This window comes from Papio anubis, chromosome 13 (assembly GCF_008728515.1).
Source record: "Papio anubis isolate 15944 chromosome 13, Panubis1.0, whole genome shotgun sequence".
Lineage (NCBI taxonomy): Eukaryota > Metazoa > Chordata > Mammalia > Primates > Cercopithecidae > Papio > Papio anubis.
This window is the reverse complement of record NC_044988.1, coordinates 91,792,631-91,915,312: the sequence shown is the minus strand read 5'-3', so window position 1 is coordinate 91,915,312 and position 122,682 is coordinate 91,792,631. Positions and strand designations below refer to the sequence as shown.

The 122,682-nt window shown below is 49.2% G+C and overlaps 3 protein-coding genes across 11 annotated transcripts; 2 read left to right on the top strand and 1 right to left on the bottom strand.

Annotated features, from left to right (window-relative positions):
• The first annotated feature begins 1,141 nt into the window (after positions 1-1,141).
• LHX6 (LIM homeobox 6) lies at positions 1,142-27,129 on the top strand. Of its 6 annotated transcripts, none has more exons than XM_003911281.4 (10): positions 1,142-1,341; positions 2,507-2,578; positions 2,956-3,138; positions 3,497-3,618; positions 12,663-12,883; positions 15,567-15,667; positions 15,881-15,976; positions 16,169-16,343; positions 20,164-20,267; positions 24,923-27,129. In XM_003911281.4, the coding sequence occupies exons 1-10, from the start codon at positions 1,258-1,260 to the stop codon at positions 24,941-24,943; spliced, it is 1,179 nt and encodes a 392-aa protein (XP_003911330.2). In that variant the 5' UTR covers positions 1,142-1,257; the 3' UTR covers positions 24,944-27,129. The 6 variants fall into 6 exon arrangements, with proteins under 6 accessions (XP_003911330.2, XP_031510340.1, XP_031510341.1 ...); XM_031654480.1 differs by having other exon boundaries at positions 1,142-2,188; positions 20,164-20,259; XM_031654481.1 differs by having other exon boundaries at positions 1,142-2,188.
• Positions 27,130-29,614: 2,485 nt separating this feature from the next.
• On the bottom strand, positions 29,615-70,418 carry MORN5 (MORN repeat containing 5). 4 transcript variants are annotated; one of them, XM_031654478.1, is made up of 6 exons: positions 70,297-70,380; positions 68,805-68,854; positions 62,272-62,419; positions 59,387-59,498; positions 54,517-54,648; positions 49,550-49,625 (listed from the first exon to the last, which is right to left on the bottom strand). In XM_031654478.1, exons 3-6 carry the CDS (start codon positions 62,416-62,418, stop codon positions 49,564-49,566), a joined length of 453 nt encoding a protein of 150 aa, XP_031510338.1. In that variant the 5' UTR covers position 62,419; positions 68,805-68,854; positions 70,297-70,380; the 3' UTR covers positions 49,550-49,563. The 4 variants fall into 4 exon arrangements, with proteins under 4 accessions (XP_017805077.2, XP_031510338.1, XP_021782880.2 ...); XM_017949588.2 differs by lacking the exons at positions 49,550-49,625; positions 68,805-68,854 and adding an exon at positions 29,615-29,824 and having other exon boundaries at positions 70,297-70,406; XM_021927188.2 differs by lacking the exon at positions 68,805-68,854 and having other exon boundaries at positions 70,297-70,409.
• An 82-nt stretch (positions 70,419-70,500) lies between these two features.
• Positions 70,501-86,390, top strand: NDUFA8 (NADH:ubiquinone oxidoreductase subunit A8). Its single transcript, XM_003911283.3, has 4 exons — positions 70,501-70,688; positions 78,089-78,252; positions 82,216-82,381; positions 86,070-86,390. The coding sequence occupies exons 1-4, from the start codon at positions 70,638-70,640 to the stop codon at positions 86,205-86,207; spliced, it is 519 nt and encodes a 172-aa protein (XP_003911332.1). The 5' UTR covers positions 70,501-70,637; the 3' UTR covers positions 86,208-86,390.
• The last annotated feature ends 36,292 nt before the right edge of the window (positions 86,391-122,682 follow it).

Sequence of the window (122,682 nt, the reverse complement as noted above, 5' to 3'; positions counted from 1 at the left end):
GGCTGTCACAGTGTCTGTAAGGCTACATCTATGTCTGAGTGTGCTTATTTGATTTTAGAAGATGATGTATGTTTACATGTGTCTCTTTAGGCTCAGTTTGTATGTGGAGAAGGGGGCTGAGGTGCTAAGTGTCCGCTTGTGTATGCTGCAGGGTGTTAGTGTGTGTGCGGCTCCATCTTTGGGTTTGAAGATTCTGTGTCTGTGTGTCTGGGGGCAGTGTCTTCTGTCTAAATGCCTGGGCCTTCCTGCCTTCCCTACCATTCTCATTGTCAGTAGAACCCTAGAGAAGATGAGATGGGCATTAAACTGTGTGGTTAAGCAAATCCTGAAGGGAAGGGGGATGTGCCAGGCAATCCCTTCCAAAAGAATTCAGGAAAACTACCCTCCTGTCTCACCCAACCTGATCCCACTCAGTCCTTGGGAGCTGGTACACTGTCTGGTTCTTATGTACCAGAGGTATCTGTGCGGGTATGTGAGGGTAAGTGTGGTGCCTCGTGCCTGTGTAAATGATGTGAACAGGTAATCGCTTGCATTAGTGTGTACACAAATGTACCAGGCATGGGATTGCATCAACACAGTATAACAACGTGTGACCTCCTACGGAATCTGTCTCCGCAGATGGTATGGCCATGGGTCCCTCTTGTACCTGTGAGTGGGGCAGTGTCTGAGAAAGATGGGTGCCCCTTGAGGGAGGGGCGGTAGTGAGAGCTGGGTGGATGTGTGCCCGCCGGTGCCTTTGTGTACCGGCGTGTCTCCGAGTCTCTCTGTCGGCAGCTCTGAGTTTCTGTGTATCTCTGTGTCTGTGTGTGCGTCTCTCTCTCTGGGTCTCTGCCTCGTCGTGTGTGTCTTGCTCTCCCTTAGCGGGGAGGGGATTGGTCACGCATGACTCATCTTGAACCGAGCGGGGCTCCAGCGGCAGGGCGGCCGCCGTTGCAGCTGGAGGGGGAGGAGGACGAGGAGGAGGGAGAGGAGGAGGAGGACTACCAGGAGAGGGAGGAGGAGAAGAAGGAGGGGGCGGGGGCCTCTCCAAGTTTGTCGGGACCTTCTTGCGAGGCAGTGGCGGCAGCAGCCAGGGAGGCCGGGGCTGCGCGCGGGCCGGAGGCGGGGGCTGGGGCCGGGGCCGGGCCCGGGGCGGCTGGGCCGGCGCCTCCGCTCTCCTCCTGTTCCTGCAGCAGCCTCTGCTCCCACTGCGGCTGTGGCCCCCCTTGGCGCAGCTCTCCGCGCTGCGCGCCCGCTGAGCCCGAGGTTCCCCGGCCCATGTACTGGAAGCATGAGAACGCCGCCCCGGCGCTGCCCGAGGGCTGCCGGCTGCCGGCCGAGGGCGGCCCCGCCACCGACCAGGTGAGCCGGCGAACGACTGGGTGAGCGGCCCGGGTCGGGGTCGGGTAGGGTAAGGGACCCAGCCGGGCCGAGCCGGGTGGCGGGCTGCTGCAGGAAGGAGGGGTACGAGGCTGAGCCTGTGAGTGTGTGCTTGTGAGTGTGCGAGCGCGCGCGAGCGAGGAGGGGGGGTCGCGGAAAGCGGGAACACATTATGCAAATGTTGGAGGAATTTCTCAAAAAGCGATTTAGTAAAGACACAGGCGAATCAAGAGGAGGCGAGGCCGGTATTGTCCGTCTGAATAGGCGCTGATAGCGCCGATGCGCCGGGGGTTGTGCGGGCGCAGCGCTGAGAATCCCGACGCGGGGCCGGTCCTGGGCGCGCGGAGGGGCTGTAGGGTGCTTTTCCCTCCCCTTGAGCGCCTCTCTTTTCTCTTTTTGGTCCCGTTTCGCCCCCGATCTCGCTCCCTTTTTGCTCCGGGTTTCCCTCCGACTGGCCCTCGAAAGGCGCCTGAATCCGTGTCAATACCGCCGCTTCAATTTCGCGGCGCGTGTCAGGCGGGCGGGCGGGCGGGTGCTCACCGCGCTCGGGGTTTTATTTTCTCCAACCACCCTCCGCCCCTCACCCATCTCTTTTTTATTTTCTTTCTTTCTCTCTTTTCTCCTTTTTGCATTTTGTGCCGAGGGGAGAAGGGAGCGAGGAAGGGGGAGGGGTGGGTGGAGAGAGAAAAAATTCGATTTTTAATTACTACCATTAAAAAATCAAATTTGCAATTCTTTGGGCGGCCTGATGGATCTCACTGATTGACAGTTGGAATTGACACTCTGGCTACCTCTTATCTTGGGCATTCACGACAATTTCTAATTGCAGGTAGTTTGTGTGTGTGTGCGCGTGTTTTTTTTCCCCCCTCAGAGGCTTGGATTGCAAGGGAACTAAGCGATTACTTCAAGAGCCACGGGTTAAGTGCAGGGAGAGGGGGAGAGAGAGGGAAAAAATCCAATCCAAATTCAAATTGCTTCATTAGAGAGACACCGCTTTTGTGGGGAAGGGCTTTAAATGCCCACTACAAAGTTAGGACTCATTGTTCGGCGCCGGTTTATATAACAGGCGCGGGGAGGCGCTGGGCTCAGGCTGCGCGGAGCCAGTTCAGCAGCCGCCGCCGCCTGCGTTCCCTCCCCCCTCCCCCAGGTGATGGCCCAGCCAGGGTCCGGCTGCAAAGCGACCACCCGCTGTCTTGAAGGGACCGCGCCGCCCGCCATGGTGAGTCCGTTTGGCCCTGCCTGCGGTGCCCAGTCCTCCAGCGGCCCGGCCCTGGGGACCTGGCCAGGCTTTCCGGCCACGAACCGCTGCTCACGCTCTGGGGGACTCCCGGCGGGCGTCGCTCCTCTCTGAGCCTCGGTTTTCCGGCCGGGAATGTTGGCTTTAACTGTTCCTAGCACCCAGAATGCGCGTGTTAAAAGTTGGCGCCGTCCCTTCCTCTCCAATAGGCCCTTCCATCCCTGTCCTTCAGTCTACGGCGCATCGTCCCGGGGAGATTTCGTTGTCAATTGGTGTTCGGGGGCCCCAGATTTGTCTTCGAGGCAGCCCCAACTCTGGGTGCCCGGGTCAGCGCTCCTCTCTCCTCTCCCCCGCCGCAGGCGCAGTCTGACGCCGAGGCCCTGGCAGGAGCTCTGGACAAGGACGAGGGTCGGGCCTCCCCATGTACGCCCAGCACGCCATCTGTCTGTTCACCGCCCTCTGCCGCCTCCTCCGTGCCGTCTGCCGGCAAGAACATCTGCTCCAGCTGCGGCCTCGAGATCCTGGACCGGTATCTGCTCAAGGTGAGACAGGGGTAGGTGTTGAGTGCGTATTGTCGGGGCGTGGGACGCAGCACGGGAGACTGCAGGAAAGCACCGCAGGCGCCAGGTCCTCTTACTTACAAATCCTGGCTCCACGCCTGCCCGACTGCGAGGCTCTGGGCAAGACTTAGGGTCTTGTCTGCACCCCCGGGTTCCGTCTGAAAAATAGGAAGAGCTTATTTCCATTTCCCTGAGTCTCAGTATTACGCAAGAAAAACAGGGGAATCGCATGCACCTTCTGAGCTTCAGCATCTCTGACTACAAATGGGACCGGGGAGGCTGGGGCCCGGCGTGAACGAGGCCCGCGCTGAGCCGACCCCCGTCCCCGCCCCCTCCCCAGGTCAACAACCTCATCTGGCACGTGCGGTGCCTCGAGTGCTCCGTGTGTCGCACGTCGCTGAGGCAGCAGAACAGCTGCTACATCAAGAACAAGGAGATCTTCTGCAAGATGGACTACTTCAGGTAGGCTGCGGCCGCCGGGCCAGCAGTGTCGCAGAGGGCTGGCCCCGGGCGCATTCGGAGGCCACTTTTGCGGCATGTGGTCTCTCGCTCCAGAGCCCCGGCGTCCGGAGTGCACTTCCGGCGCGCAGCGCTGGCCCAGCCTGTCGGCGCGAACCCAGAGCTCCAGGCAGCGCGCTGGTGCCTGCACAGGTTCGCGCCCCCGATCTGCCTTCGGTCCTCGCGGTCCATTGGGTTTCGGTATCGTCTCTGGCTCTGTCTCGGGTCCTGCCTAAGTCTCAGGCTCCAGTTCCGACCTCGAGCGCCTCGGTGGAGCTCTGACGTCCCCAGCTCTGGTCGGGACCCACTCGGATCCTAGCCGTCATCCGGCTGCATTTCCAGTGCGCTCGGTCTTCGAGTTCCAACCCTACTTGGACATCAGTCATGCTGGGGTCTCTCCCAGGCTGGACGCTGAGCTGGGCTCCGGACTCTTGCCCTGGCTCTGACCCTGGCTCCACTCTGGGTTCGGGTCTGGTCCAGCCCCAAGCACCAGCCCCGCAACAGTCTCAGATCCGATCCCATACCCAAGCGCCTCGTCCTGAATCCCAACCTCTGTCTCCAGTTCCATCTCAACTCATTCCCCGGCGTCACTGGAGTGTCACTGGAGAGTCTGGGGTCATGTGCGGGCCCCTGGCGCCTGTTCTAGTCCCAGCTTCGCTGTTGTTTTGGCCCAACTTTGGCCTCTCCAGGGTCTAGGCCTTGCCTTTGCGCCGCAGGGATGGGAAGTGGGAGAACCCGGCACCCAGAGCCCTGAGTGGGATTATCCCGGGCTGTGCTCCACGTACTGCAGACCGCGTCCCAGCAGCCGACAGCAGCCTGGCGCATCCTTCTGTTCTGCTGTGTCTGGACCACTTGCCTGGGCCTCACTTCTAGCCATGAAGCCAAGACCTGACCTGATTATGGGGTCGAGGTCACTGCAGGGTCATGGTCTTGTCTGCTGATCCCAGTGGGAGGCATCAACCGGCCAGAGGCTTGTACCACCAGGCCTATGGGATCGGAGGAGAATGGTGGGGAACTGGTTCCTGAGAGGGATGCTTGTTTCCAAGTGCTTTCTCAAAAAGTGAAGAAAGCTGCTTCCCTATAACTACCCTTCAACCCACAGACATCCTTCCTATCCTTGCATAGGAAGACGTCATGGCTTCAGTCTTCCTGGCCAGACCCCTGCCCTAGAAAGAGCCTCTGGGAATCAGGGAATATGGTGGAAGATGATCTCCTCCTGTGCACTGGCACTGAGCCTCCAGGGATCTGGAAAGAGAAGATCTTGAGTCTAGGGGGAGGTTGGCAGCATTTGGGGCAAGGGTACTCTGAAGAAACCATGGGAAGCATGGTTAAAGAGACAGACTCTTCCTTTATGGGATGGATGTGAAAGAGTGTGCAGCTGGGGTGGGGTGGGGATGGCTCAACCAGGTGGCCTAGGACTCAGTGTGCAAGGAGTGCCTGTGTGTCTGTATTGTCTGGGATCTGTGCAGTAGTGCTGGGGAAAGCATCACTGGGCAGGGTTGGGGGTGTGTGGATAGCATGTGCGTTCGTTTATGGACAAACATTCATCTCTTAGTTCCTGTGTGGGTGTCAAGAGTAGGTGTCTGTATGTGAATGTTGAGACTGTGTGTGTGCGTGTATGTGTGCGTGTGCATGCACGCAAAGTAGTGAGGACAGGATTACATCTGGACTAGGATCTGGAGGTGAGAGGGTGAGGTGAGGAGATTCTGAAATCCTATCATTCCACTCCACCATCTCCTCTGAGGGGGTATTCCTGCGTAAGGGCCTCCACCCAGACACTGAGGGATGAAGAGGGTGTTATGAATGTATTTGTGAATCTGGATGGCTGTGTGTGTGTGTCTCTGTGTGTGTTTGTGTGTGTGTAGTCAGAAGGGGGTTAATGGTGTGTAACCAGAGTGTGATGTCTCCTCTCACTGTCCCATCTGACTACTGGTTTGGTCAGGACAGGAAATGGAGGTTACAGTCACTGTCTAGCCACCTCCCTGCTCTAGGCCTGACTCCAGTTAGTATAAAACATCCAGATGGGCTGGACACTGTGGCTCACGCCTGTAATCCCAGCACTTTGGGAGGCCAAGGCGGGTAGATCACAAGGTCAGGAGATCGAGATCTTCCTGGCCAACATGGTGAAACCTATCTGTACTAATAATACAAAATTAGCCGGGTGTGGTGGTACGTGCCTGTAATCCCAGCTACTCAGAAGGTTGAGGCAGGAGAATTGCTTGAACCCAGGAGGCGGCCATTGTGGTGAACCAAGATCACATCACTGCACTCCAACCTGGGTGACAGAGGGAGACTCTGTCCCAAAAAACAAACAAACATACATACAAAAAAACATGCTAGATGATGCTTGGGGGCTTCCTGGATTCCTCAGCTACTAAATTCAGGGTGCCAGCTTGGGAACCCCAGCAGAATGGTGTCTGGGCCTCTCCCATAGACTAAGGCACCACCAGGACACCTCTCCTGGCTCTCCTAACAATAGATTTGGCAGTCTTATTTGCTACTTGCCCAAATTTCTTTTCTGCTTCTTCAGCCTTAGCTCATGCCCATGCTGGACTGAGCCTCCTTGGATACTGTGCTTTACTAGACCTTGAAACTAGTCAAAACACGGATCCTGACTCCACTGTTGAGAGCCTCCCCTTATTCTGGAGTCCTCTTCCTACTGCAGTGGGGTAGAGTAGGGTGTGCAGCCACTGTGGGAAGAGGCAGGAGACTGGGCCCAGTCTGGCCAGTTGTGACCTTGGCAAGTTGCTAAATCTCTCCTCCCTTAGTTTGCCCTTTCCAAGGCTGTCTCCCAGAGCTGCCAAAGAGGCCACTCTTGGGGGAAGTCTCCATAAAGACTCCCTAAATGGCGGTTGGTATGAATGCCTCGATTATCACCATTGTCATCTTTGGCAGGGTGGATGCTGGGCACAAGCCCACGATGGCATTTCCCCACGCAGCTTGAGGAGCAGAGCCTGCCTGGAGGGATGGGACTGGGCCATTTCTGGGCTGCAGGTTCTGAGCACTAATCTTTTTCCAATGACAAGAGCCCTGAAAGCAAAACTAAACCAGATTTCTGGTTAAGAAAATGGAGGCAGTAAAAGCTCACATTACCTGGATTGAGAGTAGAATTGTGGCTCTTCTGATCATTTCTCTCCCTGCAGGCATAACCCATCCCTGGCAGCCCCACCTGTAACAAAAATAATAAAACCCACAAAAAGGGAAAGAAAAAGCCGGTCGAGTGCCAGGCAAGGACTATTATCTGCACTGCAATGCCGTCCAAGCTCTGGGTGGCTGCTATGAGGAAGCTCTTCCTGGAGAGAGTGTGAATGGTGGTGTGGGAGGCAGAATTTTCCTCTAGGGAGCTGGGGCCCAGGGAGGGGTCACATGCTGAGATTCTCTAGGCTTCTGTTTCCTGAAGCCCAGGATCAAGAGTCTGGTAGGAGGTGGACTGGAGCACTCTGCCCAAAGTACGGAGAGCCCATGGTCCTCTAACCTCTGGTATTTTCCCCAGGGAAGAGGGTCACCTAGGTTCTATCCCCCACCTTGTCCCTCCTTGACATTATCTTATAGACCCTCCTTCAGTCTCCATTGGCAGAGCTAGCACTGGTGGTTCAGGGAATTAAAGGTTAGGAAGGAACTCCAAGTTCATCAGGGAGAGGGTCTGCAAAGCATAGAGGAGACAAGGAGGTCCAGAGCTGCTCCTGGCTCATTTGCATTGTTGGGAGAGGTTGGTTCTCACTGGCTCCGTGTCCTTGGCCAGGCCACTGGACTCTGTCTCAGTTTCTCCAATTCACACTCTAAACAGGATCCTTACCAGCCCTTGTGGGTTCAACCAGATCCCTACTTCCCCTTACTCCCTGAGATTCCCAGCAGGAAAAAAAATTACCACCAGAAAAATGTGATAGGACTCTTAATTTCTTCACCTTTTTGTTAAGACCATTTTTCTTTCTGTTTTCTTCCAAAAATGGAAGAAAATTCTGGAAGAAAAATAGTGCTCCTTTCTGGGACATTCACATTTCCCCTGCTACCAAAAACTACAGCCCCAGCTTCCCATACCTGCAGCTGCTGCCTTACAATAGAGCATGGCCCGATCTACAGTGCCCTCCTGGCTCCCTCAGCCTGCTGAAACATCATGCCCATTGTATAAGGGAGACTAATGTCCTGAGAAAGTGCCATTGCTTGCAGTCACACAGGACACCAGTCATCAGAATGTATGGAGTTCTTGTCTAAGCCAGGAACTGGGCTAACCCTTTACCTGCTTTATCTCATTTAATTCTCAGGTCCACCTTGTATGTATGATACTCTCACAATCCCACATTATGGTGGCATTGGGGTGGGATTGAGGAACTGAGACCCTGAGAGATGAGGTCACACGGCTAAGTGGTAGAGACTACATAAGCCCTACAGCGGCCTGGCTCCAACCATCCCTGCCCCTAAACACTCCCATACTCTTCTATAGGTGAGATATATCAGCCACCCATCTATGCATCATGGGGCCCCTCTCTGCTGATCCTAAGATTCCCTGCCCAGTTTGGTTGGCACACCCACTGTGTTTTCTGATGTGTGGCTCCCTGGGTGATCTTGCAACACTGGGGCAGGAGTGACTTCAGAGGCCTGTGAGTGGAGCACCTTTGTCAATATCAGGTCACTGTGGTCCCTGGCCCTCCTGCCTTCTGACAATGGGAGTGGGGAGTAAAGGGTTAACTGCATCCCCTCCTGTTTATGGGGGTGGAGGTTCAGTGAGTGCCCTGGAGGCTAAAGTTCCTCTTCCTAGCTAGGCCCAAACGACTTCAGGCAAGCCCCCAGCCTTCTCTGGCCCTCCGCCTTGAGCCCAAGCTCTGTCGCGGGCTCCAGCGGGAGAACCCCACCCCCTCCCGCAGAGCGAGGGTCCCAGGGGAAGCTCGGAGCGGGAAGCGGCCCCCCACCGCGGCAGAGAGCGGCCCATCGGCGGCCAGCTGTTGGGGGACAGATGTTGGGGGAACTGAGAGGGGAGCTGGGGGAGGAGCCTCAGGGCCGGGACCTCCGAGAAGCGGTCGTTTTAACCTCTTAATTGCTGGTTCTGTTTTTTTTTTTCTTTCCCCCCTGGCGTCTTCCCCTACGGGTTTACCTGGAAGGGAAGGAGCAGAGAGAATACCTAGGGCTCCACCTCCAACCCACCTTGTTCGCCTCACAGGATCTAAGGCCTTCAAGAACGTCTTGAACCTAAAATAAGTGAACCCCCGTTTGAGTTTCGGCCTCTTGGCTCAATAGCTTGGTAACTAACATTGGCGTTTCCACTCTGAGGTTTGGTTTCCTTGTGCAGAAAAGGGGTAGCTTAACAGTGGAAGAAGGGGTCCAGGTGAAACTCAGATGGGCTCTTTCGTTGAGGCTCATTCATCCAACAAATAATTACCAAGCGCTTACTAGATATCCAGCATAGTAGGCTGGGAAAGTGAGTCTGACTTGGTTAAGGGCGCAGAGCTCCCTTCGTAAAACCACGAGTACCCAGATATCTCTGCTCTCCTTTCAGGGGGTAGAGGGCACTGCAGTGCGCGACGCCCACCTTACTCCTTTTAACAGTTGCCAGGATGAGCAGTATCTGTCGAACACCTCTCCATCCCCAAAGCGCCGTGGGTCCTTTGCATCTAGGCCCTTCGTATGCCGGGATCCAGGGACGCGCAAGGCCCGGACCTCACAGCAAAGCTGGGGTGGCAGTAGACACACCCCCTAATCCCTTTGGCGCTCTGGTGGCAGTTCCTGCACATCTCTTTCTTGAAGTTTCGTTGTCTCCGCCGCCGATTTCGCTGTTTCTGGAATCCGGTGGCTCCGGCCTCGCAGCCCGCCTGGGAAGGAATGTCGTTTTGTCAGAGCCTGGATCGATAAGCTTTCTCGCGCCCTTCATGCTGGTGACTCCTGTCCTGGGTCGGGGACAAGCTGCAGGGCAGTCTGCAATGCAACCAAACCTGCATAATCCGCCCTAACCCCACCTCAAGGTTCCAGCGCGAGGACGATTTCTTAAACTGGGCTGAGCCACGAGGAACGCAGGAGGATCCTAGAGCTGGGACAGCTTCCAGCATTTCGGGTGACACGCGGAGCATAAGAAAGTTGCTGAGAGGTCACTAGCGGCGCCTATTTCGGACCAAGAGTATGAGGACGCTGTGACCTACCTGTGTAGGCGCAGAACGGACTCGGGCGTCGGGGACTCGCTGGGCAGGAAGATCGCGGTGCGCAGAGAGTCTTTGACTCGTCCCTGGCCAAGGAGAAAGAATCCCATGAGCCAAGCGCACAGAAGGCTCAGCCGCTGTTGCCCAGCTTCTGATGGCCATGACCTTCCCTTCTCCGGCTCTTTCCGCTCCCTGAGGACGCACTCACCGCCTTCTCCAGGCGGGTGGGCCCTTGGCCCCGAGCGCTGGAGATTCCAGAATCAGCGGCCCGGAGTGAGGACGCGGCACTGCTAGACCAGCCCCGCTTCCTGTTCATCCATGCGGGATTCCGGCTTTCCTCGTCGCCATGCCAGTTGCTCCGCAGGTTCTAGGTACTTCTTGCACTTTGGAGGAGGCCTCAACCCCAGCTCCATACTCTGTGGAGTTTCCGCAAACCACTCGCCAGCTCTGAACCTTCGATTCCTCGTATGAAAACCTGATGCCAGAGTCCCCACTTCACCGGGTTGCAACGAAACCGAGAGGGTGCAATGAAGGCGTTGCGCCCCAGGACCCCGGCCCGTAGTAAGGGCTCTGAGCGCGGCTGGCCTCCCCCTCCTCCTGCAGCACACATAATCAGAAGCCAGCCTCCCCTCAGAGGCCAGAAAGTGCTCCCAATCCGGATACCACCAGCCCGGTGGCGGAACCCGGGGTCGGCCCTTCGCGGGGAGTAGGCTGGGTTGGGCAAAGCGGTTTCCTCTCCCCTTTACGGCGGGACGGGGAACAGAGACCGTGGGCTGAGCTGGGCACTCCGCTGGGGAAGCCGCGCTTCCGAGGTCCGGAACCGCCTCCGCTTAGGGGAGCGGTGGACTAGATTAAGGTGCTCAGCGCCTCCTGAGGGGACCGCGCCGCCCTCGGAAGGGTCCTCTCGCGCTCCTTGTCGGAGACAGTAGGGTTGAGGTTGAGTCTGCGAGCGGAGACCGGTAGAAGCCTCTGGGCTCCTGCACTCAGTCCAAGCCAACGCTGTTTTTTTCAACCGACAGTTGCTTGAATTTGTCAAGGCAGGCAGGCTGTAACCAGAGCGTTTTTGCCGGACTGTTTCCTCCGTGCACACACAGACGATTCCGAATGCTCCCCCGGGTGGAGGGGTACTGGCCCTGGGGACGCAGAGGCAAATCTTCTTGGTTCCCCACCCGCAACCCCAGGCCCCCAAACCTAAGAAGGTGGAAGGGGTGGAAGGGAAGAGCCAGAAACGAAACATTTACAAACCAGTGTGGTCAGCGCTGAGAGAGCGGTGCAGGAGGCCGTGGGACTCTGGGGGAGGGTAGGTCAGTGCAAAGGCCTGGGGGTTGGAAAGTGCTTCAGAGGAGGCCATAAAGACCCGGGAGTGACCTTCCACTGTGGCTGACTGGGACACATGCCTGGATGGTGGGGCGGCATATCTTGAAGTTTAGGGAGGAGATGGGCCTGAAGAGGATGTGGTCGCTGGGGTTTTGCAAACCCCAAGGGTTTTGGACCAGATCCTGAGGATAGAGTGGAGCCACCATAGGATTGTAAGCAAGGCAGAGACAGGATTTCATGTGCATGCTGGAAACTTTGCTGTGACTGCTCTGTGGAGGATGGCAGGGGCGAGACGGGAAACAGGGAGACCCGGGAGGAGGTTGACAGTGAGGATTGCATGATGGGAGCCTGGCCTAGGAGGGCAACAGTGGAGATGGTGAGAAGGAGATGGATCCCAGAGATACTTGGGAAACAGAACCAACAGCATTGATGATTGGCTGGAGGAGGGGTTGAGGAGAGAGAGGAGTGCATGATTATGATTTTCAAGTTTCAGGGGCTGGGCGAGTGGTGGCACCATTCTCTGAAACAGAGGGTGTACCGGAGGAAACAGGCTGCCAGGGTTGGGACAGAGTCATAGGTGGGTCATCCACTTTAAAGAACACACTTTCCTTGGTGCCCGGGGTCAGGCCCTGGGCTGACTTCTGGGATGGAGTAAATCAGACTCTGCTGCCTCTTGGAGGGGCTTCCAGTCTGCTGTTGGAGGCAGCTGCACCCAGATTGCCAGACTACAAAACCAGAAGGGAGAAGGAGAAGAGGTAGAATCAAGGAAGGCTTAAGGGGCAAGAAGACATTCAATCCAGACTTTTTATTTTTATTTTTGTCTTTTTAACATTTAGTATTATTAATAGAATGTCACAGGCTCCAGAGGGACTTGCTGGGTACTTAGCCAACTACAAAGCACTAAACAAACAGTAGAGTCATTGCTGTTGTCATCTAGTTCAGTGCAGGACAAGGAAAATGATAACTCAGAGTTAAACAGTTTGCCCAGGGTCACAAAGCCAGTAAGTGCTTATCTGTCTGTTCGTCTAAGAAACTGCACTTCTGTGCTGCTGGGGCTATAGCTTATATTCATCTCTGGAGTCAGGATGGCTAGGGTTCCTATCATTGCAAGCGGTGTGACCTCCTGCAAGTTACTTTACCTCTCTGGTCCCCATTTTCCTCACCTGCAAAATGAGGATTAATTGGGATAATCAACGTAAAACAATTAGAATCTTGCTGGGCAAGTGGTAAGTGCTCAATAACTTGCCTATTATTACTATTATTGTGTTTTTTCTAACTTGTGATGTATTTTTAACAAACAAATTAATATGCAAATATAAGTGACCATCATAGAAAATTTGGAAAATTCAGAAAAACACCAAGAAGAAAATAAAAATCACCCATCAGTTCACCTCCTAGGTGGGACTAGGTGTAGAGGGTTGGTGCGTCCAAGCTAAGGCTAATGCCTGAGCTGAAGACTTACAGGCGAGGAGCCTAGGGGCTGGCGGGCCATTGGGTGGTGGAAGGCAGGAGGAAGGTTGGCCTGTCTGAGTCTCGACACCCCGTGCCTGTCCTCTCGACCTGCAGCCGATTTGGGACCAAGTGCGCCCGGTGTGGCCGACAGATCTACGCCAGCGACTGGGTGAGGAGAGCTCGCGGCAACGCCTACCACCTGGCCTGCTTCGCCTGCTTCTCGTGCAAGCGCCAGCTGTCCACTGGTGAGGAGTTCGGCCTGGTGGAGGAGAAGGTGCTCTGCCGCATCCACTACGACACCATGATTGAGAATCTCAAGAGGGCCGCCGAGAACGGTACCCAACCTGCTCCGCCTGGCACCTCTGCCCCCAGCCCTTTCCCTCCCCACCCCACCCCAGCACCCCAGGAACCACCCACACTCCTCTATAGATTGGGCCTTCCCGGTATAGCCCCGCAGGCAGCGTAGGGGTGGGGCGGCGCACAGATCTTGCACTTCCGGCTCGATCTTTTGCTTGAAAGTTAGAAGTCACTGCCCTCCTTTGCAACTATGTTTCCTTATCAGTAAAATGGCGTTAACGACAGAACACCTTCCCAAAGATAGACGAGCTGATATGTTGTAAGGCCAGGAGGCACTCAGTGAACTCTAGAGATGGTTCTCATAACCGGGCAGCCTACTCCACGTTTGAACAGCTCTCATTGGCCCGGGGGGCTGATCGCCTCCAGTTGCCCAGGACCAGGCTTGGGCCAGTCCTGGAGAGATGACTTGGCTCCCATTCTCCCAATTCCTATACTAGCAGCTCCAAGCCAGAGGTTTGAGGAGGGGTTTTCATCCCCCACCAGGGTCTCTAACTACAAGGGGAAAGGACCAGGTTTCTGAGTCTGGAGACCAGGCTCTCACATACTGTGTTGACATATGAAGTTTCCTTTTCTCTCTGGGCCTCAGTCCCCACATCTGTGCAAGACAGATACTGGACTAGAATGATCCCTAAATCTCTTCTGGCTCTGCCACTGTGATTCCCCAGATTGCCCAGGAACAAGATTCAGGTCTTTCAGGGATCCTGGGGACCAAGACACAGACGGGATGGAGCTGGGGAAAGGCACTAATTGGCTGTGGGCAGAGGCAGGGACTCTTTCTCTAATTCCCCTGTTAGGGTCTGTGAAAGCTGCTAACTTCTCTGTAACAGGGATTATTTTATTTAATCCTTACAACAGCCCTAGGAAGTAGGTGGCACGTCCGCATTTTACAGAAGAAGAAACAGGATTTGCCAAAAGTTATATACTAGTAGATTTGCCTAGTTCCAAAGCCCAGCCTCTTAACTACCATACCATACCGTACCATGCCATACCATACCACCTTGGCCCTAAGCTCTAGGGTACCTTAATCCCATCTCATAAAGCCAAGGAGGCTTCAGGGATGTTGCTGCCTCTGTTTTAGTTTCCCATCTAAAAAAACCAACACACCAATCCTTGCCCTGCCTGCTTTCCTGGGGGACATTAATACCACAGAGTGTCTGCCCAATCCCCAGTTCCTCTGGGGAGGAGTATGAACCACACTGCCTCAACTTCTAGGTCCCAGCCTGGGGACTAGTCAGGGACTGCCAGAGTGTTCCTGGCCATGGCCATAACAGGGCCATCATTTCTCCTGCCAGGATCAGGACTAAATGGGTCTAAGGGGCCATCTAGTGAACTTGGGTTTCACTTGCTGCCTGCTTATCTGCAGTGGTGGGCAATGAAATTATCTGCAGTGGTCAGCAAGTCAGCAGCAGAGCTGGGATGGAAACCCAGGAGTCAGAGCTTTCCCACACTGTGGTCGAACAGTGACCACAGGCTCCTTCCACACATGGTCCAACCAGGACCACCTGTAGTCACAGCCTTGCCAATTACATCCTAGCTCTCACAGCCACACCTGTCCACAGACTTAACATTCTGAGGAACTTGAAGGTTGGGGCTTCTGATGTCTCTTACTGATCAGCCCTCAGTATTGGCTACTGTTTCACTTTTTAAACATAACACACACACACACATACACAGACATTCATTGTAGAAAAATTAGAAAAGATGGTAAGCAAAAAGAAGAAAATAATGATTGCTCCAAATGCTGCCTCCTTCATATTTTAATGTGTATCTTTTCAGATTTTTTCCATGTATGTTACAGTGTTTGCTTTTTTCCTTCAACATAATTTTTTCCTAATTAAAAAATTACAATAAATTGTGAACAATGGTTATTTCTGAGTGCTGAAATTACTGGTGATTTTTATTTTCTTCTTTGTGCTTATGGAAATTTTCTAAGACTTTGAGGATATTCAGAACAATGAAGTATTAAAAATAAAATGGGAATATAGTTAGTGTTTTAGTATGATTGTAAAAGTAATATGAGTGGAAAGATAATATCTAACATATACTCCGGTTAACAAAATTCACCCTTAGAGAAGTAAGGCAACATATGATTTTTTTAAAAAAACCTCAAAAGTTACAGGAATACTGAAAGTAAAAAGTTTCCATAATCACATTCCTGGAAAGTAAACCACTGTCAACACCTTGTTGTATATTCTTACAACCTTTTTTCCTTCCGCTCATTTGTACAAAATTAGGAGCATAGTTCCATTACTTGCTTGCATCCTATCTCCTCTAGCCTTTGGTTTCCCCCAGTTTCGCCAGGATGGAGCCCAGTTTGGGGCATTAGGGTCAGCTAGCTTTCAGCTTCTAGTCGAAAGAGCCAGAGCAGGGGCTTTCCTTCTCTCCGAGCCTCAGTTTCCTCCCATGTATAAAGAGGTAACGCCACCTCTTCTCAGGGCTGTAAGACGTGGTCCAGTCGTGTAAGAAGTGTCCAGTACTGAGCGGACGCTTAGAAACCCCTTCCCCAAAGACTGAGCTCAGGGACTAGGACCCTGGGATCCCCACTCCCAGCCAACTCCCGCTCCTGACCCTTCCAGGGACAAGCTCCCCCCACCCCCGTCCTTTCCAGGCTGCCACTAGAAGAGATGGGAACGCGTGGTCAGCCGCTTCTATCGCCCCCAGGGAACGGCCTCACGTTGGAGGGGGCAGTGCCCTCGGAACAGGACAGTCAACCCAAGCCGGCCAAGCGCGCGCGGACGTCCTTCACCGCGGAACAGCTGCAGGTACCGTGGCAAGCCGCGGGCGGCGGGGGCGTGGGCGGGGCCGAAAGTGGGCGGGGCCGAAAAGGTCTCCTGGCTCCACCCCTCTGCCCGGACCCGGGTGGCGGGGAGGGGCCGCAGCTGCCTGGGGCGTGGCCTGCGGGCTGGCGCCGCTGATTGGGCCGGGGTCTCGGAGTCTCCGCGTGCGGGCGCCTCACCGCCCTCCCCGCCCCGCAGGTTATGCAGGCGCAGTTCGCGCAGGACAACAACCCCGACGCTCAGACGCTGCAGAAGCTGGCGGACATGACTGGCCTCAGCCGGAGAGTCATCCAGGTGGGACGGGGTGGGCGGAGCCTGGGGACCGCGGGCACGCCCCGGAGCTCGTAGCTGGGCTCGGCGCGGAGGGTCGTGCGTGCACGTGGCCATCCTTCTCCAGGAGGCGACGAGGCGGTCCCGCCTGGGGTACCCTGGCGGCGCGTCCGACTCTTTTCAGCGAGGCTGAGGCTGCCGAGGCTGTCGTTCCAGGTGTGGTTTCAAAACTGCCGGGCGCGTCATAAAAAGCACACGCCGCAACACCCAGTGCCGCCCTCGGGGGCGCCCCCTTCCCGCCTTCCCTCCGCCCTGTCCGACGACATCCACTACACCCCGTTCAGCAGCCCCGAGCGGGCGCGCATGGTCACTCTGCACGGCTACATTGAGAGTAAGTAACCGCAGCGCCCGGAGCCGCTGGGCCTGCGGGGAGAGGGGGGCAGAGGAGCGCGCGTGGGCGGCTGAGGCCGAGGTGTGGGGTGGGGGGCCTTGGGGAGCCTCGTGGGTGAAGAAGCGGGACCCGAAGTCATTTGGATCTAGGAGTTGGGGGAAGAGGGGTAAAATCTTCGGCTGTGCCTTGGTGGAGCGGAGTCCTTCGTAGAGGCAAGCGATTTAGCTATTCAAAAAATACTTTCAAAGCACCCAGTCTGTGCAGCCTGGTTCTGGTGGGCATGGAAAAATAACTAGGCGTGTCGTTTTAAGTGGGATGATTTCTGTAGGAAAGGTGCTGGATACAAGTGACTGGAGATGCTGCGGGGTGGAAGGGAAGGGGCTGGGCTGCCCCTCAGCAAGCAGAGACTGAAAGGATGGATAGGATTTAGTGAGGTACCTGAAGTGGGGGGAACGGAATGCACGCAGGCCCTGGCCCAGAAAGCATCGTGGCATGGGTGTGTTTTGGGGTGCAGAAGGCCACTGTGGTGGGAGTGTCCAGGGTGTGAGGCCTTTGGCAAGTCACCTAACCTCCTTGAGCCCTGGTTTCCTCATGTGTAACCTGGGATGTCAATAATGCCTGCCTCACAGGGTTGTGAGACACCATACATGCATTCAGTAGCTATATCTTTAGTGCCTTCTGTGTTCTTTGCACTGGCATACGACAGTGAACACAGTAGACCAAAGCTGCTGTGCTCCTGGGGCTTACTCCAGCGTGGGAGATGGTGGAGATGATAAAATCATAGGGAGGGAGCAGGCATGTCCGTGGCAGGGAGCACTGTGGTGGAGATGCAGGGGCAAGCGGGTCATGGTGAAGTGACTTGTGAGTGGGAACCTGGAGGAGTGAGGGAGGAGCCCCGGGGATTTCTGGAGAATGAGTGTTCAGTGCATCTGCTGCTGAGCAGGTGCCTATCACAGATTTGTCTTTCCCTTTGAAGTTATTCCCATCAATTGTTTCCTCCATGCTGAGCATGACCAAAAAATAGAAATGACTACGATGCACACACACACAAATCCTCCCTTCTCTGGCTCCATGTAACAGGGAAAAAGAAGGGAAATCAGAGAGAGAACTGCTGCTTACTGACCATATGCCATATACTCTACTGACTGCGTCTCTAAACATCAGAGGCCACCATCTCCTTGAATAGATGAGGAAACCAAGGGCCCACTGTAAGTTAGTGGGAGCCTGTATGCCTTAATGATCAAGTGTGGGCTTTGGTGTCAGATTGCCAGGCTTCACATCCCAGCCCTGCCATTTACTAGCTGTGTGACAGTGGGTGAGTTTCTTAGCTTTCTTGAATACTCATTCCCTCATCTGTAAAAATGAGGATAATAAGAGTATCTCAAAGCAGTGTTCTGAGCATCAAATGAGGTAACCAATTGAAAGTGTTCAACATTCAGCAAGTGCTGCATAAGTATTGGCTGCTCTTGTGATGGTAGGAGTGGTTTTGGTTGGCAGAACTAGGAGTGCAGAGCCCTGTCTCTGCACTAGGCTGCCAGTTGGAAACCATGTCTCTATATAGTTCCATTTCTGAACTATCTGCTCAGTAGGAGCGACATTTTCCCCCTTTCTTTTCTAAACAATGACTATATTCAGGCTGCACAGAGCCTGTTAAAGGTGCCAAGGATCAGGAGCTCTATAAGTACCAGGGTTCTGAGCTACCTGCTAATACTTGGTGTAAGGTCAATAAGAAATCTAGATGATCCCTTTGGACTTGGGGCCATGATTTCCAGAGTCCCCGCCAAGACTCCATCCGTACACTCTGTTGACCAAACTTAGATCTGTCTTTGATGCTTAGAGAAGAGGCTGAGGTGCCCTCTCCTCTTACCCTTGTGGTGGAACTCAGCTTGGGGAAGAAGAGGTTGGGGGTGTGTGCACCTGCACCTCTTGCTGCATGACTGACTGAGAGTCACCACAGCAGTTTGCTCTATGGTAAACTATAGTCATGGAGTTGTGAATTTTCTGAAGCCTTGAGCTGGGAAGCTAATGAAAGTGTTAGAACCAGACCCCAGAAAAATGAGTTTTTCTGTAGAGTTTGCTCTGCAGTTAACTAAAGTCACAGAATACTGAGTTTCCTGGAGGCTTCGAGCTTGGAATCTGATAAAAGCTTTGGAACCAGACGCAGAAAAATGCAGATGTACATACATTTTCCAAGTAATCTGAAGTTGTATATGGACTCCTTGAACACCCCAGGTGAAGAACTCCCAATTTCATGTAACTTCTTTATTCTACAAATGGGAGAACTGTGGCTCAGAAGGGAACAGTGACTTGTCCTGGTTTATATATCAGTTGTAAGTGTCTCTACAATGCCCTTTCCCTGTGACCAAAGAGAATGAAGCCTAAAGAAGAGACCAGCAATGGACTTCTCTGCTGTATTGATAAACAGGCTGAAGCATGAGAAATTTGGATCCGACCCAAAGGTGGACTTTCCCCAACAGTTTTAGATGTTGGAATATGGTATGGAAATTCATTCAGCAAATACTTAAGAGTACTTACTAAATGCCATGCCTCACTCTAGGTGCTGGAAATCCACAAAGATCTAGAATCTAGAAAACAGACAAAAAATCCTGCCCTCATGGAGCTTGCATTCTAGTTGGCAAAGACAGATAATATAAAATAAATAATAAAAATATGCAGTAAGCCAGGCTGGGCGTGGTGGCTCATGCCTGTAATCCCAGCACTTTGGGAGGCCGAGGCGGGCAGATCACTTGAGGTCAGGAGTTCGAGACCAGCCTGGCCAATATGGTGAAACCCCCTCTATACCAAAAAAACAAAAATTAGCTGAGTGTGATGGCACATGCCTGTAGTCCCAGCTACTTGGGAGGCTAAGGTGGGAGAATCACTTGAACCCAGGAGGCAGAGGTTGTAGTGAGCAGAGATGATGCCGCTGCCCTCCAGCCTGGGTGACAGAGTGAGACTCTGTCTCAAAAAAAAAAAAAAAAAAAAATGCAGTTAAGTCAGATGATAAGTGCTAAGGAAATAAAATAAAGCGGGGAGGAAGACAGGGAGGGTAGGGGGTAGATGTTGGTGTTGGTTGCAGTTATAAAGAGAGCGGTGACATATGAGTACAGAGTCCTCTAAGAGGCATGGGTAAAGTCATGGTGATACCTAAGAGATACAAACTTACTGAGGGAGGGTGTGAATAGATGGGGCACAGCCTTGCTTGCAGGGCCTGAATGGGCAGGGTACAGCCTTGCTTGTGTGTGCATGAATATGAAAGCACATATTTATTTAGGAGTGTTTATCAGTGAGCTAGATGCTTATACCTCACTATCACATAGCTTTTCATGAACTATAAAGAGCATCACAACTGGCCGGGCGCGGTGGCTCACTCCTGTAATTTCAGCACTTTGGGAGGCCAAGGCGGGCGGATCATGAGAACAGGAGATCGAGACCATCCTGGCTAACATGGTGAAACCCCGTCTCTACTAAAAGTACAAAAAATTAGCCGGGCGTGGTGGTGGGCGCCTGTAATCCCAGCTACTCGGGAGGCTGAGGCAGGAGAATGGCGTGAACCCGGGAGGCAGAGCTTGCAGTGAGCCAAGATCGTGCCACTGCACTCCAGCCTGAGTGACAAGGTGAGACTCTGTCTCAAAAAAAAAAAAAAAAAAAAAAAAAAAAGGCATCACAACCAATCCTACTGAAATCTTGCCCAGGGTTTCCCAGGAGGTAAGTGGCAGAGATGAAACTGGTTTCAGGGCTCCAGTTTGCAGAGCTCGGGGCAGGTGGGATCCTGTGTGTAGCCTGGGGGATGAGCTCCAAGGCATCCTCTCGTCCACAGGTCAGGTACAGTGCGGGCAGGTGCACTGCCGGCTGCCTTACACCGCACCCCCCGTCCACCTCAAAGCCGATATGGATGGGCCGCTCTCCAACCGGGGTGAGAAGGTAAATGGAGCCAGGTTGGGTCTGGTGGGTCAGAGCCACCCTGTCGGGGATGGGCTTCTGGCGGCATCCCCTGTTAACAATTTGGTACCATGCTGCCCTTCTCTGTCTCAGATTTGTGAATTTCCTTTACTCAAGCTTTGAGATTGCAGGGAGGGCTTATATCACTCATCACCCTACTTCCCATCATCTCACTGGTTCCTCCTTTTTGTTCTTGTCTGTTGGGAGTGAATATCCTGAGCTGATGGGGCTCAGGGATAGCTGGCCAGCCAGTGACCTTGGTCAACTGGCAGGGCCTCCTCTGTGGAGCCAGGATTTCTGGTTGTCTCAGGCTTTAGGAAAAAGGGTGCTTAGCTGTCCCCATTCCAGGGCTTCAAGGTATTGTTTCTGAAGCACTGCAACCCTTTGTTTAAACTTGCCCATAGTACAGATGAAGGTGAATGGAGCTGCTCTGTGAAACCGTGGAGAGAGGAGGAGCCTCACTTCCCTCCCAGCTCCAAGACACCTCACAGTTAGCCTTGAAAGCCAGTGCTCTCAGACAACCCTTTCATTTTAGAAATGGGAATATTGAGGCCCAGATAGCTCAAAGTCAGAGACTGGCTGAGAACCTTGCTTTTTTTTTTTTTTTTTGACAGAGTTTCACGCTTATCGCCTAGGCTGGAGTGCAATGGCACAATCTTGACTCACTGCAACCTGCGCCTCCTGGGTTCAAGCGATTCTCCTGCCTCAGCCTCCCGAAGTAGCTGGGATTACAGGCATCTGCCACCACGCCCAGCTAATTTTTTTTTTTTTTTGTATTTTTAGTAGAGATGGGGTTTCGCCATGTAGGCCAGGCTGGTCTTAAACTCCTGACCTCAGGTGATCCACCCACCTCAGCCTCCCAAAGTGCTGGGATTACAGGCATGAGCCACCGAGCCTGGCCGAACCTTGCATTTTTTAATTCACTTGTTTATTTGGAGACATTTCCTATGTCCTGTCTGTGCCCAGCATCCCTGAGTCTGTTGCCAGGAGTGGAAATGAGTAAAGTGTGGTCCCTGCCCTTGAGGAGGCCAGAGTCTGGAGGGGGAGGCAGATCCCAACAGTTACAATACAGTGTGACAGGGGAAGCCATGGGAGCTGGGGAGGGGGAGGGGGGCAAAGGAGAGAGGCAGGGAAGACTTCCCAGAGGAGGCAACCTCTAAGGCCAGGCCTGAAAGCTGAGGCATCAGGGAAGGCATGAGACACCAGAGCTCTCAGGGAACCCTGAGCCATTCAGCATTGTTGGCAGGCACATCTGGGAGGATTACAGGAGGAAAGCAAGAGCCTTGAGGCTGCCAGGTGGAAGAGTCTATATTTTATCCTGCGGCAGTGTGGGGTCCTGGAGGGCCTGTTGCAGAAACATCACTGTAGCAGTCTTCAGAGACTGCTGGGTTGGAGGACACCCAGTAGGAGGCAGGGAACCCTGTAGGTCAGTGGGTGTGGCAGTCCTGAGGGAGAGGGTCAGAGCATTAGGGCTGGAGTCAGGAGCCCTCCAGTTCAGCAGATCCCAGTCTTGGTGTGCTCAGAATCACCTGGGCAGAGATTCCTAAGCCTCGCTCTCAGAGAGTCTGATGGGGTGGTATATAGGGATTTGCGTGTGTAATACTCAGCCTGTGTGATTCTAATGGGCAGCTGGGGTGGGGACCGCTCCTTTAGGAGGGTACTTCTGGCTCAGCCTCCTGATTGAGCTCAGTACACCTAGTATGTACTGAGCTCTCTGTGCCGGGCACCACAGGAGAATGTGTATGGTGTGGAGGTACAGACAGCCCTGGACAGATACATTTGTAAGTAAATGGTAATGCCTAACGCAAAATCCCGCAGAATTTGTAATGAGTGAGCATGCTCCAGGAACATCATTGCCGCTGAGACTGTCACATTCACAGGAAGAGCTGCTGTTTGCTGAGCTCCTTCTGTTCAAGGCAGCTACTTGTCACATGGCATCTGGTTCACACCTCACAGCCACTTTGTGGACATAGAGATGGCCTTCTCATTGTAAAGAGATAAACAGATTCAGAGAGGTGACATGACTTGTGCAGGGATGCAGTGAGTTTGTCGGACTCTGAAGTCTGCGTGGTTCAGTAATTGCTTCCTTTTGTGCAGCGCTTTACTGTGTACACAGCCCTCTCTCCGAACTCATCCTTCATAGTCTCCCTGGGAGGATGATTGTGATGACCTCCATTTCATACTTGCAGAACCTGAGGCTCAGACAGAGCAGTGCTCATCCAGAATCACAATGTGAGCATGGGCCGAACTGGCCTGGATCCTACAGCCACCTGCCCCAGAGCTGTCCCTTCCTGTGGGAGGGGATTCATCCTATTAGACCTGGCTCTGGGACTGCAGAAGTGAGCTGACATGATCCCTGACCTCAGGGAGCTTGTGGCTTAGCACGGGATGTGGGCAGCTACATTGCAGGGGAATGGGCAGCTGGAGTAGGCGAGAAACATGACCTTAGAGGACCCAGAAAAGGAGGAGGTGAGCTCTAGGGGAAAGACAGGGGACAAGAAGAAGGGCATTCCACATCAAGAGAACAGCATGTGCAAAGGCCCAGAGCATGGAGGAGTTTGGGTCGGAGGGGACCCTGGGGGGTGTTCAGTATGGCTGAAGTCCAGGGAAGTGGGGAGAGCCGATGGGGGCCACAGAACAAAGGATCATCGAGAGAGGGTCTTGGACATTATATGGAGGGCAGGGAGTGGGCCCTGGAGGTGCAGAGGGCTGGGCTCAGTGCTTGGAGAGGAGCCTTTGCCTCCTGGTTGCTCAGCTAAGCTTGTGGTTCTGTTTCGTTTAGCCTGGGGGATAAGCCACGCTGGGGGCTGTCAGTTTTGGCTATAGACAGTTTCTGGCCCCTGGTTTTGGCTGCTGAGCCAGAGTTTTCCCTTGCTGGGCTGTGTCCCCAACTTTGCATCCAGAAAGTCTGCATGAAAGTGTCTCTCCCTCCTTTGTGACCTTCTGTCCTCTCACTGTCAGGCCTTTCTGCCAGCTCCTAGGGACTTTTCTTATCCACAACTCTTCAGATTCCTGGGGCTTGGTGGGTGGCAGAGTGTGGGATGTGTGTGGCCAGCACAGAATTGCCTGGGCTTTCTTCCAAGTCCCTCCAGGCCTGAGCCTGCCTAGCTGTGAGGAGACTCAGTGTCTCCCTGGGGCTGGCCCCTGAACCCACTCATCTAGACCACCACTGGCCTGGAGAACAGTGCTCTGAGCACTCAGGGGAGCATCCCCTGCCTCCACTGCATCATCATTTGGTGCCTGTGAGGTTCCAGATCCATATTTCTTCCTAGTTATGTCCCCTGATCCCACAAATTCAACACTTGGAAAGTTCTCAGAAATCAGGGCCAAGCTGTCATTGATCAGTGGAGGAGACAGGCCCATGGAGGGGAAGGGTCCTACCAGGGTCACCACTCTTGAGAGAGCTTCTCTTAATAAGGGCTAACAGCCAGGCATCCTGGAGTCCAAAATGGAGCAGTGGCCAGGATGGGGAAGGAATGTCCACCCCGGCCACTCTGGATTTAGGCCAACTCGGAATCCCAGCTCTGCCACCTCCTTCCTGTGAGATCTGGGAATGCAATTAGTTTCTCTGAGCTGCAGTTTCTACATCTGCAAACTGGGGATAATAATAGTTCCTACTCCCTAGGGTTGCTGCAGAGAGTAAATGCATAATGTGTGTAAAGAGCCCAGCACGGAGCCTGGTACACAGAAAATGCTCCCTAGGTGTTGGTTATGATCATGATCACTATTATGGAGATCATCATCATTGCTTTCCTCCATCACCTCCTTGTGATAACCAATTCTGGGCCAGTAACATTCCTGATCAGAAAGGGAACAGCCATGTGGTCATGCCCACCAGATGCCCCTCACACTTTACTGTGAAATGACACATCGCCATTAACCAGCCAGCCGGTGATCCTTGACCTGAACTTCAGGGAACTGGCTGTGTCAGCAGCAGTGAGATGTCAACCAAGTGTTAGAGGCGGGAGTGGAAGCGGGAGACGGACAGACAGTCCTGATCTCCCACGGTATATTGGGTGCCCAGCATGTCTGAGCCACGCAGTTCTAGGCTTCGTGCATGTGAAGATTAAGCGCATGTGAAGTGCTTAGCCCATGGCCCGGTGGGTAATAAGCAGTCAGCCACTACGGTCACGGTGACTTTGGAGAGGTAGAGGCAATGTGCTTTGGTAGGGAGAGCTTGCTGTGGGCCAGGCCTGGCCTCCAGTGCCAGGTCCTCTTCCTCGCCGTGTGCCCATGGGCTCACTCGCTTCCACCTCTTTGAGCCTGAGTGCCCTCCCTGTAAAATAGAATGTTGGAACTCCCTCACAGGGCTGTGGTGCAGCTTCCATGAAATCAGGCACGGAAGGTGCAGGGTGAAATGCCCAGAAGGCTTTTGCTGCTGCTGTTGTATCTCATTGAATCTCTCTGATTCTCAGAGAGAGATTTTGTCATCCTTGTTTTAAAGGTGAGGAAACAAGCTCAGAGAGGTGAAGTGAGTTGCCCAAGGTCCCACAGCAAGTCAGCTGACAGAGCCAGGATTTAAACTCAGATCTGGGCCCTGAGTCCACCCTTCTTCTCTGTGCCTTTGAGGTTCTCTGGGGGGCGGCAGGGTGGGGCAGGCCCCCAGCTCAGCCACCTCCCATGCCCTCCTCTTGCAGGTCATCCTTTTTCAGTACTAACGCTGCCGGCACTTCCGCATCTGCCCGTGGGCGCCCCACAGCTGCCCCTCAGCCGCTGAGATCCAGTGTCCAAGCTGCGGCCAGGAATCCACCCACCTCTGCATCCACCCCCGTCCACCATCCTGCCCACCACCAGGTCGGTTCCTGAGGCCTGGCCTTTCCCTCTCCTGCTGAGAACCAGAACCCACCAGGAGCACCACAGAGTCCTCCTTTTGGAAGGCAGAACTCCCTGAAATCTGGAATCAGGGTGGAAACAGCCTGTTTTTCCCATTTAAACAGGAGTCCTCTTCAACTTCAGCTGATTACAATAGCAAAAGGCGGAATTGAATTGTGCGACGCCAACGGCCTTCTAATTTACAGGTTTTCCCCCCTACATTGGCCTTTATTTACTACTTCCTTGGAACCATCTCTGAATTCTGAATAGCTGACAACCCCCAATGTTATCCACTCTGTTGCTTTTGTCTGGAAAACTCTACAGTGTTTGTGGGATGTCCCCAAAGGAAAGCTATGTTCTAATTTTATCATTTCCATCTGTCTGCTTATGTCAAGTTAATTCAGAAAGAGAAGAGACAGTGACCAACCCTGAGAGGCCCAATAGGGCAGAGACGGAGGCCTGCCCAGACTAGGAGGCAGGGGGGATAGACAGGGAATGGGGATAAGAAACACCCCCATTGGTTTGGAAATCAAGGAGAGGGCGGTGACATATTGGACCAGAAGAGGCACTAGCCATTTTAAGGAGAGGAAAGAGAAAACTCTGGGGTCAGGGAGAGACCCTACCCCTACCTAATTATCCAACATATATGTAGGAAACATAGCAGAGATGGTATTCGATCTGTGCCATGACTCTTCTAAATGTTTGGACAGGTTAGAGTTGGGGACCCCTGTTGGCTACTTGTTGACCTCTCATAGTGGTGCTTGGGCCAGGTCTTCTCGATGGAAGGGGGATCCCTCATGGGGGAAAGGGAACAGAGCCCAGTGAAATGGTAGTCAGAATGTTAACCCTGGATCTGTCTCTAAGTAGAGAGAGGGTGCCCATTGCCTAGGTGAGAGTGCCAAGCTCAGGATTCCAACTGGCACCTCTGAGCTTCCCCACCAATACTTCCTGGAGCCAGCCCCACCCACCCCTGAGAACAGAGGCCAGTCACAGCTGCATAACATCCATCCTGCTACAACTCTTCCACCCCAAACAAAAGGGCTCAGGCTACACATGACCATGATTTATGTTTTCAGGGATGCCCATTTGTCCCAAGCTTATCCTGTAATTCTAGAACTACCTGGTGTCCTGATGCATTTTCCACTAGAGGTTGCTAATCAGCATGTTTTAGCCCAAGTCTGCCTTCCTCCTGTGGTTAACCTGTTATGTTGCTTTTGGAAGGAGACTCTAGGACAGGGAAAGCAAGTTCATGGTACATACGCAGCCGTTGTCTCTGTTTTTACCCATGGCAGACGTTGCTAATCAATGGCAGCTCTATCTCACTAAGTCTGGATAAGGTTTCAGAGTTCAAATGCTTGAAGTTGGCACTTAAAATGAAAGCCTATATGTCATTTTTGCTCTGGGATCTACAGGCAGGCTAGGCACAGGTGCAGCCCAAGAAGGGAACCTGCTTCCTCTCCCTTCCAAAGATGGTGACAGCTGACTGAGGGCAAAGAACAGGCACCACTCAGAACGTGGTGAGTACAGCTCAGCTCAGCACTCAGCCAGTGGTAACTTGTGCCCAGCCCTGTGCTAGGCGCTGACATTAACAGGAGCAACCAGGGCCAGATCCCTGGCCTTGGGGAGCTCAAATCTTCCCTTTGATTTTTGCTCCTGATCATCAAGGCCCCAGTGGCAACTGTGTGGTAAGTGGCCAGCCAAGCCCTGCCCAGGGTCACCCAACACCCACTCTGCCTTGAGCCTCTCCTCAGGGTCTATTCCTTGCGTGGATTATGTGGTCGTAGCATGTTACAGTTCAAACATGTCTCCACTACCCTGTTAAGAGCAGCCTGGGAACGTACAGGCCATCAAGACTATTTATTTAAATACAAAAAAAAAAAAGGGGAAAACACACACACAGAGAAAAAAATTGTAAGCACTTTTTTTGTAAAACCAATGTCTGTTTTGTTACATACCTTTCATGTCGTGCTTTGTAAATGTCTTATTTGTGTAATAAAGTTAATGCAAGTAGAAGTGCTGGCACTGAAATCCAGAACATGATGGGATTCCATTTCTTTCCTGCTCTCTGGTGAAGGGCTTAGGTCCCTGGCTCCCAGAATACGTGCGCTGCTGGACAGTGTAATCCTCCTTCCTGGGAAACTGGTACTATTTCCCAGTTAGTAAACAATGCATTGTAGAGGCCTGATGATGGATTTCTTCTCTAAGTACTCAGTCACACCTGCTTCTTATCTAAGCTTTGGAGGGAATCAGGCTGCTTGATGCCCTCCGTTCCAGTCTCTGAACACACACTCTCTACTGGGCCCTGCGCTGGCTCTGCACACTCAGAAAAGGCTCCCAGCCAGACCCTGCCCTGGAGGAGCTCTCGGTCTGGCAAATACTGTGAGAGCCAAGGGGGTGGGTATTAGAGCTGGATTGTAGCAGACGAGAAGGTCACAGAATAGGTAAGCAAGAGGGTGGGGCAGGGAGGGAGGTGCAGAGGAGCCTATTTGGAAGATGGGGAAGCATTTAATAGGGTGAAGTTAAAGGAATATGGAATGGGCAGCAGGGCCCCAGCTTCTGCACAAGACTGGGTCTTACAGTGGTTTTGTCAGGCTCCAGAGCCACCTCGTAACCTGAGGAGTGAAAGAGCATCTTTCTGGTGGTTGTCAAATTTCTTTCAGCAGCAGAATCATTTGCTCAAGCTAAAGCTCCTGGTGTGGAGAGCAGAGCTGCCCTGCAGAATGCAGAGGCTTCCCTGGCCTGCTGTGGCCCTGCACAGAAATGAGTTGCTCAGAAACCTCAGCCCATGGTGCACATGAGTCACTGACTGCAGGGCCCCTCTCTTTATTCTATTAGTTTTTAAATCTGCCATCCTGACCCCATTTCTTGCTCCTCATACATCTGCTCTTCCAATCCATTTTCAAATGTTTAGATACATGTGTATCTTTGAAAATATGTGAGTTTAGTTGTGTGTTTCTTTACATGAATGTCCCTTCTGTTTTCAAAATACAGTTTGGAAACCACCAGTGGAGCTCAACTCTATCTACCAAGGTGACTGGCGTCTTGGGGAGAGGTGATCATCCCAAGTCTGCTCCCTGGTGCAGCTGAGAGTGAGCCCAGGCCTCCTTTCCCGCTGCCTCCTGGCTCTGCCCCAGCATGACGCCTCCGGGTCCCTAGTTTGAGATCCAATTTCCTCTCCTGCCTTCCAAGCCTGACTCACTGTTCTGCCTCCACTGGGCAGCCCTGGTGAGCCAGGGGACAGAGCACAGGGGGTGACAGGATCTAGCAACCTCTAAGGAGGAACAGTTAGACAAAGATCCAGGATGCATATGGCCCATGTGTGGCCCTGGAACATGTTGTCGCTTCCTCTTCTGATTTTTAGCTGACAAATGTGACCACCGGGATGATTTTGAGAAACGATTATATGCACCACTAACAAGTTGTTCTTTCAAGCAAACACATGTTGAATACCTACTATGCGCCAGGTCCCTTACTTGTATTATTTAACCACACGGCTACTGTGTTGTTTTAAAGCATTATTACAACCATTTTTTATATGATGCCAAAGCCACAATCTTTTTTTTTTTTTTTTTTTTTTGAGACAGAGTTTCGCTCTGTCACCCAGGCTGGAGTACCATGGTGCAATCTCGGCTTACTGCAACTTCCACCTCCCGTGTTCAAGCAATTCTGGTGCCTCAGCCTCCCAAGTAGCTGGCATTACAGGCACATGCCACCATGCCCAGCTAATTTTTGTATTTTTAGTAGAGATGGGGTTTCACTATGTTGGCCAGGCTGGTCTCGAACTCCTGGCCTCATGTGATCTGCCCGCCTTGGCCTCCCAAAGTGCTGGGATTACAGGCGTGAGCCACCATGCCTGGCCTCCAAAGCCACATTCTTTCTATGGCACCATGCTGATTCTGTGCTTAGGATGTGAGGTTCAAATGGGGGATCTGCCAAGAGGGAAAGACAGGCCTGAGTAATCGTTCTTGGGCCTAACAAGCTTGTCCAACCCACCTTATTTGTTGTTGTTGTTTTTCTGTTCTGTTTTGTTTTAGACTTTCAGCAGCCTGAAGCCATGATTTTTAGTTTCTGTCTCTAGTGATAAGCGGAAAAGAGGGATGAGGAAGGGGCTTCACTGGCCCAACCAGAAACAGAAACTAAGAACCCATGACTGCTGCAGGACTGGGCACAGTGATCAGGTCCTACTGCCCTCTGAGACCAAGCAAGTCACTCTGTCTCTCTGAACTTCAGATTCCTCATCCGCAAAAGCCTTCCCCTTGCAAGGCTGTTTTGAGGAGTGGAGATAATGCACACACACTACCTGCACCGGTTAGTGCTCAATTACGTCTATGTATTATAAAGAGATGGTTCTCAAATGTTCAGATGCATGCAAAATGCTGGGAGTGCAAATTACTGGGCCCCATTCCCAGAGATTCTGATTGGGAGGTCTAGGGTGGGTCCTGGGAATATCTATAGCTCACAATTTTGTCTAGGTGAAATGATGCCCACTGAGAAACAATCTTTTAAGGCAAATACACTTGGGGCCACTGACTGCAGAAAGTCTTTATTTCTGAGTTAAAAGTCAGGTTCTAGAACTACAGCCTGTCCCCCAGGGCAGCCAGTGCCAGCAGGGCAGATGGAAACCTCTGGTGGAGGCAGCCACAGAGTTCACAGCTCGGGCCTGTGACTCAAAATCTCGTCCTAGCCCTTTCGACAGGTACGGGTGATCCACTCGTGCTCATCATCATCTGCAAGGAAAGAGGAAGAGCTGGTCATGCTTGGTGCTCACTGGGACCTTCCCTGGCCTGGGGGGTTCCCAGGTGGGGCCTTGGGACTGGGATGGTCTGTGGATGGCCAGTCTGTTTAGCTTTGTGTGGGGAGGAACAGACCTTTCATTTACACTGAATGCTTCAGAGTGCTTGGTCTTGGGGAAATTGAACACAGAAGGGTTTCTAACTGGGTGCTGCTGGCGGAGGCAAGCATGAGACGGTCTGGCCACCCTAAGCTGGACTCATCCTCATGGGCAGAGAGCAGCTGCTTCACAGTCGGGCACTTGCCTGATCTGACAGCCCACACGCGATAGCCCCAGGACAGCGGGTCTAGGCCTTGCTGGTGGTGCTAGGAGACAGAGTCCTGAGGTTTTCATTTCCTTTCTAGGCTCTCCATTCTTGACCCTTTCAAGGACCCATGGTTTCCCCAGGGGACTAACACCCTCTTGTTTACTTCAGGCCTTTCAGTGGGGAATGGAGAGGAGCAGGAGCTCCTGGCTGTGCCCTGAAGGCCCTAAACGCAATGTCTCCTTAGTTTAATCTTCATGACCAACCACCCAATGGGCAAGCCTTCTCCACCATTTTACAGATGAACAAACAGACGCTCGCAGAGGCCAAGGCACTTGTCCACAGGATCAGTATGTGGGAGAGCTCAGACTGGAACCTAGGATTGTCCAGCTATAAAGCCTATGCTGTTTTTTAAACCTCAAATAGAGAGACTGGAATCACATTCTTCAGTCCACAGCATGCTGCCATCATCTCTCTGTACAAGACCCTTCCGTGGATTTACTTTATTTTCATTTTTCCTCCTTTCTCCTCCAAACCCACACTGGGTCCCTCCTCCACCACTACAGGGACTTACTCCAGTGGTGGGATAGAGACTCCTCAAAATGCATGCTGCTCTGTAAAATATGTGCTGCTGTTTTGTGTACAAGTGTGTTTTTAATTTACAGAAATGGCATTGTGCTGTGGCTTTCATTATGTCTCACATTTTTCACTCAAGACCTATTCTTGTTGCTGTGTGTACATCCAGCTCTTTGCTTCTTACTGCTACCTAATATTCCATGCTTGGCTTCCGTCACATTTTCCTCTCCGTGCCGGTGGTGGCTGCGGAGGTTGCCTGCAAGTCCCACTACCAGGAACAATGCTGGGACAAGCATTCTTGGCCACACCCCTTCATGGATATGTGGAGAATGTCTCTTGGGGTTACATTCCTTCCAGGAGGAGGGTCAATGAGTCCTGCACATCCTTCCTGCAACGTCCTTCCAGCTGCCCATACTCTTTTCACACCACGCTGCCTTCTCCCTGCCTTCTTGCCTTTCCACCTTCCCGCCACTCCTCCCTTCCCTTGGTGCCACTCCCTGCCTTTAACCAGTTCTCCTGAGGGCCAGAGCACTGGAGGAGTTCTTGCCTTCTCTCCTTTCCCTGTGTCTAGCCCAGTGCCTCCTGCCTAAGAGATGGGAGGATAGGTCTGCCCACCCTCCTTGGGTGACAAATGGCAGATGCTTGGGAACAAGGGCACTCCCTGAGAGCTGAAACACAGAGGGCCGGCGGAAAGCTTCATGAATCAGATCCCCTGCTAGGGATGCCTTCCTTTTCTGTGAAAGGCACCAGACCCAGGGCCAGAGAGATGGAGGTTCACAGACAGCCTATGTGTGCTTGGTGCTTTGCAGACACTGTGTCTCATTGGATCTCTGTAACAGCCCAGTCGGGTAGGGGAGAGCCTTGTCCTAAGTCCATCACCAGTGGATTCAAACCAAGGTTCACCAGGCTCTGCAGCCTGACCTCTCACCCCAGGGCAGATGTGAGCACGTCAGGAGCTGAGACTGCCCCCATATCACTAACCACCTCCCCACCATTTCTTTACATGAGACCTAAGGAAAACAGCTTGCTGCCTGGCACACTCTGGTAAGCAGCCAGTGAGCCTCAGTTTCCTCTGGGGAGGCTGCCTGGGAGTCCCCGCTGAGGCTGGGAAACCCAGGGGTGGGGAAAGCAGCGATGATGTGTCAGCACACAAGGAGTTAAGCGCTGGTGGAGCCCACTTTTGCCACACTGTGAGCAGCCTGGTTGATAATTACAGTTCTGAAGTCTCCAGGCTATTCGAATCAGTGCAGCTGCAACCTCTTCAGCAGTAACCCCTGAAACCAGACAAACTGGGTTTATTGTGCTGAACCAGTCCTCAGGCCCCTCCCTGATCGTTAAAAATTGACAGCAATGGACTTAACAGCCCTCTTCACTACCCCTTTCACTCTCTACCTGGCTGTACAGCCACCAATTTGAATCACAGATGCCTCCCCTCCCAGCAGCTGCTCACCAACCCTCCCTTCGCCTCCCCTGCGCCTCTCTGCGGCTCCCCTGGCCCTGCCACGCCAGGGTGAGGCTGCCGAAGCACATTTCATCAATATTTAAAATGGAATTAAACCTGCAGCTTTGATTAATGCCTCCCAGATCCTGGGAGTTGTGATTACTATTTTGCAAATTGCGATTGTTGGAATATGTTAATATGATTGTCTGAGAACATCTTCACCTTCTCAGATAATTTCTTCCCTTTTTGGTAGGAGGGGAGAGGGAAAGGAGGGAGAAAAAAGATGGGGAAAAAAACACCCCACAAACTCTTTAATCAATTGTAAATTATTACCCTTGGCACAACTGCTGGTGGTGCAGAGAGATGGAAGATTTCTGGTTTGGTGCATTGGTCTTAAAAATTTTTGGTCCCTGCTGGCATGGTAATTCCACTCTGGGACACTATCTTAAAGGGATGATCTATTTGTCTCGGAACTATTTAGAATCAGGGAAAAGGAAAATGATGTACATTTCTAAAAATGAGGGAATGATTATTTTGTTGTATGGGCATTCATTTAACAAATAATTATGTACCAGGCATCGTGCTAGGTTCAGGGAGTGGATACTGTAAGACACGTGAGGGGATATTTAACAGCTACTGAAAATAATTATTATGGAGTTTGTATAGCAACATGGGGGAAATGTTTTTGATGTGATAATAAGCAAAAGAAAAATGGCAAGAAGAGACAAGAAATAAAAGTACACATAGTATATCCTATGTAATAACTGTGCACAGAAGAAAAATTAAATTGAAATGTGAATAATAGCCCTGCATAGTGGGATGAGAGAGTTTCTCTTTCTGCTTTTATTTCCCAAATCTTCTTTCACTAATGGGTATTGACAATAGAAAAAAAAAATTAAAATAATTATTGGCCTTTGCCAGGCACGGTGGCTCACGCCTGTAATCCCAGCACTTTGGGAGACTGAGGTGGGTGGATCACGACGTCAAGAGATCAAGGCCATCCTGGCCAACGTGGTGAAACCTCATCTCTACAAAAATACAAAGATGAGCCGGGCATGGTGGCAGGCACTCGGGAAGCTAAGGCAGGAGAATCACTTGAGCCGAGGAGGCGGAGGTTGCAGTGAGCCGAGATTGCGCCACTGCACTCCAGCATGGCGACAGAGCAAGACTCTGTCTCAAAAGAAAAAAAAAAAAAAAAAGTCTGGCTTTTTTCCTACCCTCCAATTTAATGCCTTGGTAACTTCATGCATTTTGTTAATTGAAATAAGATACCTCAGCTGGACGTGGTGGCTCACAACTATATTCCCAACCCTTTGGGAGGCCGAGGTGGACAGGTTGCTTGAGCCTGGGAGTTTTAATCCAGCCTGGGCAACATGGCAAAACCACCTCTCTACAAAAAATAGAAAAATTAGCTGGGCATGGTGGCAAGGGCCTGTGGTCCCAGCTACTCGGGAGGTTGAGGTAAGAGGATCACCTGAGCCTGGGGTGATTGAGGCTGTGGTAAGCTGTGATCGCCTGGGTGACAGAGTTGAGACCCTGTCTCTAAATAAATAAATAAATAAATAAAATAAAATAAAATAAAAGTTCTAGGTTCCTAGAAATACCAACAGGGTTCTTGAACTCCTGAAAAGCAAAAAGACCTTGCATAAAGATACTGGCAAAAATGCATAAAAATCATAATATATAAATCCATGCAGGAGAATTCCAAGTAATTTATGTACTCTGTCCTCAAAGAGTTGGAGCACAAATCCCCACTTCTGAAGCATGGCTGTGCGTAGTGACTTTCAAAGAGTACAGTATGGAAAGGGAGGAGGGGAAAGTAACTTTATAATGGAGAAACCTCACAAACACTACCTCAGTCAGGCGACCAAGGTTAACAGCAACATTGGTAAGTCGTGGTGACAGTCTGGACCCTTGATAGGATGGGATGAAAATGACACTTTACTTCTGTGATCTTTCTCCCAAACCCACAACTCCAATCTAATCATGAGAAAAAACATCAGACAGATTCCAGTTGAGGGGCATCCTACAAAATATCTAACCAGTACTCCCCAAAACTGTCACCAAAAACAAGGAAAGCCTAAGAAACAGCTATGCCCCTGTGGAGCCTAAGGAGACAGGATGGGATCCTGGAATAGAAAATGGACATTAGGAAAAGGCATCTGTAAAAAGTATGGGCTTTAGTGAATCATAACATCAGTATTAGTTCACTAATTGTGACAGATGTTCCATGAAATGTAAGATAGTCATAACAGGGAAATTGAGTGTGGGGTGTATTAACAACTGTGTAGTATCTTTGCGAGAATTCTGTTAATTTAACTGCTTTCAAATAAACAGTTTAAGAAATACATGAAAATCTAGAGCGCTCCCTAAAAGGTGAGATTCTCATGTTCTCTAAGAGGAGTGGACATCCCTTCACAGACCCAGACATCCAGATTGACGTCATTCACTCCTTTTTCTTTTTTTCTTTTCTTTTTTTTTTTGAGACGGAGTCTCGCTCTGTCACCCAGGCTGGAGTTTAGTGGCGTGATCTCAGCTCACTGCAAGCTCCGCTTTCTGGGTTCACGCCATTCTCCTGCCTCAGCCTCCCAAGTAGCTGGGCTAATTTTTTGTATTTTTAGTAGAGACAGACCATGTTAGCTAGGATGGTCTCAATCTCCTGACCTCATGATCCGCCCGCCTTGGCCTCCCACACTCCCTTTTCTTTCATAGTCCCCTCAGATCACAATTTTTGAATCTATACTTGTGGTTTGTTTTTTTTTTTTTTTTTTTGAGATGGAGTTTTTGCTCTGTCGCCCAGGCTGGAGTACAGTGACGCAATCTCGACTCACTGCAGCCTCCATCTCACGGGTTCAAGGAATTCTCCTGCCTCAGCCTCCCAAATAACTGGGATTACAGGCGTGCGCCACCATGCCTGGCTAATTTTTGTATTTTTAGTAGAGATGGGGTTTCTCCATGTTGGCCAGGCTGGTTTCAAACTCCTGACCTCAGGTGATCCACTGCCTCAGCCTCTTAAAGTGCTGGGATTACAGGCGTGGGCCACTGCGCCCCGCTTGAATATTTTCTTATATAATGTTTTTCTCTCCCATTAGACTGTAAGCTCTCGATGCAGGGACCATGTCTGATTTGTTGACCACTAGACCCAGCATACAGTAGGCGCTTATAAATGCTCTCTCAGATGAAATCTGGAATAAGCCTTTTTCATTCTGACTTGTGTCAGTTGCCATCAACAAACATTTCCCATGCACCCCCTTCTCGGTATCTAGGCCTCAACTCAAATGTCACCTTCTCAATGACCCTAATCTAACTGCCTCCACTCCCAGTCACTCCATCTTGTCTTCATTTTATTTTCTCCATAGCATAAGCCACTCCCTGCATATGTATTTGTTTACGTGCATGTTGTCTGTTTCCCCATCCAGACTATAAGCTCCAGTGAGACCAGGAGCCCTGCCTGCTTGTTCACTATGATATCCCAGTGCTTAGGAGAGCATCTGGCACATAGTAGGTTCTCAGTTGATAGCTTTTGAATTAATGAATGAATTGGCAAGCCCAATTCTGTGGCCAGCCCTGTGGCCAGTGCTAGGGACAGATGGGACTGAGACCAGCAGCGAGTGCGGCCAGGACCCAGGTGCACTTCAGGGTTAGGTCTGTCTACCTTTGGGGCTGAACGATGTCTTTATTCCGGTTCTGAAGCTTTGGAAGTGACCTTGCTGCCACCTGCATGCCCTGCACTCATAGGTCATTAGGATAACTGGGCTTTTTATAGAGAAGAAAAGAAACGTACTGCAAGAGAGACCCCAAATCTGACTATGAGCTACCGCAATGAAAAACTTCCCTGAAAAGGCTCCCCACTTCTCTGCCTGGCCTTCAAGGTTGCCAGGTCCCCCTACTTCCCAGGCCTGCTTCCCAGGCCTGCTTCCCTCCCCACTTCCCTCCCAGCTCCCCTCACGCTATAAAATGCAGCCACCAGAGGAACTGCAGTAGTCCATGTGCATGCTCACCAGTGCCTCTGTGCCTTTGCATATGCTGTTCCCAAGGGACCACCCTTCCTCCTTCAGGACCTAGTTTGGGTTCAGGGACTCTCAGAGCACAAGAGAGGCCCAAGGTACCTTCCATTTTGTAGTATTAGTGTATATAAAATTGAAGACAGGCCTAAGCAAGGTGATAACAATTACAGAATAGTTTAAACATTTACATTTGACAAATTACTACTTTTTTTTTTTTTTTTTTGAGACAGAGTCTTACTCTGTCACCAGGCTGGAGTGCAGTGGCACAATCTCGGCTCACTGCAACCTCTGCCTCCCAGGTTCAAGTGATTCTCCTGCCTCAGTTTCCCGAGTAGCTGGGACTACAGGCATGCACCACCACGCCTGGCTAATTTTTGTATTTTTAGTAGAGATGGGGTTTCACCATGTTGGCCAGGATGGTCTCGATCTCTTGACCTCATGATCCACCCGCCTTGGCCTCCCACAATGCTAGGATTACAGGTGTGAGCCACAGCGCCCGGCTGACAAATTGCTACTTTTAACACAAACAACCAAATGTAATATGAGTGTGTTATTCTAGGATTTCTTCCAAAAAAGTGTAAGTTCACAGCGTGCTGAAGGCACTATGGTGAGGAAAAGGGGTGTGAATTTTGAGTTGTCTGATGAACAGGGTTTTCCTTCAGTCCGTCACAGTCCACACTTAAAGGCCCCATGAATGTGTGGGCTGGGCCTCATACCCTCTTGGCTGTCCCCTACCCCCACAGACCCCACCTGGACGTCAGCCTTCCCTGAGCCGAGGTCACAGTGTTGGACGTGGTCACCCCCTCCAGCCTGGGGCAGCCCTGTACCATTTACCTTTGATCGTCAGGGCCCAGCACAGATCCAGCACTCAGAAAGCATTTCATAAATACATGGCGAATAATGAATAAAGAAATGTAAATTTGGGGACATAAAAGCAATAGGTTTACCCTGTGGGGTTTTGACAAAGGGGGAAGAATTTCTTCCCCACCCTGGGCAAACGGAGCTCGTGAGAAGGCAAGGCAGGCATGCCAATGGCAAGTTCAAGGCCGCCAGCTGCTGGTTCCTTTTGTGACTTGAGGCAATAGATTGAGCAGCCCTACTACCTGGAGAGGCTGGGTTGTGTGGGGTCATACCTGGGCACTAACCCCACTCAGGAAGCTCAAAGTCTGGCTGGCCTGGGACTTGTCTCTCAGTGAAGGCGGGAAGGAACTGACCTGTACAGGGCACAGCTGCGCTGGGCCTGCTGAGCTGTGCCCAGGTCACCGGGTGACATTAGTGCAGCCTGCAGATCAGTGCAGAGCTGGGGGAAAAAGAGAGCCTGAAAGTCTCAGAACAGCTGCATGGAAATACCAGCTCTTCAGAGGGTTAGCAGGGAGGGGGCAGTGTGGTGTGATGGTTAAGAACTTGGGCATTGGAACTCTGTGCCACGAGTTTACAGACCTTGAGCAAGTGGCCTCACACCTCACTGGGTCTCATTTCCTCATCTACAAAGATGCCTGCCTTGAAGGCTTGCATGAGGACCAAGTGAGATCATTCCTAAAAAAGGTTAGCACAGCACTTGGTGCACAGGAAATGCCAAAAACCAAAAGAAACGCCAGAAGTTATCTTGTGAAGGTGGGATTTCAGGGTTCATGTGGCAACACAGCAAAGACTGGAAGGAGTTCTGGAGCCGAACAAGCCTGGATCCGATGCTGAGCCACTGACTCGCTGGGTCATTTTGGGCATGTCACTCCCATCTCTGAGTCACGCTCCTCGTCTTTGCAGCAGGTTTCACCAGACTTTCTGCAGAGGGCAGAGTGAGGACTGACCAGGATGAACAGCACTCGGTGGGCAGCCAGGAATGGAAGCTACAATCACCATTGTGATGGCTCTTTCATTCCCAAACTGGATGCCTGTAGGGGAGCATCCTTAAGGGACTCGCTCAGGATACCCCCAGGACTTCTGGTTCCCTGCCAGGATGGAGGGGGGAGCCTGTGGGAGGAGGAGGCCTTCACATGAGGACCAGTGCCATAAGGATCAAGGGCCATGGCTCAGCTAATAATTTTTGTTCAAAGCCAGCAGGGCAAGCCAGGGCAGGCGAGCCCAGGGAAGGCAAGCAGGCAGATTGGGGTCACTGCACACCCACAGGCTGGGCTCTGCCTGCTCTTGGCACGCCTTTGGGCTGGGCACACCTGCGGTTACCACTGCTATGCAGCTCCCACCCTATGTGAGTGAGGAGGCTGGGATGGGGACTAGAGAAGGGAGGAGACCAAGAGGAAACAAAGCGTCTGCCTTGGGAGAGTGGCAGAGCTCACACTGGCCAGGCACTTAGGAGGTGCCCAGCTCCGCGTGTATGTCGGGGGCTACATTCCTCCTCTCCTCAGTGAGTGAGATGGAGCTGTCTCCAATTATGATGAGGAAACTGAGGGGTGAAATGATTTGCCCCAATTCCTTCCATCAGGGCAGAGGGAAGGGCTCAGTGTGTCTGGCACCAGAGTCATGCTCGGAGAAGCTGCAAGTGTGTGCACAGACACAGGTGTGTGTATTTCCATCCAACTGCTCTCACACCAGCATAAGCATGAAGAGATGTGTGTGTGAGTGTGGGAGTGGCTGCAGCTGAGGGGAGGTGTGCACATGGTGTGTGGCTCATGCGACTGGCTGAGTGTGGCAGGATGTGAGTCCCTAAAGTCTCAGTGTGTGTCTTTACATGCAGAGGGCAGAGGCACTTCCAACCCAGGAAGCCCAGGGTTCATGCCAGAGACAGCCCAGGGCTCATGCCGAATGCCAGGGTGGCAGTGAGCACAGGGCTGGGCCAGGCCTTGGAGGAAGGAAGCTTCTGTCATAGGGGCTGTCATCTTTTGGGGGGTCTAGGCCCATCCTCAGAGGACTCCAGGCTGGGATCGGGGGTACATTGCAAAGCAGGCTCCCCAGCTTGTGGGCACCCATGGGTCCCATCCATCGCCCTGCCACACCCTCTGTGCAAATGCAGCCTACATGAACTGGTGGGGCAGGGCCACGGCAGTGCCACAGTGAGGGCAGCAATGCCCAGGCATCCCCATCACCACTCCCGACAAGAAAGAGGCTTTGAACTTTGCTGGCAGTGGTGGTGGCCAGAGGCCAAGACCACCGCATTGTCAATATTGACTGAGGAGTCATTGCCTAGGCAAAGCCCGCCACAGGGCAGGGAGGTGGAAGGTCTTGGGGCTGCTCTGGCTTTTCCCCATAGAAGAGCATCTTCTGGGCTGGGCAGAGGGCTGGGCCAAGCACCCACAAGCTTCTTAAGGCCTATTCAAATGTAAAAGGCTTAGAAAAAGATGATTGGCTCTAAATAGAAAAAAAGAGAAACTACAAAACTGAAATTAATAAATGTTATAATTAATGCATTCAGACTTAATTATTAAATTTAGAAATCAAAACAGTTTTATTACACTTGACATCCATTTGTAGGCTCAATTTCCTCATTTTTTGAGAATTCTCCAGTATGCATGACTCTCAGGAAATCATGGCCAATTGTTGAAGACTCGTAGTAAAGCAGTTTACCAAGCAACAGCAAAATTTGTATATTTAATGTGGGATTTATATTTCGTGTGGATACACTTTGTTTTAATATGTGGAAATAATGGAGGTGGGGTCTCCAAGGTTAGGCCTAAGGCTGGATTTAGGACTATCCCTGGGATGGGGCTAAGTCAGGGCAAGGAATATAGCTGCCTCATATTAGGAAGCACTTCCGTGTGCAAGGTGCCATGCCTGCCATCATGCAATCCTCATTAACATCTCTGTGTATGCACAGCTGGTGTTATCTCAGGTAGGAGCCTTAGGTGTTTTAGTTGATGGGTGAGGGGGAAAGTTCCCATAGTCATAATGACCCTTGGAAATCTCTTAGGAAGGTCCCGTGCTGGAGATGGACATCTCACTAAGTGCCACACAGCCAGACTTCTTATTTTTTAAAATGTTTTATAGACAGGGGGTCTCTCTCTGTCACTCAGGCTATAGTGCATGGTATGATCATGGCTCACTGCAGCCTCTGAACTCTGGGGTCAACAGATCCTTCTACCTCAGCTTCCCGGGTTGCTGAACTCCAGGCATGCCACCACTCCTGACTAATTTAAAAAAATCTTTTTTGTAGAGACGGGGTCTCAGATTGTTGTCCAGGCTGGTCTTGAACTCCTGGCTTCAAGCAGTCCTCCCACCTTAGCCTCCTAAGGTGCTGGGATTACAGGCACATGACGCTTGGCCCACAAAGACAGTCTTCTGACAATTGTTAGAAAGTTTGTCTTGCTGTTAAGGTCCAGATGCATATGAGTAGTGTTTATGGGTGACGCTGAACAAAACATACATATCAGTTGCCTCCTTAGTGCAGTAGGTAGCGCTCAGTCTCATAAAACATACATATCTTTTTTTTTTTTTTTTTTTGCAGATGGAGTCTTGCTCTGTCACCCAGGCTGGAGAGCAGTGGTGTGATCTTGGCTTATTGCAGCCTCCATTTCCCAGGTTCAAGTGATTCTCCTATCTCAGCCTCCTGAGTAGCTGGGATTACAGGCACCTGCCACCACATCTGGCTAATTTTTGTATTTTTAGTAGAGGTGGAGTTTCACCATGTTGGCCAAGCTGGTCTTGAACTCCTGACCTCAAGTGATCCGCCCACCTCAGTCTCCCAAAGTGCTAGGATTACAGGTGTAAGACACCGCGTCCAGGTACATATCTTTAAATGCTAGAATCATCCTCCGTGGCAAGGTGCTCCCAGGACAGGAGGCACACAGGGATGGAGATGACTGATGTAGTGTCCTCACATTTGCTGCAGAACACGTGTGTGCTGAATGGAGAGGGGATGCAAAATCACCAAGACTGTTGATGTTGCTGTTCCTCCTGCTTCCTAGTGCCCCCTTTTCTTTTTGAGCATTTATAATTGAATCCACGTTCACTAAACATGTCCATGACGCCTAGCTGCTGTCCTAAGGCAGTTCAGAGGAACCAAGTGCCATGGCCAAGGTCACTCTATTGGCCTGACCCCACAGCCTCTGCTTTGACCCTCTGCTCCTTTTGGCCCCTAATCCCTGGCTGCATGTGGATGACGGACTGAAGGGGCCCTGGCAGACAGGAGCCTGTTGTCCAGTCGTCAAATGTTGAGGGCTGAATTAAGACTAGAGCAGTGACAACAGTCAGCAGGGGTGTTAAGGAGGAATCTGCAGAAGTCTGTGACAGACCAGAACTCACTGAATCCTCACAGCAGTCGTGGAAAGACAATGTCGTTACCTCTTTTACAGGGGAGGCTACTGAGGCTCAGAGATGAAGGTGTCTGCCCGAGCTTACCCAGCTCATGTGTGTGGGTGCAGGGTGATAGCCAAGTCTGTCTTTGGAGCTGCAGCCTTGACTTCTACTCACTTCCCTGAGGAACCTTTCTGCAACTCCCGTCTTTACTCCTCACCATCTGAAGGACTGAAGCTAAACTCCCTAACCTGCTATTCAAGGCTCTCTCCAGCCCACACTGGGTCCCTCTGCCTTGAATGCCCCACTGTAGACCCACTCCTCCACACTCATCAAAGTCTAGTCTGAGGCCTCCTTGACACCTTCCCCATTCCCCAACACACAAGCCTTCTCAGTTGCTCCATCTGGAGCACCCTGTACCCCTGCGTCTTTCTGGGCCTTTGCCCATATTTCTCCTTCCCTTCCATGCAGCAGAATCCACCTCTCATCCTTTTAGGCCTTGCCAAACTCCACCTTTTCCAGGACAGCATCTGGACTGCTTCTCTGTGTGTGTAGCACACTGTGAATGTAGCCCCTGGTGCCACTGAAATAGGGATACTCCCAGTTTTCTGGAAAGGATCTCATATTCAATATTTAAAATTAAACATCGTAGGGAATATAGAATTGTGTTGGACTGCTTCCTATGCTTTTTAATGGTTTATGTTATTTTGATTTCTAAGCTATATTTTGAGGGGTGGGAGTTTCTTTACAGTCTTTCGAACATTTATGCTCCCTAAAGGGTCCAGGCCTCTATCCGGAGAACACCCACCCCAGTCTTGTGACTGTCTATTTATGTATATGTTCCCCCTAGCCCTACACTGGTTTTGGTGTGGGGGGTGGCAGGCACTGGGTCTGATCCCCAAGTGAAACCCTGGTGGATGCAGGGGCTCAACAAAGACCTGTGTCAAGGGGGAACTTAGGGGGCCTAAGGCTCTAGGTGCATAAGAAATTATGAGGATGATGGGGACACGTCCATAACAGAATGCCAGGGGCTACGCAGAGAGATCAGAAAACCACAGTCCTTAGTCCAGTCTTGAAATTAGAGTTAAAAGCAGATGGGAGGAGGCCAAACTGCAGTTTGCCATGGTAACACTGGCTCCTCCCTTTGGGATGTGGAGTTAAGGAGGCCCCTGCTTTTCACCTTTTCATCCTGGGTGTAAAAGGATCACGACTGTGATTGTCAACATGCACCAGGTGCTTCTTTTGGGCCAGCCGTTGTTCTTGCTGGAGTGTGTCATCTCACCTCGTGCATGTCATCTCACCTCATGCATGTCATCTCACTTCAGGCCACAGCCCTGGAAGGGGGGTCTATTTCTGTCCTCATTTTTTCAGGAGAATAAACTGAAGCTCAGAGAAGTTAAGGGCCTAGCTCAAGGTCACACAGCTGGTGAGTGGCAGAGTTGGGATCTGCCTGCAGATCTGGCTGGCTCTCAATACCTGCCTGTGACCCTGTCTGCCTCTCCTGGTCCTGAGGGGTTTCAGTCAACGGTGCTGAGTTCCAGAGTCTGGGCTGAGGAAGAGAGTAGGCTCCAGCCCCATAGGGTCTGGCTTTCCACTCACTTCTATTAAAGGAGACAAAACAAATCATTACAGTGCTGGCCTGGGTTGACTCCAACCATGGAAGGGGAAGCTGTGTTCTTCGAATGCCTCCAGGAGGCTGCCATGTGGGGGTCGGAGGGTGGCAGGGGAGGAATTGTACCAAAATCTGATGGGCGCCATGGCTGGAAGGGGAATTTCCAGGGCCTTTGGAACTGGGGTGGGGAGAGAGGATGGCAATGGGCAATTCCTGCAGTCCAGGGAGAGGCGGCAAGCTGGGCAGGCTGTTATTCCTAGAGCAAAGGTCTTGACGGGGATCTATGGATGCCTTCCAAGTGGCCAATCCCGCCCTCTGTAGGCAAAATTCTGTTTGTGAATTCAAGTGTATTTCTCTGGGGAGAGATCTGTAGCTGGGCCTAGATTCTCAGAAAGGTTCATGGTTCAGAAAATGCCACAGCATATTTTGTCAGTTCAGAGCATGGCCTCCGGTGTCAGAGGGACCTGGGTTCACACCCTGGTTCCTCCCTTTACTAGCTGCTTGATTGTCAGTAAATAACTTACTCCCTGAGCCTCAGTTTCCACATCTGCCAAATACGAATAATGGTCTATTCCTCAAAGAACTGGGATGTGGTAAGTCCCTGGCACCGTGGAGGCATTCAATACTCATAACTTTCCTTCCTACCCCTTTTGCTTACAACAAATGCCCGTCTGCTGGCAGGGATGTGTGATTGGTGCGGGCATTTGATTTGGCAGTTACAGTGTATTATCCCTCCACAAAGCCTTCATTATGGTGCTGCTAACAACACTGCAGATAAAGCATGGATGTCCCTGCGTGCCAGCCTCCAGGTGATTATAACATTTCGGTAAATTGCCTTTTGTCTCGCTAGAGGGATGACAGCAGGAGGGGGCTGTGGGGGAGTCTTACTCGGCCATTTTGCAGAAACCGCAAAGGAAGCACTGTGGCAAGGTAGCCTGGGTTTGCAGAAGGAGTTCCAGCCAGCAGTGGGAAACAGGGTACCAGCCCTGGCTCTACCACAGACAGGCTGTGTGGGGCTGGACACGTGATTTGCCCTCTCTGGGTCTCAGATTTCTCATCTGTCAGGGGAAGGCAGTGGCTTCAAGATTAGGGGAGTCTTGGTTTGTCAGTGTCATTGAAAGGCTTGTTCATTGGCCGGGCGCGATGGCTTACACCTGTAATCCCAGCACTTTGGGAGGCCGAGGTGGGCAGATCACGAGGTCAGGAGATCGAGACCATCCTGGCTAACACGGTGAAATCCTGTCTCTACTAAAAATACAAAAAGTTAGCCAGGCTTGGTGGTGGGTGCCTGTAGTCCCAGCTATTGGGGAGGCTGAGGCAGGAGAATGGCCTGAACCCAGGAGGCGGAGCTTGCAGTGAGCTGAGATTGCGTCACTGCACTCCAGCCTGGGCGAAAGAGCGAGACTCCGTCTCAAAGGGGGAAAAAAAAAAGAAAGACTTGTTCATTGGCCAATTTTCGAGCAAGAAAGTGGGCAGAGAACTATCTGCAACCTTACACTCTTTGGATGTGTACTTTTTATATCTCTATAAACTATAGGGCTGCTAGGCAGGCCCTCGGTTCTTTCTTTCTTTCGCTAGTAAACTCCAACTTTTCATTCAAAGTCAGCTCTAACATTATCTTTAGCTTTGAAGTCAGCTGGACCTGGCTGGCTTCCAATTCCAGCTCTGCCACTTGCTATCAGTTTGACTTTGGGCAGGCATTTCACCTTTCCTCAGTTTCATCATCCGTAAAGTGGGAATAACAAGGATAACGACTTTGCGGGATTACTGTGGAGATTAAATAAAATAAAATATATGTAAAGGGCTTAGACCAGTGCCTGGAACACAGTAAGAAGTTGGCAAATGCTGGCTATTATTATCATCCTGCTTTATCACTCTATCAAATAGAATATAGACACCTTTGTATAGCAATAGATCTGTTTCTTCACTGCCATTTTTAAATGATTGCATTGTATTCTATATTAAGAATAAACTATATGTTATTTAACCAGTCCTTTCCTATTGGACACTGGGGATGTTTCCAGCTTTCAACTGTCTAAACAATGTCAGAGAAAAATTAGAAGACTAAAGTGGTCTTTCTTCTCTACGTGTTCACCGTGCCGCTTAAATTTCACCCTTTTCTAAAGCTGGGTGGGGAGCAGATAAACCTCACGTCTGGGAGCTTTTCGTCCATGCCTCTTTCAACAGATGATCTTGGAGCTGGCCAGAAGTGGAAAGTGGGAAACCTGGGGAGGCAGGTGAGCCTGAGTGTGAATTCAGGCTCCTGCCAAATTTCCTGGGGAAATTCTTTAACCCCACTGAGCCTCAGTTTCCTCATTGTCAAACAGGGATCACATGAGTACTCCCTACCCCTTGGTTGAGGGTCTGGTGCATGGCAAAAGCTCAGTCATCGTTACCTGTCACCACCACCATCATCGCCATCTTCTTCATGATTCTAGTGGTGGCAGCCGAGTCACATAAGCCAGGTTACTTTTCAGACCCCAATTCACACCCCTTATTCCCATTGTCCATTTAATGGAGTGTGCATTCAAATGAGGCTTGTGGTTTTTATTTTAAATTCTGTCTGGAACCCACAGGTTCAAACGCAAAAGGGCGCTCTCTGCAAATAATCACTGGTGTGTGATATTTTTAAGAAGCCAAAGCCATTGTTTCTGATTGAAGGAAAGTTGGTGCTATTTTGAAGAGCAGCACGATTAAGCGGTGGCGTTATCTCTTTAACCATTGGGAATTATACGCTGTTTGAAAGATTTGTGAGCTCTAGGACATTTGCCAGATGTGCTTGATTCGACATTTCAGACAACAAAGGGGATAATGTTGGCGGGAATCTTGACGGCATTTCTGATGATCAGGATATTCTTTGAGGATGGTACTGAGACCTTTCGGGGAAGAATTTCAGCTTTTTACATAAACTAATTTGGGATGCTCACTCTCTGTCTTCCACAAAGCAAATTTAGTTTATTGTTAGTTGTATATGTTAAAATGGTTACGAGGGTTTTTTCTTTGAATATTAATAATGTGTCTTTCATCTGAGACACTCTCATGGGGTATCATTAATTGGGAGGAGGGAGTAAAGATTAGTAGTACAGTTCTTTTGCAAATGATTACTACTAGTAACATTGAGGCAAGTAACAGCCCCATGAAAGAGATACTCGTACAAACTGCCAGCGAGGCTCTAGCTTATCCTTCCTAAGAGGAGTGACAGGGACGTGTAGGAGGGGGAAGGGCTAGAGTTAGTCTCCCAATTTCCCATCGTAATCGTAGTAAAGGCCATTCACCCAAATAGCTCCAAATGCTTCTTTATTAGCTCACAGTGTATAAAGGACCCTTTTCCAAATGAAGTAGCATCTGATTGTGGGGACTGTGGTGTTTTTGTCTTAAAGCTCTAAGATGGACCGTTTCATTCACTTGGGAACCTTACTGAGCTCCCACTGGGTGCCAGGAACTGTGCTTGGTGGAGGAACAACTATGAATCAGACATGCCCCTATCTAGAGAGGAGATAGAGGAATACAGAATAAACCAGAACCACGAAGCTGGCAAGAAGAATGAAAAGGACAGGCTTTGGGAAGATTGGGGCTTGAATCTGACTGTATCACTAGTTGTGTGACATGAGCAAGTTATTAACCTGAGACCAAGTGTCTTCATTGCAAATTGCAAACTGTGTCTCATGCAAATTGCCCACTTGGGGTGGCAGGGAGGAGCATACAAGGTAAGCTGGGTTTTTTGTTTTTTGTTTTTTTTTTCAGACCAAGTCTTGCTCTGTCATCCAGGCTAGAGTACAGTGGCACCATCTTGGCTCACTGCAACCTCCTTCTCCCAGGTTCAAGCAATTCTTCTGCCTCAGTCTCCCGACTAGCTGGGACTACAGGCATGTGCCACCATGCCCAGGTAATTTTTGTATTTTTAGTAGAGACAGGGTTTCACCATGTTGACCAGGCTCCTGGCCTCCTTGAACTACTGGCCTCAGGTGATCTGCTTGCCTCAGCCTCCCGAAGTGCTGGGATTACAGGCGTGAGCCACTGTGCATGGCCAAGGTAAGCTGTTAAGGTGCTTGGCACAGAGCCTAGCAAGGATCCTCCACAATAAGCATTCCTTTCCCAGCTTGTCTCCCCGAGCTGTGGATGCACAGGCAAAGCCACATGCTCTCCTTTGAGGGTTGCAGGCAAAAACTTCACGGCCTTCTGTTATGTGCTGAGCATTGAGAGACGAGGACTGAGATGGGTGGAGAAAAGAGGAAAAGGTATTCTGCGCTGGGGGAATATATGAGGTGAGAATAGGCAGTAGGAAGTGCTGTGTGTTTATCAATGGATGCCAGCTAGTCCTGTTGGACTAGAACACAGGGCAGAAGAGACAGCAGGATGGAAGGTGGACCTTCAAAGTTATGCTGGGGCTCTGAATGCCATAATCAGTGTTTGCAGACCCCAAAGTTTCAGCAGCACCTCATTTTCCAAGCAAAACCCTTGAGGAGGCAGAAAGACAGCATATCCAGGCACATCTGTCTCCCTAGAGACTCCTCTCAGGCACCTAGAGAAAGCTTAACAAATCCCAGGCTCTCACTTCTTTCTCTCCAGCCTGAGTCAATAATCATCATAATGATAGCAGCCACAATTACCAATCACAGGACACCTATTTTGGACCAGGTGCTGTCCTATGTATTTTTAATACTTAATCTCATTTTTTTCTAACCATAATTTCTCCAATAGGTACTACCACAATGCCCCTTTTACAGATGAGGAGAGTGAGGCTCCAAGGGGAAAAGTAACCTACTCATGATCACAGAGCTGGTCAGTGGTAGATCTAGGACTAGAGGCCAGCCTGAGGCATGGATTCCAGGCCCCAGGCTTTTAACCACCACATCGCACTGTCTCTCTCAACTCTCCCAGCTCTCCAGCCTCTGTGGGGCAAGATATCCTAACTCAGTCTCTTTTTTGTTTTGTGTTTGCAGTATTGATTAGAATATATAATAACTGTCTACAGTTGCTATCATTTATGGCTTTATGGTCCCAAGGTAAGCAGCAGTAGGGGGTAGTGGAGAGACAACTAGGCTGTGGTAAGATGGGAGTGGGTTTGAGTTCCAGCTTCACTATCACACATCTGTCATTCATCACTCCAAGACCTAGTTTCCCAATCTCAGGATGAGCCCATTCCCAGCTCACTGGATGCATGAGAAATCTATGAGATGCAAGGCTCATGAACTCAAAGGCTTTAAGGTGGGTACCAGAAATGACCGATGCTGCTAGGGTCACACAGCAGGGAGTGGGAGGGATCTGGGCAGTGCATGGTCTCACCTAGGTGCTCAAACCCAAGCAGCTTCAAGAATTGGACCAACCAAACAAAAACTGCAACCAGATTTGTCCTGAGAGCCACTGGGTTGAGACCTCTGACAGATGTTAAACTGCTTTGAAAACTTGGATGTGCATAGAAATATAATGGATTCTTTTTATTATTCAAAATCATAAGTTGTCTGTCATGTGCCAAGTATTGAATTTGGTATGATTAGTTGAACAATACAAGGGACCTGGGAGCAGGTGCTCTGCCTGCCTGCATGCTTTGTCTTTTACAAACATTTAATCAGCTCCAACTCATGGGACCCATGTGCGATGCTGGGGACACAGTGATGAATCAGCCATAGTCACGTGGTTCCTGCCCTCAAGCTGCTCCCAGACTTGTGGGGGAGACAGGCTAATAAAGATACTTCTACTGTCCAGGGCTAAGTGCTAAGAGGTAGGCTTGAAAGGCACAGAGGAGGGACGCCCAGCCCAGACACAGCAGTGGAGTGGAGGACAGAAGAGATGGTCAGGGAAGGCTGCCTAGAACAATGGTCCACCAACAGCTGGTCCCACCTTTGAGAAGGTTGTAAAATCAATTTAGTGCCTAGCAATCAGCATTTTAAAAAATAAACAGAATAGAAAATATCGGGCCAGGCGCAGTGGCTCACGCCTATAATCCTAGCACTTTGGGAAGCTGAGGCGGGTGGATCACCTGAGGTCAGGAGTTCCAGACCAGCCCGGCCAACATGGTGAAACCCTGTCTCTATTAAAAATACAGAAATTAGCTGGGTGTGGTGGTGCGTGCCTATAGTCCCAGCTACTCGGGAGGCTGACACAGGAGAATCACTTGAACCTGGGAGGCGGAGGTTGCAGTGAGCTGAGATCGCACCACTGCACTCCAGCCTGGGTGACAGAGACTCCATCTCAAAAAAAAAAAAAAAAAAAGAAAATATCATAGAATGTTGCATGTACAAAGATACATACATCACACATGTGCATCTGTGTGTATCCTGGGTCATGATGTAAAACATTCCTTACTGTGGGTCGAAGGTTTGAGAGCTATAGTTAGAGAGAATATGTTGCCTGCCCTGAACCCCAAAGCCTGGCACATAGTAGATGTTCAGAGAATTTTGATACGTGGAAGGATGGATTTAAATTCTCACAGCAAAGGTGACTCTTCTGCTGGTGGCCCAGCCCGTGACCTGCTGAACAATAAGCATCCCCAGCTTTGACCCACGCAGGTGGCATATGCTTCATAACAGCAGTGGCTGAGGGCCCTGTGTTTACTCTGGGATGGCCTCAGTCACCCATCTCAGGCCCAGAGGCCCAGCAGCCTGCGCTTTCAGGATGCCAACAGGAAGAACTGTTTGTGGGGGTAGACTGGAATGCAGCAGAAAGAGGTCCCTGGGGAAAACAGAAGAGGGACAGAAGCCTGAATCAGTCCCTCACAGGGTGAGGTGAGTCAGGGGTAATGACTAGGTGGCCACAAACAGAGCCTCCTTTTTAGTGGTTTTCAGGACACTCTGAACTTCATCTGTCCTATAATATCAGGACCAAAATACTCCTTGGCTACCTTTCTCCTCCATCATAGACTCCTACTTAATGTTGGAAGGGCCCTAGACATTATCCAGTTCAACTCTCTCATTTTATCCATGAAGAGAAAGGGGCCCAGAGAGGGAAGGCATTGGCCGGGGGTCATCCAGCAGGCAGCCTGAGAGCTGGGACCAGGACCAGGAACCTAGGTCACCTACCCCATCACCCTGAGCCCATGTCCTTCACATGCTCCTCTCTCCCATCATCTTACCAGAAGGATCTCCTACCTAATCTAACCTCTTTTGGCCTCTTCTCTACATGTAATCAAAGAAGTCTTTCTAAAGAACAAATGAGTTACTATGTTAGTAACTGCCTAAAGCCTTCCCTTGCTCCCCACTGCCTTAGGGTGAAAGACAGCCATAACCTTTGCCCTCACCCCGCCCACCTTTCAGGCTTCCTCTCTTGCTCTTTGTCTCCTTTCATACTGTTAGCTCATGCTCCTGAATTAGTTGGAGCTCCCTATTTATGACATGTTTTCTCCCAACGATAATCCTTTTGCACATACTGTCCCCTCTGCCTTCAAAACTCTTACCAACCCTGCTGCATTTGTCTGTTCTTTTTTAGATTACAGAGTAGATCTTTCTTTTTCCAGGAAACCTCCCTGGCCTACTGGCCTCCAGGGTAAAGTATCCCTACTAAGTTGTCTGGCAGCAACTCTATGCTGTTATAATCTGTGTTACCATCAGTTTCTCCTGGCTCCTGAGAGAAGGCTGGGTATAGAAGATAATGCTGCCATCCATTAGGAGAAAGGGAACACTGTATGGAACCCAGCAGTTCTCCAGGACACCTCTTGGTACTTCCACTGACCACAGTAAAAGTTCATAAAAAACTAACCCAACCAACTAATAACCAACAAAGGCAGGACCCCTAAGGGTTTGGACCCTTCAAGAATGAAGGTTTTGATTACCCTGCTAGGTAAAAAGCCAGACCAGTGGAAGGGTGGGCTCAAGGCAAATGGAACCTGGGATGAATAATGGAAGAAGGAATTTGTAAATATTACCTACAGCCTTGTGACCAGTTACAGAAAGAGAACTGTAGTAGTGATATAGTTTTTTCTCCTTGCTTGTATGTGTATGTATGTCTGTATCTATGTCATCTATCTTTCTATTTATTCATCTATATACACATTTTGTTTTGTTTTGTTTTGAGAGGGGGTCTCGCTGTATCACCCAGACTGGAGTGCAGTGGTGTGATCTCGGCTCACTGCAACCTCTGCCTCCTGGGTTCAAACAATTCTCTTGCCTCAGCCTCCTGAGTAGTTGGGATTACAGGCATGCACCACCATGCCCAGCTAATTTTTGTATTTTTAGTAGAGATGGGGTTTAACCATGTTGGCTAGACTGGTCTTGAACTCCTGATCTCAGGTGACCCACCTGCCTTGGCCTCCTAAAGTGCTAGGATTACAGGTGTAAGCCACTGCACTCGGCCTGTTTTGTTTTGTTTTAAGAGATAAGGTCTTGCTGTGTTGCCCAGGATGCCCTCAAACTCCTGAGCTCAAGAGATCCTCCTGCCTCAGCTTCCCAAGTAGCTGAGGTTACAGGCACAAGCCACCATGCCTGGCTAGCATATTTGCTTTTATTAACTAATTTTTTCTTTTTTTTCCTCTTTTATCCTTGTTATTTTATGGAAGGATTATCAGCAGGAGCTTGTAGGTTATAGACTCTTCAGGCAGAACTGTCAAGGAATAACCTTACTCAAAAGATGGGTGCAGTATCTGCCCTCTGTGGGAGAAGGGGAGAGGGCCTTGTGTTAATATGGAGGATGTATTGAAACTTGTTATACAAAAAAACCATACATTTGTTAATGTTGTACAGAAGACACAATATCTGTAAAAGAATGGGTGTGGATGCTGAGCAACAAAAGGGGTGGCTGGGCCAGTGAGAAGCTATTGACACCCAGCCAGGTGCGGTGTCAGGTAATTCCAGCACTTTGGGAGGCCAAGGCGGATGGATCACCTGAGGTCAGGAGTTCAAGACCAGCCTGGCCAACATGGCAAAACCCCGTCTCTACTAAAAATACAAAAATTAGCTGGGCATGGTGGTGGGTGCCTGTAATCCCAGCTACTTGGGAGGCTGAGGCAGGAGAATCACTTGAACCTGGGAGGCAGAGGTTGCAGGGAGCCAAGATCGTGTCATTGTACTCCTGACTGGGCAACAAGAGTGAAACTCCATCTCAAAATTAAAAAAAAGAAGGCACTGACTCTCAGCTCCAAACTGACCCTTCTATACTTAACTTGGCAACGGTGGGACTGGAACTGTTTGAATTACATTAGTTTTGCCAGCCAGCTCCTTGTTAGGGGCTGTCAGGCAGACAAAGACACCCTCCTTTCTGTTGTCTTTGTTGTTCATGCCAGTGTCATCGCAGCAGTGTCATTTCACTTCCAGTTTCCAGTTTTTTCCACACTCCTAGAATCAGCTTCATTTCTCTCTTCAGAGGCTCCACTGGGCAGTGCTGTCCCGCCAGAGGTCTGGGTCCCAACTCTGCAGGAGCCCTGCTCTGAGCTCCCAGGAGCCAGCCCCAGCTGGCCTCTGCTCAGGGGTCTGGGTTGCAGGTCCTGGGGGTCCCTCTGTTGACCTTCTAGGTTCTCACAACCTAATCTTTTACTATTGTCGCCAGTCCTTGAGGGGGTACCTGCATCCTGCAGTTACTTTCTCTGTTACCTCAATGTCTTCCTTTGCTTTTCCAGTTCCCTGGTAGCCACCAATTTCCTGATATTAAATTCTTTCCATTTTTCTTTTTTCTTTTTTTTTTTTTTTTGAGACAGATTCTCACACTGTCACCCGGGCTGGAGTGGAGTGGCACGATCTTGGCTCACTGCAACCTCCGCCTCCCAGGTTCAAGCAATTCTCCTGCCTCAGGCTCCTGAATAGCTGGGATTACAGGCACCCGCCACCATGCCCAGCTAATTTTTTGTATTTTTAGTAGAGATGGTGTTTCACTATGTTGGCCAGGTGGTCTCGAACTCCTGACCTTGTGATCTGCCCACCTTGGTGTCCCAAAGTGTTGGGATTACAAGCATGAGCCACAACGCCAGGCCTCTTTCCATTTTTCTAACTGAACTCTTACTGACACAAGATAATACAGAGTTCCTTCTCACACGGATCTTACAGTCTAGTGGGAGAGATAGATATTAAGCAAATAATTACATTTAATTATGTTGAAATAAGTGCCATGAAGGAAAAGTACAAAGTATATTAGCATATTAAAGGCCCTGAGAAGTTCTGCAGTAAATAAGCCCGGTTAGCATTGTTTAGGGCAATATCTCCCTATCTTATTTGACTAAGAAACTTCATGGTAAATGTATTAGCACCCAGCAGAGTTAGCATGCTACAGAGTAGTGCATTGTGCAAATGGAAAAGGGAAGTCATTGAAGAAACGTGAGCCGGGGGACTTGGAGTGTGAGCATTTACCATGTTCCTCCAGTAGCATCCAGTGGGTTAGGGGCGTCTTAGCTCCAGGATTCCAGTCATAGGATCAGCTGACAATTCTCCTTGCTCTTATTCTAGCCCCACAAGGCAGCTTTCTGGTCATCACTGACTTACTGAGTAAATTTCCCTATAGGAAGATGATGCTGTCATCCACCAGCACAGATGGTCTGGTCTACCTGGAAGTTTCTTTCTCATTATAGAGCAAGGTTTCTTGACCTGGGTCTTTAGAGGGACCATCCATCCCTTAAGACTATCTGCAAAATGTGTGTGTGTGTGTGCGTGCGTGCATGTGGGCACATGTGTGCACATGTGTGCTTGTGTGTGTGCATGCATGGACATTTTTCTAGCAAGAGGGTCCATATCTTTCGATATTCCTAGCGGGAGTGTGACTTCAGAAAAGGGTAAGGTTAGGAATCACTGCATTAAAGGAAAATGTTCCTATTATTTGTGTATTGATCTCCTGTGAGTGTGGTCACTGCAAATGGGTTCTTCTCAGTCTGATCAGCCTTATGTTGACTCACCAAACTGAGGTTCTGGATCCTCCAAGGTACCTACTCCCCTGACTAAAAGATGAACCAACCTTCTTGGACCTCAAGGGATCACTCCCCTCTAGGTTGTTGCCTGTGCCATTTCCTCTCCCTGGGAAACCCTGTCCCCAAGCCTTGTGGTCAAATCCCAGTTATTCTTCAGGTCTTAGCTTAGAAGTCATTTCCTCCTTGAAACCTTCTCTGACTTACCACTTTGGGATTTGATATCCCTTCTTTGTCCTCCCACAGCATCTGTCCCACCTCTCTGGGGCCCCTACTTTCCCTTCCCTGCAGGACCATGTTTTGCCCTTCATTGTGTTTGTTCCATGATGCAATTAACTGTTTCTAGTACTACGCTGCCACCTTTAGAATGCAAGCTCCACAAGGAAGGGGGGCTGTGTCCAGCTTTGCTCTGCTTTTTCCCCAACACCAAGCACAGTGTCTAGCATATAGTAGGTGCCCATTAAAATCGAAGGAATGCATGCAAAAATAAGTACCTTAATCCTTTCAGTGCGACATTTATGTGCCATCACAGCTAGACCACGAATGTCCTTTTACCTCCCTCTAGGACTATGTACAGATTTGCCATGAGAAGTCCACAAGATAAAACATCCAGGTAATCAATTTTTGTCTTTCATCAGCAAAAGCTTTTTTCTCATCAAGTGTGTGCATACATTTGTACATACGGATGCACATACTTATATGTGGATGAAGAGAAAATGTGCTACAGTGTCGAAAGAAACCTACCTGCGTTTCTCAGAAAGCGGTTCCTGTAGTCCTTGATTACCCTCGTGACGGGGTTATAGAAGCCGTCTCCACAATCGTAATAGCCCTTGGGTATTTTTCTAGGTGGGTCCATATTGGTGAGTTGAGCCATACCTTGAAAGAACATAATGGGCAATTAGTTCACCATCAAGGCCAAATCTAAACCCAGTGTTCCCATAAGGTCCACTTGTGGCTGGTGGCTCATGTGACTATCTGGCTCCACTGTTGAACTAAATAACCCCTACTCAGGGCAAGAAGCAAACCCAGCAGAAACAGTGCCCCAAAGGAACTTTCTGAAAATGGCTCTTGGGAACAGGGTCTTGGGAACTAGACCCTCTGTCTTCTTCGTTTGACCCCATCCTTTTCCATTTCTTGGGATACCATGGAAAAGGGCACAGGTTCTGAAGTCAGACAGACCCTGAGGATAAGTCAGAGTTGGCAAACAGATGGGAGAGCATCAGGTCTAGAAGAGGGGTGGCATTCAAGGCATGGGCAGAGGCCAGAGGCATGGGTCCTTAGGCCCTCCTCTCGAAACCTTGTAGAGCAGAGGACGTGTGAAGGAGAACAGCAGGAAAGAAATGGATCAGGTGGACAAGGGGCAGGTGGTGGAGAACCTTGACTTTCGCCAAAATTACCAGGTGGCTGCCACTTATTCAATGTTTATTATGTGCCAGGCATTGTGCTCCTATTTTATTTAATCCTGAGAGCAACTCTGTGGCTCAATTTTACAGATAAGAAAACTGAGGCTCAGAGAAGTTAAAGTAACTTTCCCAAGGTTATCCAGCTAGGAAGCAGTCTAACTCTGGAACCTGTATGTTCAGCTGCCAACATCAGGGGAGGAGGGAGCCTAGGTGCAGCCACAGGACCAGGGACACTGAGACCTCTGGGAGGGAAAGAAGATCGAGTGCACCTTTTAGGTCACGCACCCTATGTGTGTGTATCTTGAAAAGCCATGGCTCAAGTAAAGGGAGAGGTTGGAATAAATAACTTCTCAGGTTCCTTCTAACTATAGTTCCTATAATTCCTTGTTCTCTAGACTGAGAGCTGGATGCCCACTGAGCACACAGCACCATTTCCACGAATCAGTGTCTTGCACACAGTAGGCACTCTTGTGTTGCTTAATGACATACCTAACACTAACCCTGACATTGACCCTGACCCTAACCCTAACTCCGTGTGTACTGGCTAATGATTGCCGAGCACTTACTCCACGTCAGGCACTTTACAGCAGTTCTCTCACTGAAGCGTCATGCCAATCAATGCCTACTTCACAGATGCTCGAAGAGGTTGTGGGGCACTTTTAACCCTCACCCTGCCTTGCAGGCAGGACGAGTTACCCTAACAATGCCAGCCCCAAGAGGCAAAGTGTGGAACGACAAGGGAAGGAAGTAGCTACTTAGAATCAAGCTTCTCTGCTGAGGGTCACTGGAGAAGAAGGGAAGAGCCAGGCAGGTTTGGGAAAAACCACCATGAGACTGGCAGAGGCTCAGCTTTAGCAAAACCAGCCACTGTGTGAGAGCTGAGGCCTAAGGCTGAGGGCTTTTTGCCTACAGCCTTAATTGGGGTAAAGAGCCCATGGCAAAGTCCAGGCCTCCCATCATAAGTAATCGGGGAGGAGTGATTTGCAAGGTTCTCAAGCTGCAGCTAGACTGGCAGCTCTTTGAAGGCAGAGACGATGTCCTCTCAGCTCTGGTCTCCCTGGGGCCAGCCAGTGTCTGACATACAGTAGGAGCTTAGGAAATGTTTCTTACTGTCATTGCCTTAACTCCCCTAAGCACATACTTCACCCTGCGCTGTGATGTCGATATCATTATCCCTGTTTGACAATAACTCTTTAACGAGTACCCACTGTATGCCAGACAATGTGCTAGGGCCCTGCCCTCATGTTGCTGACAGCTTGGGAAGAGGACCTGAACACTCAAGATCCAAGCCCTGGGGGGAGATCATGGCTGCTCCGTGATATGCCACAGGGAGACCTTACCTAGTGTGGGAATTCAGGGAAGGGGGTCCCAGCTTCAGGACATTGAGCTGAGACGTGAAGGACGGGAAGGAGTTATTTGGGTGAAGTAAGAGGGTTAAAGTATTCCAGGCAGAGAGAATGGTGGAAAAGTGTGGTCTCCTTGAGAAATAGAGAGAAAGCAAGTATGGCAAGAAGGGAGAGAGAAAAACCGAGAAGAGTGGGTAGCCCAGGAAGGGGCTGGGACATGAGCAGTAGCCAGAGAATGTCACTGTTTCTGAGAATTTGAAACCTTATCTTGAGGGTATAGGGAGCACTCAAGGGTTGGGGGATGGGGGCAATCAGATTCACACTTTAAAAGATGTAAGTGGCTGGGCATGGTGGCTCACGCCTGTAATCCCACGTTAAGGAGGGAGGGTAGCTTGAGGCCAGGAGTTCTAGATGAGCCTGGGCAACATGGCAAAACCCATCTCTATAAGAAACTTAAAAAAAAAAAAATTAACCAGGAGTGGTGGTGCATGCCTATAGTCCCAGCTACTTAGGAGACTAGATCACTTGGCAGGAGGATCGCCTGAGCCCAGGAGTTCAAAGTTACAGTGAGTTATGATCACACCACTGCACTCCAGCATGGGCAACAGAGCAAGACTCTGTCTCAAAAAAAAAAAAAAAAAAAAAAATGGAAGTGACTGCTGTAGAAAGGAGAATGACCTCAAGAATGGCCAAGTGGGGATCTCTGGAAGTCAGGTCATCAAGGGGAGAGATGATGGAGGGCTGGAACAGGGCAGTGGCAAAGAGGATGAAGAAAATGCTGCCTGGCACATGGAAATACTCAGTAAATATTTGTTGACTAAACAAATGAAAGAATATATTTCAGAGGTAAAATCCATAGGACTATTGCACTTAGGGGGCAGGGGAAGGGAGGATTAGGCTTACCTAGGTGGTTGGGCATGACATTCAGTGAGGCAGACATCACAGTGGGGGTGACAATGAATTCAGTGCAGACAATTTGGGGAATGACCAAGATAGGTGTCAGTCAAGCTTGATGCAGGGATCTTAGGCTCAGGGATTCTGATTTCAATTTAGAAGCTGATGGTAGTTGAAGGCTTAGAAGTATATCAACTTGTTCAGGAAAAGCGTATAGAATGATAACAGAAAGTGCCTAAGCCAGAGAGCCCCGGGAACCTCAGCATGAATAACTAGGGGTGGGGTGAAGTTGAGGAGGCACTGGTAAAGAAGTCTGGGGATAGGAGGAAAATAGCAGAGTAAGTGTCAGGAGGGCAAAGGGAGAGAAGGCGGCTCACCCGGTCAACTAACTGATCCAAGGTCATGAAGCTGGGAAGGGAAGGAGATGGGGGTTTGAGCTCAGGTCAGCCTGATTCCAGGGCCTGGGTGCTTCCTGAAGGCTTCTGCCCTGATGGAGGTTGACTTGTGCAGTCTCATGTAGCTATAGACAGGAAATGCTAGGACTCAAACCCACAATTTCTGGCTCCATGCTCTATCAACCACAGCTCATGGTCTCTCATAACCTAAGTTGGGATTACTTTTATAGTATACAGAGTTGTTTCCCCATCTGTCATTTTGGATATATTATCTCTGCTGTGCCAAAAACTACACTCTTCTTTTTTAAATTTTTTAATTATTTATTTATTTTTATTACACTTTAAGTTCTGGGGTACATGTGCAGAATGTGCAGGTTTGTTACATAGGTATACACGTGCCATGGTGGTTTGCTACACCCATCAACTCATCATCGACATTAGGTATTTCTCCTAATGCTATCCCTCCCCTACCCCCGTCTTGAGGCTCATCTGACCTGGAACACATCTCAAAAACACTCAGATGAGCCTTTTAAGGTGCCATTCTCTGAATTCAGACTTGTAGTCCAAATGTAGCCGTCCGTGATGAAACACGGTTTTGGCAGGGAGGGAGCATGATACAGAGGACCTCAGAGAGGAAGTCTGGGCCTCCAGTGTGAGCTCTGCCACAGGGAACCATGTCTGAACTCCACAGCCTCAACTTGGAGTGACATGGGACTAGGAAGGCTGACTGGGCAGGATCATCTGGACATTAGGGAGGCAGGGATTACAGACAGCCTCCCTCAGCACCTGATACACAAAGCACATGCTCTGTCAGTACTGCTTTTGCCCTTAACTCTTTCTTTTTAAAATATTTACAAAATTTTAGTGTTATAGGAGGTACTACAAATAAGAACAGCTGACATGTACCGTGCACCCATATGCATTCAAAGCACTGTTCTAAACACCTGACATGAATTATCTTATTTACAACAATCTTGGGAGGTAGATTATGCTATTGTCCCATTTTGATCTTTTTTTTTTTTTCCCCCCCTCCTGAGACCACAGTCTCACTCTGTCGCCCAGGCTGGAGTACAGTGGCGTGATCTCAGCTCACTACAACCTCCACCTCCTGAGTTCAAACGATTCTCATGCCTCAGCCTCTGGAGTAGCTGGGATTACAGGCACACCACCACACCCGGCTAATTTTTGTATTTTTAGTAGAGACGGGGATTCACCATGTTGGCCAGGATGGTCTGGAAGTCCTGACCTCAAGTGATCCACCTGCCTTGGCCTCCCAAAGTGCTGGAATTACAGGCATGAGCCACTGCGCCCAGCCGATTGACTCCATTTTGAAGAGAAGAAACTGAGGCACAGTGGGTAAAGCCCCTTGCCCATGGTCCTCTGACTAGCATAGTGGAGTTGAGATATGAGGACTGGCCTTCCTGGCTCCAGGACCTGGCTCTTTTGTATTCTTCTGCAGCTGCTCAGTTCCTCTTCCCCTTTAAGTTACTTCATTAGGCCACTGTGCACTTATCTGAAACCGTCTTAGTTTGCCTCTCAGTTTGGGGTATCAAGGAAAGGGTGGGTGCCTGGGTACCTGCAGGCTTCAGGCCATTGAGGATCTCTGTGTAAAACCTCCGATCATAGCCATCGCAGTAATGCCAGTTCTTCTCATCATAGTGCAGCCCATCTGCAAAGGTGTATGTGCCCTGGAAGACAAGGAGCGCACATGTGCATCTGAGGAAGCTGAAGGCTTTTGGCCAAGAGGTTCAGATGTCAAGGGAAGTGGGGGGCTTTCTGATGGCTACAGTAAAGAAGTGGTAATGATCATAATTATTATGGTTGTGATGATGAGAGGGAATGGGTATAAGTCCCTGCCACTCAAAGTAGGTGAACTCACTTTGGCAGATGAACTTGGGCAGATGAACTTGGGCAGATGACCCACTCTCTCTGGCCCTTCATTTCTTCATTTGTAAAATTAAGTTAATGATGGTATACATGAAATAGGGTTGATTGAAAATTCAATGAGATAGCACACGTGAAGCATTTAGCACAGTGCCTGGCTGTGATGGTTGATTTGGTGAGACAACTTGACTAGGTTAAGGGAAAGGGATGCCTAGATAGCTGGTAAAACATTTCTGGGTGTGTCCATGAGGGCGTTTCTAGAAGCAGTTCACATTTTAATCGGTGGACTGAGCAAAGAAGTTCTACCCTCACCAAAGTGGGTGGGCATAATACGATCCGTTGAGGGCCTGGATAGAACAAAAAGGCAGAGGAGCATCAGTTCGCTCTCTCTGCTTGTGCTGGGACATCCATCTTCTTTGCCCTTGGACATCAGCATTCCCAGTTCTCGGGCCTTTGAACTCTGACTGGGACTTACACCATTGACTCCCCTGGTTGAGGCCCTTGGGTTTGGACTGGAACTACACTAACAGCTTTCCTGGGCCTCCAGGTTGCAGAGGGAAAACTGGGAGACTTCTTAACCTCCATAATCTTGTGAGCCAATCCCTAATGTAAATCTCTTTCCATACATCTCTGTATATCCTATTGGTTTTGTGTCTCTGAAGAACCCTGACTGACACACTGACACAAAGTAAGCACTCAATAAATGTTATTATTCTTTTATTATTATTGTAGCTGGAAAGGTCAGAGCCATCAGCCATGGCCCTTTGTCCAAACACATATGTTCTGCCTTTGCTGCCTTACTGCTAAAGGAAGCCTCAGGATGTAGAAATTGCATTGGCCTGGGCATCAGGAAACACGGGTGGAAATTCCAATGATACTATTAATTCACTGTGTGACCTCGGGTAAGTCACATCCCCTTCCTGGGGCTTAGATTCTCCAAGCTATAAAACAAGGTTAAGAAATCTTAATGTTTTTTAGGTCATGAGTCAGGCCCCAACATGCTCTTAGTGAAACTGATGAAAGCTATAGATGCTTTTCCTGGAGAAAAACTTAGTCCCCTTTACACAGAAACTTCTGTATATAAATCAAGAGGTTTCAGTGACTCCCTGAATTCTATTCATGACCCACAAATACCAGGGTAAGAATCCTTGGATTAGGTAGGTTATAATGATAGTAGCAGTGATGGTGGTAGTAAGAGCTAACACTTATTGAGTGCCTCCTGTATGCTGGGAACTTAGCAAAGTGTTCATATATATATATTGCCTCATTTACTCTTATGATTATCCTAGGAGGTGCCTTGTACTATTGTGGTAGGCTGAATAATGGTCCCCCAAAGATGTCCCTCTCTGCTGCAACCTGTGAATATGCTACCTTACATGGCAAGAGATATTTTGCAAATGCAATTAAATGAAGGATCCTGAAGTGGGAAGATTATTTGGATTATCTGGGTATGCCAAATATAATTGCAAGGTTCCTATGAGAGGGAAATAGTAAGGCCAGGGTGAGAGAAGATGAGATGATGAAAGCAAAGGGATGAAGGGTGATGTGATGATGAAAGCAGAGGTTGGAGTGAGCCAAGGAATGCAGGCAGCCTCTAGAAGCTGGAAAAGGCAAAGAAACAGGTTTTCCCACAGAGCCTCTGGACAGAATGCAGGCTTGCTGACCTATTTCAGACTTCTGAGCTCCAGAACTGTAAGATAATACATTTGTGCTGATTTCAGACTAAATTTGTGGTAACCTGTTATAGTACCAATAGATAACTAATGCAACTACTGTCCCGAGTTGATAGGTGAAGAATTCTCAGGGAGGTGAAGTCATGGGCTCAAGATCAGGCAGTAAGTGGCGTAGCAGATGCGAATTCATCATAGCCTCTCCACAAATCCTTCCAGATCTAGAAGGAGAGGATTCTAGGGCACTGGGAGATCCAGAAGCAGGGAGAAATTAGCCGGGCATGCTGGCACACACCTGTAATCCTAGCTACTCAGGAGGCCTAGGCAAGAGAATAGCTTGAACCCAGGAGGCAGAGATTGTGGTGAGCTGAGATTACACCACTGCACTCCAGCCTGGGCAACAGAGTGAGACTCGTTTAAAAAAAAAAAAAAAATGCCAGGTGGGTGCAGTGGCTCACACCTGTAATCCCAGCACTTTGGGAGGCTGAAGCGGGTGGATCACAAGGTCAAGAGATTGAGACCATCCTGGCAAACATGGTAAAACCCTGTCTCTACTAAAAATACAAAAATTAGCTGGGCGTGGTGGCGCACACATGTAGTCCCAGCTACTTGAGAGGCTGAGGCAGGAGAATCGCTTGAACTCGGGAGGCAGAGGTTGCAGTGAGCATTGTGCCACTGCACACCAGCCTGGTGACAGAGTGAGACTCCATCTCAAAAATAAATAAATAAATAAATAAATAAATAAATAAATAAATAAAAATAAAAAGTCGGGGGAGAGGAGGAGAAACAAAGAGAAGAGGGAATGGAAGGAGGTAGGCACCAGACAGGGTAGATGGGGCGCCACAGGGTGAGGCTCTTCTTGCCCGAGGATCTCTCCTCCACAGAACCCGCCCCCCCGGCTGATCACCTTTATGGCCAATCCATTTTCCCAAACAGCGTCGTATTGGCTCCCGCTGGGGAAGTACAGAGTTCCTTCGCCATGAAACACACCGTCCTTCATTTCCCCAACATATATTGTTTCAGTAGGGAGGATGTACTTGGCTTTGCCCTCCATCCTGTAAAGACACAGGGAAATCACTGAGCCCCATGTGACAGCTGAAGGGTCAGAGCTGGCAGGCGACAGAGTGAGCAGGAACCCCATTCTCAGCATTCTCATCCTTCCCATCCCATCAGTACTCTGCTGAAAACAAAATTTTTATTTTGTTTCCCCCAAAAGCTCAAAAATGAAAAGAGGGGAATACAGTTTGCTCTGTTCATTCTCCCCTTCACCTAGAGGCTCACTCTCACCTTGGAGTTCACACTGCTTCCTGAATCTTACCACCATTTTATATATATATATATAATCTTGGATACTGATATTGTTTGGCTGTGTCCCCGCCCAAATCTCATCTGGAATTGTAGCTCCCATAATCCCCACATGTCCTGGGAGGGACCCAGTGGGAGGTAACTGAATCATGGGGGTGGGTTTTTCCCATGCTGTTTCGTGAAAGTGAACAAATCTCATGAGATCTGACGGTTTTTTTTTTTTTTTTTTGCAATGTGAGAGGGGGTCTCGCTTTGCCGCCCAGGCTGGAGTGCAGTGGCCGGATCTCAGCTCACTGCAAGCTCCGCCTCCCGGGTTCACGCCATTCTCCTGCCTCAGCCTCCCGAGTAGCTGGGACTACAGGCGCCCGCCACTGCGCCCGGCTAGTTTTTTGTATTTTTTAGTAGAGACGGGGTTTCACCGTGTTAGCCAGGATGGTCTCGATCTCCTGACCTTGTGATCCGCCCGTCTTGGCCTCCCAAAGTGCTGGGATTACAGGCTTGAGCCACCGCGCCCGGCCGAGATCTGACGGTTTTATAAAGGGCAATTCCCCTGAACATGCTCTCTTGCCTGCTGCCATGTAAGATGTACCTTTGTTCCCCCTTTGCCTCCATCATGATGGTGAGGCCTTCCCAGCCATGTGGAACTGTGAGTCCATTAAGCCTCTTTCCTTTATAGATTACCCAGTCTTGGGTTACGTCCTTGCAGCAGCATGAGAACAGACTAATACAGATACTTTCCCAAACCTCTTTGCTTGTGCTTCCCTCCCTTCCCTCCCTTCCTTCTTTCCTTCCAAACAGATATTTACAGAGCACCTACATTTTATCAGGGACTATGCTGATGGTGCAACCTGCTGAATACAACACAGATTCACCAGTGATCAAGGCAAATGCAGTCCCTGTCCTTGTGGGGCTCACAGTCTAGTGGGGGACACAATTGAGCAATTATGCAATGTGTCATAAGTGCTGTGCTGGAGGAAGACAGGCTCATACAGGAGAACAAGGCAGTGACACCAACTTGACCAGTTGACTAGCTTCTTTGTTTTGTTTTTTGTTTTTTTCCAAGACCAGTTCTCATTCTATCTCCCAGGCTGGAGTACGGTGGTGTGATCATGGCTCAATGCAGCCTCAATCTCCTGAACTCAAGTGATCCTCCCACCTCAGCCTCCCAAGTAGTTGGGACCACAGGCTGCCCCACCATGCCCAGCTGATTTAATCTTTTTTTCTTTTTTTTGTAGAGATGGGGTTTCCCTATGTTGCCCAGGCTGATCTAGAACTCCTGAGCTCAAGTGATCCTCCTGCCTCAGCCTCCCAAAATGTTGGGATTACAGGTGTGAGCCATTGCACTGGGCTCTCCAGTTCTTTATGGGTGAAATGGCTGCAATTAATCCAGATAACATATAAAAGTTTTCCTAGCAAAGGGCCTGACATATAGTGAGTACTTAATAAATATGCTTTCATTCCTTCCTTCTCCATTCCTCCCAACAAGCTAAAGGCTCCTCTCCTAACTCTGACCTTCTTTAGGCTTTTGCTAGTACCTCTGTTGGGATGCGTAACACTTTCTATCTTGTTTTGTAATTAGATATCTTATCTCCTGTATTTAACTAAAGCTTCTTTAAAGGAAGACCTTGGTATCCTCAACTCCTAGAACCACTAAGCAGGTGCTTCATAAACCTCTCCTGAGTAAAGAATGAAGGAAACAGAAAGAGCAGTGAGTGAACAGAGTGGATGACAAAGTTGTTGAGATAACTGAGTGAGATGATGGATGTGAAACTACAGCAGAATGCCCAGCATAGAGCAGGAACTTGAAAACTATTTCACTTTTATTCTAGTGCAAGACATGGGGGGAAGGGAGAACTCCTCTTCTCCTTCCCTCCTCTATGCGTTGCTTGAGCTCACATCTGTCATTTCTAAGCACCATCTTCATATGCAAGTTCTACACCCTTCTCTGAGGTTAGACCCCACCCCTTTTCTTACCTCGAACTGGACATCACTGTTCAGACCTCTCACAGACATCTCCAACTCGCCTAAAACAGAACGCATCTCCTCCTCCCCTAAGCAGCACCTTCTTAGAGTTCTCCGTTTCCATGAATGGTATCAGAATCTTCTGGTTCAAGGCCAGGAGCTGGGCCCTGGGCTGGGGCTGTAAGCCATCTCTGGACAGGACTGGAGCCAATCAGCTGCCAACTCCTGGCAGTAAAATCCCCAAACCTCTCCTACATTTATCTCTTTCCTGCAGCTTCACTGCTTCTGCCTTGGCCCAGGGCTCTGCCGCCTCTTACTGGGACAACTGCAGTGAGCTCTGAGCTGATCTCCCCATCTTTGCTTTTCCTGCTTCCCTCCTCCCTCTCCCTCTCTCTCCTTCTCCTCCTCCTTCTTTTTCTCCTTCCCTCTCTCTCTCTTTCCCTTCCTTTCTCCCTCCTTCTCTTCCATTTAAAAAAATTCATTCAAGGTGAAAAGCCTGACTTCTAAATTCAAAGTAAGTTAAAAAGAAGAAAAAAAAACCACTTTATAGTGAAGATTTCAAATCATAATAAGGATATGATTACCAGATCTCAAATACCTATCAATTAGCTTGGGCATGGTGGCGCATATCTGTGGTCCCAGCTACTGGGGAGGCTGAGGTGGGAGGACTGCTTGAGTCCGGTGGGGTGGACGTTGCAGTGAGCCAAGACTGCACCACTGCACTCCAGCCAGAGCACTCCAGAGTGAGACCCTGTCTCAAAAAAAAAAAAAAACCCAAAAGCTATCATCTCCTTCATTCATTCTGCCAACATTTACTGAGTCCCTACCACACATATGCATTATGAGGAGAGATACAGAGATGAAATAAGTTTTATTTCCTGATGCTTGGCCCTACCAGGATCTATCAGTGGTTCCTCCGCCACCAGAATTGTGCACAGTATTGAAATTTCTTTGCCAGAGCACAGACCTCCTGTCCAGCTTCCCCTCGCATAACTCCTCTGAGCACAACCCATTCTCCTGCCAAACTGAACTGCCAGCTCTACTCCATACGTGCCCTCTGGCTATTGCTCATGCTGTTCCCTCTGCCTAGAAACATTCTTCACCTTGCATCCCCAACCACCTAAATCCTACCCAAACTTCAAGGCCCATTTCAAATATCATCTCTTCCATGAAGCCTTTAAGGATGGCTCCAACTGTATGTGTCCTCTGAAGGGCCCCAGCAGCAGAGCTCTATTGTAGAAAGCACATGGGCAGGCCGGGCGCGGTGGCTCAAGTCTGTAATCCCAGCACTTTGGGAGGCCGAGACAGGCGGATCACGAGGTCAGGAGATCGAGACCATCCTGGCTAACACGGTGAAACCCCGTCTCTACTAAAAAATACAAAAAACTAGCCGGGCGAGGTGGCGGGCACCTGTAGTCCCAGCTACTCGGGAGGCTGAGGCAGGAGAATGGTGTAAACCCAGGAGGCCGAGCTTGCAGCGAGCTGAGATCCAGCCACTGCAGTCCAGCCTGGGCAACAGTGCGAGACTCTGTCTCCAAAAAAAAAAAAAAAAAAAAGAAGGCACATGGGCTTTAGAGTCTGATAGACCTGGGTTTTAATACCTGCTTTGGCCGGGCGCGGTGGCTCAAGCCTGTAATCCCAGCACTGGGAGCTGAGACCGGGCGGATCACTAGGTCAGGATATCGAGACCATCCTGGCTAACACGGTGGAAACCCCGCCTCTACTAAAAAAAAAAATACAAAAACTAGCCGGGCTTTTAGGTGGCGGGCGCCTGTGGTCCCAGCTACTCGGGAGGCTGAGGCAGGAGAATGGCGGAACCCGGGAGGCGGAGCTTGCAATGAGCTGAGATCCGGCCACTGCACTCCAGCCTGGGCGACAGAGCGAGACTCCGTCTCAAAAAAAAAAAAAAAAATACCTGCTTTGCCAAGTGCTAACTGGGTGACTTTGGGCAAGTTATGTAATTACTCCCAGCCTTACTTTTCCCATCTGTAAAACAGGATAATGATATCTATCTCAAAGAGTCCCTGTGAAGAGAAAATGCAGGCAAAGCCACCCAGAGCACAGTAGTTGCTACATAAATGCTATGGGCATCCCTTCCTCCCCCGTGTCTGTAGGTGTCTTCTGGCACTTACCTTGTGGTGCTTTGGAGTGGAGTTATCTAGAACTCAATTGTGCAACTACTCCAAAGAAACCATAATATTGAAGTCAGACAGATCCTACATTAACTTTTTATTTTTTAAATATTCACACGTGGTACAGGGAAATCATGTCTCTTTTAAGATTTTTTAAAAGTAGATTTATTAAAGTGTAATTGACATACAATAAGCCACATATTTAAAGTGTACAATTTGATATGTTTTGACATCACCTGGGAAACCATCATCACAATCAAGACAACATATCTATTCCCCACAAAAGTTTCTTTCCATAACACTTCCTCTTTGCCCCTGCCCACAATCCTCATCTCTAGGTGACTACTGATCTACCTTCTATCACCATAGATTTGCATTTTCTAGAATTTTACATAAATGGAATCATACAGTATCTACTCTTTTTCTGTCTGGCTTGTTTCACTTAATGTAATTTTTTGAGATTCATTCTTGTTGTTCTGTGTACCAGTAGTTCACTCTTTTTTATTGCTGAGTAGTATTCCAATGAATGGATATATCACAGTTAGTTTCTTCATTCCTCTGTTGATGACATTTGGGTTTGTTTCTAGTTTTGGTTGTTATAAATAAGGCTGCTATGAGTACTTGTATACATGTCTTTGTATAGATATACACTTTCATTTCTGGGGTAAATACTTATGAGTGGAATGGCTGTTTAACTTTTTAAGAAACTGCCAAACTTTTCCAAAGCAGTCGTACCATTTGATGTTCCTATCAGCCGTGGAGAGTCTACATAAACTTTTTAAACCAAACGTTAAATATCAACTTCCTACTATATAGAGAAGTTACTATATTCATTTAAACGCCAAGAGGAAAATATCCCCTCCCTAAATTTAAAAAAAAGCTATTGAGTACCTACCGTATGTAAATAACATCCATATATGATCATTACTTTTTTTTTTTTTTTGAGACGGAGTCTCGCGCTGTCGCCCAGGCTGGAGTGCAGTGGCGCGATCTCGGCTCACTGCAAGCTCCGCCTCCCGGGTTCACGCCATTCTCCTGCCTCAGCCTCCTGAGTAGCTGGGACTACAGGCGCCCACCACCGCGCCCGGCTAATTTTTTGTATTTTTAGTAGAGACGGGGTTTCACTGTGGTCTCGATCTCCTGACCTTGTGATCCGCCCGCCTCGGCCTCCCAAAGTGCTGGGATTACAGGCGTGAGCCACCGCGCCCGGCCCGATCATTACTTATTCTTTGGAATACTACTGCTGAATGTGCATTGCTTTCCCATTTTACAGATGAGGAAACTGACGTATGGATGGTTAATTAAGTGTACAACAAGCAAGTGGCAGACTTGAGCCCAGACCTGTCTGATGCTGAAACCTTTTTACCTCTACTATGTTGTCTCTCTCGTTACATGCTGAAATTTGAGACGCCCCAAATAGAACTCTAGTTAACTGTTGTTAAAAATACAAAATCAATACAGAACAACACATGTTCCACTTATGAAAAGAAGTATAACAAGCGAAAAACTGCTGACTTCTTGCTAGTTATGGGAAGTTGGGAAGCCCTGTTCAGGTCTGGAAATCCTTTTCGTGGTTACAGAGGTACCAAACAACCTCAAGCAAAACCCAAATTCCTAGGGACAAAAGCATGGAAATGGCTGACTCGACATACCCAATGAAAATGCACAGAAGGCCAAAGGCAAATGGTTGAAAGCCTTCCTTCTTTTGCCTTGTCTGTGTGTTTCTCTCTCGCACATACACAGCCCATTGAAAATTAATGGAGTTTCTCAACTTGTTGTACCTAAAATGCCCAATACCGCATCTCTATCTGCCAAAATTCTACCACCTTCACTGTAACAAGGCCTTGTGAAAAGTAAGAATGTGGTTTGTACAGAGGATTGGGTTCAAATCCTGACTCCATTACTTCCTAGCTGTGTATCCATAATGGTGGGCAAGTCATTTTGCTTCTCTTAACTTCTGTTCCTTTATTTGCAAGGTCAGCCTGAACTATCTCACTGAGTAGTGAGAGAGGGTACACACCAAGGCATCTCTGCCACTTACCTGCTGAGTAGGATAAGTGTCTCAAGCCCTGTAAAGGTCACCTTTCTTACCTGGAAAGATAATAACATCTTCCTTGAAAGACTGATGTAAGGATTAGAGATAGTATCCCATAGCATTCCTACCACCTTCTCTAGGAATCTACCTCCTATCCCTGCCCAGACCACAGATCCCTCTTTCTTATTAATCCAAAATGGCCTGGAATTCCACCAACTTGTGAATACAGGGCCCCAAGGTGGGAGTGTTTCACAGTCCCCACAACTAGCACTGGTTTGGCAAACCACTTCATATCGTCCAGCCTTGGTTTCCTCAGCTATAAAAACAGAGATTCCACTTTCTTCATCCAGGGTGGCTGGCAAGAAAGAGTGGCCACCTCTGTGTTTCCTCTGCTTCTCTTTACCACAGCTCTTACCACACTGAATCACAGTTATCAGTTATGTCTACTTGTCCCATCATGTTTGAATGAACTTTCTGAGGACAGGGATTGTGCCCAGAGTCAATTCCAGGGCCTGGTACTTGGTAGCCACTCAACATTGTTAAATTGCTGGGCACAGTGGCTCATGCAAGAGGATTACTTGAGCCCAGGAGTACGAGACCAGCTTGGACAACATAGCAAGACGCCATCTCTACAAAAGGCATTGAAAAATTAGCTGGGGTAGTGGTGCACACCCACAGTCCCAGCTACTTGGGAGGCTGAGGCGGGAAGATTGTTTGAGTCTAGGGGGTCGAGGCTGCAGTAAGCAGTGAACAGGCCACTGCACTCCAGCCAGGGCAACAGAGTGAGATCTTGTCTGAAAACAAACAAACAAACAAACAAAAAAACCCCACAAAAACGAGAGAGGGGGGGAGAGAGAGAGAGAGAGAAAGGAAGGAGGGAGGGAGGGAGGGAATGGAGAAAGGAAGGAGGGAGGGAGGGAAGGAGGGAGGGAGGGAAGGAAGGAAGGAAGGAAGGAAGGAAGGGAAGGAAGGAAGGAAAAAAAAACTGTTGAATTGTTTTTTACTACTAGTCCACTACAGTGATTTGTGTATATAATCCTCTATAATAATCTCTAGATTGTGAACTCCTGGAGGGAAGCGACCGTCTCGATTCAGATTAGCCACAGTCTCTCTTCCCCAATCTTCGTGTTTGCTTTCATAGCATTTACCACTATCTGTAATTATTTTATCACTTATTTGTTTATTGGCAATACATCTCCAACTGGATTATAAACTCCATAAGAGCAAGGATCTTGACATTTTAAATATTCTTATTCCTATGTCTAAAACTGGCAGATAGCACACACGCACACACAGTGAATGCACACACACATATAAGTATATATGGAATGAATGCATCTCAGCTTTGCTGCTTATTAGATATGGTCCTTGAGAAAATTACTCTGGCAAGTTTGTGAAAGTGCCTGGCACAAGGTGTTTCGCAGAAGCAAAAAGACAGCTGTCTTTTTCCAGTCACAGCTATTCAAGGTATAGTAAGTGAATCAAATGAGCCCCTTACCTCCCATCTACATATTCCCCGATATATTTGCTCCCTGTGTACTCCATGGAGCCTGTTTTTAGCTTCCAGCTGTTAGGATCCGGAGTCTCAGTGGAGACGGCATCACTATGACAACCTGGAGGGGTGGGCGGAGCCGAATCGAAGCCCCGCCCCCTGGAGGCGGCCAGCTTCTTGGTATTGCGCACGCTCCCTCGCTCGCGGGTGGGCAGAGCAGTGCGCCTGCGTGTTACCGGATGCGCATGCGCAGGCGCCGTGTGGCGCTCAGCGGTCGAAAGGGGAGTTCAAGGAGACGGGGGAGACGCGGTTGAGGGCTCCTCGTCGGGGTCGGGGCTGCAGCCGTCATGCCGGGGATAGTGGAGCTGCCCACTCTAGAAGAGCTGAAAGTAGACGAGGTGAGGCTGTCCGGAGGACAGGCAAGGGAGACATGGGGCTGCGGCTTCTCGGGCCTGGGCCCAGCCCCGCTTAGGCTCTGCGGATCCTGGGCCCCGGGCCCCCCTCCCCAGTCCTCCAACACCTATACAGGTCGACCCGCGGAGGTCCCCTCCGCAGCTTCGGGAGTCGCCTCCCCTCTCTACCCCACCCTGTTGCATCCCGCAATGACTCTAGAATCCTCCCCCTTTCGCCTTCCATGGCAACCTGCTTCTCCTTCCGTGAATAATAGTGATACATTTTATTAAGCACCAACCAGTCATTTTACTTAGCTTATGTCGCTTAATCCTCAAACTTGCATGCGAAGTGAGTATAGGGGCTCAATGTGAACCCTAGGGGCTCACAGTCGAGGGAGACAGTCACTACCTTAAAGTGGTATCACCGGTGCAGAGTGCATAGAGTGGGGCGAGGAGGCCGCGGGAAAACGAGACGATATTGGAGCGTGCATCTACTCGCAGCCATGGGAAGGTGTTTGGTAACAGGACTCACTTAAAGCATTCGTTTATTCAGGAGATATCATTTGAGTAATTAACATGTACACACAATGCTGGAAGAGGTATACTTCCTGCTTTCATGGACTTTCAATCCAGTAGGGAGACAGACACATAAAGAGGCCATCACAGTACAATGTAGTTAGTGCTGTGAGAAGTGAAATAGAAACATACCCTACTAATTATAGCTAACATGATCAAGTCTTTTCTAGATGCCAAGCAGGATGCTAATTACTTTCCGTGCATTAATTCATTGAATCTTCCCAGCAACACTGTAAGGTAGGATATATATATATACACAATGGGTCGTAACATGTTATAAATAAGGAACTAGGCCCCGAGAGTAGAAATGATTTGCCTAAGGTCATGGAGCTTGTAAGTAATAGAGCTGGAAGTGACCCCAGGTCTGATTTTAAAACCAATGCTTTTCCACTGTATTATGGGTGAAAACTCAAAAGAATGAGAAGGCCTAGCAGAATCTGTGTGTTTAGGAAGCCAAGTACTGTTTGATGTGACCCTAGTGGTGGTGGTGGGAAGCAGCAGGTGCTGAGCCTGGAGAGGCAACTTGGGCTGAGATAGGACTTGGAAGCAGCTTCCACAAGGCCAGACCAAACAGTTTGGACTTGATCCCGTAAGGGAGATGGTGGGAAGAGGTGAAAGGTTTTAAAGCACAGGAGTGCCATGGCAGGGCTGAGTAGTAGAACAGGCTATATTAAAGGAGAGGAAGACCAAGACTAGAAATGATGTGCCAGCACTAATATACTATGTTAAGTGTTTTCTTTGTTTGTTGTTGTTGTTTTCGAGACAGAGTCTCGCTCTGTCGCCCAGGCTGGAGTGCAGTGGCGCGATCTTGGCTCATTGCAACCTCTGCCTCCCGGGTTCAAGCGCTTCTGCGCTCAGCCTCCCGAGTAGCTGCGATTACAGGCGCCCGCCACCACACCCGGCTAATTTTTTGTATTTTCAGTAGAGACGGGGTTTCACCGTTTTAGCCAGGATAGTTTCAATCTTCTGACTTAGTGATCTACCCGCCTTGGCCTCCCAAAGTGCTGGGATTACAGGCATGAGCCACCGCGCCTGGCCATATGTTAAGTGTTTTACCTGCAATGCTTCATTTAAACTTAGATGCCTGTGAGAGTGGCAACTGTTATTTTCCTCAGAGGAAGAAATTATTAGCTATGTTCAGGGACTTATATTAAAGTGACATTTACTCTGAGGTGGCAGAGGGGAGCTGCCCTGTGGCCACCAGTCTTTTGTTCCCCCCCACCCCCCATGTAGCTGGGTTAATCTTGAGTTGCTGAATTTCTTGTTGCAGTTTTTATTAGGTTCAACAAACGTCTGAGATTCTATTTCATAGAACTGGTATATCTGAAATACATTTGCCTTTAGGCTTCACACAATTGAATGAACATACAGATAATTACTTAAATAACTAAAATACAAGACAAAGTGTGATTAAATACTATGAAAGGGGGCAGATATGGTTTAGGAAAAGATTTGAAGTTGGATCTAAATTTTAGGCCTACCTGCCGGTCACCCTGATTACTTGATTTTAGCATTTGCAGACATGGTTATTTGTAAGATGAGGTGATCCCAGCTATAAAATTCTCTGAAGCTATAAAGGGAATAGAGAAAGCACTTTTTGGGCATAATGTAAGATGTGGCTAAATGGCATTTGAAGAATGGCACTTATAGGCAGAGATGGAGAGAAGATCCCTCTGAGTGAGGGTAGGGTCTGAGCAAAAGTAAGGAGATGGGAAAATATAGGGAGCCAAACAGGAGTTCAGTGTTCTGAGAGAACAGTAAGTAGTCCCTTTTTGAAATGTTGTGGGTGAGAAGGATGGGAAGATAGTTTGGGTCCAGAAGCCTTTCCATACCCGTTAAGAAGTTTAGGCTTTATTCTGCTATTAAGGCTGAATGAGAGTTTGGTTGCTAATTTAATAGCAGAGTAAAATAAGAATTGTCGTTTAGGGAGATCACTCTAGCAGCTGTGTGAAGAGTGGATTGAAGAAACAAAAAGAAAAGCAGGGAGACTGGTCTCAGTGGTTCTTAAAATTATTGAGAAAGATGTTAATGATCCCAGTGTAATTGGTGTTTACAGAGACTGTACTTTCAGAGAGGAAAGAACAAGTATATCTAGAATTGATCAGACTTAGCAATGGATTTGATATTGGAGGCAGGGAAAGTTGAAGAATCAAAGTCAGATTTGCAACATGGCAATATTTCTGGTGAAGCCAGAAGGAGGAGCAGGTTTGGAGAGCGAGTTAAATACCTTTTGGACCTCATTGGCTTAGGAGTTATGACACATCTCCATTGAAAAAAGCAGTCAGAAGCTTTGGACTGGAAAGTCCTTGGACATATTGACAATTTTGAGTGAAAATAAAAATAGCTAATATTTATGGTGTACTTTCAATGTGATAGGCACTGTTCTTATTTTTATATGTATTAGCTAATTGAATCTTCGTAACAGTTTTATTAAATAAGTACTATTCTCTGTTTTACATAAATTTAGGAAAACTCAAGGTATGGTATAAATAAAGTACTATAAAAAGAGGTACAGACATAGTTTAAGGAGGCAAGGACAGGACTAGAAGTTTGATTGGCTCTAGATGGTGACTTTGTCTCAGTTTCCACACCTGCAGACTGTGTAACCCTGCTGCGCAGTGAGGCTGTTGTGAGAATAAATGAGGAAGGATGTTGAAATTCTGTGTTCTTTGAGACAAAGAGAGCTGAATGAATTTGAGAGGGTATTCACAGTAAACAGCTGTGAAAGGATGTTGTTTCTGTTGGAATTCATCAGTCTTAGTGAAGAAGCAGGTGAGGGGATATGGTGACATCTCAGGCTCATCCACCTCAGTGATGGTGATATCATGGGAAGAAGCCTCATTGGAGGTCACAATCTCAGTGTTCCAGTTTTGGGGTTGCCACCGGGGTTGCCACTGACTCACTGTGTTGTCTCTAGCACATCCCTCTTTTTCATTAATTACAAAACAGACTCAATGTCTTCCTTTATTTTCCTGGGACAGGGATGGTGTTTTATATGCTCAACAACATGAGTATACCTTCGTTTTGATAAGATTTCCACATTTGTAGGGAAATAAATAATGCAGGCAGGCCTTATAGTTTTGGGCCTTTGAATAGATGAATCAGCCAGTTAAAGCTCTTTTAAGGCATATGACAAGTAAATATAACTAACTTAATTATTAAAATATATTAAGCTTTTAAAAAAGTTTGAGTGTTAGTTTTTATTCTCCTAGTTGTTTATAGGTAATAAAACAAGCAAATGTGTGCCAGTTTTCCTAAATAAATTATTTTCAAAACCTTTAATACGAAAACTTTACAGATTTTAAACATAAATTTATTAGAGTCATCATGGCAGATTTCACTTATGTCATAACTTTATTTTTGATAATTGTAACAGTTGCACTATTAATAGACATAGTCATAACTTTATTCTCCTTTCTATAGTGTATAGATTATTACCCTTGTCATCTTTCCTTGCCTTTTATTAATAACCTAGCTGCGTAAAGTGCATAAAAAATAAAATTACAGCTGGGCGCGGTGGCCCATGCCTATAATCCCAGCACTTTGGGAGGCTGAGGTGGGAGGATCACTGAGGTTGGGAGTTTGAGACCAGCCTAACCAACATGGAGGAACGCTGTCTCTACCAAAAATACAGAATTAGCTGGGTTTGGTGGTGCATGCCTGTAATCCCAGCTACTCAGGAAGGCTGAGGCAGGAGAATCACTTGAACCCGGGAGGCGGAGGTTGCGGTGAGCCGAGATTGCGCCACTGCCCTCCAGCCTGGACAAGACCAAAACTCGGTCTCAAAAAAAATAATAATAATAAAATAAAATAAAATTACAGACTGTTCTCACACAAAAAATTTTAATTTTACAAATCAAATTCAGTAGTGTATTAAAGCATAATACACTGTGACAGACTAGATTTTATTCTAGAAATACATTGGATCCGTTTTACAAAATCTGTTAATGCTCTATGTTACATTTATAAATTAATGAAAACGAAGCCTAAAAATTTTAGTCTTTTCTGGTATAGAAAACATGGGTAAAGCAAAACTAATTAGAATTAGAAAGAAGTTTTCTTAACAAGGAATATCCAAACAACTATATTCCAGATACCAACAGCAAATATTATACCAAACCTGCTTTTAATTTTAGAAAAAGGGAAGGTTGTCTGCTGTCATTGCTCTTCATCTGTATTGGCCTGAAGGGGTTGGTCAAAGCAATAAAATAGGAAATGAGAATAAGAAGAAAAAATAAAGTATGAGAAGGGAAAGAGACAGTTTTTATTTGTAAATGGCAGTTTTTCTGTTAATCTTCTTGAGTTTTGTGTCAGAACTAACAAGAGTTCAGTAAGATGGCTGGAGAGAAAATACAGTGTACAAGCAAGCAGTAAACAAGCAGATTTTCAAAAGCAAGCAGTTTGAAAATCTAATAGAAAAACTATCCTATTTAGATAGTATCAAAAGTGCTAAAATACTGAGGAATAAACAAGAAATCTTCAAGGTCCCTATAATGAAGGAAACTGTAATTTTAACCAAAGGACAAGAATGACCTGAATATGAATAAATGGAGAGAAGTACCGTGTTGTGGATGAGAAGGTGTAATTCATGTATTCCTATCTGTTTTCTAATTATTGTATCCCCATTTTCTAGCAAAGAGTGGGTGCTCAACAACTACTTATGCTAGACACTATTTTGGGTGCTTGGTGTGTACCGTAGTGAACATTATATTTAATTACCATATATTAATTTAGGGAGAATTGATATCTTTACAGTAGTGAATCTCTGTTGATAACAAAATCCCTTCCCTTTTGGAGCTTATATTCTAGTCACACACAGACCACTCAGTGGCTCTTAAAATTATTGAGAAAGATGTTGATGACCCCAGCGTGATTGGTGCTTACACAGAGATTGTGCTTACAGAGAGGAAAGAACAAGTATATCTAGAATTGATCATGAGTGCTAAGACCAGACCACATGAGTGACCACTGATGCTAGCTTATATAAGATGATTAGAGAGAGACTCTCTGAGGATGTGAAGTTTGAGCAGGTACCCAGTTTTATAAAAGTGCCCATTGTTCCCTAATTTAATATATAACTAAATTTAATACAGTTTGAATGCAAATTATTGGGGGAAGGTGTTCTTCTGAAAGAATAGCCAGAAAAGTTTTGAAAAGGAAGAATGAAGAGGATGGTTCTCCCAGATAACAAAATGTTCTCTTCAGTGACAGTAATTAAAACATTGTGGTATTGGTATAAGAAAAGGTAGTACAGAAAAGGGACCAGCAGGTCTCTTGCTTAAGCAGTTGTTAGTAGGCCCTGGGCAGTTTACAGTTCTTTCTGTGCTGGCTGTATCTACACTGTGTATCTTCTCAAGAAAATATCACTAAAATGCTATTGAGGGAAACTGGTGTGCATAGTTAAAGGGATAGCAACCTTGGATATGCTCTGATTTTTAAAAAATTTGCAGATTTTAGTACTTTATTATTAGTTACTACTAGATGGACTAGATGGACTATTACTAGATGGACTAGATGCTGTTTGTGATCCCTTCCAGCCTCGTCTTCTGTGACTCTGTAGTCCTCTGGGAGTTTTATTTATCCATTAATTTGATTTAATTTAATTCTTTTTTTTGTTTTGTTTTTTTTGTTTTGTTTTTTTTTTGAGACAGAGTCTTGCTCTGTCACCCAGGCTGGGGTGCAGTGGCCGGATCTCAGCTCACTGCAAGCTCCGCCTCCCGGGTTTAGGCCATTCTCCCTCCTGCTCCCTCAGCCTCCCAAGTGCTGACTACAGGGCGCCGGCCACCCTGCCCGTCTAGTTTTTGTATTTTTTAGTAGAGATAGTTTCACCAGAGCTAGCTACAGGATGGTCTCTCGATCTCCTGACTGGTCCACCCGGGTCTCGCCTCCAAAGTGCTGGGATTACAGGCTTGAGCCACTGCTGGCTCGCCTTTTTGAGACAGAGTCTTACTGTGTCACCCAGGCTGGAGTGTGGTGGCATGATCTTGGCTCACTGCAACCTCTGCCTCCTGGGTTCAAGCAATTCTCATGCCTCAACCTCCCTAGTAGCTGGGATTATAGGTGTATACCACCATGCCCAGATACATCTCTAGTATCTTCACTAGCGATGAGCTTTCACCGTGTTGGCCAGGCTGGTCTTGAGCTCCTGACCTCAAGTGATCTGCCTGCTTTGGCCTCCCAAAGTGCTGGGATTACCTGTATGAGCCACTGTGCCCAGCCTTATATATCTATTAATTTTATTCCAGCAGCAGAAACTCAGTGAAGCTCTCCAGAGTTGGTTCCTCTCCCTACATCCCAGAAGCCTCCATCCTTCTCCACACCCCCTTTCTGTCTACCATACATATCTAAAGATTCTATTAGGGGTGCCATTTCTTCCACTCTAAAATGGGGATAGTAATGGGAATAGTAACCTTTTCATGAGATTATTGTAAAAGTGAAGAAAATAATATATGTGAAAGAGCTTCGTGTTCTCTAAATCACCACAGATTATAAAGAATCGCCGGGTGAGATGGCTCATGCCTGTAATCCCAGCTACTTGGGAGGCTGAGGCAGCAGAATCACTTGAGCCTGGGAGGCCGAAGTTGCAGTGAGCCGACATCGCGCCACTACATTCCAGCCTGGGTGATGGGAGTGACCAAAAAAAAAAAAATGACAAAGTCAGAACAGTGCTACTTTTGGTAGCACTTGGTAAAGTCAGAACAGTGCTACTCTTGGTAAAGTCAGAACAGTGCTACTTTTGTGTTCTCTATTCTGACCCGCATGAGGTTAACTTGAGAAAGTGGTATTCTGGTTCACAGTCTGTGGTCTTTTTCCCATCTTTCCTTTCCTAGGTGAAAGTTAGTTCTGCTGTGCTTAAAGCTGCGGCCCATCACTATGGAGCTCAGTGTGATAAGCCCAACAAGGAGTTTATGCTCTGCCGCTGGGAAGAGAAAGATCCGAGGCGGTGTTTGGAGGAAGGCAAGCTGGTCAACAAGTGTGCTTTGGACTTCTTTAGGTAAAAATCTTCTGGTATCAGTGCCTACTTGGTTGAAACATAAAGGTTTAAATTAGTAAGTGAACAGCCAGCTAATAATGTGGATTTTAGTAGGAAGTACATAGGCTTTGAAATCAGACCAAGGTAAAACATTCAAAGGATGATAATTATTTTTAGTTTTGTTTTTATTATCTGGCAAGTTCTTTAATTTCCATGAATCTCAGTTTCCAAATTGTAAAATAATACCTATCTACGTTTGCTAAGCAAGTGACTGGTGACCATTTTTGCTACAGCAAGGGGAAAGTCTTTTTGCTGTGAAAAATTTGAAAAGGCATGTAAAACAACTTAGCACAGTCCTTTTTAGGCAGGCATTCACTAGGTTGTTGTCATTACTACAGAACACAGGTATGATGGAAAGAAAATTGTATTCAGAGTTAGGTTTTAGGTAGGTCACTGTGCTTGATACTTAAGTTAAAAAAACCTAAACTGTGTAATTGTAGGAAGATGTTTTAACAAGCATATTAGCACTCTATTTAAAAGGAGAGAAAGTCAACTCAAAGGAAATTGGCTCTTGTAACTCTGAAGTCCAGAAATAGGCCTGGCATCAGGCAGGACTAGATTCAAGGGCTTAAATAATTTCACAATTACTTGATGTCTTTTTGCCTCTCCTGTTTTCACAGTCTTTTAGTTCTGGTTTTCTCTGTTTACCTCATTTCAGAAAGGCTGTCACCTTGCTGTACCACAAATGGCCACCAGCCACTCAAGTTGCTATTCTGTTGATACTTGCTTAGCAAACCTAGACAAAGTGTGCCCTTTATCCAGAAGTGAGCAGAAGCTCCTGGACTGAGTCTAATTGTCCTGGCTGGCTGACTTCATATACATATCATTGCATCACTTGTGCTTCAGGAGATAAAAGGCTCTGATTGGTTAGGCCTGAGATGGGGAGTGGACTTAGCTTCATCCAAACCACATTGCTAAGAGACAGGGAGGGGTTGTTTCCAAAGGAAAATTAGAAGGATGTTACAGAAGAATGGGGGAATGACTGCTGACTAGGCAAAAACCACCAATGTCCACAACAGTGACATTAGAGAAAAGAAAAATAGATACCTTAGCACAGTAGCTGCTTTCCTTCTTTCTTGCTTCTGCTGTCTTTGTCCCTATGCAAAGATATTTTTATGGTTATAATCATAGTATGTATACATTGAAAAATTCATTTTTATTTTTCACTTGACATTATTGGAAACATTCTTGAAGTTGCTGTATAGTCTTCATGATCTTTTTTTTTTGAGACGGAGTCTCATTGTGTTGCCCAGGCTGGAGTGCAATGGTGTGATCTTGGCTCACTGCAACCTCTGCCTCCTGGCTTCAAGCGATTCACATGTCTACAGGCCCGCACCACTAAGCCTGGCTAATTTTTTTGTATTTTTGGTAGAGATGGGGTTTCACCATGTTGGCCAGGCTGGTCTCGAACTCCTGACCTCAAGTGATCCGCTCTCCTTGGCCTCCCAGAGTTCTGGGATTACAGGTGTGAGCCACCGCACCTGGCCATGATCATCATTTTTAATGGTTATATATTATTCCATCAGTGGATAAACCAACCATAACATACCTGACCAATTCCTGTTATTGAACATCATTGTTGATTTCAATTTTTGATTATTTTGGATAAATCTGCAGTGATTACCTTTGCGTGTAGATCGTTTTCATTAGTCAATAATTCATCGGCATAAATTTCCTAACAGTGAGGTTATTCTATAAAAGGCTTTGAACATTATTATGGCTCTTGAACTTTATTGCTGTTTTTTTTTGTTTGTTTTTTTTTTTGAGACAGAATGTCGCTCTGTTGCCCAGGCTGGAGTGCAGTGGCGCGGTCTCGGCTCACTGCAAGCTCCGCCTCCCGGGTTCACACCATTCTCCTGCCTCAGCCTCCTTAGTAGCTGGGACTACAGGCGCCTACCAGCACGCCCGGCTAATTTTTTGTATTTTTAGTAGAGACGGGGTTTCACCGTGGTCTCGATCTCCTGACCTCATGATCCGCCTGCCTTGGCCTCCTAAAGTGCTGGGATTACAGGCGTGAGCCACCGTGCCCGGCAATTGCATTTAGTTTTTAAATGTTGGATCAGTTTATGCTGTCCTCAGCGCTGGCTTCTGGTATGCATAATATTTAAATATTTGGGGGGTGCAAATATTTTTGGATGTTTCAATTTGCATTGATTTGATTGCCAGCGAGGTTGAGTGTGTGTGTGTATGTGTGTGTGTGTGTTTATTTAAACAATTTTTCTCTTTTTTTTGAGACAGAGTCTCACTCTGTCACCCAGACTGTAGTGCTGTGGCATGATCTTGGTTTGCTGCAACCTCTGTGTCCTGGGTTCAAGTGATTCTTGTGCCTCAGCCACCCGAGTAGCTGGGATTACAGGTGTGTGCCACCACGCCTGGCTAATTTTTGTATTTTTAGTAGAGATGGGGTTTCGCCATGTTGTCCAGGCTGGTCTTGAACTCCTGGCCTCAAGTGATCCGCCTACCTTGGCTTCCCAAGGTGCTGGGATTACATGCGTGAGCCACCACATCCAGCCTAAACAATTTTTATTTTCTAAGAGAACTTTTGCAAAGCTTTTTTTCCATGGCCCAGTGGTAGTACGTTTTAAGTGGGGAATGTTTGGATTTCACAAATTCCCAAGGTGCCTAACTGCCTCCATAGAGGAATTTCTCACTGCTGAAGTTACTGGTTGTAGGCATTAATAGATAATTGTTAGGTATGGGGAACGGGGTCCAGAACAGGGATCCGTGCTACTAGAGTAGCGGTTTGCAGCCCGTCTGCTGCTGCAGCGTTTTGGAGGAATATAAAACTCCCATTGGAAATGGTTGCTTTCTACCAAAGTGATTCTTGTGTAGAAGTTATGTGGGTGCAGGTTGTGCTTAGAATACCTGGAAGGGAAACCTAAGAAACCAGTGACGTTGGTGGACCTCCAGGAGGGCAGCTGAGTGGCTTATTGGGCAGGAGTGGAAAGCAGATTTGTCACTGTGTACTTCTGTAGGCCATCTCTGAAATCCTTCCTTCCTGATCCATGTTAAACATGATTCATGTGAGAGTGTAGCTAGATTTCTGGAGTATGACAGGTAAGCACTTAAATAATAAAATTATTATTTCATTGGGAGAAAGAGGTGTTCTGAATTTCACTGCCTCAAGTATGGCTTTTACATAAAATGATGGTATTTTATTCTTGCTTGAACATGCATACTAGCAGGGTTGAATGATAAGGGGGATTTTGCAAAAAACTGAAGCTTATTCTTTTTATACACAGAAGTTAAATTTTCTCTAGCCATTTTTGATAGCCACAGAATGAATTATATGCTACCCTGCTTCTTAACAGAGAATACCAAATATAATATAACTTTGTTCTTGATAGCAAGGATTAATATCTATTTTTATTCAATGTGTAAATAGAATGAGGACCTTGAGCTTTTGAGGAGTGGAGTGCAGTTTGTCTTTATACTGAATGATCCCAGGATCTTCTGCTTGTTAGTTTGTGTATTTGCTTTGTATAATTTTGTCTCTTCCTTTGCCATTGTCTGTCACCTCTGACTTCTGTCAGCATGTCCATTATCTAATTATGCCTCCTTCTCTTCTAAATTTGCTAAGCTGATACCCTTTGAGGAATTGGATCTAAAGAAAAGAATAAATAGGCCCCAAGTAAGGAGTTCCTCTCTGAGTAAAATATGCATGCATTAGGCTACACTCTTTTCTTCTTACTACATAAAGAAATTAGGTTTTCTACCTCAGAAATCTTTTTTGTTTACTAACTTGTTCTCAACTGGAGGATCCTGAAGTTGTCTTGTAAGTGAGGTAAGAATATTTACTCATATACCTTTCAAAAAGCAAGGCTATGTATTTGAGATCTGTACCTATTTTCTTCTCACTTTTCTGTTTTTCATTGTTTTACCATTTTTCTGTTTTTCATTGTTTAACCCAGCCTTCTTTTCCAGGCAGATAAAACGTCACTGCGCAGAGCCTTTTACAGAATATTGGACTTGCATTGATTATACTGGCCAGCAGTTATTTCGTCACTGTCGCAAAGAGCAGGCAAAGTTTGACGAGTGTGTGCTGGACAAACTGGGCTGGGTGCGGCCTGACCTGGGAGAACTGTCAAAGGTAAAAAGGCTTCTCCTGGAGGCCTCACTTTCTCACTCAGGGGTGGGATAAAGGCAAGAGGTGGTCAGCAAAGGGTCTCTGTGAATACAGATATGATGTAAGAACTTGCCAGATTTACCAAACATATTAATTAGGCAGTGATTATACATAGTCCAGAAAGGAATTTTTAAAAATAAAAGTATTTCTGGCTGGGCGCAGTGGCTCACACCTGTAATCCCAGCACTTTGGGAGGCCAAGGTGGGTGGGTCACAAGGTCAGGAGATCGAGACCATCCTGGCTAACATGGTGAAACCCTGTTTCTACTAAAAATACAAAAAATTAGCCGGGCGTGGTGGCAAGCGCCTGTAGTCCCAGGTACTTGGGAGGCTGAGGCAGGAGAATGGCGTGAACCCAGGAGGCGGAGCTTGCAGTGAGCCGAGATTGCGCCACTGCACTCCAACCTAGGCAACAGAGGGAGACTCTGTCTTAAAAAAAAAAAAAACAGAAAAAAATAGAAATATTTCTTTAGACCTTCTAGATGTGCAGATTTATTTTTAGTTAATTAGCTAATTAAAGAACAGAAGGGAGTAGAGGAAGCTAAAGTATTAGTGAAACACTGTTAGTTGAAAACATTATGGAGGTTATTGTGGAATTCACTGGGGAAATAGGATCAGGCTTATGCCACATTTTTCAGGAACATATCTAAGATTTTTTTTTAAAACTACATAATTGTAGTTTTAAAAGTGTTTGTCTTTCTCCTGTATTTCCTATCTTAGTTGTGACACCACCATCTGTTGAAACATGAGAGCTAGAAACCTGAATTCTTCATTCCCTACTGTTCTGATTCCATGCAGTCATCTCTTCCTATAGATTAGCATCTCCTGGAATTTTTTTTTAAATCCCTCATTGTTCCTGCTGCTGTTATCTTATTCTTGGACAGGAGTTCTTAACCTGGGGTACATGAATTTCTGGGAGAGAAGGGTGGATCAATGTGGGCTTTAGATGAAGAATTGAGAATAAAATTACACCTCCACAAGAAGAGCGATCTGTGTGGAAAATAAATCTATGTCACTGTGTTTTTAAAAACTGGATGGGACTCTCCATTGCTGGTGAGATAAAGCATCTTCTCTATAACATGGCATGCAGGCCCTTTATGATCTGACCCATCCCTGCTTCTTCAGCCTCAGCTCCATCCATTCCCTCTGGGGCAGCACAGGTAGCAAGGCATGGAGGAAAAATCTCAGGTCTCACTCTGTCTCCTAGGCTGGAATACAGTGGTGCGATCACAGCTCACTGCAGCCTTGACTTCCTGGGTTCGGGTGATTCTCCCACCTCAGCCTCCCGAGTAGCTGGGACTACAGGCGCAGGCCACCATGCCCAGCTAATTTTTGTATTTTAGTAGAGACAGGATTTTGCTGTGTTACCCAATCTGGTCTTGAGATCCTGGGCTCAAGCGATCCTGCCACCTTAGCCCCCGGTCTAGTTCCCATCTCTTTGTGTATAGCATCTGTGAATATAAGCTTGGTGTCATAAATAATAACTTAGCAAACTTTTTGCCTTTTGTATCTGGCATGATTATTTTCAGATACTTTTTGATTTACTGAACATATTGTTTTAAATAGTTGATAATTCTAGGTTGGAAAGTGGTAGAACTTACACATGTAACAAATAAAACTACCTTTTCTCATTTCCGACACTTACGAAAGAAGAAATAACAAGTCATGCTAGTAAGAAAGCATATTGATTCTTGAATCTTTGTATTAACACTTTTTTAAACTCTGTAAGATAAAAAAAAAATTATCTTTACTCTTTTCAAAAGTGTATTTCTCGACCAGGTGCCATGGCTCACACCTGCAATTCTAGCACTTTGGGAGGCTGAGGCAGGAGGATTGCTTGAGCTCACGAGTTCAAGACTAGCCTGGGCAACATTTTTGTTTTTGTTTTTGTTTTTGAAGTGGAGTCTCACGCTGTCACCCAGGCTGGAGTACAGTGCCACAGTCTCTGCTCCCTGCAACCTCTGCCTCCCAGGTTCAAGCAATTCTACCTCAGCCTCTTGAGTAGCTGAGATTACCGGTGCCTGCCACCACGCTCAGCTAATTTTTGTATTTTTAGCAGAGATGGGGTTTCACTATGTTGCCTGGTCTGGTCTTGAACTCTGACGTCAAGTGATCCGCCTGCCTCAGCCTCCCAGAGTGCTGGGATTACAGGCATAAGCCACCGTGCCCAGCCAATTTCATAAATGTCTTTAATTCCTTAAAGGAGCTGCAAATACCAAGAAACCTTTAGTGGATCAGTAGGAACCATCTCTGCTTATGGCAGGACGTTGGGAAAACTTTCAAAAGCAAACAAACAAAACTAGTAGAATTGAAGACTTAGGTTCCAACCTTAGCTCTGACATTACTGTGTATCTTATCTTAGGCATGCCAACCTCCCTGGTCTTCATCTGTGAACTAGAGATAATAATGCCTCATAAAGTGGTTATAATAATTGTGTGATTGTATACCCAAAAACTGTTCCCAATAAAAGGTTTCTGAATTTATACATCTAGGAAGATTAATCTGGTCATCTTATATGAGGTGACTTAAGAGTTCAGACCAGTAGGGGAATAATCAGAAGACTATTGACAGCTGTGGCCTTATGTCTTCTTACTTCTCTGGGCCTATTTATCTTTAAAATGACAGCAGTTTCTGCTGGCTTTCCAGTTGAGATTTTTGTGACCATCAAAGGATACTGTGAGTGTAAAGTATCTCTCTCCCTGTTGCAGTTTAGTACTTCACCACTCTCCTGGCTTATTGGCTCAGCTCCCCGATTTGGGTCTTGACTCTCTCCAGTCTAGCTTTCACACTTTCCAGCCTACAGAGATGGGATTTAGTTACTGCCCTGCTTCAGTGGCACCTGTTAACCATCAGGTTAAAACGCAAACACCTTTGCGTATCATTTAATACCCTTTATCATCTGGCCTGTCCACCACTGTAGTGTGGTATTAAGAAGCACAAGCTTTGGAGTAGGCATATCTGACTTTGTGTACTATTTCTTCCGCTATTAGCTAGGTGGCCTCAGTGAGCCCCTGCAGAATGACCTCATAAGAGTGAAAATGGAATGGAATCATGTGCCAGCATCATTTCTAGCAATAAGTGGTTGGTGAGATGCTTCATCTCCCTCCATTCTTCATGCAGACTTTGCTTCAGCCATTCTGAAGACATGCCTGTCTATCTTCATATGTACTCTTTACTTGGAATGTCTTTTCCTCCCTTGTCTTTCTGACTGGCTCCTGCTCAGACTTTAAGCTAAGTCTTACCTCTTCAAAAATAGTCCAAACCTCCAGCCTTCAGGATGGGTTAGATGTACACAGTCCTTACTCCTATAGCAGGCAGTTCCTGTCTCCATCATTGCCATTAGTCATTGGGGTAATTTGGAAATCTTAGTTGTTATTCCTGGCTTTCTCCCTCACTAGACTGTGATCCCCTTGAGGACAGTACCTTGTTCCCTTCTGTATCCCTAGTTTCTACCACATGGAATGACATAAAGTAGGCTTTCCTGAGTGTTTGTTCAAGGATTAAATAAGTCTGAATGTGATTTGCTGGGGATTTAAGTCGGGGAGCAGTTGTGGCAGCCAGAGCATTGGGGAGACACCAGGAGGTACGTTGATGGTTACAGATTTCTCCACCCTAGCTTTCAACTTTGCTTTTGCCCTCTTCACCCTTCCCAGGTCACCAAAGTGAAAACAGATCGACCTTTACCGGAGAATCCCTATCACTCAAGACCAAGACCGGAGCCCAGCCCTGAGATCAAGGGAGATCTGAAGCCTGCCATACATGGCAGCCACTTTTTTTTCTGGACCAAGTAAAGATGGGTCTGTGGCCCACATTCGGTCATGTGCCCAGACACCGACTGATGAAAACGCCCATGCAATTTGCATCAACTGATAGTGTGTTCTTTCCGGGATCACAAACATTAACAAAAAAGTTAATTTATGTGACTTGGCAGTTATTCTATACCATTTCCTGTCCATTAAAATTTTTAAAGGAAACAGTTGTATTTTATTATGTTTTATGTGACCTTTTGGCCTTTAAAGATGACTTCCCCTTGCTTTTTCTTCTTGTGGTCCTGCCTGTTCCTCTTGCTTTGCTTTAGGCACTCGCTTATGTGGCTGAGAATCCCTGTTAGAACAGGGAGAAGTAGTCATGTGAAGGAAAGGCTTTGTTACTTTAGGCAGCTCCTTGGGGTGTCTGTTCACACATTTTGAAGTCTCGGCTCTCTCCTTACATCCAACATCTTAGGCAAATAGATTTCCCTAAAGGTCATACAAGGGGAGCCTCCAGGATAGAAGTGCAGAAACTTCTTTGAGGCGTGACTCAGGGAATGGGAGGGGCCCCTAGCAGGGTCTCATGCAGTCTTGCTCAAAGTTTCTTGAAGAACCGAACTTCCACCACTTCCCCTTGATATCCCATCCTCAAGCATTATAACCCAGATGTTTTTCCTGATAGACAAGGGAGGTGGAGGCTGAACTTCCAGCTCCAAAGCCAGGAAGTCTGGAGGTCTGAGTGTCAATTCCAACCTTGGGTGTGTTCCTTAACCTCTTGTGAGAGGTTGAGTTTGAGGACAAACTAAAGGGCACATGCTTATCTACCTCCTGGGCAGGTTAAAGCCACAAGTGTTTATAAAGCTCTTTGGTTCAAAGCACTATTATGTCTTTTTCCCCCTTTCATTCAATTCCTTTTTCACTACTAAGCTGTTTCCTCTACATCTGACTGGGTCATTTTATGCCTTCTGGTTATGGCTTTAAATTGCATATGACCCTGCATAAGTCTTCTCAGCTCCCTGGGCCTTGGTTACCTCTTTGCAACACTCTAAAAAGCAAAGCAGTTGGACAGGAGTCTTTGTAAAGACCCTTCCAGCCCTTTCTAGATTTTCTAACTGGAGAGATTGCTGTGAGGCTCTAGACAGATGAGGTGCAGGGTCTGTTGCCTGAAGTGCTAGGACAGTTCAAAGAAAAAGCATTGTGTTATCTGCCATGCCCGCTTCTGTACCTAGTGCTGACCCCACAGCCGGAAGCATTTTGTATGCTTCCAGCAGAACCCCCAACCTGTTCTGCAAAAGTTACTTGCCAACCAACTTTTGCCTCAGTTTCTCTAATGAAAAATAATAGTTTTTTTTTTTTTTTTTTTTTTTTGCATTTTTTTCAATAGCTGAGGCAAAACCCACTAACCTTTTGGTGGCCAAGTAATTGGAAGTCACCTCTGGTGGGTAAGGTATGAGCATGACTGCAGATTGGTGTTTATATGATACTTCAACCCACATGTTGCTTCCTAGGTTCTTTCTGCAAAGGAAGCTGCGCCTTGCATAAATAATAACAAATACTTATTGTGCACTGTGCTAAGCACTTTACGTGTTTCACCTCCTTCAGTGCCCAGAGTCCTTTGAACGAGGTACTATAGGTCATATTCATTTCACAGATGAGGGAAGTTAAAGTTTAGCGAGAGGTTAAGAAACCCCAGTCTCAGATATAAGAAGTGGTAGATACAGGATACAAGTGAAGATTGTCTGGTTCCAATGGCCACACTCCTGTTCTTCAAAGCCATGAGTGGTTCTCAGCCTTGAGTGCACACAGGAGTCACCTGGGAGGCCTTTAAATCCTGATATTTGGATCCCACCCCCAGAGATTCTGTTGTAATTGGTGTGTAGTGTGGTCTGGGCATGGAATCTGAAAGCATTCCCGGCCTATTCTGATGTGAAACCGAGGTGTAGAACCACATACTGATTTTAGACATGAGGAAGCAAGTACAGCAGGCTACCTGCTAGTAAGTGGTAAGTGACTAAGCTGAGATTTAAACCCAGACACATCTTATTCCAAAGCCTGTACTCTCAAAATAAATGGGTGTATATGGAGATCCTAATAAAATGATTTTGATTCAGTAGGTCTGAGGTAGGGCCTGTGCTAACGGCACTGGTCCACAGATCACACGAGTAATGAGGGAATAAACTATACTGTCTTTCTGAGAAGGAGCTATGAGTAATTTACCTGCAGCAGCTTCTAGCACTGTTCACTCCCCAAATGTTCATTCACCTCTTTAGAACCAGAGCAACACATCTTGAACTGTTAATGGTTTCAAATTCAATTCTAGGATGTAACTTTTGCCCAAGTTGGACAGCAGTTCTTGCCTCCCTCCTCCCCACCTTGCTTTGAATTCCTTGAACAAAGAAACTAACTTTTGGCTTTCCTGTACTCTCTCGATGGGATTACACGACATCATAGCCTTCTAGGACAGAAGGCTCTAAGTAATTACATATAAAGTCTCTTACAACAAGTGCCTGTCTCGATTTCAGTAGGTAAAAGGTCACAGAACAATTGGAAAGTAGTTAGTGTGAAGGATTCCTGAACAGGACTTCAAATAATAGAAAATCTTCCTGGTGGTTTGGCTTGAGAATAATGAGATGAATTCCTTATATCCCCAAAGGAAATTTATCTGCCTTCTTTCTTCTGCCAAGCCTGTTCCTGTCTTCCCTATCTATTTGAGTTAATGGTGTCTCCATCCTCCCAGTATCAAGTAACCTGAGATGCATCTTTGACTCTTCCGTTTACTCCAAGTTCCAATCCAACATCAAGTCCTGTTGAGTTTCTTCTGTAATCGCTCACATTTGCTACTTCCTGTTTTATCTCATTGTCACTTTCCTAGGCTGTTTTTGTTCCCCTTGCCTGGATTATTAAAATGGCTTCCTAAGTGGTCTCCCATTGCCATCTCCCGCTCCAGTCCATCCTCAAGTTTGCTCCACGTGCCTGTGGTACTCAGCAGCCTTCAGGGTCTCCCAAATGGCTGTTAACTAAAGTCCAAATCCTTAATCTGGCCCTAGCCTCTGACACTCCATAATCTGGCCCTAACCTAGCCCATTTCCCCATCATTATCTTACTTCTTATTATGTAGCCTACACTCTACAACATGCCATTCACCAAGAATCTTTGGATCTTCACGAATGCCATTCCCTTGCCGGGAAACAGTCCTTCCCCATATCTGCCTCTTGAAAGTCTCCGCATCTCTCAAGGCAAACATGAATGGTGTCTTTCCCAGGAAGTATCGCCTTCCTACAGCCAGAAATTGTCTCTCCTGCCCCTTTGTTCCCCTGACACCATGTAGTACGACGGTTGGGCATGAGGGCTCTGGAGTTGGGCTGTCTGGATTTGAATCCAGGCCCTGGTCATTTAATGGCTGTGTGACCCTAGAGAAGATACTTAACTTTTCTGTACCTTATAGTCCTCATCTGTAAAATAGAAAGGGGAGGAGATGACAATAATAGTACCTGCCTTCTGGGATGGCTATGAGTATATAGTGAGTTACACACACACAAAATGCATAGTAGAGGGCTGATAAATGGTAGCATTGTTATAAGACTGTATTTGAGTAACACCTGTCATGACACTGGCTGTGTCTTACCTCTCCTGTTCTCAGTGCTGCAAGAGTTGGACTTCTATCTTATTTCTATTTCTATATCCTAGTGCCCAGTATATGACAAACACCCAAGAAATGATTAACTGTACACGAAGTTTACCTTTCCAAAGGACTTCCAAACACTTTCTATGATATAAAACCACAAACAACAAATTACTTGTATATAGAAATGCAAGTAACTCTTTGAGGTTAAATTGCCATCTTTGTAGATCTCAAATCCTAGCTGAAATGCTTTGGGTATAATAAAGGATTTTTTTTTTTTTTTATGCCCTGAGATGGATCATGGTGGATCATGGCATATTTGGGCTTTAAAAAGCTGCTTCTCCTATTTAGGAAGTTTCAGTTTGAGGTTGTGATGCCTTTATATATCTTGATTATTTGTGATGTGTGTCACAAGTAATTTAAGTAACATATTGAAATTTGCAAATTTATTGACTTCTAAAAAATAAGAGAGATTCCAGAGACTAGGGAGTAGCTAAGATGTCCTAGGCTTCATGTATGAAAACTGGTAGATCTGGGAAACAAAATGGAAGATTGTCTGTGTGCTTGTCCTTCAAAAGTATTAGAGTCTCAGCACTGGATACACATTGGAATCACCCAAGGGGATTTTGAAATACTGATGTCTGGATCTCATCACCAGAGATTTGGATTTAATTGGTCTAGGGCTGGGCGTGGTGGCTCACACCTGTAATCGTAGCACTTTGGGTGGCCGAGGCAGTCGGATCACCTGAGGTCAGGAGTTCGAGACCAGCCTGGCCAATATGACAACAAAACCCCGTCTCTACTAAAAATACAAAAATTAGCTGGGCATAGTGGTACGCACCTGTAATCCCAGCTACGGGGGAGGCTGAGGCATGACAATCGTTTGAACTTGGGAGGTGGAGGTTGCAGTAAGTTGAGATCGTGCCACTGCACTCCAGCCTGGGTGACAGAGTGAGAATCTGTCTCCAAAGGAAAAAAAAAAAAATTGGTGTGCGGTGTGGCTTGGACATACAGGCATTATAATAAGTACTATCACTCTTGCTCATTCATACTCATAAATACTTTGTTCAGTTGGAGAAAAGGGGGTATAGTTGCAGCTAGAACTCTGGAAACACATTAACTAGTTAATTCATTCAATCAACATTGATTTTGCAGCCTGCCTTTCTAGACATGGGTAGTGAACAAAACAGGGGCCCTGCCCTCATGGAACTTCCATTCCAGTGGTGGAGGCAATAAACAGGCAATCAGAAACAAGATGATTTCAGGTTGCAATAAATCCTGAGAAGGAACCAAACAGGGTTAATATAATAGTGACTAGCTAGGGGGTGAGGGAACGTTTAGGAAGACAGGCCACAGAAGGACTCTCAGAGGAAGTGGGGTTTGAGTTTCCTCCTGGAGTGTGAAAAGAAGTCAGCCAGTGAAAGAGCGGATGGAAGAGTGTCCCAGTCTGCAGGAACAAACCCTTTGGCAGGAGCAAAACCCCAAGGCAGGGCAGGGCTCACTGTGCTTCAGGAACAGAGAGGACACTCGTCTGCCTGGAGTGTGGTTTTGTGTGGAAGAGCCTAATGCAGGTCACAGCCTATCTATAATACTTCCACCTTTATTATCATGGGGACGTTTCCTGCCATAGGTGTCTCTGCAGTCTGCTGGGTAAAGTCCAGTCTCCCCAGTGTGACAGTCAGTCTCCTCACAGTGTGACTCAGAGTGCTCCAGCTTCATCTCCCACTACGGTCCCCCAGCACTCCATCTATGTTGAGCCCCACTCTGCGCCTTTCCTCTTGCTGTGCCCTCTGCTCAGATGATCTCCCCCACCTCTTCTTGGTGATCCCTTTCTTGAAGAATCAGCTCACATTTTGTCTCCTTTGTGAAGTGGCTATCAACATCCCCACCCCCAGCAAGGGAATCACCTCTTCCTCCGCATTCAGGAGCACCCTGCGCATGACCTGCCTTGTATAGCGCTCCTTTGGAGCAAGAACTGCATCTCCTTTGCAGTTGTATCTTCTCCTTTGTGTAACAGCAGCCGACATAGTCAGTGCTTGGTAACTATTTGTTGAATGAATGCTGCACAGCCGTCGCCTCTGCAAAACAGAGTAGCTTAGTTAATCGTTAAATGTGTATCACTCTATACAGAATAAACATCAGGGCATTTTCTATGCAAAAGGAGACCCAGGATTCTACCTTAATGATTAACGCCATTGGAAAAGACAGGGGACTTGCAAGCTTTTTGCTTTTGTTTTTTCAAAAAGAAAAAAGAAGCCCAGAAATCCCTGTCACGGTCTCAGCAAAAATGCTGTCTGTGAACTGAAGGGAGATGGTTGCATAAAAGGTCAAATTAGGCTGTGGTAATAAGAAATATAAATTGCATGCAAGAAATATAAATTGCATGCCAGTATTCCTTTAATTTGAGGTTTGAATGCAAATTAAGCAGGCATGCCCTTTCTGGAAGCCTTGTTTTAATCAATTCTGCTGCTCTGATGGAAGAGTTGATGCTAGAAAGAAAATGATAATGCTGTTCCTTTCCCTTGCTCTCTAAAACTAAGGTATTATGTCATGTGACAGTGGTTTGACTTGAAGCCTTTATTTATTTAATTGATTGTTGAACACACAGCACCCTTGGGCTGCTGTGGTTGTTTCCAAGGATTCTAGTGGTGAATTCATACCAAACAACTTTCCGGAAAGTCCTTTAGCATCTTTTTTTCCATATCACTGTGATGGGCAGCCAGGCAATGAGGAAAAGCAGGCTGGGGTGCTACCAGTCTCTGACCTTGTTATGTGGCCTTGGCAAGCACTTTCCCCTTTCAGCCAGTTTCTTTAGCTGTAAAATAAAGAATTGGACCAAGTAGGTATCCAGGCTATTTTCCATGTCAAGAAATATATGAAACATAGTTTCTCTATTAGCCAGCTTGCTGGGGGAGACAGTGGAGTTTTCATATTTTCTTGAAATAGACCTAATTACCTGGGCAATTCATTCCGGGAATTTCATTAAAATGAGAAGGGCATTTTGGCCTTCTGTTTTAAATAGATCACCCACACTGACATTTCAAGGACAAAATACAGAAGGGATTCCGAGATTTTGTCAACCACTTCCCTTATTAGAAATCATGTGGCTGGGTACGGTGGCTCACGCCTATAATCCCAGCACTTTGGGAGGTCAGGGCGGGTGGATCACTTGAGTTCAGGAGTTCAAGACCAGCCTGGCCAACATGGTGAAACCCCGTCTCTACTAAAAATACAAAATTAGCCAGGTGTGGTGGTACATGCCTGTAATCCCAGTTATCCAGAGGCTGAGACAGGAGAATCACTTGAACCCAGGAGGCAGAGGCTGCAGTGAGCCAAGATCACTCCACTGCTCTCCAGCCTAGGTGAGACAAAGTGAGACTCTGTCTCTAAAAACACACACACACAAAAAAAAAAAAAAAAAAAGGAAAGAAAAAAGAAATTATTTCATGTAACTTTGAGGCTGAGTTTCTTTAGAGGATTATTATGAGGGCTTTGATCTTAAAGTTAGAAGAGAAACCTTTTGGAGATCATCCATTACTTGAACTGTCTTTTGATTGGGCCAGATTCAATCTGAATTTCTCTGCCCTCCTGGATTCAGGCTGGCTGAAACTGTGGCTAGTGCTATCCTGTGGAGGAATGGTTCGGGACGATTAAACTACAGGAGTGAGGAGCAGTGCTTGGGACCTTGGAGGAGACCTGAGCATCAGAAGCCTAAAGGGCAGGAGTGGGATCAAAAACTTGACAGAACCGAAGCAGAAAGTTGGGAGATAAACACTCAAATAGAAATAGCTACAAAGGCAGCTGGGGGCGGTGGCTCACGCCTGGAATCCCAGCACTTTGGGAGGCTGACGCTAGCGGATCATGAGGTCAGGAGTTTGAGACCAGCCTGGGCAACATGGTGAAACCTTGTCTCTACTAAAAATACAAAAATTAGCTAGGCATGGTGGTGGGCACCTGTAATCCCAGCTACTCAGGAGGCTGAGGCAGGAGAATCACTTGAACCTGGGAGGCAAAAGTTGCAATAAGCTGAGATTGCACCACTGCACTCCAGCCTGGGTGACAGAGCGAGACTCCGTCTCAAAAAAAAAAAGATCTACAAAGGCTCTGAACTGACAGTTTGCAGAAGAGAGCATCAGAATGGCCAATAAACATGTGAAAGATGTTTAACCTCAACAGCAGTTAGAATAATGCAAAGTAAAACCTTAATAAGATGCCATTAATTAGTTTAGCAAAAATGTAAAAAGTTGATAATTTTGAGTATTGACCCAGAAGTGGGGAAATGCGTACTCTCCTATGCTACGGGGAGGAGTATAAATTGTTGTATTGATACATTATGTTTGGAAGGTAATTTGGTACATCTATCAAAATCTAATGAGTGTACCATTCCTCACCTGTAAACATTTATACCACAGAAGCACTGATTCAAGTACGTTAAGCTGTGTACAAGGATGTTCATTCAGTATTGCTTGTAAAAAGTGAAGAGAGAGAGAGACAAAAAAAAAAAAGCTTCTGTTCATTAGTAGTGAACAGTAAATGAGTTGCAATAGAGCCACACAACGTGATCCTGAACAGCTGTGAAAAGGACCGAAGTGACTCTTTTGACATGGGAAGTTTCTATGAGGTACAGCTCTCTTGTATGTCAAATTACATGGTGGTTATTTGTTTACTGTTCTACTTTACTTCCCTTTCTTGACTTGAGCTTCTCAAGGTGGGGTCTATGTATATTTTATCTCTGGCAGAAGCAGAATTAAAACCCAGGGCTAGGCTGGGCATGGTAGCTCATACCTGTAATCCCAGCACTTTGGAAGGCTAAGGTGGGAGGATCACTTGACCCCAGGAGCTCAAGACCAGTCTGGGCAACATGGTGAAACCCTACCTCTCCAGAAATGAAAAAATTAGCTGGGCATGGTAGCACATGCCTGTGGTCCCAGCTACTCAGGAGGCTGAGGTGAGAGGATCCCTTGAGCCCAGGACTTCAAGGCTGCAGTCAGCTGTGATCATACCACTACACTGCAACCTGGGCAACACAGCGAGATCCTGTTTCTAAATAAATAAATAACCCATGGCTGTTTGGTTGCAAAATCTGGGCTCTTTGCTTCCCTCTTAGTTATCAGTTTGGAGTTGGTGAATTGGGTGATTGGTAATGGAAGCATGAGGACGGACAGGAGAGAATATGGAGAGTGAAGTGTCTTGCCCAGGCCCAGACCATGCAGCTCTAAGCTTATTACTGTCCAAAAAGCCACTCTGGTGACTCATGAGACAGTGGAGTCTTCCGTCAGACTTGAGAAACACACTTTGCTTCTCTGAAGTTTATTTTTCTCCTTTGAGAAATGAGAGTAACAACAGTGCTGCCCTTCTGGAGTGGTTTTGTTGATTCTGTGACAAGATGATTATACATTACCTTGCACCAAGTAGGTGTGCAGCCAATAGGACCCCTCAGGCTGACAAGTGCACCCAGCAGGGGGTTTTGAGGCAAGGTGGACAGGCAGAGGGGCAGACCTTTTCCAGGCAAGAGGGAGGGGCTGGCAGAACACAAAGCCCCAGCCACAGGCTATCTGAATGGAGGCCCCCCAGCACAGTGTTCCCTGTGAGTCAGCCTTGGGCTAAGTGGCAGACAATAGTGTTAATTAAAAGGCCATGTTTCTTGACAAAAACATCCACCCAGCTTCCAAGCCTGGAGACAGCTTGAACCAGTTGTGCAGTTCTCCGCGGCATTTGGGGAGGATTCCCGTCCCGCCTGCTCGTGACCTGAGCACGCAGTCGCCCTCTCGTGCCGGGTGAGGGCTCTGACTCGTTGCCAAGTCCAGTGTCAGGAATGGTCTGGTGTCAGAGGACTGGACTAACTCATGGAGCCTCAGAATTGCGAGACCCTCAGAGAACCATAAATTCCCTTTACTTCACAGATGGGGAAACTGAGGCCCAAAGATGGGAAGGGTTCAGATAGTAGTGAAATTAGGATCGAGCCTAGACTTCTGACTCCCTCACTGTGGAACTGTGGACTACCTGTGTGGCTGCAACTCAATGTTAAAAGTTGTGTAGAGTTGGATGCCTGCACAACTTTTAGAGAGGAGGGGCTTAGAGGCAGGGGAGCAGTGTGAGCAAAGATATGAAATGGGCCTGTAGAAGCCCATGGTGGAAATGATAATTACTGACACTTATTAGGTACTTGCTGTTTGCCAAGCACTGCACCAAGGGTCCTACATCTATTGACCCACTTATTTCTCGCGATGACTTCATGAAATAGGCATTCCTGTTATTCCCGTTTTATGGATGAAGAAGCTGAGGCTCGGAAAGGTTATGTCATTACCACGGGTCACACAGCTATATATAGTAAGTGGTAGAACTGGGATTTAAACCCAGTTTTGTCTGACTCCAAAACCGTAAGTCTTAACCTACCAAACTTAGATAACACATGTGGAAATGCTTGGCACTTAGTAGGCATTTGGAAAACGTGAATTGACTCTGAATCATGAAAATTGTCAACTCACATTTGTCAAGCCTACCACGTGCCAAGCGTTTCCACGTGCATTATCTATGTGTGGTGTGTTGGCCACCACCACTACTACTATTGTTATTACCTCCTTTGATCGACATGCCAGCTCTGCTAGGTAAGAATCTGTTCCCCAAGTTTTAGACGGAGAGCTCAGGCCCAGAGAAGTTAGGTGGCCTGACTGCAGAAACACAGCTGGCTGGTGGCAGAGGCATCAGACTCAAAGAGATAAGCATAAAGGATGGCCTGGCCAGATCTCAGGAGGTGGGGAGTGATGGGGCAGGACCAGGGGCAGGGCAGCAGCCCCTTCCTGGCTTCCTGACAGCGCTATTGTTTGAAGCCGGTTCTTGGACATCCAGGAAATGGGCGACATCACTCCCAACAAAGGGGAGGAAGCTGCTTGAATGTTGTAGCTCCACCTCACGCGCTCGCCCTGGGGCTGGAGATGGGAGCCTGGCCAAGGCTGCCTGACCCTTCAGCTCAGCCAAGCCACCCAACCCCCACCTCGGGTCTGGCCTGTTCCCTCTTCTCTGTGCCAGTCCATTCCAAACCTTCAAGTCATGACCAGCAGACCTGCCTGCCATAGAATGCATCCCCTGATGCATTCTCCACTGATAACCCTCTTTCTGAGAGCCTCTGCCTCCTAGAATCCTGTTGGGTGAGATTCACCTTCCACTATACCTCATGGTTGGATAGGAGACCGCACCTTTAATTCTAGGTCTCAAGCCTGGCCTCAGTTTCTTCATCTGTCTGGAGACAGAGCTGGTCAAGTGGGAATGGTCTGGGTCCTCTCAAAGGGCTCTTTGCCTTTGTACTTCTGAGTCTAAGCACCTTTCCTGCCTGGATAAGGAGAAAGCAGTGCCACGGATAGTACCTGGGACCCCAGAAAGAGGAGGGAGAGGAGTTCCAGGTAGCAGAGCTGTCACTGAGAGTGGGACTAGGCAGTTAGGCAAAGCAGAAATTGAGAATGGTCTTTCTACTGGGATCTGGGATCCAGGGGACCTGGATTCAATTCCCAGCTCAGCCACTTATTTATTAGCTGTGTGACCTTGAGCAAGTCACTCCACTTCTCTGAGCCTTCATTTCCTCACCCATGAAATGCAGGAAGTAAGGTCTACTTGGCAGAGTGGTTGTAGGGATTAGGTGGGACCATGGGCATGAAAGCGGCCCGAGGCTAGTGGCAAACGTGGTGCCTTTTCTCTCGCTAGGGGTGACATTCCCAGCAAAGACTGGAGAGAGATGGAGAAATAGACACTGCAGCATCATGATGAAGAAACTCAAACCCTGGTGGAGCTGGGAGAACAAAGACAGCTGGGAGAACAAAGACTGTTTCCAGTCTCTCCAAGAGCATGTGTGAGGCCAGGCCCATCTGTCTGTGGGAGAGGTCTGTGCCATGGTATTGGGCAAACTCACAGGTCACCATAGCCCAGGACTGCAATGTCCCAAAAGCTTATCTTGATCTAGACTAGGAACCCCAGCCCACGTGAGCAGGATGTGCCCTTAGGGTCATCTGGCTTATCCTCTAATCTAGGGGGCTCAGACATGTCAAGTGACCCCTTGCCCCTTTCCCCTTCCCGCAGGTCACACAGCCAGTTAGGATTGGAACGCAGGCCTCCTGCCTCCAGTCAGGGCTCTTTCTATTGAGGAGGTCCCTGGGATTTAGGAGGGCCCCCCACCTCCGCAGCTCCAGCCTGAGATGAGGGCCAGATTCTTGTCAGGAAGTGGAAGGGAGGCAGGGTCACCTGTGTATGCTGGCAGAGAAAGAACCATCCCAAGCACCATCCTTCCCAGGCAGTCTTTTCCCTGGGGCTCCCCAGCAACCCTAGACTTCTCCCACCACCTCCTTCTCTCCACCTCTCTGAACTTAGGCTCTTCTTCTGTCAAATTGACATGAAAAAGCTCACCTCAAGGGCTCTTGCAGATGAACAGATGGGAGAGTGCCCTAAAACTCGGTAAAAGCAATGGATTGTTTTAGACCTTCAGTTTCTATGACAGCATTAACTGAACATCTAATACATGCCACGTTACTGTCCCAGACCCCACAGAGACCCTACAAGAGAGGCATCTCATGGGGGAGGAAATGGAGGCGCAGAGAGAGGAAGGGATCTATCCAAGGCCACACAAGTTCTTATTTGGAACTGGAACTCAGTCCCTGCTTCCAGTCCAGGAGACCCCTCTCCCAAACACCACACCGTTCCAGCCTGGCAGCCCTGCCATCCTGGATGGGAAGAGAGAGGACCAGGGTAGGAAGGGCGGGGGCCAGGGGGTTAAGAGACTCCTCCATGCCTCTTCCCCCCAGCCTCAAATCATAGAGAATGAATCTCCAGGAAGCCCAGCGGGTGGCCGGGTCCCAGCGCTGATTGCAGGAGATGGCAGGAGGGCCCGGCGGTTGCCATGGCGACTTCCTGAATCACAGCGCCTGTTCCCGCTAAGGCTTTAGGAAGTCAGACATACCTGGGCAGCCCCTGCCCCATGACAGGGCCTCTCCAAGGAGGAGGAGCACGCAAGGGAATGTGGCGTGCCTGCTCACAGAGAATCTGCACATGCATGTGAGAGCTATGGCAGTGGCAGGTGTGTAGCTGCAGCATGCACACAGGCCTAGGACATGGAGAGACTCACATGTGTGGGCGCAAACCTGCCCACACATGTGGGTCTCCATGTGACAGTAAGAGGAGCCTTTAGTGTGACACATGTGACAGTGAGAGGAGCCTTTAAGGGTGAGAACAAGCCTACTGACATAGGAATGTGAGAAGGGCATTCTCAGCAGAAGGAAAGGCAGGGTGGTGCTGGAGAGCATGCCGTGGAGCTGCTGGCAGGAAGATGAGATTGGCAGGGCCAGATCATGGAGATGCTCTGCATACTGGGCTAAGGAGCTTGGACCTTCACCGGGAGGCACTGGGGAGCCAGTGAGGGCTTCGAAGCAGGGAAGTAGCATGGCTGGAGCTGAGATCCCTCCAGCAGCCCATGGAGGATGGGTCAGAGGTCAGCCTGGAGGCAGGGAGGTCAGTGTGGTGCCAATCTTCCTTACCCAGCTCTATTCTTTTTCCTCATTAGCATTTACACCTTCTAACATGTACGATGTACTTGTCTTCAGTTTCTTGTTTATTCTCTGTTTTCCTCACTGGGATGCCAGCTCATGAGAGCTGAGGGGTTTGTCTGCCTCGTTCACTGAAGTATATTAAGGACCAACAAGAGTGCCTGGTACACCGGGGCTCAGTAGATACTTGCTGAGTGAATGGATGAGGCCTGGACTAGAAGAGTGGCCTAAGGGAAGGAGAAAAGTGCAAGGGGAGAGTGAGGTGTGGAAGGCGAGTTGACTGGCCGGGTTAAAGTGGAGGTGGTGGACACACGGCTGAGCCCCCCAGGGACTTCTGAGTTGGTGGCTGTGGCCCTATTCAGGTGCCTTTCTGGTTCAGGAATGAGACCATGGGGTGATTCCAGGATCCAAGAGATAAGCATAAAGGATGGCCTGGTCAGGTCTCAGGAGGTGGGGAGGAATGGGGCAGGACCAGGCCAGATGCAGAAGTGGGGGCAGGATGGGGGAAACTGAGGCAGATGCCCCATCCTGTGCCCTAGGTCTGAGTGCACTGGGAGGGACTGGAACTCAGTCCCTGCTTCCAGTCCAGGGGGCCCCTCTCCCAAACACCACACTGGCAGCCCTGCCATCTGGATGGGAAGTGAGAGGACCAGGGTAGGAAAGGCGGGGGATGGGGGACTGGGGTCTGTAGTGTCTTCCAGACCTCTGGTGTCTAATAGAAATGTAGCATAGGCCACAGAGACATGCCACATGTCATCTTACATTTTCTAGTAACACATTAAAAAAGTAGACAGAGGTGGGTGAAATGAGTTTTAATTACATATTTTACTGAACCCCGTATGTCCACAATATTATTTCAACCCGTTACCAATATAAAAATTAAATGAGATATTTTACATTCCTTTTTTAGGGGGTACAATGTCTTCAAAAACTGTTGTGTATCCTACACTTACAGCAAACCTGAGTTTGGACTTGCCACGTATCACGTGCTCAGTAGCCACATGTGACAGTGGCTGCTGCATTGGACGAGGCAGCCCTAGGACCTGGAACCCACCCACCAGGAATGAGGCACTGGGAGGGGCTGAGTCTGCAGAGGGGCCTCTCCAGGGCACCAGCTGATTGAAGCTGGGGTTGGGGAGAAGGCAACCACATGGGGGATGGAAAGCCTTTTTCCTCTACTTTTTTTTTGTCAGTTCACTCGCTCACTCACTCAACAGACTTTTATTGAACACTTACTATGTGTCGGGCGCTATGCTAGGTGCTAGGTCTGGCAAAGTGCATTAGTGTGGAGTAGTAATTCTTATTAGGATACTATTCCTTTCTCATAGATGAGAAAGCTTAGGTTCAGAGAAGTTCTGACTTTCTGGAGGTCATGTTGCTGGTAACCCTCTGAGCTCTTTCTCCTGCTCCATGTTGCATAGATAACTGAGATGTAAGTAAAACCCCCAGGAGGGAGGAGGTTGAGGATGAGGTAAAATCTACAGAGCGATATCCCCAAGGAAACTCATGCCTCTAGGTCTCTATACCTCCTTAGAGACCTGGTTCCTCCCCCTCCCACTCAGTTTTCTCTCCCGCAACTGCTTGAGCTTTGATGCTCCACGGGGGTCTCAGAACCAAGATGTCCTAAAGAACTTGAATTTCTTCCTAGATGACAGTCCAGCAACCCTGCAGGGGGTTACACTACTGACCTGGCAGCTCTGGAGGCTGGACTGGGAGCAGCCCAGGTGTCCCCAGCTGAAAGGCCCATCCCTACCAAGGCAGCAGAAAAATGGGAGCAGAAACAGGAGTACTTGAAAGAGTGGATTCAAGCCCTGACTCCTTTTCTTCCCAGTTGAGGAAGAACCTTGGGGAAGAGGCTTTGACCCTCTGGGGTCAGTTCTGCCCCTATTACATGGACAGAGTAACCTACCTTCCAGGATGAGGGCCCTGAAAGCAAGTGGTTCATTAAGGAAAGGTCACACGGGGCTTGGAAAGGGACTGTTTTTCAAGAATGACAAACTCGTGTGAGTTTTGCTTAGAAACCCTGATGCAGCTGACTCCAGCAGGTGGGGGCCTGACAAGGGTTCCTCATGCGTAAAGCTGTGGAACAGGTATCTGGGGTCTAGGTTCTGGGTTTAAGTCTGTCCTGCAAGTGAGAGGGTCTCTGTGCCTTCCTTTCCTTCATCCTATTGTTTACTAAGCACCAAGTACTGACTGGGTGCCCAATGAGTTAAATAGCTCTTCTTTCCAGATGAGGAAACTGAGGCACAGAGAAGTCTGGTGACTTGCCTGAGGCCAACCAGCCAGAAAGTGGCAGAGCTGGGTTTTAAACCTCGGTCTCCTCGTCCAAAGTCATTGCCTCTGGTCTCTGCCCAGCACTTGGAGATGCCAATGGGCTGTTCACCACGAGTCACTCATGGCAACTGCCTCACAGACGGCCTGGGTCCCTTGCAGGCAGGGGTCAGCTGTGCATCATGCATCGGGACACGCAGAAGCACGGAGGCTGCCGGGCCTGGGAGGCTGCAGAGCCAGGCGCGGCCGGATTCACAGGTTGAAGACTGTTCCTCTGGGCTTCCGGACTCCGTGCCTTCCCCCACAGCCCCTTCCCGGGCCGCCTCCCTTCCTGGCCCGGTGCTGGGGGTGACTAGCGGGTGGGGTGGCATCCGGGCGGGGGCTAGAGCTGTGAAGAGGGTGTCTGGGCAGAGACTGATGGCCTGTCAGTTGGCTGCCAGCACATCCTCAAATTCTTTGTCTCTGTGTGGAGTGGGGACTGTGGAGGGGGCAGGGGTTGGGCACAGCAGAGGAGGAGGATGCAGGGGTGGGGGGGGATGAGGGGTGTGGCAGGTTGGGGGAGGCCTCTGTGGCCTGCTGGTGCTTACACTTGTCAGGGGTGTGTGTCTTGGGAAGTCAGGTCCTTGCCCCCTCCTTTGGGGCTAGAGACAGGGGTTCAGATCCTAGCTCTGCTCCCCACTTGCTGGGGGGTCCCAGGCCTGTATCGTTCCTGTTTCCAATCCTAGGCCTCTTGTTTTTCCATCCATATAGTGGGTCTATCCAGCTCTGACCTGCTGTGATCTCTGTAAAGCTGAGCTGATTAGAACATTTGGCCCTGAAATTCCAGAGGCCTTAGGACTCCCCTGATGGAGGGAGCATGGAGCTGAGTCTCAGTGCTGTCAGAGGCACTGAGGGGGCTGGGGGTGGGGTCAGAGGGGTGGGGAAGGTGAATCTTCCCCACCGTAAGTCCTGGCAGTAGGGCAAAACCAGGCTGCTTATCTCCCCAGCCTGGGCACCCTGGATGACTGTGCTGGGTACACGCGGCTGAGGGAGGGGTCGCCACGGAGGAGGCAGGGAGGACAGAGCTGTCATCTGTCCTGAACGGTACAGCCCTTCAGTGCTTCCTGCCCTCTCTGCAGTTCCTGCCAGGTCACCTGGACCCCAAAGACCCCACAGCTCTGTTCACCAGCCCCCTTCAGTCCTTGTCACCTGGCTACTGCTAGGTAGTCACACTCAGCTCCATGATCCCACCAGGAGCCAAGTAGCTGCATACACAATCACAGCGCCCCCCCTACCCCAGACAAAACCACACACAGGCACAAAGTCTGTGGCACAGTCACACATGGGCTTGTAGAGTTATAGATGCCCCTGGGTGCACAGCCCTCCTGTGAGCCAGAATGGGAGCTCACGCATGCATGCCCACCCCAGCGTGTGGGTGAACCAAGGGCTGTACCCAGCCCAGCTTTAGATAACCACTCTGAGGCCTCACTAGACAATGTCACAGGAGCCGTCCTAGAGGGGTGGGGGTGGTGATGGGTTGAGAAACTCTCTGTGGGCCTCTGATCCCCTCCTTTAATAAAAGGAGCTAGAAGGTCCCCTCCTCAGCACCCCACCCCCCAGCCTCAGCACCCAGGGCATCCATTATTCCACCCGATGCCCCTTCTAGTTCTGCGGGGTGAGTGCGCTGAGCACATCTTACAGAGGGCAAACTGAGGCTGAGGAGGAGGAGGGGGGTTGCCCAATGGCAGAACTGGTGAGGTCAGAAGCAGAATTGCAAGCCGGGGCGGTGGGCCCCCAAATCCGTGTTCTCCCAGGCCGCCCACCCTCATCTGCCGGTCTGGGGTGTGGACCCCGAAGCGTGCCCCGGGCCCCCTCCACCCCAGCACCCAAGGGCCTCCCGGACACAAAGCCACCTGGCGGCGCTCGAGGGGGCGCGCGTGGGAGCGCGCACGGCGGCCCGCGCCTCCGGCCAAGATGTTCCCTTTCCGCGTGATTGACAGGCTCGAGTGCAGAGAAACAAAATTGTTTATGCGCTAATGAATAAGGCCCTGATTGCAAGATCCTGTTTGGAAAATTATAGTGCGGCGGCGGCGGCGGCGGCCGCGGCGGCCCAATTACAGCCCGCGCTGCATATTCATTTCGTCTCTCCTTTGCATCGAGATGAACGGGCGCCCCGCGCCCTGCAAAGGCAACGCCAAATTTAGTCCCAGGTTCCGCACTCCTCCGCGCCATTGTCTGTCCCGGACCACCTGCCTCCTGCCGGCCTGATTGCCCGGGAGGGCGCGAGCAGGGAGGCCAAGAAAGTTCTCCCTACCCCTCCTCCTGGCACCCCCTTCCCTCGGTTCTCTTCGCTCCCTCCTCCGACTCCCCGTCTCTGTCTCCCTTCCCCTCCCGGTGTCTCTTTCTCCCTCTGTTCTCTCTGTCCTTATTCTGTGCCTGACACTTCCTCTCCTCGCTCTAGGCCTCTAACTGGGTGCATCACCGGTCTAGAATGTCAGTCGCTGTCCCTCCGCCTCCAGCTGCACATTCCCTGCGTTCCTGAGTCCTGGGAACAGCAGGGGCAGTAACGGGGACTGTCTGCTCCGTGGAGGTCACAGAGGTATGAGGCGGGTCCCAAGACCCCTGCCTTGGCTGTGAGCATGGGGTGGCTTGACTCGTCCCCGCAACCAAGCTGCTGGGGAGGGAGGCCGCTCCCTGCCCGCTGCCTCTGCCGCCCACGCATGCCACCAGACCCACTCATCCTGCGGCGCAGGCCCCCTGGCTGCCCAGGCTGCGCCCTCACACCTCCCTGCCCTGCACATGCTGTTCTCTTGCTGGCACGCCCTTCCTGTTTTCCCAGATGCATCCCAAGAACAGCTCAGAGCAGCCTTCCCCTATCCCCACCACCGCAGGCAACAGGACAGCTCTGCCCCCTAGCACGCTGGTGTCCACGCATGTCCTGCAGTTACGGCAGCAGGCAGGGTACACTGGCATCCTGGCATCACTGACTGACCGGCCTGGGGGCTGCCGGCGAGTCACCAGGAAGCCCTGGTGTCCAGCTCAAGGCTGATCAAACGGACACCTCCACTGTGATATGGGTGTGTAGTCTCCCTGTCCTTGCTGTATGGTGATGGTGGGCAGGAGGGGAGAGGAGGCTGGGAGGAAGGGACTGGGGGTTTGCAGCACCTGGACCCCACAGGCCACGACTGGCCCTGGGTTCCAGACAGTGACAAGGACAACTAACTGGTCCTTGTCATTGGGTCATTGACTTAACTGACGGGTACCTGAGGCCCGGTGTGACTGGAGGCTTGTGGTGCGGGTGATGGTGGTGAGGGCTTTTCAGAGGATGGCCGTGCTACTCCGTATCCGGCCTGGGACCCCACCAAGTAACCAGGCATCTGCACTCCTTCCTGGGATGGAAATTGGGGGATTAGACGTGAGCAAAAAGGTACAACCGCATATACCAACTGGCCTAGACAACCCCCCACCCTGCCGCCAGAGACACACAAAGTAATAGACTCCCACAGTCACATACACACAAACACAGACACGCAGCCTCTCCTTGAAAGACCCACGCAGCCTGAGACACAAAGGCAGGCTGGCCCCTGGGCGTGTGTGGGGCAGCACTGCCCTCTGGCGGCTCTCCTGGTAATCTCTCTGTCAGGCCCTGGCTAGCTTCCTAGAACCACAGCTGAGCCACGATGCGGGTGCCTAGGCCCAGACCCAGAGAACTGGGACTCCCAAGGATGAGGTTTCAGGGAGGAAAATGAATTTGTGTCCCTAGGGTCGAGGGTCTTTTGAGTTCCAGTTCCCTACCCCAATCTGCATGTACTACAGAACATGTGAGCAGAACTTGCTCACAGAAGGACCAGTCCAGGGATGGTGAAGGGGCGGAGCTCCTTATCATGGGAGGAGTAGGAGTTGGGCTGGGACCACTTGGAGATTGGTGGTCTTTAGTGGCAGAGTGGACAACTTCATAGGTCATCACCAGCTTGAAGAGCCCTGGGAGGTATGTCTAGCCTTCTCCTACTTCACCCCAGCCTGGCCACTCTGCTGTTTGGTTTGTTTGTCAGTCATCAAACTCTGAGAGCATCTCAGCACCTGGAACAGCAGGGTGAGATCCTGCGTGGCAGGAGATGAGGCTGCAGAGGGTGGCTAGGCCACCCCTTGGAGGTCTTCAAGGCCAGTATTAGGTGTGTGGGCTTTATTCTGGGGGACAGGGATCTGGAGACAGGCCTAGACAGGGAAGCGACTTGGTCAGATGGGCATGTGAGCACCAGCGAAGGAGAAGAGACTGAGGCAGGAGGGCCAGACAGGAGGGATGCGGTGGCCTGGACCAGGACAGGGGCAGGAGTGAGGTGGCAAGAACGATGCAGATCCCGGAGCTATTAAGGAAATGGACTCGCTGGGCTTTGGTGAGGAAGTGGCCATGGTGGGCCTCAGGGCATATCAGTGCTGACGAAAGGGCCTGGGGGAGAGATGATGAGTCTGATGTGGCTCTGTAGAGCCTGAGAGCCAAGGGGATGTCTGGAGAGGTATCAAGGAGGCAGTTGAAATCAGGCCTGGAGTTGAAATCACTTGGGAGTTGGAAGGTTACTGACAGGTGGTTGAAGGCAGTGCACAGCTGAGGCCACCCAAGAAGGGCCCTTGGAAACCCTAAGCACTGAAGAGATCATGGTGTTCACCTCACCCCCATGAGTCAAAAAGAAGGAGTCTAAATTAAATTATAAAATGTAACATATGTATTACAAAACTTTTGGCCTGGCCCGGTGGCTCTTCCCTGTAATCCCAGCATTTGGAGAGGCCAAGATGAGCAGATTACTTGAGGCCAGGAGATCGAGACCAGCCTGACCAACATGGCGAAACCCTGTCTCTACTAAAAATACAAAAAGTTAGCTGGGTATAGTGGCAGGTGACTTTAATCCCAGCTACTCGGGAGGCTGAGGCAGGAGAATTGCTTGAACCCGGGAGGCAGACGTTGCAGTGAGCCAAGATCGCGCCACTGCACTCCAGGCTGAGCGACAGAGCGAGACTCCATCTCAAAAAACAACAACAACAAAAAACTTTTGCAATCATCACATCCGTGGGTTCACAGAAACACATTTTCCTCCTCGTCTTCCTTGTTTGATGCTCCTGGTCTGATGGTGCCCTGAGGTGTTTACCTACTTGCCCGCCAGGTGGCCCAGCTCCAAATCCAGGCAAAAGCAAGAGGCTCAGGGGGCACCAACAGGCTGGGACCAAGGGGAACCAGATGCCCACAAAACAGCCAGGGAGGCTGGAGGAAACCCAGCAGAGTGTGGCATCACTGGGGCCAAGGAAGGAGGGGGTTCCAAGAAAGAGGACATGATCAGTCATGTAGAAAACAAGAGGAGGCACAGAGATGAGGACTGAAGAGGGAGCCCGGATGTGGCTGTGGGGCTGCCAGGCAGGCTCAGCAGAGCAAAGCTGGCCACCTCTCCACATATCCCTGCTCAAGGGGGCCAGCCTTGGGTGGGGACACTTGGGTGCCCTTTGCCTTTGAGGATCCTCGGGACCTACAAACAAGGAGGGAATAGGATCCTGGGGTAGGGATGAGGCAAGATGACCTGAGAAGGAGAAAAGGAGACCAAATATTTCAGTGGACTCAAGGCAGGGGGTGCCTCTGGGTGGCAGTCCCTCCTATGACCACAAGAGGGCAGCATAAAAACAGGTCCTGCGTGGACTTGGGCTTCTGTAAGGAGTGGGCTTCCACATGCTGTTTTCATCTGTGATGCGTCCTTGGGCTCTCTGGGCCTCAGTTTCTTTCTCCTCAAAATGGGGCAGTTGGACATCATATTCTCTTGGACACTGTTGGGATCCCCTTCATTTTGCATCGCCTTACCGCCCACATTCCCAGCCCAATGTGACAGCCCCCATCTGACCACAATAAATGTGTAAAGTGAATAAGGTCAATGGCACAGGTATAGCATGTGAGCGAGAACACATAATGCTAGCCCGAGGAGGCCTACAGGCGTGTGCAAGGTTAGCTGAGTGAGGACAGACCATCCCATGAGCTTGGGATGCCTGCAGCGACTGTCTGTGAAGGTGGCCTCTGCTTCCTCTTACAGGGAGTACTGGGGTGGAGGTGGGGCTGCCTCTGCCCCTTCTGTCTGCCCCCAGGGCAGAGCTCTGGCTCTTCCTTGTCCTGCCACTGCTTGCCATCTCTGGAACATGTCGGCACCTGTGTCCTCTCTGGTCCTCAGGGCTTATCAGGACAAGGAGGGAAAGAGCATGAGAGTCTCCTCAGCACTGCGGACCCTCAGGTCTGAGGCAGCCCCACCCTATCCTGGGACACCTCCAGGTGCTGCCCTGTGGGTCTGCAGTCCTTTGGTACCAGCTGCGGGGAGAGGCAATGTGAGGGTCAGGACAGTTGGTTCCTCGCTCTGGGCTGCCATCAGACCTTCAGAGGGGCTGGTGTGCTGGTGGCTGCCAGTGACCTCAGCTAGAGACAAGGAGTCAGGGTTGGAGCCTCATTCCATGTCTGACAAAGTGTGGCTTTAGTTGGTCACTGCCAGTGGGTGGCAGGGAAGCTGAAGCCAGAGCAGGAGCAAGGGTGGCCTGGACAGACAGTGCCTCCCTGGAGGGCCCCTTCCCCTCAGAAGCTAGGCCAGCCCAGGGCAGCCAAGGACAGTGACACAGGAGAGCACCCATGGGCCAGTTGTCCTGTGCCAACTCTTCAGCTGTGTGACCTTGGGCAAGTGGGCAACCCTCTCTGAGCTATGGTAGGGAGACCTATCCAGAATTCAGAAAAGCATCTTATAGGCCCAGGGCAGCCCTGGTATTGGGGCAAAGAAGGACAGGCAACCCTGGGCCACCAACTTGTCCTAGGGGTCCAGTCCCCGGGGTTTGGCCTCTTGGAGCCCACTGGGTGTCTAGGAGGAACTGAAGATAGATCTGACTCAGCTGGGGTCCTGGTACCAGCATTTTGGCTTGGGAGTGGGAAAGTCTAATAAAGGACTCTACGGTCACAAGGGCTTGGTCGCTACCTGGACAGGCAGCCTGTGTGAGTCCCCTCCCATCTCTGAGCTGCCATTTCTTTATCTTTCTGAGTTCCACCTGGGGCAGGACCTTCAGCTTCCCAAGTCCCACCAGACCATCGCCTCCTGGGTGCCAGGCTGAGTTGGCTCTCAAGCCCTCTCTTTCCCAGAAGGGCCTTGGGTGATGCCAGGTGCTGCAAAAGCTTTTGGTTGGTGCAGGGGACTGGCGGGCATGGGCTCTCTGAGGGCAACTGTCTCGGTGCTTAATTGAGGCCTCATGGAGTGGCACCTGCAGCCTGGGCCAGCTGGGATGGGAAAGGGCGGTCTGGCCTCCACCTGCTCAGCTCACCTGCCCACTAGTTGCTCTCACTTGAGCCTCAGCCTCCTGCATCTGCTGCTGTTGCTGGAGCCTGAGGGGCTGGGGCCATGGCTGGGTGCCCCAAAGACAAGAGAGAAGGAGGTGCTGGGGGCTACGCCCTGGAGGGGACAGCTAGAGACTCATCAGGCAGGAAGTATCTCCTCTTCCTGATTCTGATCCTTCACCCATCTGTGTCAGCCTCACACCTGTACCTGTGCACCTGTGGGGCAGCCGTCCCCACCTGTGGCTCTCCCCACTCCTGGAGCCCTAGGAGACTATGTAGAGCAGGCTTGGGGTGGGGTCCCATGGAGCATCCCCAAACTGCTCCTGGTCCCCAGGCTCCGGCTTGTGCTGTCCCTTCCTGCTTTCTGGATTTTGGCCTGTCCATGGGACCTGGAGGAGCCTGGAGCCTGGAGCTGCCAGCTTGTCTGGGCCCTCCAGGCTCCAGAATCTCTGGAGTCCATGGGTGGGGCTGATGCTGGCCTTGTTGGTGTTGCTCCTGCTGGAGTCGTGGTGCCCTCTGGCATCAGTGCCTTCCTTGGCATGTCACGGGCGCCATTTGCCATGTGCAGTGGGGGCTGGAGTCTAAGCTCATAGAAAACTTCCAAGGCCTGGGCTACAGTCCTCACAGCTATGCGGCCTGCCTTGATACACACAGAAGGGACACATGCACTAGTGTGCATTCAGGGGACACGTGAACACACCCCTCATATTCAGACATGTGTAAACAGCGCTGCCACACAAGTGCAGACACAAGCTCCCGTGGACTCACGCACACAGCCACACATAGAGACAATGTACAGGTATAGCCAGTGTGTGAACATGGATACATCTGTCAAGGCAGATATGTGCACAGTCCAGAACACAAGACAGGTAGAAAGGCAGACCTACACATGTGCACACATGCCTGTCAACAAACATGCATGTTCACATATGCACACATGCATACACAAGCTGTCATGGGCACACTTACAGGGGATCATGCCTTACTCAGAGCACAGAGCACTTCTCCAGGCCTCCCTGCCTCCAGAGCAGATGGGGACACATGTCCTACCCCTCAGCGGGCAGGGAAGGGCTGGGGGAGGGAACTTCACCTTTCCTTAGACCCATGGCAATGGAAAGTGGGCACCATCTTGGGTGATGTAGCCAAAAGTCTCCTGTTCTGGGAGTCTCGGCACACATAGAAGATTCTGGAGAGGAGGGGGAGGTGCAAGGCATGATCCACTTCAAGCAGCCACCAAGCCGCGTGGGAGCTGGGTCGCTGGGCTTAGCAAGACAAGTGCCCAGGGGCTGAGGCTGAGCTGAGGAGCCACCAAACCTGTAGCCAGGGTCATGCAGTACTAGGGGCTGAGCCTCATTCCCTGCAGCCCTGGCCTCTGCAGGGACAAGGGAGAGGAGAGGAGGGGTACCTCTGCGGGAGGGATTGTGGATTCAGCCTCCCATGCAGGATATGAACCGACTCAGACTGGGAGCAGTCAGAGATCCCTGGGTTTGTCATGGCACCGGGGTCTCCTTAGGACATCACAGCCAGCTGTTACCTGCAGGGAAACCATCCAGATATATTTAGATGCACACATACTTAGCATTGCATTACAATTGCCGACAGTATACAGCACAGTACCATGCTGTACGGGTTTATAGCGTAGGAGCAATAGGCTATGTCATGTGGCCTAGGTGTGCGGCAGGCTACACCATCTAGGTTTGTGTAAGTGCACTCTATGAAAGTTTGCACACCCAAATTGCCCGGTGACACATTTCTCAGAATGTATTCCTATCTTTTTTCTTTTTTTTCTTTTTTTTTTGAGACGGAGTCTCGCTCTGTCGTCCAGGCTGGAGTGCGGTGGCACGAACTCGGCTCACTGCAAGCTCCGCCTCCTGGGTTCAAACAATTCTTCTGCCTCAGCTTCCTGAGCAGCTGGGATTACAATCACGTGCCACCACACCCAGCTAATTTTTGTATTTTTAGTAGAGACGGGGTTTCGCCATGTGGGCCAGGCTTGTCTGGAACTACTGACCTCAGGTGATCCGCCCACCTCGGCCTCCCAAAGTGCTGGGGTTACAGGCATGAGCCACTCTGCCCGGTCGTATCCCCATCATTAAGCAACGCATGACTGTGTTCATAAGGTTGTGCACCCTTATGTGTGACTGAGGAGTCACACATCCTCAGTGTAAGTCCTCACTCACATGCATCGCTTCTGCACACAGGCGCTTCAGTGAGGCAGAAGGTGGGTATTTAGGGTTGATGTTAACCAGAGAGCAGACTGTGGGGAGTCCCGGTCTCACAGCCCAGTATGTCAGAGCTGCAAGCATCAGAGAGACCATCTGGTTCTCATGGGACAATGGAGAAACAGAGCTCCAAAAGAAGGTCACACAGCCCAAGGTCAGGAACTCAGCCAAGATTGAACCCCAACTTTGGAACCCTGCCCCAGACCTTCCCCTAATCCTCTTCCCTTTCTGCAGTGACCAGCAGGTACCATGAAGCAGAGATTCATGGAATGCATGGGGTTCCCTACCCCATTGTTGGCAAACGCCCCCCACCACCATGTATCTCAAACCCAGTCATGTGGAGAGAGCTTTGCACAACAAGAGTGGTGCTTTTCCCGCAGGCCCATTGACTCAGGGCCTCTGTGGGGGGTGTGAGTGGCTCTGAAGGGGCTGCTGGCTAAATGGTAGCCCTGGAGTTGGACAGCTGGCAGGGAGAAGATGCCTTCCTCCCTTAAGCAGCCTGGGCCACAAGCCCTGGAGAGCTGGCAGAGGAAAATTGGCCTGGCGTGGTGCTTCTGTCCTGGGCTGGCTGGTGGGAGGACTGAAGACAGACCCCACAGGGTCCAGTGGGCTCATCTGCCCAGGCGCTGAGTGCCTCCTCTGTGCAGCCCCAGGAACAGGGAGCTCACAGTCTGATGGAGACAGACCAGCAAGCAAGCCTGAGGGATTGGGGTTATGCAAGGGGACAGCCAGGGCTCGGGGAGCACAGAGCCGAGAATAACCCACGTTTTCCTGAGGAGAGGCCACTGGAGCTGGCTTGAGGGGCAAGAAGTGGCAGTGGAGCAGAAATACCAACTGGAAGTAACAGCAAACGCTGAGACAAGAGCCAGGAGAGGGCAAAGCGTGTTTGGGGCAGTGGAAGTCTATTATGGCTGCACAGAAGGCGGGAAGCAGGGGAGGCAGGTGCTGCAGAAGGCTCCAGTGAGCAAGTGTGGGCTTATTTTAAAGGAGGTGGGAGCCACAGGAGGTTCTTGAGCAGGAATAAGCAGGTCAGAAGCTTATCCTGTGGTGGAGCAGGCTAGGATGGGTGGGAGGCACCAGCCCCGGGCCAGCAGGGCAGTGAGGAGGCTGGCACTGCACATCAGGCTGAGAGGATGAACCCTGACCCAGGGCAAGGGCAGGAAGAGGGGAGCTGAGTTCATAGGATGTATGACTCAAGGCCACAGCAGGGGAGGATAGGATCCTAGGGTGCTTCTCTATCAGGCACATGGTGGCTGTGCAGGAAATGGTCATATCCAGCATGGAGCGCTCCCTGTTCTCACTGAGACCTGGCCTCTGCAGCAGAGGGGGCGAGGGGTCCATCCTCCCCCAAACTTCAGAGGCCAGGAACCATGACCAGGACTGGGGTAGGGGTTTGGAACATTTTGGAGATAATGGTGGTTTTCCAAGCACTAGACTCAGGCAGTCTCTGCTTTTTTTGGCTGAACAGAAGGTGATAAAAATGAGAAGAGAAAGAATAAGAGAGAAACAGAGAATCTGAGGCAGAAACAAAGACAGAGACAGACACAGACACAGTGGGCAACACAGTGAGAAACACAAGTTGCTAAAAACATTGCAGAGCACATTGAGACAGAAACACACACACAAAGACAGAGAGAGATGTAGAGAGAGGGAGAGGCACACAGACAGAGGCACATAGACAGAGATGCAGACAAGGATGGAGATGGAGACTCTGCTGAGAGATGCAGAGACTTGGCCGCTGTTTGGCCACTCCTCCAGCCGAGGATGCTAACTCTGCCGGGGCCTCTGCCTCGGAGTATGTTGGTGGGTGGTGACAGGAGCTGCTGTCTCCTCTCTGTGTTGTGCTGAGCTAGTCCCTGCCTCCTTAGGTACCTCTTCCCTGTCAGGACCCTCTCTGTCCAGGACAGCCCCACTGAGATTTGAAAATGGAGATCTCCATTGAGTGCCCTGTCTTTTCAATTGCAAATTTATTGAGCACCTACTGTTTGTTAACCTCTATGCCAGCTTTGCCTCCTTAAGCCTTCTCAATAACCTTGGTCAGGAACTTGAGAATCAGATAGGCTGCTCACCTGAGGCCACACAGCAAGTTCGTCCTGAGATAAAACTCAGACTCACGTCTGTCTGATGATGAAAGGTTGTTTTTTTTTTTTTCTTTTGAGACAAGGTCTTGCTCTGTCGCCCAGGCTAGAGTGCAATGGCGCAATCTTGGCTCACTGCAGCCTCGACCTCCCAGGTTCATGCGATCCTCCCATCTCAGCCTCCTAAGTAGCTGGGACTACAGGCATACATCACCATGCCCGGCTAATTTTGTTTATTTTTTGTAGAGAAGGGGTTTCACCATATTGCCCAGGTTGGTCTCGAACTCCTGGGCTTAAACGATCCACCCGCCTCAGCCTCCCAAAGTGCTGGGATTATAAGCATGAACCACCATGCCAGGTGTGATCCAAGGACTTTTTTTTTTTTCCATTGCTCCATTGCTCCATTGCTCCATGGATTTAAATGCCTCTGCCTCAGAATGCTTTGGTTTGTTTCAGTATTTTTAGGTGTTTTTCTCCTCTCCCATTTCCCAGGTTTGGTTGGAAAAGGGGGGGAATATGGAGGGATTAGGAGTAGTTGTCTGAGGTTAAGGGGCCTCCTGTGCCTTCCAAATGGTGCCTGGATCCTTCCACAGAAGGCTGGCAGCTTCTCCAGGCGCCCCCTCCCTCCCTGCAATCCCCTGGCCTCTTAAGAAGCTGGAGGAACAATTGCTAATCAGCTTCCGAGAGAGACAGGAATGAGTGGAGGAGCCAACAACGCGCCTCAATTACTGGCAGCTGGTCCCCTCCCCGTGCTGCAGAGCCTGGCTCCCAGCTCTCCTTCTCAATTCCAGTTCTTCCTTCCTCTGCCTGATTCCTTCACATCCTGATGGAGCCACAGGGGTTGAGAGCTGACTTCTTAGGCCTCCTTCCTTCACTCATCTCCCCATAGTGAGGTCCCCAAAATGCAAATCACATTCTCATCTCTGAGCATTTGCACACCCTACTCCTTCAGCACGGACAGCCCTCCTCTATCTGGCAAACTCCTACCCATCTTGCAAGACCGGCTTCCATGTCACCTCCTCTGTGAAGCCCTCCTGTCAGAGGTGTTTGAACCAGAGCAACTCCATCTTGAGTAGGGGCTAGGTGAAATGAGGGTGAGACCTATTGGACTGTATTCCCAGATGATTAAGGCATTCTAAGTTATAGGATGAGATACGAGGTCGCCACGAGATACAGGTCATAAAGACCTTGCTGATAAAGGAGCTTGCAGTAAAGAAGCCAGCTGAAACCCACCAAAACCAAGATGGCAATAAGATTGACCTCTGGTTGTCCTCACTGCTACACTCCCACCAGCGCCATGACAGTTTACAAATGCCATGGCAATGGCAGGAAGTTACCTAATATGGCCTACAAAGGGGAGGTATGAATAATCCACCCCTTGTTTATCATATCATCAAGAAATACCATAAAAACAGGCAACCAGCAGCCCTCGGGGCTGCTCTATCTCTGGAGTTGCCATTCTTTATCCCTTTACTTTCCTAATAAACTTGCTTTCACTTTAAAAACTCTCCCTGAATTCTTTCTTGTGTGAGATCCAAGAACCCTCTCTTGGGGCCTGGATTGGGGCCCCTTTCCTGTAACTCTCCTAGACCTTTCTCACTCTTCCCAGGTAAACTTCCTTGCCTGGGCTCTCATAGCCCTGTCCACGCTGTAACAGTCATGGTGTGTTGTGCGCAGGACAGGGCATGGCCATGCAGGCAGTCAGCATGGCAGCATGACGTTATGGGAATAGCACTGGGCCTGGAGCCTAGTGAGTTCTAGCTGTGGCTCTCACTTGGAGTCGGGCAAATTGCTAACTTGTGCTGCTTCTCCATCCTGACCCATCTCTACCTGGTTGCCATCCCCTTTTCCTCCAGGTCTGCAACCCTCCCCAAAGTCCACCTTCCCAGGGTTCCCTTTCCTCTCGTCTTCTCATTAGGAATGACTCACTCGGGGTCCCTGGGCTCCCTCTGGGCAGCAGTCCTGAGTGCATGGTCACTGCTGCATCTCCAGCACATGGGGAGAGATGAATGAATGAATGGAACCTTGAATGTCTCATCTGTTAACTGGGGGTAGTAGTAATTCCGCCCTCCCAGGGCAGCTGTGGGTACAATCAAAGTTTGCTTTTTGCTGACTCTCAGTACACGCACTCTAACTATGCCTGTAAATGTTTATTGAGGGGAACTGAATTCCCCCAAGGCTGTTCTAATGGGATTCCCTCAGGCAGAACACCTGGAGAGTTCGGCAAAGGAGCAGCCTGCATGCTAGGATGGGAGGAGGGGAAGGATGGGGAGGTGATGAAGGCAGCAGCCACAGGCCCCAAGATCCAGAGCGAGCAGGCTGGGACAACTCAGAACTCCAGACTGAGCCCCGAATTACAGCTGCTGCGGATGATCAGAACAGGGGAGACAGAGGGCCCTGGTAAGTGGCAGCTCCCACCCACACCAGGCCAGGAGAGAGGCTGGACTGGGGCCTCTGTGCTGTTCGGGCACCCAGTGCCTCCCCCAGCATGTCCCTGGCTCTTCTACTGGTGTCCTCTGTCTTTCCCAGTAATTCCCCAAGCACAGGACCTGGTATTCTGGCTCCTCCAGCAGAAAACCCTGCCCGTGGCGGGCAGCCAGCAAAGGTTCCTGAGTTGAGTGGGTGGAGGAATGGCCAAGAAGGATGGAGACCCCGAATCCTGGGCAAGGGGAGGGGCCAGTCGGCTAGGACATAAAGGACAGGGTAGGGATGATGGAGTCTGTCTCAGGGTAGCCCCTGGCCTAGGGCTGCTGCCACCAAGAGGGGTCTCCCCCACAATCCGAAATGCCTCTGACAATCAAAGCACAATGTGAAGTGGGAATCAGAAACCAACAGTCTTCCTAACAGTCATTATAATAACAATGTGTGTGTCAGCAATTGACATTTGCAGGACACTTTGTGTTTTATTTCCATTTCCTCACTTGATAAAAACTACTCAAGGTAGGCAAGGTTGGTCCTATTTAACAGGTGAAGGAACTGAGGATGGGGGAGGGCAGGGAAGGGTTGTGATGGGGAAGCACAGAGGAGACCCTCCCCCAGGGGCCCCAATCCCTTTGCCAGGCCTGGACTACAGCCCACTGGCCAGAACTTCCTTTCTCCCTGAATTCTGTTTGGCTTCCTTGGCAGCTGTGGTCTGAGGCTCAGCCTGGAATATTGCTTTTTTTTTTTTTTTTCATGGGGGCTCAGGCACTTTCTCCGGAGTCATTCTATGGACTACAGCTGGAGGGTGGTGCAGGTGGTGGGCCAGGGTGCCAGATGGGCCAGGGTGGGAGACGTAGCCAGTGGAATCTGACTGAATTTGAACTCAGGCCCTGCTGCTAACTGGGCCAGCTTGGGCAGGTGGTGGAACCCAGCCAAGGCTCAGGTCTCTCATCTGTCTGCTGGGGACCATAACGGGGCCCCCTTGACCGCTTGCCCAGGCTGCTCCCTTCCTCAAGAATGCCCTTCCTGCCTTGCCCACCTGGGTGTGAGCTCAGGTGCCAGTCCTGTGGGCTGCTTTTTCCAACCTTCACTTAAAAATGTTCTCTCCCTCCCTCCCAGGTGTCCCAGGAGCCTGCGCGTCCTGTCCTCAGCATGGTTACTGTGTACCAGGCACTGTGCTGGGCTCGGAGGAGGAACCAGTGCCCTGTTTCACGGAGCTCACTCACACCAATGGGGGAGGCTGTTCAAATGTCACGTCAAGTGTGATGAGGACAGCAAGAAGGCCCAGGGCGCTGGGAGATCTACTCCGGGGTTCAGGGTCGGCCTCCCTGAGGAGGGGACTTTGGAGCAGAGACCTGGAGGGTGAGGGAGTTGGCCCGCAAGAGGAAGCTTTGGGTGTCATGACCCTGAGGAGAGAAGCCAGCATGTGGGAGGAACTGGTGCTTGGAGCAATGGCTGGAAAATGGAATGTGAGGATGGGGGTTGAAGGGGGTGGGGGAACAGATCATGGGCCACCTTAAGGTATTTCTGGGAGCCAGAGTTGTGACCAACTGAACCTGGGGTCCCCAAAGCACAAGCCATTTGGTGCCTGAAAGCAGGTGGCAGCTCCAAGGCTGGGCAGCAGGGCATAGATGTGGGCTGGGGGGACACAGCTTGGCCAGCCACCATGGCTGCCACGGGCCAGGTGGGGTGATCCTGAAATTCCCAGATCCAGCTGTCCCCAGCTGAGAGGAATTCCAGGTTACACCATGCCCTGGGAGGGAGGCTCCCAGCTGGCCAGGGGCCCTTCAGATAATAGAGGCTGAAGCTTGGAAGAGCAGGTGGAGCAGAGCTGGTTGGCAGCAGAGTGGGGTCCGGGCAGATGGCACTGGGCAGAGCTGCAGAACAGCTGACCGGGCCCCCACCAATTCTTATTTTCTCTGGGTGAGGCAGATAAGGTCCCTGCTCTCATAACTGGCTTGTCAAGCAGGGGCCTAGTTTCTCTACGGTAGAATGGAGATGGTCTCAGCGCCCACCTCACAGCACTGAGTGAAGGGTCAATGTCAGTGAGGTGGAGCACGTCACACAAACATAGCACCCAGTGCCCAGGAGGTGCTGAAAAAGCATCCCCCGTTGCTACAACTGAGACTGGGTCTGCTCTCAGCGCTCATGGCCTCTTGGGGGAGCCTGCCCTGCCAAGAATAAACTTGAGACCAGGGTCAGAGAAAGGGATGCAGGAGCTCAAAGGAGGGAGCATCATTCTGGCTCAGGCAGACAAAGGGAGAGAAAAGGAGGTGTAGTCAGAGTAGGCTTCCTGGAGGTGGTGGCCTTGAAGCCCATCCTTGCAGGATGGATAGGACTCCCACAGGCAGACACTGGTGGAGAGGCAGCCCAGGAGAATGGAAGTGTGATGCTTGGGGGCCAGTGTGGGCAAGAGGATTTGTCTGTGTCCAAGTGCCTGGCTCAAGTGTGTGCTTGCTGAATGCAACAGAGGCCTGGGGTGCTGGGAGGAACCTGAAAGGTCTCTCCTGCTGCCTCACCTTGACCTCCAAATAGATTTGACCCTCATGTTAGAACCAGGAATGGGAAGAGGTCAGGGGAGTGGAGGAAGTGAGCGGTATTAGCAGACACAGGGCCTGTATGTCACTGGCACCCCCATGCAGGGGGCTCCTCTTCAAGCCCCGCCCACACTCCATAACAGGTGGGCAATAACATGGGGCTGGTTAGAAACCCCAGTCCTCAAGCACCCTTTCCCTGGGGACCAGGCCAAAGCTGGGCCCAGGAAGCCAGTGGCCAGGTATCTCTATCCACCTGTTAGGGACATGCCCTGAACTGGTTTGGGTGGTTTTCTTGGAAAGGCTGTATTTTGAGATGGTGGTGGCGGGTTGTTGCCGAACCTGGCCTATCTTTTTGGGACTCTGGGACTGGGTATCCCTGAAGGTGGTGGTGCTAGGGGATTAGTCACTTCCCCCTATCTGAGGGCAGCCTGCCTAAGGCAGGGCCAGGTAGGACAGGCCTTGGCCGCTATGCAGTTCCTCACTGGACCTCTTCCTCCTGGTGCAAAGACGGGGCCTTCACCCCTAGGGTGCCCAAGCTGTCCCTGCACCAGGCTTCCTCTCTGCATGCCAGTGCCCTCCAGCTGCGTTCCTCTTGCCGGCCTCTGTTGCCTCCTGGCTCTCCCAGTATACCCTACCACCTCCCTGCCTCACTCTGCACAGGCTCCTGGCTCCAAGGTTAGGGGGAAGAGAGGATCAGTGGTAGCATGCAGATTCAGGCCCTCACCAGGAGTGGGGGCTGGTGATGGGGGCACCCAGCTGATCTGCTCTGGCCTCCCTGACTCCTCTCCCTTTCTCCTTGCTCCCTCCCGGGACACCTGGCTTTTTAAGATTCTTCCTGGCCTGGGGCTGAATATGCATCCCCAAACCTCTGGGCTTGGGCCTTAGCTGCCTCCGGGCCCAACAAGCTAATAAAAACATCAGTCACTTAGAGATCGGAGGTTATGGACCTGGTCTCTTGCCAGCAATTTTACCTGAACGGTCTGGTGTAATTCTCAACAATATTATCAATCCTTTTTACAGACAGAAAATTGAGGCTGGAAGGTCAGTCTGTCCCCTTGCCCCATGTCTTCCTCTGGAGGCTTACAGACTGTCGAAGATCTCTCCTCCCCCAGATTCCTCAGCCCCGCCCGGCTTCCTCTCTCTCCCATCCTGTCTCCTCTGAACAAGCAAATTCCCACAGGTTTCTCCCACTCTGCCTGGGCACATCCCTGGAGCTTCTCTGGTTCCAGAAATATAGACCAGGGAAAGTTGAAGACAGGGACAATATCTGACAACCCCAGCATCCAGGCTATTGTCCCACAGCATTGACGGAAATATAGGCTGGGAGAGGTCTCCACTGCTCCGCAGACATCTCAAATGCAACACTCCAAGACTGAGCTCACCGTTGTCTCCCAAACCTGCATCTCCTTCTGGTTCCATTTTAGGCAATAACACCTCCATCCATCCCTCAGTTGGGCAAGCCACAGCCAGGGAGTCCCCTGGACTTCTACCCCTTCCTCACCTCCCACTTTACCTCCCAGACATCTCTAGGTCTGTGCCCTTCTCTTGTTCCCCACGGTCCAAACTGCCCCACACCGGAACTGTGCCTGGCATGCAGTGGGTGTTCCATGAACATGTGTTGAATGAGTGAATGCCTAGTTCAGGCTCTGGCCAGCTGCCTCCAGACTCCTTCCCTCCAAGTCTTTCTCTACTCAGTAGCCAGAAACACATGGAAAAGCTCGATCTAGTCCTGTCCTGTTCTGGTTCCAAACCCTCAATATCCCACGGCTGAGCTCAGGCTTTTGCTCACACTCACTCCTTAGGCTTGCAAGACCCTGTGTCACTCACTGGCCCTGCCTGCCTCCGCAGCCTCCCCCATCCACTGCTTTATATGGATGTCCCACATAACACTATTCTTGTTAGCCACCTGCACCAGGCTGATTCACACTTCTGTCTTTGCACGAGCCAGCCCCGCCCCCCCCCGCCCCCCTCCCCGCCTAGAAAGCCTCCCCACCCCTCCCCATCTGCCTGGTGAGCTCTCCCTGCTGCGGGAGCCCATTCAAAGGTCACCTCACCCTGGCTAAGAGGCCCAACTTGACCGCCCTGTTTGTCTATTATATCACTTCAAGCTCTGCTGTTATTTATGGATGCACCTGGCCTCATGGTGGACAGAGAGCATTACCAGGCCCCAGGGGCCTTATCTTACTCATCCCTATGTGGAGCTCCCAGCACAGGCCTTGGCACAGAAGGCTGGAGTGAAGGAAGCATCTGTTGAGCCTGAGGCGCCTGGCAGGCCATGTACAGGTGCAGGAGCATGCATTATTACCTTTATCTTGTCCATCCAGTTCACCTCTTAAACCAACAAGGAAAAGGATTTCTTCTCAAATTGGCCCACTTGGGAAGACTTGGGATTGATTTCCCTTTGTTTATTTTTACTTTTACATTTAACTTGCTTTCCAAAGTTAGGTTAGAATTGAGCTATCAGTGGTGGGTTTTTCGTAGCACAAATCCACTGACACATTTCAACAGCCCCTGCTTCTTGACCTGAGTGAGGCATCTTTCTTGACTGCATGCAGATGATTACTTTGTAAAATATTTTTAAACCCTGACAGCTCTCCAGAGAAGGCTGTTGTTAGGAGAGTGCGGTTGCTTTCAATTTCTCTTGACCTTTTAGGAAAAGTTGTTTGAAATTCAATGTTTATTCTCTGCCTTCACAGAGTGCTTGGAGAATCTAAGACGGTATCATGTTCTCAGTTATTTTCTTTCCAGCTTACTGCTGCACAAGCCTGGCCTTTATTCTGTTACCTGTAGATAGAGTATGGTGCATCTCCTCTTCTTCCGATGGCTGGTATGACAGTCCAGTGAGGGAGACGGGAAATCATCCCCTAGGCTTAGTGGTGATGGCACAGGAATGCCTGGTGCATGGAGCCTGGCCAAAGACATGGCATTTCCATATCATCTTCTTTACCATTTTGTAAAATGTCATATATAACAGAGCTCTTAAGGGGTGATACGGTTTGGCTGTGTTCCCACCAAAAATCTCATCTTGAATTGTAATCCCCATAATCCCCACATGTCAAGGGAGAGATCAGGTGGAGATAATTGAATCATGGGAGTGGTTCCCCCATGCTGTTCTCATGAGAGTGAGTTCTCACGAGATCTGATGGTTTTATAAGTATTTGGTAGTTCCTCCCACGTTCATTCTCCTTCCTGCCACCTTGTGAAGAAGGTGCTTGCTTTCCCTCTGCCTTCCGCTATGATTGTAAGTTTCCTGAGACCTCCTCAGCCATGCTGAACTATGAGTCAATTAAACCTCTTTCCTTTATAAATTACTCAGTCTTAGGCAGTTCTTTATAGCAGTCTGAAAACAGACTAATACAAGGGACATCTGTGCCAAACTCTTCATTTGGCATGGAGGAAATGAAAGGCCAGAGGATGCAGGGCCATGCCAGGGTCTCTCAGTGAGTTAGGACATGGCCAGGAGGTGACAGTATAATAGAATGGTGGAATGGAAAAAACACAGACTTAGCACTGGACAGACTGAGGCTTGAACTTCAAATCTGTCACTTACTCACTGTGTGGCTGAATAAAAGCCTTCCTTTGTCTCAGCCTCAGTTTCCTCAGTTCTAAAATGGAAACCATAGTAATCACCAGCATTTGTAGAGCATTTTTGTGCAGGCTCCATGCATATTTCAACTCACTTACTTTGCACAACATAATTCTGAGATATTATTGTTATCACTCCAATTTTAATTTTCATTAACAACATTTTTAAAAGATGAGGCCTCCTTATGTTGCCCAGGCTGGCCTTGAACCCCTGGGCTCAAGTGAATCTCCCACCTTGGCCTCCCAAAGTGCTGGGATTACAGGTGTGAGCCACCACACACCTGGCCCCACTCCACTTTTTAGATGAGGAAAGCAGGGGACAGAGAAGTTACACAACTTGCCCAGGGTTGTAAAGAAGAGCATAGATTCCAACCCAGGCAGTCTGACTACTCCACATTGGGGGTCAGCAAACTTTGGTGGGTGGATCAAATGTGCCCCAGTGCCTGATCTTTTTACAAAAGCATTATTGAGATATAATTCACATACTATACAATTCATGTCTTTAAATGTACAATTCAGTGGTTTTTAGTATATTCAAGACTGTGTATCCACCACCACGATCTATTTTCATTATCCTGAAAAGGAAACCCTATACCTCTTTTTTTTTTTTTTTTTTTTTTTTTGAAATAGAGTCTCGCTCTGTCGCCCAGGCTGGAGTGCAGTGGCGTGATCTCGGCTCACTGCAACCTCTGCCTCCCGGGTTCACCCCATTCTCCTGCCTCAGCCTCCCCAGTAGCTGGGACTGCAGGCGCCCACTGCCACGCCTGGCTAATTTTTTGTATTTTTTTTTTTTAGTAGAGAATGAGTTTCACCATGTTGGCCAGAATGGTCTCGATCTACTGACTTCGTGATCTGCCCACCTCGGCCTCCCAAAATGCTCAGATTACAGGTGTGAGCCACCGCGCCTGGCCAACCCTGTACCTCTTAACCATCTCTCCA

Bases quoted from the DNA above. Each gene is read 5' to 3' on its own strand.
- NDUFA8 (XM_003911283.3), top strand. From the start codon at position 70,638: ATGCCGGGGATAGTGGAGCTGCCCACTCTAGAAGAGCTGAAAGTAGAC. The intron at 70,689-78,088 runs GTGAGGCTGTCC...TTCCTTTCCTAG, and splicing joins AAGAGCTGAAAGTAGACGAG to GTGAAAGTTAGTTCTGCTGT. The intron at 82,382-86,069 runs GTAAAAAGGCTT...CACCCTTCCCAG, and splicing joins ACCTGGGAGAACTGTCAAAG to GTCACCAAAGTGAAAACAGA.
- MORN5 (XM_021927188.2), bottom strand. From the start codon at position 70,343: ATGGAGTACACAGGGAGCAAATATATCGGGGAATATGTAGATGGGAG. The intron at 59,499-62,271 runs GTGATCAGCCGG...CTTGTCTTCCAG, and splicing joins AAAATGGATTGGCCATAAAG to GGCACATACACCTTTGCAGA. The intron at 54,649-59,386 runs GTACCCAGGCAC...TGTTCTTTCAAG, and splicing joins CAATGGCCTGAAGCCTGCAG to GTATGGCTCAACTCACCAAT.
- LHX6 (XM_003911281.4), top strand. From the start codon at position 1,258: ATGTACTGGAAGCATGAGAACGCCGCCCCGGCGCTGCCCGAGGGCTGC. The intron at 15,977-16,168 runs GTGGGACGGGGT...CTGTCGTTCCAG, and splicing joins TCAGCCGGAGAGTCATCCAG to GTGTGGTTTCAAAACTGCCG. The intron at 20,268-24,922 runs GTAAATGGAGCC...CTCCTCTTGCAG, and splicing joins TCTCCAACCGGGGTGAGAAG to GTCATCCTTTTTCAGTACTA.